The sequence below is a fragment of the Pocillopora damicornis genome, chromosome 1 (genome assembly GCF_964200805.1).
Source record: "Pocillopora damicornis chromosome 1, jaPocDami1.2, whole genome shotgun sequence".
In the NCBI taxonomy this organism is placed as follows: domain Eukaryota; kingdom Metazoa; phylum Cnidaria; class Anthozoa; order Scleractinia; family Pocilloporidae; genus Pocillopora; species Pocillopora damicornis.
The window spans coordinates 5,567,001-5,705,000 of NC_142670.1; the positions used below are offsets into that span (position 1 = coordinate 5,567,001).

Here is a 138,000-nt window from a genome sequence, read left to right on the forward strand (position 1 = left end):
TTTCAATTTTCTGTGTAGGCGGGATAGAAGCAGGACTTGTCTTGTCTGCTGTTCTCTTTTGATGTTGCTCCACTTCATGAAATGCCATCTGTGTATATGCCGTATGGTTATTGTGATCGTTGTGGGCGTACTGCGTAAAAGGCGGGAAAACACAAGTGATCAAATCACGATTGGTTCAGGTTTTGAATATGATTGGTTGAGAAGGTGACGCGAGCTTTCTGGACCAATCACACGGCGAAGTTAAGCAAAATCACAGCAATCATCGATTACTTTCGACACTCAATTGAAAAATACTCTTCTACATGTAGGATGCAACTCTAAAGATTGTTTAAGCATCAAAACAAGATACAGTAAAATATTTGCAGGATCAGGATTTCGTGGCTAAGCTGGTTTTATAATTATAATCATAATTTCATAATTATTGTGAGACTTGAAGGCTTTTCGAAAGACGCAATCTAGTACTCATGAAATGTTTTTTTTACAGACCCATTTTGGCCTCAGCTATTTTTCTGATGTTGTTCCGGTTATTTCTAACACATTTCGTCTTTCGTGACTCGACTTATCCAAACATCACTGTCACAATTGATAACAGGTATTGTTGTACATCAGTCTGATGTCTAGTTTCTTTCTCAAATTTTGTTACGACTACAGACCGAACTGGACTCCGCTCGGTCCTATTTGGCTGCTGATGACCAATGGCGCAGCAAATTTTATTATTGTGTTAATTGTACACGTTATATGCTATTGTATGTTTAGTGGTCAACTCACGCCTCGCCGAGAGAACGTTCAATACAAAGCTGCGATAGATTAATTGAACGTCGACGCAAAAACTCGCCGACAGAGACGTCTCTAATAGGAAGATTTTTGGCATGTATCTAAATTCTTATGGTTGTTTGGGTGTTTATTGTTGTTATTAATTTTGTTGTGGTGGTGATGGGTGTTGTCGGTTTTGTTGCTGTGATGGTTATTGTTGTTGCTGTAGTTGTGGTTGTTGGTTTGTTGTGTTGTACTGGTTGCATCCAGGTTAATTGGTAATTCTCCTAGATTCACATCTTGCTTATGGGTCACTTAGCTTAAAATATTCAGCCCGTATCGTGAACACTTTGGTCTCTTTCTCTCTCTTTCAGGCGGCTATTCTCCATCATGTCGTACTTTTTCTTCTTCTACGACATAATTCCTGGACCTCTCTCTGCTTCTATGCGAATTCTAAAGGGCATGCTTTTAGGAGTGATTTTCATCTCTCGTATCGATCGAACATCACTGGTGCAGGGTTTCCAGGCTTGGGACAAAGGTACGTAGCACGCACCCAGTACAAGCAATTTATAAGTGGCAGAGGCTATGTGAAGTGAGATATACAACATACAGACCTATTCTGCTGCCAAGTTGCTAACTATTTCCTAAGACAGCTTTTAACCAATTAATTAATGTCTTTAAGACTTCAGTGACGAAAGGAAGGTCGAGCAGAAATTCTTTAGTGACAAGATCCAACAAATTGCCCAGAACGCAGCAAACGGTGTTGGCTTCGTAGCGATTCGTAATAGCTTCACGTCTAATTGTTCGAGAGCGTTGCACGAGTTTTATAGAGTTCTCATTATGCTAACTGGAGCATAACCTATGGGATCCTTGACAACCTTTCTTAATTTTCTTTCTAGCTTTTGTCGCATACCTTGGTTTTGTGACTGTGCTGGTTGCCCACAGACAACCCGTGATGCTGGTGTTCTGTCAGTTGCTTATTGACAGACAAAAAGATCATCAGCTCCTGGAAGAGTGTAAGTAAACTGTCTCCAGAATCACGACTCGGCTGGGATGATGCATTCCTAGGATTTTGATTTGCTTGATTGATAATCCGACAGATGAGCGTGCGCACGAATGGGCGGACAGACGAATGGGCAACTGTAGCTTAGAGACAATTGGCACGTTTGTTTCCCTGATAAGATCAAAACACAGCGCTGTATATGCACTTGCAACCGGCACTCAGCAACCAATCATAATACTAGAAATGATCTTTTCACGGAGGACAAGAAATACATAATTTTCTTTTGTTAAGCGTCGTTATTAGTGTGAAATCCCGGAAAATTAGGCAGAAAACGTACCCCATTCCCCAAGTCAGATTTGATAAAAAATGGGTAACGTTGAGAAGAAACTTACGATGCGAGCTATGTTCGGTTGGTTACTATTCATTTCGTATCCATTCTGTGGTCACGCGGGAATATTGAAAGTTAGCCTTTCTTTTTTGCCAGTTTGCACAGTTTTTTAAGCAACTAAGACGTATCTCACCGACAGTTACTTTTCAAGCCGACCTTTAAAAAAGTGATTGCATTCTGGGTGATATAGAACAGTTTCAAAGCTTTTCATTAGGAGAAAAAGAAACATCCCTACGTGTGTAACCTTTTTTTCACCTTGAGTCTAAAATGCTTAAGTATTCCGTTCTAAACGTTAAAATTAGTTTTCAAGTACCGTGTTTCAAGGCATCTATTTTGTCGCCGGATCTCCGACAGAGCCTGCATATTGTAGGTTTGGCATCAAGGCAGGACGCTCTGAAACTTTGTAATATTTGTTTTAAATGACTTTTCGTTGCCATTCCAGAACAATAGTGAAGGAAAAAAAGACATTTTGTCTCCCTTCTTACTCAAAGTAAGAAAGAAATTTCTCTCTTTTGGCCTATTTTCTCTATTGCTATGATTCCTTGGTTGTCATGAACTAATTTTTTGAAGGTTAATTAACTTGAAATACTCGACAAAGTCCCTCCAGATCTCGTCCAAACCTTTCAAACGCAGCTTATATTGCCGTTCCTCTCTTTTTGTCTTTCAGGCCCCGTCAGCCGCGCATGTCTCAAAAGGCTGTCAAGCGCTGGTTCCTGGCCGTGACTCTCCTACGCAACCCATCTTTTATCAAGTACCGCCGCTAAGACCGCCATTTAACGGCATCTGTTGTGACTTTTGAAAGCGTCAACTTTGACGTTCCAGTGTAAAACTTTGAGACTAACTAAGAAGGAAGCACACTGTTCTTTCTTTGTGGTTCCATTTTCCGGAGATCTGCTATAGCTTGGGGTAAAGGTCTCCCTCGTTTGTTACCACAGTATAATACAGTCTGTATCTGGGTGTTGTTGTTGTTGTAGTTGTTGTTGTTGTAGTTGTGGTTTTTGTTTTTTTGTATTTTAAATTTTTTTGAGTCAAAATGTAACTCCCCTAATGAAAGCTACTCTAAATTCTGGGCTAAACTTTATTAAACACGTAGATTGTGGTAGAGAAATGAGCAAGGAAGCACACAAAGTACTATTGAAAAACAATTTAAAATTGTGGATTTTTATTGCTGGCTTCGGAAATGGGAATTATATTATCTGGCAAACATGGAGAGGCAAATGGTAACAACCCGAACAGGCCGATGGGACTAAGTCAAGGATGACCAAGGATGAAAAGCGGTGAAAGTGATAGAGCTTAACAGGAAAAAAAAAATTCGCGAATTTAACAGCCAACCGCTTAATACAGGTTCGACTATTCATTCCGAATAAGACAATCAGCCGACGTGAAGAGCTCTATTCACCAATGTGGTATATGCTAAAAAACCACTATAAGTGTAAATGTTTCTTTTCAAGCTAGAGTTGGAAAGTCGATTCCCGAGTTGATACACGCGCAGGCGATAATCACCAAACCAACAGCCCACGCAAAAAGCACAATTCACCTGTGTGGTATATACTCAAAACCGCTGTGAGATGGGTAGATGGAGAAGGGCTATTGTGGATTTTTATTGCTGGCTTCGGAAATGGGAATTATTTTATCTGGCAAACATGGAGAGGCAAATGGTAACATTTGCAATTTAAGATGAGTTTTTTTGTGAGTCTATTTCTCTGTAAACGATAATGGGTTCTAAATATTGATTAATCCTCTTTGGTACATTTGAATTTGATGGGGTTTTTTTTTTAAAGATAATATATCAGGTATTGGAAAGTAATACATACAAAAAGAGCAAGCGGTTTATGTTAGGCTTAAAGCCAAGTATATAGGAAGGAAAAAAAGAGAAAAATAATAGATAAATATTGCGGTTTGCTTAGGCGTTTTAAGCGGAAGTTTTTTGGTTTTTATTTTTCGTTTGTTTGTTTGTTTGGTTTTTGTTGTTGTCGTTGTTTTTTTCCTTTAACTATTATGAAAGTAAGAAAAGTAAAAATTGGCGCACGATACCAAATAATGTTGTGAATTATTGAGGTCCGTGATTAGGGGAAAGACTTGGGAAGGATGGTGTGGGTTTGGAACTGAGGAGCAAAGAACTAGCGGCAAGAAAGAATACGTAGTTGACAGACAGCTGTGAGCATTAGCCACACGAGTGTTTTGGCGAAGGCCGATTTCTTTCACACTTGGGAATGTATTCATATACAATTAGCGAACTCCAACGTCGTGGAGACCTCTGATCTTTCTCGAAAAAAACTTAGCGGAAGTGGAAAGTGAGGAGGAAGTGAAATATTGGATTGGTGGGACCACTGACGAAACCGGATTTCATTCAATTTTGTTTGCTCGTTTTTATCCGCGCGGGGATCCCGGTTGAATTCCCGCTGGCTCCCTGGTACAAATCTCCTCACCGGCATCCCGAGAGAGATCCCGACAGGTGTCCCGTGGGAATCTCGGCGTGAACTTGCGAAAATACCAGCGTACACTCCAGAGACATTAAGGAACTCGTCTTTTTTGTCTCATAACTAACCATTTAATTCTTTCACAAATTCACGAGGACGGCACAAATGAGCAACCGTTTTTAACCCGTAACTGAGTGTTATAACAGAGTGTTATCATCGTTTAATACAGGTCACCAAGAAAAGACAAGAAAACAACATTTTGTACCATAATTTATCATTTCTCTTTCAAGTGAAGCTTATTTTAAAAAATGGCTCCAAAATGTATCGAATAACATCAACAAAACGATGATGCAGCGTAAAAACAGAACGATTAATAAGAATTCTAACGGCCAGACCTCTTGGTAATTACTAAGGAAATGATTTGCGTAATTTTCTTATGTATTATTTGTTAGATACAAACAGTCCTGAGAAGAAAGATAATCTGCAATGCGTTGAGGATATTTGAACTCTAAATACTAACATTGATTTTAGGAGACAAACATGGAATAAATTTTACTTCAGAGACAATTCGTAGTTTTATTCGAGTGATTCCGCCCTAAGTGACCGTTCCATACAACCCGAACAGGCCGATGGGACTCAGTCAAGGATGACCACAACCGCTTAATAGAGACCACCGCTAAAAAGTGGTGAAAGTCACAATGCATAAGAGGAAAAAATTCGGGAATTTTACAACCGACCTCTTAATACAGGTTCGACTATTAATTCTGAATTAGCCAATCAGCCCACGCGAAGAGCTCTGTTGTGGTATATACTAAAAACCGCTGTAGGGTGGATAGACGGAGTTGAGTTATGTAGCACGAGGAGAAAATTTAAGAAGAAGAAAGAAGCCTAAGTCTATCAATTTCTCAGGGAGATTCTTATCTTTACCTTCTGAAATCGTAGCTCTAAGATTCTTGAGAATCCGTCCGGAGATGCTACTCATGAAACCACGTAGCTGTTTACACTCCCAACCCGGGGGGATAAACGGACCATCGACTCATCCTTCCCCCTTCCCATGGATCTTTTTTTTTTTTAAATGATTGTAATATATGCTATCGTCAGTAGAGATGTTCTGCTGAAACATTTACGTTGTCGCAGTTTTTTAAGATCTCCCAGTTTAATCCTCGCCTCCAGGATTTTTCCACGGCTTGTTTTTCCCTAAAAGGTCTAATTCCGAATTCGAATTGAAAATGCCACCCTCTTAAACCGTTTTCATTTCACATCTTGCATATTTCTCAAATGGTGAAACAGAGAATTAACTCTGAAGTGTAAATTAAAGTGCTATTTAAACCCATGAATAACCCATTGGGTGTTAGCCCTAATAAAGGGAAACAGGGAACCACACGAGGCAAAGAAAAAATCTTTTGACCTCGGTGGGAATCGAACCCACGACCTCCGGATTAGATCTACCGTTACTCTGCCGACTGAGCTACGAGGTCGCACAGAGAAAGTCGGGGACGATTTAGGATGGTGAATCGCGGCGAAGAGAAAGTAAGGGTACATATGAATGTTGTGCCGCGTAGCACTGGGAACACAAATGGTGAAACAGAGAATTAACTCTGAAGTGTAAATTAAAGTGCTATTTAAACCCATGAATAACCCATTGGGCGTTAGCCCTAATAAAGGGAAACAGGGAACCACACGAGGCAAAGAAAAAATCTTTTGACCTCGGTGGGAATCGAACCCACGACCTCCGGATTAGATAGGGTTAACCGTTAGCCGTAAATCGGTCAAAAAACTAGCTGTTAGGCGTAAAAATTGACAGATTTTAACCCTTAGTTACAGCAAAAATTAACCTTAGAAATCTTTCCTTCCTACAAAGTGTTAATTTGTGTTATTTTGAGTTAACCGCAGCAGAAAAATGGCCAAAATTTAAACCGTTAGCCGCAAGAAGTTCTCCTCGGTCGACCCTCTTCAGTTCTAAGTAAGTTAAGCTGTTTTAGTTAAGTTTACAACCGTGGAAAAAAAATTCATCAATATTTTCTACACTCGAGGAACCACACCGACCTAGGGTACCCATGATGAGGACTCTTTCTATAAATGGAGTAAAGCATCATCTCCCAAAGCGAAAGGTAATTTCTTTTTCCTTGCCTCTTCAAAGATATATGACAAAACATCATGTCGCTTTACATGCTTACAGAAGCGCGTCGCGTGACATCCGAAGGAACGGCTGCCAATGAAACTAGTAGTTATAAAATCTGAAAAAAAATCGAGGTCTTTATCTTATTTAATAACTCTATCCAAAGAGATGGGCAATAGTTAAGCGAACTAGACACAGGTGCGCTCACTACTTCAAACGACAAGATGTAACAAAACATCATATCTGTCGCATAACGTGCTAAAGAAATGCGTCGAGATGGATATTAGCAGTTATAGAGTCAGAAAACATCGAAGTTTATCTCTCATTCTGTAAACCTATTCAAAGAAATGAGCAAAAGTTATTAAGCGAATAAGACTTAGGCGCGCTCACTACTTCAAACGACAAGAAGTGGCTTATGCAGGTTGATGCAGAAATTTTCTTCCCCTTGTCATTGATTTCCTCTTCCATTCTAACAAAAAACCAAGCGACTTGTTTCATTGTTTGACATTTAAAAGTTAGTTTATTGTACTTAGATAATAAGTAAACAATCTAATCGGAGAAACTAAATGAAATCATTTGGCTCCAACTTTCTAGCTCGTTCTGAGCTTCTTTTAATGCTGTGTACGCCGGTAACTAAAATTAAGATAAAACTTCTCGTTTTGCCTTCGGACGATTAGTTTAAAAAATATACTTAAAATGCATCGATCGTCTTGTAAAAAAGAACACAATTTATCGCATTCAAAATTAAAGGAGAAATCTCAGAAAATTAACTAATACCAAGACTAAATCCTTGCCATTACGGCCAAAATCTGTCATTTTAGGTCCAGATAAACCAAATTCTGATCAGCAGAAACTAACTTTAAGCACCAATTACTGGGTACAAATCATCGAAAAGTTACTCACAATTCCCATCCGACATAAACTAAGATAATCGAGCAATCGGACAACTGATTATTTTCCAATTTCCATGGAAATTCTCCACACACGCACATGGCTGTAACAGCTTTACATCACTCATGAGAAAAAAACCGATTGAGTAAAAGTCTAAAAAACTCTGGAAACGTTTTCAAGACTTTTCAACTTCGACGCCAATGCAACGCCCAAATCCGCTTAGTAGGTGATACATAGATTAAAAATTAACTTTTGTATAGATACTCATGATAATTTCAAGACATTATGTGAAAAAAACCAGTAGTTTCAGCTGAACATAAAAGATCAAGCTCTTAAGAGCAGTTCAGACAAGGAAAAAGTCAACTTTTGAATCAATGAAAATCCGTTCTCTTGTTAAACTTGACTTTAGTCGCCTTTTGGTTCTTCCTGCTTTGAAAAGAAGACTCTTGACAAATATTTAATCGGTAGCTTACTGGTTTATGGTCCAAATATCAGCGTTTGCGGGTATTCTAAAACTCCTTGGGGCTCCAATGCTCACTGCCTTAACTGAAAAATAAAAGAATCTAAGTTTAGGAAGGATAGTTGAGTTGCCATAAAATATTTCATAGCACATGAAACGATACATTGCACAAAAGGATTGTTTTAAAAGAAATTTGCTTTTTTACTCCTATCAGGTTTCCTAAAAAGAATGTCATCATCGTAAACGTGTCCTCTTGATTTTACTGCATCTCAACTTGCCGGAGCAAAAACTAAATATCGTAACCCAACTGAAAGGAAAATAACACGCAAGTATCATTGCTCATAGATAAGCTATAATTACGATTTAAGGTAACTTTGTATTAAATAGAATGTATAAACAGAATATTTACTTGTTTCGGCTTCTAATATCCTTGACATCCAGGTTGACATCATCACCAATGAGTACAAATGGTGCCCAGTAAATCACCTCCTTGAACTCTTCAATTTCTCTCATACACTTCATGGCCTGATTGAGAGCTTCACTTGCTTTCTTGCCTTTGGCAAGTGCATCGTAGAAGAAACTCATGAACTCTAGGGTTCCCTCGTCGCCAATCGCCCACAAGGTTACCACAACAGATCTAGCACCGGCACCCAAAAGTGCACGCGCCATGCCCACCACACCCTCTGCCATGACTTCCCCACGAGCAGTGTGACAGCAGCTAAGTACAACCAGACGAGCTCGCAACCCAGCTTCTATGACATCTTTCATCGTCAGTAGATAGTCTTCCTCATGCGGCTGAGGGTTTTCTCTTGTGGTGTTTGGCGCTAGGATAACTTCTCCAGTTTCCATTTTACCGTGTGCTGCTATGTGAACTAAGGCCACTGATGATATTCGTTTTAAAACTTCATGTTTTGTTGCCATTTCTCCAGTGAGGGGGGGAACATTGAGGATACGTCCGATCATTTCCACTTCTTCCCTTGCTCCTGGAAGTTGTTCCAGACGTCTTCCCTGATAGATGATATCTTTGAAACATGGGTCGCCGACAAGCAATGCACCAGTCTTGATGTGAAAGTCAGCTGGACAATCATGAATTAGTTGCAACGTTGTCAGAGAGGGAAGCACACGAATTGTGCAAGAATCACTCAGATATGATGACTTGGAGTCCAGCAACGCTGCATAAGGTACAAGGCAAAATGGCCCCTCAGGAACGAATGTTATCTCGTTGCCTTCGATCAGGTCAGCAATAGGAGCAACGATAATGTCATGCAGCTTCTTTAAAGCACTTGATTGGGAGTGCCTCACATCAACTCGGATCACATCATTGGCCTTTTCCTCTTCTGTCGGCGAATCAGGAGGAAGATTTTCGATTTTAACAGTATCTCTTTCACGGATCTCCTTCAGAGTAGTTTCGTTCAGCAGCTGGATGAAACGTTCCAATTCATCCTCAAACTTATAATCGTTGACGTGTACCTTTTTCATCTGGATGTTATCTTCACTGAGGCAAACCCAGAAGTAAACGCATGGTCCATTAATAGCTATGAAAACTGTGCTCAATGTAACGCACCTCAGAGAAATGTGGGATGCGCCTTCCGTTAAAGAATCTCCAGGCTGATATTTTGTGGTCAGGAGATCTCTCAGAGCTTGAGCACGTCCTTTCTCTGTGGCAAGAAGAGCTTTTAGAGCTTGACCTCGTTTGAGATTTATACGACACAAACCTTTGTATGCTCTTTGGTAAAGATTACGATAAGTAATCTTCCACTGATCGTTGAGTTCAAGACTGGCCCTGATATCATCATACAATTCTACACTTGAGTAATAATAGTCAAAGGCCATCATGAGATTTCCTTGGCACTCAAAATGGTTTCCAAGGGAACAGAGTGAGCACGCCACTCCAGGCTTGTCTCCCACTTCTTTAGCAATTTCTAGATGACGTTGATGGTACTTGATGGCTGTTTTGAACTCTCCTAGACTGCGATAAGCGTTGCCGAGATTGCCATAACTTTTTCCCTCTCCGGCCTTGTCTCCCACTTCTTGAGCGATTTCTAGAGTGCGTTGATAGTAATCCATTGCTGTTTTGAACTGTCGTAGAACTTGATAATCGTTGCCGAGATTGCAATAACTTTTTCCCTCTCCGGCCTTGTCTCCCACTTCTTTAGCAATTTCTAGACATTGTTGATGGTACTCGATGGCTGTTTTGAACTTTCTTAGCCCGCAATAAGCGTTGCCGAGATTGCAATAACTTTTTCCCTCTCCGGCCTTGTCTCCCACTTCTTTAGAAATTTCTAGATCACGTTGATGGTACTTGATGGCTGTTTTGAACTCTCCTAGACTGTCATAAGCGTTGCCGAGACTGCCATAACTTGCTCCCTCTCCGGCCTTGTCTCCCACTTCTTTAGCAATTTCTAGATGACGTTGATGGTACTTGATGGCTGTTTTGAACTCTCCTAGACTGCAATAAGCGTTGCCGAGATTGCAATAACTTTTTCCCTCTCCGGCCTTGTCTCCCACGTCTTTAGCAATTTCTAGATGACGTTGATGGTACTTGATGGCTGTTTTGAACTCTCCTAGACTGTCATAAGCGTTGCCGAGATTGCCATAACTTGCTCCCTCTCCGGCCTTGTCTCCCACTTCTTTAGCAATTTCTAGATCACGTTGATGGTACTTGATGGCTGTTTTGAACTCTCCTAGACTGCGATAAGCGTTGCCGAGATTGCAATAACTTTTTCCCTCTCCGGCCTTGTCTCCCACTTCTTTAGCAATTTCTAGACATTGTTGATAGTACTTGATGGCTGTTTTGAACTCTCCTAGACTGTCATAAGCGTTGCCGAGATTGCCATAACTTGCTCCCTCTCCGGCTTTGTCTCCCACTTCTTTAGCAATTTCGAGTTGACGTTGATGGTACTTGATGGCTGTTTTGAACTCTCCTAGACCTTGATAATCGTTGCCGAGATTGCAATAACTTTTTCCCTCTCCGGCCTTGTCTCCCACTTCTTTAGCAATTTCTAGATGACGTTGATGGTACTTGATGGCTGTTTTGAACTCTCCTAGACTGCGATAAGCGTTGCCGAGATTGCAATAACTTGCTCCTTCTCCGGCCTTGTCTCCCACTTCTTTAGCAATTTCTAGATGACGTTGATGGTACTTGATGGCTGTTTTGAACTCTCCTAGACTGCGATAAGCGTTGCCGAGATTGCAATAACTTTTTCCCTCTCCGGCCTTGTCTCCCACTTCTTTAGCAATTTCTAGATGACGTTGATGGTACTTGATGGCTGTTTTGAACTCTCCTAGACTGTCATAAGCGTTGCCGAGATTGCCATAACTTGCTCCCTCTCCGGCCTTGTCTCCCACTTCTTTAGCAATTTCGAGATGACGTTGATGGTACTTGATGGCTGTTTTGAACTCTCCTAGACCTTGATAAGCGTTGCCGAGATTGCAATAACTTTTTCCCTCTCCGGCCTTGTCTCCCACTTCTTTAGCAATTTCTAGACATTGTTGATGGTACTTAATGGCTGTTTTGAACTCTCCTAGACTGTCATAAGCGTTGCCGAGATTGCCATAACTTTTTCCCTCTCCGGCCTTGTCTCCCACTTCTTTAGCAATTTCTAGATGACGTTGATGGTACTTGATGGCTTTTTTGAACTCTCCTAGACCTTGATAAGCGTTGCCGAGATTGCAATAACTTTTTTCCTCTCCGGCCTTGTCTCCCACTTCTTTAGCAATTTCTAGATGACGTTGATGGTACTTGATGGCTGTTTTGAACTCTCCTAGACTGTCATAAGCGATGCCGAGATTGCCATAACTTGCTCCCTCTCCGGCCTTGTCTCCCACTTCTTTAGCAATTTCTAGATGACGTTGATGGTACTTGATGGCTGTTTTGAACTCTCCTAGACCTTGATTAGCGTTGCCGAGATTGCAATAACTTGCTCCCTCTCCGGCCTTGTCTCCCACTTCTTTAGCAATTTCTAGATGACGTTGATGGTACTTGATGGCTGTTTTGAACTCTCCTAGACTGTCATAAGCGTTGCCGAGATTGCCATAACTTTTTCCCTCTCCGGCCTTGTCTCCCACTTCTTTAGCAATTTCTAGATGACGTTGATGGTACTTGATGGCTGTTTTGAACTCTCCTAGACTGTCATAAGCGTTGCCCAGATTGCAATAACTTGCTCCCTCTCCGGCCTTGTCTCCCACTTCTTTAGCAATTTCTAGATGACGTTGATGGTACTTGATGGCTGTTTTGAACTCTCCTAGACTGCAATAAGCGTTGCCGAGATTGCAATAACTTTTTCCCTCTCCGGCCTTGTCTCCCACTTCTTTAGCAATTTCTAGATGACGTTGATGGTACTTGATGGCTGTTTTGAACTCTCCTAGACTGCAATAAGCGTTGCCGAGATTGCAATAACTTTTTCCCTCTCCGACCTTGTCTCCCACTTCTTTAGCAATTTCTAGATGACGTTGATGGTACTTGATGGCTGTTTTGAACTCTCCTAGACTGCAATAAGCGTTGCCGAGATTGCAATAACTTTTTCCCTCTCCGGCCTTGTCTCCCACTTCTTTAGCAATTTCTAGATGACGTTGATGGTACTTGATGGCTGTTTTGAACTCTCCTAGACTGTGATAAGCGATGCCGAGATTGCCATAACTTCTGCCTTCTCCGGCCTTGTCTCCCACTTCTTTAGCAATTTCTAGATGACGTTGATGGTACTTGATGGCTGTTTTGAACTCTCCTAGACTTTGATAAGCGTTGCCGAGATTGCAATAACTTTTTCCCTCTCCGGTCTTGTCTCCCACTTCTTTAGCAATTTCTAGATGACGTTGATGGTACTTGATGGCTGTTTTGAACTCTCCTAGACTGCGATAAGCGTTGCCGAGATTGCAATAACTTTTTCCCTCTCCGGCCTTGTCTCCCACTTCTTTAGCAATTTCTAGATGACGTTGATGGTACTTGATGGCTGTTTTGAACTCTCCTAGACTGCGATAAGCGTTGCCGAGATTGCAATAACTTTTTCCCTCTCCGGCCTTGTCTCCCACTTCTTTAGCAATTTCTAGACATTGTTGATGGTACTTGATGGCTGTTTTGAACTCTCCTAGACTGTCATAAGCGTTGCCGAGATTGCCATAACTTGCTCCCTCTCCGGCCTTGTCTCCCACTTCTTTAGCAATTTCTAGATGACGTTGATGGTACTTGATGGCTGTTTTGAACTCTCCTAGACCTTGATAAGCGTTGCCGAGATTGCCATAACTTGCTCCCTCTCTGGCCTTGTCTTCCACTTCTTTAGCAATTTCTAGATGAAGTTGATGGTACTCGATTGCTGTATCGAACTGTGCAGCATTATGGTAAGTACATCCGAGACTAGCATAAGTGTTTGCTTTGACCTTTAGTTCAGTATTCGATTTCCTTTTTAATTGAAGCAGACGTTCGTTATTGTTGTCAATCTTAAAACGTGTCAAGGGTAACTATATCATGAGCGGATTTGCGAACATACAATGGAAATATGTTTTAAAAATAATGAGAGTGTTGGATAAAACCTTAAAATTGGAATGATAATTCGAGTGTGGTTTTCTTGAAGAGATTTGATTTCAAGTTATTCGAGAGTGTTAGCTAGTTCTGAAGCGCATTTATTAATTTAGATTCGGTCGAAATGGTGATGCTCGTCTCAAGACAAAAACGAGGGGCATTTAGCAGAAACTCTGGGAATTAGTTAATATGGCCTCTTCTTTTAAGTAAAGTTTCGTCGAACAATCGAAAGAACTCCTTAATAATATTTTAGCTTCTTTAAACTGCTCAGTGCAGTATAAGAGAACATGGCTTGCATTATGTGTAGAAGAATCTGCCTGGAACGTATTTTTTTATTCTTGAAATATTATTGGCATTGCATCTCGTATCACGCTGGAAACATTCGTTAAAGGATACGGTCAATCCCATATGCAACCAGCTCCTTGCTTCTTTATACCAGCAAAGTTCGACACAAGCTCTGGCTCCTGAAAAGGAGAGAATAACTGGTGGTGCGAGGTAATTTATCACTGTTAAGGTATAAACGTATTGATAAAATGGACTTAATTTTTCATTTAGCTGGGAACAAAAATTGTGATAATGAAGGAAATTTGAACTTGTGGAAGAACTCAAAATGAACAATAAAGAACTAATACAAAGCGGCTACCAATTAAGCTTCAATTTATGATGATAACGACGAATTTATCTCGCGCATTCTTTCTTTTAATGTGCTGTTATGCACTTTTCAGCATTTTTCGGGGAAGTTTTCGTGAAGACTGCATTGAGCAGTTTAACTCTTGATAGGGAATCTTTCAGGTGCTTCTTTTTCGGGTTTTGTAACGTCCCCTGCTAATAGTTACAGAGAAGATTTAGGAAACGGGGCTCACAGTTTTCCGTCCATATCCGTGACAAGAATATCAAACCATTTGCAGATGTCACAGCTTAGGCGGCAGCACATTGCCCTTAGATATTTTAAGACTCAGGGTGATGGTCCGGTCCAAGGCTTGAACCCTCGACCTCCGGCGCTCTACAAAGTGAACTAACCAGGCAGCGGTATTTGAGAGCTTATTGACATTTTCTTATGCTTTATATCCACATAACAGACATTGACACACCAGATACAATTGACACTTGGAGTGCAGTTACCTGCCACAAACCACACAATCCTCTTTTGACGAAATCAGAGAATAAAATGTTGATGGCTTATGTCTGAAAAACCCACCTTTCTTAATAGCTTTGATGAAAGTGGGTTCCAATTGAACAGCAACTGTTGCATCATCCAGACATTCCATGTAGTTTGCTATGAGATTCAGGAAATGAGGTTTAAAAAGTTTCATCCAATGAAATTGCAGCAAAGAAGCCTGAAAAATTACAATTGCTTAAATTGCAGTCTAATAACGAGAATCATTTCTTTTCTTAATTTTCATCCACTAAAGCGGGATTCATGTATTTGTGCTTTTCCTCTGCTGTTGCTCAACTTCTTTCTTTTCTTGATGCAGATTGTGTATTCCGTTATCTTGTAACGCTGCATGAGAGATTTATATATTTAGAAATGAAATTGTTACCCAAACGGAAATGAGCTGTTGCCCTGTTACTGTAAAGCTTGGCGTTGAGTCGTTTATCTTTGCAGTTCACATGAAGTCCTTCCGTGTAAGAGTTTATCGCGTTATTAGCTTCTCCTTGTCTGTATTCTTTGTTACCTTCCTCGAGACATACTTTCGCTATCCCTGAAAACATACCGTTTTAATGATTTAGTAATGAGTAATACGACCCTTGACCGATGATGCAGACTTTATACTTCCAAACAAACTTTTAGGTTAAAGGAACTTAGAGCTATGAAAAACGAAAAATTAGAAAAGTTTAATATCTGTACACTTTGAAATTAGAAGATCCTCGCAGCTAAGAACACTACTGAAACTAGTAGTTGTAAGTAGGACCTGAAAAAAATTTCAGGCCCGTACGGGATTTGAACCCATGACCTCTGCGATACCGGTGCAGCGCTCTACCAATTGAGCTAACAAGCCAACTGGGAGATGGTCAATGAATTGGGTGCAAATAAACATCCGAGTGAAAGAAGATTTAGATATATGAAAATTCACATATTTGCACTGCGGTGGAAAGATGAAATTAGAAGATCCTCGCAGCTAAGAACACTACTGAAACTAGTAGTTGTAAGTAGGACCTGAAAAAAATTTCAGGCCCGTACGGGATTTGAACCCATGACCCCTGCGATACCGGTGCAGCGCTCTACCAATTGAGCTAACAAGCCAACTGGGAGCTGGTCAATGAATTGGGTACAAATAAACATCCGAGTGAATGAAGATTTAGATATATGAAAATTCACATATTTGCACTGCGGTGGAAAGATGAAATTAGAAGATCCTCGCAGCTAAGAACACTACTGAAACTAGTAGTTGTAAGTAGGACCTGAAAAAAATTTCAGGCCCGTACGGGATTTGAACCCATGACCCCTGCGATGCCGGTGCAGCGCTCTACCAATTGAGCTAACAAGCCAACTGGGAGCTGGTCAATGAATTGGGTACAAGTCAATTGGTAGAGCGCTGCACCTAATTTCATCTTTCCACCGCAGTGCAAATATGTGAATTTTCATATATCTAAATCTTCATTCACTCGGATGTTTATTTGTACCCAATTCATTGGGTATTCATTCAAAAATTTTACCGGGAGCTCCTATTTCAACTCAACTTTGTTTACAATCGCACTTCAGAAGAGTTTATCTTTGCTCTTTGTTTGTTTAAAAATATACACATGCTCTATTAGAGGTTTTAGCTGTAGCTTGGCTGTAAGCAAATCAAGTCTGTTCGGTTTACATTTAGATAGAGAGATTTTCCAAAAACCCTTTTACACCTCGGTTACGTTTTCCCAAATATCAAGTTAGAATATAAAACCCCATAATTAGTGCATAAAGCAGAGCAAAGCCAGGAACGAAAAAGTTAAAACTTGTGAATGTTCTGTTAAAAAAAAAAAAAAAGCATCGCGCTGAGAGTGACCAGGGTTCGTGGTTTTCCCATCGTTCAGAAAAGTGCGCTAAAAAAAAAATGTTTTTTTGTCGCTGTTGTTTTTTGATCACTTGGTTTTTCTCATACATGTAACTGTCTATTGAGAACATACTCTTAGAGGCCAACTGGAGAAATCTGATTGGGAAAGTACTGCTTTCCCGCGAAGTGCCATTTTGCCTGATGTGAAAGTCAGGGGTCCTATATTTTGTTGACTGGTGGTTTATAGCGTGGGCCTGGTGTTGACATAACTGTCTAACGAGGCGTGAAATATTTAGAAGACCAAAACAGGCGATACGGCCGAGACAAAATGCCTCCTTTTCGCTGTAGAATTCTCAAATTGAGTAAAATTTCTGCCAAACATGCATTGAACAATAACGGACAAACAGGTGTTAGCATAACTTTTAGTCAAATACTTTCTTCGTGGCGGCCTCAAAAAGTTATCCGTTTGCCATTTTTTTCAGCCAACAGCTCTCTCTCGCCGAAAACGACTTTCACATTGAAAAAAAAAAGGAAATTTAGAGTATCTTCAAATTCAAAAGGAAACTACTTCTACTTAGCAAATATTATTCATTTTAGGTGAAAATTGTAGCTACATCTTTAACCTTTAAAACGCCGTGCGTTCATTTGGGAGGAAGCACTTCTAAAAACTCAGAATACTGAGTTATACAAAGCTTAGTGGGCCAAGTTTGACCCATTCTTCTCTAATTTAGGGCTCTTCAAAGCGAAGTCGCGTTCAAATTTGCCGCTTTGTGGCTTGTAAATAATTAATGATGTCATCGTATTCTGCTCCATTGGATCGAGCAATAAATTATTTTTTTGTTTCGTTTTTATTTTACTGGTAACAAAGTTTGAAATTTTAAGATATTTTGCTGCTTCAAAAACTCATTCACAAAACATACGCAAATTTTGATGTAAATAGGACAAAAAAAACTTCACTGGGACGTCTTTCAAACAATCTTACTTCACCTGGTTTTCTTACCTCTTAAAGGGTCATTGTATACATCCAGTTCAGCGTCACTTGACGTCACTTCACTTTCCTCTGTTGCTGAAATTACCGAGAAGATATTTCAACTTTGTTAGTGATCACAGCTATGTGCAATTACAACTAGCGTTCTAATACTGACGTATTTAGTGGATTCCTTAAAAACCTTCAAGTCGAAGTAATCCAAAAAATTGTGCACCGGAATTAAGATATACTTAATTAACAAACTGTACAAAATCACCACAACGAAGTCTCTCCCTGTTGATTTTTCTCACCTGTGGCTGGAAACTCATTCTTCACCTCCAGTTCTTCTCCCGTTGTTGGGAGGTTGCTTTCTGCCATTGCTAGAAATAAAATTGAATCGATTGTACTGCGTTACATTGTTTAAAATCAAAAGAGGAGACTCAGATGAAAGTAACCCAGAGAAAACATTTTATACTTAATCATAGAGGAAGATTGAAAATCTTAAAGTTTCCTCCGTCACGCTATTGTAATTGCGTGACAGCTCCAGTTAAGTTCTGCGGGTTGTGTCACGTTTGTTTGTTTGTTTTCGTTGTCTCATCTGTTGAAACGTCGTTCAAGGCTGTCCCTATCAAAATGCGTGAATTGCAATAAACAACCTTGTTGTACCCGGTAGGTATGGATCAAAAATAATGCAATAAAAGACCAATTCCTCTGCTATTTATACGTTAAGGTAGGACCCGCGAGCGAGCAGGAAAGCTGTGCTCTGATCGGCTACCCAAGAGTGCAAAATGTGTATTTTTTAGATTCCCACTTTGATTCCCCACAGAAGGAAAAAAAGAAATGCTTGTAGCCTGTTGAATACCTCGTATAATTTTATAACTAAACTATAAATTTTTGTCCTATGAATAAAAGCTTTTCCAGCATTTTTGGCTAAAACACAGGTCACAGATTCGTCCTAAATGAAAACAAAACAAAACAAAAATCACAACGAAACTCGCAGATTTATTTGGTACTTCCATAATGCATGAATATATTTTGTTATCGTGTGATACATCCTTTGATCCGTTGCTGACGAAGCCTTCGTCTCCGTCCTGGCTTAAAATATAGTGAGGGAAATTGGCCGATGTACAGCCTTCTTAAGCTCACACTTGTTCAGTAATACACACGCATACATAAGATATTAGATAACCGCGCTTAGATACGAATTTTACCATCGAGTGTTCATGACATCTTTTACTCCTTCAAATAGATAATTCAATTCAAGCGGATAAATTCGTATCGATAGGCCAACATGTATCATCCATTTTATTCAAAAGATATTGATTGAAAATTTGAATCAAATATGATTTTTTAAATAGGAGCATCGATTAAAGAGATCCGTTACACCGAAACTCGGCTCGCCGAAAAATCAATTCAATTTCGGACATTGTAATACAACAGTTTCTCATTAGAAGAACTATTTTCTTTAAAAAAGAATTGAATTCAGCTTCAGGTAAAAAAATACAATTGAAAAAAAAACTGCCCACATGGAAGGTAAAACTGTCATGTTGATAAATCCGGTTGTAATGACGATATTGATACCTTTATATGTGAAGATATAAATGGTACATTTACAGCGTGCGGTGGAGGTGTCACGTTTTGGAAACTGAACCATATTACCGTTATTATTACTATATATCGCGAATGTTACCATATCAAAAGAAACGTAGGGATTGTGTAATTTTTTTTCAACCTCGAGCTTTGTTACAAACTTACAAAGAGATATTTGCTGATTTTGATATTGACAAGAGCTCTTATTATATACGTCACGTTATCTAGCTTTGTCACATGCTCATCACGCGCTTCTGCCGCATAATCATCACGCAAGTTAAACCTTTAACTCCCGTGATCTAATTGTTAATTCTCCCCTCTAGCTGCTACACGTTTCATTTCAAAGTAGATACAGAAATTTGGTGTTAGTTCAAAAATAACGAATTCTACCTGATAAAACTTTGAGTATTCTCATTGCCTGTTTGCTGGATAATGTATTGATATTACAAGGATAAGTTACAAGTTATATCACTTCTTGGAGTTTAAGGCTTTAGGAAATTGCATCGCGTGCAGACTATTAAACCAGTCAAATGAGAGAAACCATTGAAATATCTTCACATCTGATAACAATAAACCGGGAAATTCGACTGAAATTAACCTTGATTGTTGTCAGCCGCAAGAAAAATAAGATTGTGATCTTTCATTATAAATAACATGAGCTCTACAGCACTAATCAGTTGAAGAATGAAAATTGATTTGTACCTGTTAAACTGTTATCCTCTGAATCCTTCCATTCTCCAGACGATGTCATTTGTTTATTCTACATGCCTGAAAATATCAAAAATAATATTTTGCTTTACAACAATTCGATGAAAAAATGAAGGTAACATATTCACGAGTTTGAAAGATGTAACCTCATCTAATGCCCAGTATTGTGCTTGTATTTTTGTCTTTTTGTTTTTTTAATTCTTTTTATGATTATTACTTGTTTACATGTTTCTCCATGGCGATTAATTATTTCTGTGATTTAAATTCAGCTCTTTCTCTTTCAGTGCAAAACACTCGCATCCGCAAAACCCTTTTCTTCTCTGAGCAGGACATGTTACACCCTGCCATAACTGAATCGATAAGGATGAATTTACATCGTGAGTTATATTGTACCAATACAATTTCTCTTCAAGTGATCAACTCAATATATCCCTCGTTCAATATGATACACATTTGTTTTTGGTCATCTTCCAATTAGCGTTACAGTTCTCTCAAATTTTCATCTTCCGCTCTCACCGTGACAACTTCAAAAAGTTTCTAAAAATAATAACGGTAAGCTTTTTTCTTGTAAATAACTCCCGCCAATTGCGCCCTAAATATTTTTGCAGTCAAAAGCGTAGGTGTCCGGTGTAATCACTAGAGGGAGATACAAAGCTAAAGAAACCACATCAATAATATGTATTCTTTATGTAAATTTTTTTCCAATTTTCTTGTCTTTCGATTATAATATGCTACATATTTCTTCATTATCTTTCCTCACCTGAAGATTACTTGCAATAAATTTAACTCCAATAAAGTTCTTTTGCAAGAAAAATACTTGACTTCTCGTTGTATCTAGAGAAAAGCATAGTTACATCGTTTCGCGTCTTGGAAAGAATTAAAGCGAATACCAGAAGTACTCTTCTTAAAAAAAATATCCGAGGAAGATATTCAAAATTTTTTTTAAATCTGTGTACTTCATGCATCTTTGTGTGCAGAAACCCTCGGTGTATCTTACAGGAATTTTATGAATAAATTGTTACTGAACCAGTTGTCTTTAAGTTGGAAGAGAAATCTGAGGCCGTAGCTCTCTGTCTCTTTGAGCTCTAGAATTGTCAGCCGAGTTTGGATGCAGTAAGCAAGGCCATAAATAAATGTCTAACAGTTCGTACAGACAAGTGACGCACATGATACTGGAATCAGAAATACCGCAGCTTCGTAAATCCCTCATGGGAAGATAAATAAGCTACCTCAAGGTCTGGTATGTTTATCTACATGTCAGCATTGATATTTAATCCGTCGTTTGACCTGATCTGAAGGATAGGGTTTTTCTTTTCGGTCGTCGGTTAAAAATGATTTTTTCCTTTGTCAAGCAAGAGCTTGAAATTTCCTTTCTATCATTATGTATTTGAAGACATGAAACTTTCGACATTGATGATCTAAGCAGTATGCAGGATGATCCTTTATGTATCCATTGTATGTCATGGATCATGAACGAGAAATCTGTAGCTACGTGTGAGAACTTCAGATCGTAAAATCCGATGGTCTGAGATTCGATCTTGCGTTCGTGACGAGTAAATAACATCGATATTTTTTTATTCTTTTGTCTCATGTTTCAAATTATTTCTATTTGTATCTTTAGTCAATATCCGTTTATCTCATTTACTGCATTCGGTCGCTATTAACTTATTCTGTCCTCACCTTAACTCCTGTGAAAATGTGATTTGCCCCACAAGTGTGTAACAAAACGGCGCACTTGGTAACACGAGCAATTTTGAAGAGGCTGAATATGAGCTCATCGAACTCGAAACAGAAAATCGTGTCATTGCTTATTTCGTGATCCATGATTCTATTTTGTAGCGATGCTGTTTCACTATTTATACGCCAAGTTTGGACAGGGCCTCACATTACATTTTTGAACTATTCTTTTTCATTAATCCGGGGTATAGCACAATGATATAAACATGCTATTTTTTTTTTAGTATACTTATTTTTTGCTGATGTGATGGTCGTTAAACCATCGCCTGCTTAGGGTGATCGAAGGGCGCTGAACTGCCATACGAGAGTATGGGCGGCCGTCACCACCAAAAATACAAGGATGTCAAATAGATCAGCGGATACAAAGATGGCTTTAGGATCAGTTGCAGGATAGGATAGTTAGTAAAGGAATGGCATGGCTAAATTATAGACAGTCTAGTTTTCCTTAATGAAACAGAACACCATAAACATGAATAGTTTAGCCAAATGAGAAACGGTCTAGTAGCCCATGTTGAGTTGGAGCATGAGATTGTGAAATGGACTAGCTCAATTACGAATGGCTTAGCACTCATTTGCAATACAGTACTCAAATGGTGTAGCGTTGCGTTAAACGGCTCAGGGAAACGTCGAGTAGCACAGCCTACGCACAAATGATGTAGCGTTGCGTCAAATGGCTCAGCATAATGTAGAATGGTACAGCGTACACACATATGGTGTAGCGCTGCGAGAAATGGCTCAGCATAATGTCGAATGGTACAGCGTACATAAAAACAGTGTAACGTTGTGTGAAATGGCTCAGAGTAATGTCGAATGGTACAGCGTACATACAAACAGTGTAGCGTTGCGTGAAGTGGCTTAGCGTAATGTCGAATGGTGCAGCGTACATACAAACCGTGTGGCGTTGCGTGAAGTGGCTTAGCATAATGTCGAACGGTACAGCGTACACACAAATGGTGTAGCGTTGCGTGAAATGGCTCAGCGTAATGTAGAATGGTACAGCGTAGACACAAATAGTGTAGCGTTAGGTCGAATAGCTTTGCAAAACATCAGACGCTCTATCTGAACATTAAATTGCTTAGTATTACTTGAAATATTTCGATGTTGTGGCGAATCGTCGTGGCGTGACGTGAAGGCCATGCCATTCCTTTATTAGCTATGCTATCCTGCAGCTGATCCTTAAGCCATCTTTGTATTTGCTGATCTATACGACATCCTTGTATTTTTGGTGGTGACGGCCGCCAAGGCATCTCGCCGAAACCACCAAAAATACAAACCGCAAATGGAACAGCGATCTGCTGGGGGCATGACGTCATCGAATGTGAAGACTGACACGAAACCATTACATGGCGTAGTCGCTGTATGGTATGAATAGTCTTCACTTCGTTTTGCCGTAAAGCAGAGCCAACTCGGTAAGTTTCTCCTCTTTTTTTCACTGCTGATATTGCATTTATTCGTTGTCGTTCATGAAAGCGTCAATTAAAATAGCAACGAGACTGAATTCTACCACGGTTTACCGGCCCTCCGGTTTACCATAGTTTGCACGCGTTGGTGGGCTGAATATGTTTATAGTATTAAGTAGTGTTATGACGTGCATTAAATGTCAATTGTCGAACTCCCTTTTCTTTCTGTGACTCACGCTTACTTTTCATGAGAGTCCAACTTCAACGGCTCTTTGAACACTGGAGGAGTACATGAGAAGTTGAATATTGTGTGTGCCCTGGACGCCATGGTAAGAAAACTGATATCCTTGATCTGTTTTGACATTTTTCGATCAAAGTGATATCGGAATGTTTTAATTGGTGTGCCGGACGATAAGAGTAAGCTAAGAGAAGACTGTTTATATTTATTATTTTAAAGAGGTGTACATTATATTGCTTTGTTTATTAATTTTTTTGCTGGGTGCAGTGATAGTAAAAGTAAGTTCCATTTTTATTTTGTCGATCAAACGTAGATTACGTGTCTGGACCGGAAACAGTTAAAGGGTTTTTTTTCGCGTTCCAAAAATAGTGTTTGCCAGAGTAATATTTTTTCTGAGTTGGTTTTGCGCGCATACATACTTACCTTCCCTGTGCTCTTTCCCATTCCGTAGTCATCACGTATTAAGGAAGGCTAGTGCGGACACCGTAATGCATCTAGTTGTACGTAATTGTACAACTCTAGGTCGAGTTTTACCGTTCGATCTGTTACATTCGCAACTTGCTGAATAAAAACTATTGCATAATTCAGACAATTGACAGGGCATCTTGCTGTTTCGTCGTTTGTTTCGGTAGACATATTTAGTTATATTTTCATTTATTTTTACATTTCTGTACCTCAACTATTAATTTTTTTGATTATTATTATTACTATTTTTATTATTATTGTTGCTACAGACTGAGTTCAATACACACTAGATATATTGACTAGAGTTGCGTGACTTGTAACGTTTCTCTTCTTGCCTTTAGGGCTAAGCAAAGAAAACTTCCAGATGATGAAAAAGCAAAGAAGAAAAAAAAATTAGTGCTTGCTTTATAAGTGGCCCGTCTCCATCTTAAGAATTTTTTTCTTCACAGGTATCGTTGTTTGTTGTCCTTCAGTACTGTTAAGAGTCATGGACTTTCGTCAGCATTTATCAGATTCCCTAAATGAAATAACTGAATATATACAAGAAGGCGGAAATCGTGGAGGTGATTTAGAGAATACTGTTTTAAGACTGGAGGTTCTTTACGAGGCAGCGTTGATCAATGGGGACATTCCTTTAGATGTGGTTAACTTAATCAATCAAGCTCGTACACACCTGAACGTAAACTTGCATCAACAAGAGCCTTTTCGTGGATATGAAGCACCAGCAGTGAGTGAGGCAGGTCGCCGAGGAAGACCTAAGTTTGCGATTTCCGAAAAGCAGCTGCTACTTTTCAGAGGTAAGGAGGAAAAAGTGCTTTTCCCATTTTCAGGTGGAAAATTTGAAATGAAAATAAGTTAGACACATTTGAAACTATCCATATATGCCCCATATGAAGTGAATGCTTTTTTTTTCGAGTTGATAGGTTTCGCCAAACCACGTTTTTTGGTTATTCATAACATCTTTAGTGAGTTCATCTTTTGAAGATTTCATTCAATTTTCAGTGTAAACTATCTACTCTCAAAGGAGTGTGTTTTCTTTTATGAACACTAGTTATCTTTTTGTTAGAGAACAACTTCACGTATAAAGACATGGCTCTAATGCTTGGGGTTAGCAAGCGAACTATTGAAAACCGTATGGCCGAGTACGAGTTGACGAACAAGTCCCGCTACAGTGACATAGAGGAGGATTTCCTGGATTCTTTAATCCAGCGTATCATGACAAATTTCCCTAGATCGGGTAAGTAAGTCTTCATAGAAATTTTGAGGCTGTGGCCGGTCATGTTCAGTCAAAAAATAAAGATTTTTTTGCCCTTAGCTTGGTAAAGAACAGTTTGAGAACCAGTACATAATGACGCAACAATTTATTCCTCTGGAACTAGACATGATAAACATCTGAATTGGGAAATTTTCTCGTTTGCCTTTATTTCTTTCAGATTGCATAAGTTAATTAAACCTTTTCGGCCGATACGCGTTATTGCTTGAACACCTCAAGAAACGTAGACATTATCACACTTAGCAAACGCAAACATGCTTCTTTTAGTATAGACGTACACTCGAGACCGTTTCTGAAAATCCCGTAAGCTGTTCTCTTCCAGTATATTGATTCAAAACGTAATCAACTTACAGGCAAGAGCTTTTAAGCCTACCGTAGTGTTAACACAAACTTTTGCATATTGGAAACACACTTTATATCCTCTAAACAGAGAATTCAAGAAAGCACGACAAGTGGCATTAGCTTCACTACTGTGTCACAGGGTGCTTGAAATTAAAACCCTTATTTTTGTTGACAGGTCGCAAAACAATCGAGGGTTACCTTGTTTCGCAAGGTGTACATGTGCAGAGGTGGAGACTAAGGAGTGCCATAAAGAGAGTCGATCCCATGGGCAGGAGGCTAAGGTCTATGAATGCCATCCGTAGACGAGTGTATAACGTACGTTCCCCTCTGGCCCTCTGGCATATGGACGGGAATCACAAACTGATACGGTAGCTGTCACTTATCTCACTATTTTGATGACATAATTGTTGTTATAATTCAGGTCTCAATAACTTTGCACCATTTGTTTTAGGAGTAACCTCCCCCCCCCTCCCCCCTTCATATACTTTCGGTTTACCACTCTATTCCTTCTCTTTTTAGATGGCGATTCGTGGTTCACGGCTGTATTGACGGTTACAGTCGCTCCGTCGTTTATCTTAAGTGCGATACGAATAACACGTCTGTGACAGTCTTGCGTCTCTTTGAGGGTGCGGTGTCTGAATGGGGATTGCCATCACGAGTCAGGGGCGACATGGGAGTTGAAAACAGAGACGTGGCACACTACATGTTAAACCATACAGCAAGAGGGCCCGGAAGAGGGAGTTACATCACCGGACGAAGCGTGCACAACTCGCGTATAGAAAGACTCTGGCGCGATGTGTACCAGTTAGTCCTATCCTCATTTTACGACCTTTTCCTTTCTCTCGAAGCAGGCGGTCAGCTCGATCCGGACAACGAAGGGCATCTATTTTGCCTTCACTTCACTTATCTCCCAATAATCAACGAGGCCCTTTCAAAATTTGTGCTATCCTGGAATAATCACAAAATACGTACTGCAGGAAACAAAAGTCCTTTACAACTGTTCATACTAGGGATGCAAGAAATTGCGGAAGAAAGTAGTATTGTGGCATCAGAATACTTTCAAAACCTTAGTCAGGTAAACGTAATAATGCATATGACAGACACAGTTCCCCAAGCATTAAAGCCACACGGGTGAACAATCTCAAGTGGCCTCTACTAAATATTGAGTTTTAACCACCCCTTCAATTTAAATATAGATCACGATCGAAACGATGCCAAGAGTCCTTGCTTGCAAAGTTAATTTAAGGCAGTCATAACCAATGCTTTGCGTTATTTGAATCTCCTTTCAACTATATTTCAGAGGGACTTGGAGGGATACGGTGTGGATCCTACGGCTTACTTTCATGACGGCACAGATGATGCACTACAGAATGAGGTTGTCGTCCCACCGACACGGTGTCCGTTAGATGCTGATTCGTTTACGATTTTTAAGGCAAGCATGTCAGAAGTCCAAGGCGAAGATTCATGGGACATTACACCATATCTGCATGCACTGGAAACGATGAATCGTCTGAAAACCTAGGTTTTAACATTTTGTATAATGCACCAATGTACGCCACTTACGTTAAAGTATCTCTCTCCCAGCACACAGATAACATAAAAGATAACATTTTAATACCAAAATGTATCGATTGGGACTTTTAAACAGTGTAGTAAGTGAAAACGTAACGGCTTTAAAAATTGCGCAATAAACGTCCTTCGCTTTACTTTTGTTTGGATGAGTATTTGGTAACATTAACACATAAACTTTGTTCTTTTCAATGTATTTTCATTTCGTTCATCTCAGGCCCATTTCAACGCTATTAAAATCTTCATCATAATCAGAATTCATTAAAGGGCAAACACAAACATATACACAATATTGCTTGTATGAGTTGCACCAACTGACCCTTTGGTGTACAGCCTAAACTAACGCTCTTTTTTTAACTAGACTTTTAAAGTTTGTGTAATGAACACGAATTTTCGCCTCAACAATACTGCTGTAAACTAAATTCAACTTATAAATTAAAAAACACCTTGTCAAAGAGAATCAATCAGAAATCAGTAGTTTCACTTAGAGACGGCCAAAGTAATCATTTGCGAAAGCGTAGTCAAAGAAAGAGAACACTTCTTCCTTGGTCATTGATACATTCTCACCTTTCGGCAAAGTCAGCCTGCTAATACAAGTGTTGCCCATAGGAAGGCAAGATGGCATATTTGTATCAAAAAAAATAGTGGGCTTCATTTGGAAACCCAGAACAGGCTCGTTCTCGCATCCAGTGACGAACTTTAAAATGCTATGGAGAGATATATTGCCATCTACCCTTCTTCCAGCTGAAAAGAGAAAAAAACAAAAATTAGTAGTGCACTCATAAAGCTCTGAATCCCAGTTCTTTTTTGCGCGCTCTGTGGAAAATTTCGATTGGCATAAAGCAAAGTTACAACTGTCTAGCCAGCGGTGATGTTTCTTAGACTAGAGAAAAGAGAACGACAGTTAGCTGACACCTCTTTCAAGTAATTCAGGAAGAGTCTGTATGTTCGCTCTTCCCGCTGCCTTTGGTTGGTCGCTTCGTCGGAAAAAATAGGGTCCAGCAGTTTCACCAGTTTGGGGTATGTCATAGGGAGCACTGCTGTCTTTCGGAAGAGGAATGAAAGACTCGGTTTCCCATGAAGGAGCTAACAGATTAAGAGAAAAGCAAGATTCATTTTCTCGGAAAGTATGGAATATATGTAAAATTGTTAGAGATCAAGGGAATACAAATCTCTTGTGTGAGTAAGAGAGAATCAAAGGGAAGAGAGGGCATCCTACATACAGTCCCTATTCTTCTCCAGCCATTTTTAGACCTGCTCCCAGACTGCAGAGATCCAAAGGGGATTAAACAACTGCCTATTACATGTAAAAGAAATGTGTGGGGTTTTTCGTCGGAAGCGCTTGAAGAGAAACTGTCCGTATTTAGCGAGAGTCGGTATTGTAAGGTTCCACTGTTTTGGTTTTCTTGCCTATGTAAAGGGTGAAGACTAGACCATCAGTTACAACCGGTCACTGTGAAATCTTACCTCAACGAGTCCGAATCTCTCGAGTCCTACCCGAAATTGGGTTTCTGCTTCCCCCAGATTAGTCAAATCATCTTTTTTGAAGATTCGCTGAAGCTGGTCTTCAGCAAGGAAAGTAGGACCACCTTGCAACAAACTGAAACCTGCAATAAAAAGGTAAATTGAAATTCTTGTGTGCTCAAGTGGAAATGACATAGGTGTCTCAGTAGGCTTTGCATATTTACCAAAAAAGAGGCCAGCTCCATAATAATGTTTCTTGTCTAGTGCTTCTTTTTTCTCAAAAATGATGTAGCCTTCTCTTTCTTCCTTGAAGAGCTTGTCACGTATTTCGCGCATCACCATGCCCAAAAATTCCCGCCTTGGACCACCATAATCTTGAGTGCCCTCGCCGGTGAGGATCACCTCTAAAGGTACACTGAAATCAATCGCTGGCGGATCATCCCTCAATATCTCTTCCATAGCATCATCGAAGAGGCGGTAACGAGAGACAAATAACTCCGTGGTCTTTCCCTCACACAGTTCAGAGTCGTTTTGAAGGTCAAGCATTCGCCCTCGCTGTAACCTTCGCCTGAACTCCGCTAAGACTGTAACAGGCTCGTCACAAGTAGCCCTGAAATAAATTTGAAATGATCAAAGAGGCGTAACGCCCGTGAACTTTGAATAATTCCCAAAAGTATGCCGGTAACACCTGCATTAAACCGGTCTACTAACGAGCAGTCGGCCCGATTGTATTTAGCTTCTTACACTAATAGTTGAGTGCCAAAGTCAAAGTAGTAAAATCAACCAACGGATCTCTGCACATAAAAGGTTGTGCTTAGCACATTGTATCATTGGACGGACGCCTAATTTCCCCCTTCCTTCCCTTAAAACGATATCATAGCAAAAGTTCATACACACTAACACCAACTACACTGTAGGGTACGGAAAAGACAATCAAGCAGAATGTACCAAGCATAACTCTATCAATTTGTACTTACATAGCTTTAAATGTTTCCTCTAAAGCATTTCTCATATGCTCCTCGTACGGGACAGGTTCCCTAGGTAGATAGCGAGGAACAACTATTTGAGGGGGCTTTTAGCGGAATGGTAGAAGTTTTCATGTAATGTTCATGATGTTACAATCAACTGTCAATTAGTGTATGACGGCAACAGCAGAGTAGAATGGATGTACACACGGTTAGTGCAAAGAAAGCGACACAGGATTGGCGTTTCATTCCCTTAGACGCACTTGAGAAACTTTTCAGCGCCACCTAAATAATCTGTAATTTTAACATGGCTAAGGGACCGGTCATTATTTATCGCCTGGGGGGGGGGGTCGGAGTATTTAGGGGGGGATCACATGGTTTTTTGAAGACCTTTAGGGGGGATCAGCCGTAATTGACAAGCATAATGGGGGGGATCAGACCAAAAAAAAAGGAATTTTAGGTCGCGCCGGGACCCCGGGTGATTGCATTTGTAAATACTTTGGTAGGATTTGCCGCTGGGACTCTAAACCCCCAACCATATATTCAAGACCACGTTCAGTTATATTTTGTATTATATAAACTCTATTCTAGCCCAGACACAAAACCCAAACCCTTTTACAGACCCTCCATTTTGTAAAAAAGAATCACTATCGTAGTCTAACATACACGTTTTTATTCAGGCACGATCTAAATTAGAAAGGTAATCAAGATTTTGAGAATGGAATACTTACAATTGCTCAAAATTGTTTCATAACGTTTCAGTTTGTTTTATAGAGAATCGTAATCTAAAATCATAAACTTTCATTATTTTAATACGCGGCCGAATGAAAACAACAAATAAAAAAGTGTTTATTTTGGTGAGGCTGTATCTTGTTCCGCTTCCGTGTCAGAATCTTCGGCAGCCCTCTCCACTGGCTCTTGCACAGTCTCCTCGTCAGATTCATCTGAATCCTCGCCCGAACTTGACCCTTTTTCAGCACCATTACTGCTATTCTCTTCGTTCATTCTGGCCACTACCACTTTCAAATTGCGTGCCAGCTCTGTTTCAAACACGCGGTGGCTGGGAGAAAAGGGGGGGGGGGGGATCATGAAACTTTCCACTACCGATAAGGGGGGATCTCTAAAAAACTAGATACTCTACGGGGGGATCAGGTAAATGCTCCGATGTGACAACAAAAATACTCCGACCCCCCCCAGGCGATAAATAATGACCGGTCCCTTAAGAAACTCACTCTTCATTGGCGGCTGCTTCGTCATGACTTATTGAAGCCTGATCAGTACCACGAGAAGGCTGTTCAACAACTTTTAAGTTACAGCGTAAGTAAACAATCATATCAACTGGAAGAAAGCTCCTCCGGTAAGCTACCGCAAAGTTTGTGTTTGTGTCTTTTACAATTCAAGCTAGTACTCGCTTTTTCAATCGTTCTAAGAATGTACATTTCAAATGGTTTTGTGAGTGCGGTAAAGGGCATTTTCGTGACTCGTGATCAGCCCTTGTTTTCTCAGTGAAATATGAAACTTTTTGTCGAAAAGCGTGATTTTGTAAAATTATTTTCTGTGAAACGGCAAATGAATGTTTGATTTGCTGTAAATCGTGAGTTTAAGGTTACTTCCTACCTTCAGAGACCTAGAAAATCGATTTTTATTTTGTTTGACAAAACTGAATACAAACATTCCATCAAATGTTTTCATGGAAAAAATATCTGATATATTTAAAAGCACCCGAGCTATGTAGAAAAACGTATTTTCAAATAAAAGTTAATAAATCAGGAAAGTGTCATTATCTCGGACCTGGGTGAGTTCCCTGGGGGAATTTTCGCGGCAACCGCTCATGTTGAGGCTCGATTTTCATGTTATTTCCCTATTTTGTTTACATCGCGCACTTTCCAAAATTCACACGTGGAAGCTCTTTGTTTATGGAAAAATCTTTGCTCATGGAAAAATCAACAGCGGAAGAAAGTCCTTGGGAGAAAAAAAGGAAAAAAAGGCAGGCCCAAAGAAGAAAGAAAGAGTACCACTCTTTCAAGTAAAGAACAAAATTCTTTTGTGAAAGCGATAAGTACTAACGGAGCTTCGCGCTGGCGCCCAGATTCGAACAAAGAGAACGCCACCTAACCAACATTTGCCATACATGATGTTAAAAACGAAGTTTCCTTTTTTTTATGCAAGTACTAGTCTTGATACAAAAACATTAAAAATCGCCTCGAATCGTAATTTTGAAAGCTGTATGTCGATTCGTTGTCTTGCTCCTCAGCTTTGCAGTTTTTTAATTTTTGCAGCGGGTTTTTCCTTTGCCTTTGACAACTTTGCTCATTATTGTGTCGTCCTCCACAACGCTCCACTGAGCAATCGAGATAAAAAAAAGAAAAAAAAAGTCTGCAATGGGTTACTTTTACGGCGAAATCTTGATCCATAGTAATTGACGCCAGGAGGTTCCGTTGTCCTATTGGTTTGCGGTTTCCTGGGGCCAGATAATCTCCTGGCGTGGCGCTAGTTGTTTGCGAACCTTTATGAGCTAAAATCTGGCATTTGATTTTAGGAGGAATACCACTATTTTGAGCGAATTTATAGGGTACACAGATTTGACCGATTTTCGTCACATTTCGCTAAAACATCCCAGGAATAATGACAAACGAAGGTGTGTCGGGAAATTTTGATATTTGAAACATTTGTCCTGTGGCGTCCATTTACGCAACACGATTCGCATATTTCTACCTACTCCAACTAAAGATGCCGATATCGACACAACCAATCAGAATATCGAAAAAGCCTGACACACTTTTGTTAATTGATGCCTTGTGAATGAGACTGTGCAGCCATTTTGCTCATGATACAGCATCCGATACCCGATCACGCCTTACCGGCTCTTGACACTGTCTCAAAGGAAAGTCGATTAAATTATATTTTTATCGTAATCTGCAGTTATTAAGCTTTCTTCTGATAGATATAGTTTGCTAGGATTTTAGTGAAACCAGCGCGTGAACGAATTTTTCCCGAAGGACACCCGCGAAGGTGGGAAGTAATTTTAAGTATGTCTTAGATATATTTTCTATACATTTTCCCTTTACCACCCTCTTTTATGTCTGAAAGTTTTCTTACTAATTTTATGGCAGACCTGCCTCATCAAGGAGGGTATGTATGTGCTCAAAACCAACTCGGAAAAAAGGTTCCTTCGGCAAACACTACATGTTTGATTGAAGAATGTCAAAACAGATGAAGGATATCAGTTTCCTTACCATTGCGTCCAGGGCACACACAAAATCCAACTTCTCACTTACTCCTGCAATGTTCAAAGAGCCGTTGAAGTTAAACTCCCTTTGAAAAGTAAGCGCGAGTCAGAAAAGAAAAGAAATGAAAGCTCGGCAATCGACATTTAATGCACATCATAACACTACTTAATACTATTAAAATTCAGGCTCACCAACGCGTGCAAACTGTGGTAAACCGGGAGGCCGGTAAACCGTGGTAGAATCCAGTCTTGCTATTTTAATTAACACTATCATGAACGAAAACGAATAAATGCAATATCGGCAGGGAAAAAAAGAGGAGAAACTTACCGAATTGGCTCTGCTTTACGGCAAGGCGAAGTGAAGACTCTTCCACACAGCGACTACACTATGTAATGGTTTCGCGCCAGTCTTCACATTCGATGACGTCATGCCCCCAGCAGATCGCTGTTCCATTTGCGGTTTGTATTTTTGGTGGTTTCGGCGAGATGCCTTGGCGGCCGTCACCACCAAAAATACAAGGATGTCGTATAGATCAGCAAAGATGGCTTAAGGATCAGTTGCAGGATAGCATAGCTAATAAAGGAATGGCATGGCCTTCACGTCACGCCACGACGATTCGCCACAACATCGAAATATTTCAAGTAATACTAAGCAATTTAATGTTCAGATAGAGCGTCTGATGTTTTGCAAAGCTATTCGACCTAACGCTTCACTATTTGTGTCTACGCTGTACCATTCTACATTACGCTGAGCCATTTCACGCAACGCTACACCATTTGTGTGTAAGCTGTACCATTCGACATTATGCTAAGCCACTTCACGCAACGCTACACTGTTTGTATGTACGCTGCACTGTTCGAAATTACGCTAAGCCATTTCACGCAACGCTACACTGTTTGTATGTACGCTGTACCATTCGACATTACTCTGAGCCATTTCACACAACGTTACACTGTTTTTATGTACGCTGTACCATTCGACATTACGCTGAGCCATTTCCCGCAGCGCTACACCATATGTGTGTACGCTGTACCATTCAACATTACGCTAAGCCATTTGACGCAACGCTACACCGTTTGTACGTAGGCTGTGCTACTCGACGTTACCCTGAGCCGTTTAACGCAACGCTACACCATTTGAGTACTGTATTGCAAATGAGTGCTAAGCTATTCGTAATTGAGCTAGTCCATTTCACAATCTCATGTTCCAACTCAACATGGGCTACTAGACCGTTTCTCATTTGGCTAAACTATTCATGTTTATGGTGTTCTGTTTCACTAAGGAAAACTAGACTGTCTATAATTTAGCTATGCCATTCCTTTACTAACTATACTATCCTGCAACTGATCCTAAAGCCATCTTTGTATTTGCTGATCTATTTGACATCCTTGTATTTTTGGTGGTGACGGCAGCCCATACGAGAGGTCTTGACAGGACAGGGAAAAATGAGACACACACATACTGAACGCATAGTGAAGGAAATTTTCTTATTAAAGATGCAGGCGATTTGTCGGCCTGGAAACTTGACAAATTTTTTAGGAAAAGTTGACCAATAGAGCTTTAATTCGACGGGTGAGTGAAAAGAAATGACCTGAGGCGAAATTTAGCAAAAAGTTATTGTATAGCGAATACGACCAAAAATACAAGGAAAAATGAAATCTGAAATGTAATAAATTAACTACAGAGGAAAATCAGTTAAGTAAGACAGGATAATTCCTGAAGTATCTTTAATAATATCAAAGTCATTCCAAATCTTACAGAGATTTGACAACCTGTCAGAAAGCCATCCATGGTTTTATTGTTCAGTGACTGAGAAATGTGTTCTTCCAAGGTCTTTTTGCTTCGTGTGTCACTGGCATTCATTTCAATGTACGTAAAACCCAGCTCTTCACAAATCAGGGTACATGTAGCTGTTGTTGTTTTTCCAACTCCTGGGGAACCGGACAGAAGAGCTGCCATAAAGGACGACCCATCTTGGTCTTTGTTGTAAAAGAAAGCTGTGCAAAATAAAAAGGTTTAAAACTGTGATTCCACTACTAACATACTAACTACATGTATAAATGACTGGCGAGTAAAATAAATTCATAAAAGTTCATAAGTTACAGCTGTTTAAAAAATTGTATCTCTGAATGTGGGAATTAAGAAACAATCTGGATTCAATGTGAAAGGTATTTAGCCAACAGCTAGACGACATTTGCATTACAACTCAATTTAAGGTCTTATGTAAAATATCTTTTGATTAAGGTTAGGTTCATCCACTGAACTTACTCCAAACAGCTCACTAGTACTTCTTACTGTCTGCCATAAAATTCTTATGATTTGGATAATTTGGTATTGGATCAACTAATTATTCCCAGATTGATATTTTTCTATATTCTCACAACTTGTCTGATTGATATTGTATTGATATTGTAAGGAGAAATCCTGTCTTGGTCACTCATGTGAGATAAAGGGTTAGAGGTAAAGTCAGCACAAGAGCCACAGGTCTAACCTTGCCTTTGCTTATGTTAATTTCAGTAGCATCAGGTGACTAGGAGAATTGGTTCTTCCCCCCTCCCCCCTAGAAAGGTCCTCCTATCTGGTTACAACCCAAACTTTTTCATCTGCTTTCTATGACAGTTTGCCTGAACCGTTTGCATGCTTGCCTGAAGAGAAGTTACATGTACATGTATTTGAGGGAAAAGCATCTTGACAATCAATGTGTACTCACATTTAGAGGCTGGTTTCTTTCTGTTCTTTTCCCAGTCTCTCAACCCAGTTCATCAGCTTTCTCATGTTGCTCTCATCACCCTGCTGACCAATAATCTGCTTCACTACCCAAGGCTGATATTTGTCTACCCATAACAGACTTGGTTCTCCTGCACAAAAAAAGGATTACCTTTACTGTCAAAATCTTATGTAGATTAAAAAAATAAAGCAATAAAAAACAAGAAAACTGTACTTTCTTGTAACTCAATTTAAGTAACACAAACAAGTCTACAGGTAGAAGTACAGTAAAATGATCCAACAGATGAACCTAAAGGTGGAATTTAGAGTTGTGGTAAAACTGACGTGTGGGTGACTGGACGGAGGAGAACAAGGAGAATAAGAGACAGATAGAAAGACAGTAATTGGAAGAATGAACATACACAAAAGAGCAGACAGACAGACGGACAGACAGACAGACAGACTGAGTGACACTGTAAATTAAGTAGATGGAAGAAGGGAAATGAGGATTAACAAATTATGGGATCAGTTGCACAAAAAAAACAACTACAAAAACAACAACAACAAAGAAACCACAGGTTTCTTGCCAAGTAATGTTTAGCTATTCAAGGAAGGAAATAAAACCTTAAACCAGTTAAAGGGTCTCTTAACAAAGAAACATTTAACAAACTCCACAGTCTAAGTTTATGCTCATAGGAAAAAAAAAAAAAAGAAAGAAACTCTTTTAGAGGCCAACAACAAATAGAAAATGATAAATTTCCATCATGGTAAATTTCTCAGTTCTTGTTAGTTTTCTATACAGACTTAAAAAAAGTCAATAAATTGTGTTAATTTATGCAAATTTGTGGCAAGTTTCCCAAGTGTTTTTGCTAGAAGCTGCACCCGGATTTGTTATAAAAATTTAGGGAAAAGGTGCAGCTAATATGTTTATGTTCACAGTTCTTTTTTTCTTCCTCTTTTGAACTGTGCATTACAATGTACCTTGGAAAGTTTACTCTTCCCAGGATCCTGTCCCACGATGACTTGACTCTTTTTCTTGTTCACTGATTGGGTAACTTTTCCACCATATCTTTGAATAAAATCTGCTGCCTCCTCTCTCTCGGCGCTTTCCAAGATTCCCGTAATAAGAAACGTCAGTCCATCCAAACAGTTTTCTGCTTCCTAAAAATTATATTATTAAGTGCATGCATAATTCAAGATGAGCAGACAAATAATTAATTCTTCCCTTGAGGGCCTCTTAATACTGTCCACACTGAAAAGTTATAAATGGTGAAAAATGAAAAAAAACTCTGTAGATACACTATGAACATTTGGAATCAATGTCAGCATCTGCACGCCCACCCCTCCCCCTAACCCAACAACTATCAACTTCTTACAAGTAAGGGTTAATGTTGTATTAGGGGAGGGGTAGGTAGACAGTTTCTCAGATACTGACATTGAACCAACATTTGAACAACAACTGAGAGTAAAAGGACAAAATACATCTTTTTGTTTAACCCTTTAACTCCCATGAGTGACCAAGACAGAACTTCTCCTTACAATATCAATACAATATCATGCAGACAAGTGATGAGAATAAATACAAATATTGGCCAGGGGATTATTAGTTGATCCAACACCAAATTCTCCAAACTAACATTACAAGAATTGTATGACAGACAGTAAGGAGAATTACTATTGACATCTTGGAGGTAAAAGGGTCAATCAAAGCATGCATTTTGCAATTTTTTCGTGTAAACTGTATCTGCAGATTTTCCAAATAAGCCTTAATTCTAATAATCTTCATTTTCCTTTGTCTTGCATCTCTCATTAAAATTTGAAAGGATGGAAAACAAACCATAAAGAGCTTTGAGAGATAATAATAATTTAACTACTGTAAGAAATTAACATGTAACTTCTCCTGAGAATATCCATAGATTATCCAGCAAACATATAATGAGGATACTAAAACAACAAACTCTCATTATTTATTTACAGAAAGCAGCTAGAGGGGAGAATTAACAATCAGATCTTGGTCTTTGAAACCTACCTGAGGGATTTCCTTTGAACCAAGTGCCCTAGGACCATCTCTCGCCATAAAACCATGGTAGCCAGATTTTTTCTTTTCCGATGAGGGTGGAACTTCAATCACTTCCTCTGATTTTGACACCTTGGTGTTCCTTGGGTTGGAGTTTCCTTACTAACATCTTTTTTTTCCTTTTTCAGAGTAACAGTTTTCTTTGGACTTGGTTTTGAGTCTTTAAATGGAGTTTCTGGAAGTGTGGCAGCTTTGGCAGCCAGATTGCTGGCAGGAGTTGGGTACTTCCTGAAATGTCCATGGATAAAATTTGAAGTGAATAAAAGTTACATGTATATCAAATATTCTAACAGCAAAGAGTTGTCCTCACAAGGCAAGAGTTGTCCCAAATAGGAATGTTGATAATTAAAGACACTGCTGCTTTGAAAAATGGAGACAAAGTGGTAACATCTCCTGGATTGTCAAAGTTAAAATCACCAAGAATGTACCTAAAAGTTTTGTCACTATTGTTACTGCTTTTGTATAAATTCTAGGTAAAGTAATGGTAGTATTTTGAGTAGTGTTAGTATTGTAAGTAATGTTTTGTTGCAAGTATTGTTAGTAATGTGTCATAGTAGGACAGGTTTACATACAGTACCTTACACATGCAATCATATCAGATCCAATCCATTCTAGTATCAGGGTAGCTGATTCAATTAAGTATTAATAGTAATGATTAATTTTGCAACAATAAAGTATGGTAATCAAAAGGCTTACAAACCTTTTTCTTCTCAGGGGAAGGCTTTTAACCTCATACTTTGATTCTGAGAAGTCTTCCTTTCTTTTCTTTGATGGTTGCTGTTGTATGATGGTTGACATTCCCATTTTCTCTTCCTTCTTTTTCTCTCCCATTTTTATACTCTTCTTTTCTATTCACTTTGGGTCAGATCTCTGTGGGAAATGAAAACAAAGAAAATGATTGATGGTTCAACAGGGAATTAAGGGATGATCATTTTGTAGGCTTAAAGCTCTGGATCAAGCTGAAAATTTGCACTCTTAAGAGTGATCAATTTTCTAATTTCTCGCAATAATACCAATTCACAGTCAACTGAGCAGCAATGTGATGAGAACTCTTTTTAACCTAAAACTGTAAATCTTATAAAAATTAAAAATATACTTGTAAAAAAAGATGAATCACAATTCCCATAAAGATAAGGTCTCCACATCACCTTTCATGTAAAAAGTATGGCGTAGCCTCAATAAGTCGACATAATTTCCTTACCTGAGTCCAAACTGATTGGTCTTCTATTTTTCTTAGCTTTTGAACTCTCCTCCTTCTTTACTGATGTGGCTTTTCTGAAAGTGCATGAAAGAGAACCAGGTTCTGAATACAACCTGACATCAGTATGCATATTCTCCATACTGTTCTCTATGCATTTTCTAAGGTGCTGACAAGGAGAATTTGTTTAATAATCAAGAGCTTGTATAGTTGGTGACCATTTCCCTGATTCTTGATTCAGGGGTGATACTAGGGTCCAACGGTTTAACCCTCCTAAGATCTGATTGCTATTTCTCCCCTCTAGCTGCTACACATTTCCTTCTAAATTAGTTATGAGAGCTTGGTGCTAGATCAAGATAGTGGCTTCTACCTGATAAGTTTAAATATTTTCATTACCTGTTTACTGAATAATGTGTAGATATTATAGGGAGAGGTTTCATGTTAATCACTTCTGAGAGTTAAAGGATTAACTACAACTGTATGGAAGGGAACAAAATTCAAGAAACAAATCACATACCTGATTTTTGGAGGAAGAGGATCTTCATCAGAAACTAAAATAGATGTAAAATTAATTTAGAAATAGGGTCAGGACATCATTGTGATGTTGTACAGATAATTATGTGAATCTTTTTACACCCTGTTTCCGTAATAATGCAAATTGCAGTGGGAATTGACAAGAAAACTGTATAGCACAACTACCTAGCTTACATGTACATTGAAACCATTAAAACCAATACAGAGGTATAACAGTTTGTGTAGAGTCTCAACATCTGTTCCTTTCAAAACTGTTGGTGTTCACCCTAAAACATAACCTGAGTAAATAATGTTTTTTCCTTTCTTCTTCTTCTTCTGATTTACTTTTGGTTTTTGTTTTCAGGCAATGTCATCATCTTCACTGCTTGATAAACTCTGACCAGCAAATTAACAATTACATATTTTTATTCACACAGATGTGAGATAAATTCACTTCTTTGGACCTAACAATAAAACTGGATAAGATCAAGGGGGGGTGTTGTTCCTTGGAGCACAGCTTCCTTACAAGACTTTATCTTCCAGCTCAGAAAATCAAGAGAAGACACCAGGTGTAGAAACCAATCTCCCTCCTTAAGCCCCAGTCCACGCAACTCTCCATATAAGTTTGACTTTTACGCGGATCATGCAAATAAAAAAGGTGTGAGCTTGAGTTAAAAGGTAATTGCAAGTACACTGTTATGCCAGCCATATTCCAAAATCATCAGGTAAATTGCTCTTTCGTCTAGTGACCCATGTTTCATATATTATTAGTGTTGTCTTTGTTATACATATTTCATGTTACAGTACTGCTGAACTTGTATTTCCTGTGTTATTTCCAATCTTGTAATTAGTCATTCTGTTCTTGATGTATTATGTTTGTAATACTTTACTTAGAAATCACTAGCAATGGCATGTAAATAGAAGAGTTCAGTCCAGTCATCAGGAAATTAAACTTATCTAAAATTTATTGCTGGCACATTGGTTACACCAGGCTTGTGGAAAAAAAAGTTTGAGTAAGGTGAAGTTTCAATGTTTCTTTATCAATCACTTTTTAAGTTAATCAAAAGTTTCATTTTCCCTTCAGTCTTATTAAATTAAAGATTAACTAGTACTTGTCAAAATTTGCAGAAGTGAAAGCTGCAGTTTGAACAAATTTGTAGGGAATGCTTAAGTCCTGGATGTTTCGAACTTAAGGGAAATTTAGGTAGCAGTGTATCACATCATGCTGTTTAACCCTTAAACTCCCAGATGTAATTAACATGATGTAACTTCTTCCTAAAATATCTAAACAATATTCAACAAAAGGGTAATGAAAAAAGTTATCTTGACCTAACAAAAAATTCCTATAACAAATGCACAAGGAAACGTCTTTAAACTTGTGGGGAGAATTAGCAAACAGATCTTGGGTCAGTTAAGAAATGAGACAAAATTGCTTCACTTAATGACCTTGTTTAAGATAAAAGAGGCAAAACACTATAACTTATCAGCCTCACTCAGCTACCCTGACATACTCAGACAAACTATTGAAAATTACACCTACAAAGTTAGTTAACACACAGTACCACACCATTTCCCACACTCCAGCCCAGAAAGATACCTTGGGTTAGATATATGTAGTGGAATGAAACTCTTGGTTAAATCATGTCGTAAAATTACATACCATGTGCTAAATAAAAGATTCATGACAAAGGAAATTTTACCATGTATGGCAATACATACCAATTTTGGCGAAATTCTGCCGCTGAGAACTAAAACGACTAACAAACCATTTTAGTTTAGTGATGTGTTCACATCACTCTCCGACATTTCGCGCCATCTTTGAAAAGTTCCTGTAATTCAGTCAGCGGTCACCAACCTAGCTAGCTTCCAGACTCCTGTAATTTCTCTTCCGCTAATTTTCCGAGAAAAACAATAGGTCATAAGATAACCATAATCTAATTCAAATTCACGGAACCAAATGAAAGGAGCTGTCAGACGAGAGAGGTTGAACCACGTGCAGTTGCCCCAATAGATTGCTTTGAAAATGGCAAATAGATCCGCGGAGAACACTTCTCAGGGGTACGTACTCTGTTGTGGATGTCGATATTTCCATGAATGACTGCGCCCTAGATTCGCGCCGGCTCGTTCTGCGATTTGGTTCTTTCGTTGCGCTGTCGTCTCCTCGAGGTATATCGTTTGTTTATTGAAAAATATTCAAATTCGCAGCATGAAATTTGCAAAACGTTATTTGAAGTTTTATACACTGATATTCAAAAACAATTTCATGTAATATACAATGACCCTATAGAAAAAAAAAACTGCGATAAAAGTTCTACAGATTGGACTTGAATGGAATAAGTGAGGTCGTGCACGTTTTCCCAAACTTAAAATTACACTGATTTCTAAATTGTGTTTGCTTGAGTGGTAGCAGATGATGGAGTTTATGCGCAGAATTGGATACAACTGAGTCAAAGAGTTAACGTTTGTAACACTCTTCTTTGCGTCTGTCTTTCAAATATCTGATTTCATAAAATGTATTTAGTCTCTATTGAAAAACCAGAATCGACCATATCTCCGGAAGTTTTAGGGCTTACTGTGATTTGATAAACGAAACGAAACGAACTGAAAATATGAACATCTCCGTGGGGTTCTTAGCTAATCAAATCCTCTTCTGTATTTAAAGGAAGGACTGCGCCATTTAGCCATAAAATGTAGATCTATAATTACAACCAAAAAAAAAAAAAAAAAATCCGTGAGGCTGCAGCATCGATGTTCGTAGTCGACGAATGATTCGATTGCGTGACATGACACCTTCCCTGAAAAATATCGCGTGACTAGAGTTGTTTTGCAGCATGTTTCTGATTGGAAAGTAATAACGATAAAAAGAGTTTTCGTTGAGGTTTCAGTAATAATAATGGTTGTTGTGTTATCATTTGTATGAGTTCTGGACTGAACTGACCGATTCATCCATAAGGGGGGCATTGGGATTTTCGATATTTTTTTAGGATCGGTTTTTGTGCCATGGAATTTTGGTTTTTCAGATTGTGTGTTCATTACGGCTTGCGGATTTTCCGTTCTTTAGCATATGTTTTTCGGTTTCGTCATAAATACTTGTCTTATGGGTTTCGGATTTGGTTTCCAAAGTGGTTTTCGGATTTTCCCATTTGGATTCCGGTTTCTCTTCGATCCAAGCGGCCACTGATCTCGAATAGCCGCGAAACCTCTGTGTGTTCCACTTGTCAACACTGTATCGGATCCATCAGGGTTTTGAGAACTGGGATGTGAACACTTATAGATTTTGACCGTTTTGCATGAGGTTTTCGATTTTGATAGAAATTTTTTTGCGGTTTTGTGGTTGTGGATAATTTTTTCGACGGCTTAGAGGTTTCTAATGGACCCTCTCATCCTTCTGTACAGTGGATTTCCACACGGATTCTTGTTTTGCAAATTGAAAATCTCTCTCTCTAAAATTACAAATCTTCATTTTCGTTCTGTTCCGTGTCTTAAATTACAGTAGGCCTCGTTTAGTTATTTCCTCTGAAATTGTATGTGGATCTTTTTATACAGATTTTCATTCTCAAAATTATCAATTTAGGTGCCTCACAATTATCAAAGAGAGTCTGTTTGATCTTGGCTGTCTTCTTCCAGCTCTAAATGAAATACTGAAGTAACCTTTATCAGACAATGATGACAAAATTGTTTACATATCATAATAATTTGATTTAGCACCCTTCTTCCAAAAAGCAACCCCTTTGGAATAAGTACCCCCTTCCCCCCTGTTTTATGTTGGAAAGTTAGACAGGTGATGATGTTTTGCTAAAAATTCACTTGTAATTTCATGCTTGCACAATTGATCATTATTATTACATGTATTATTATTATTTTTAAGCTTGTCATTATTTTTATACTGGCCTTTGTCAAGCAAAGGGTCAAATCTGGACTTCAAAACTGCATTGGATTTCCTGGTTCGCTGATGTGAGAACAGAATTGATTAATAGAGCAAAAAGATCAAGGCTTATATTGAAGGTCAGCAACATATAGTCTGATCATTGTGTACTTTTAAGTAGTTGTACCTAAGTCTAAGTGACACCCAGCTACATGTACTTTTTTTCAAAAAAGTTGCTACTTGTAATAAAGGCAAGGGGATGTGCTGCTGGTTTGGGTGGCATTTTCATGACTCACTTAGCTATAATGGGGTTACATTTTCAATAGAGTTACAAGAGTGGGGACTAACTGGAAAATTTTCGTACATCAAAATAAGGATTTACAAACAGGAAGATTCAAACTAGATTTAAATGTACCAGAATATTAATGCACTGAAAATGAAAAGTAAAGTGTTCTAAATTCACATAAACAAATGTGTCGCTTCATTTTAGGATCATGACCTACTTAAAAGACTTAGTTTTAGCTAGATAGATGCATCTATAAACAGAAATTGACTAAGTTGGGATCACAAGTATTACATTTCTGGTAAAGTGACTCACTTAGCAGATGGGGTGTACAGTTGGCCACAGAATAGACTATAATAGGGCAGGTATTCCAAGAGGCCAGCAGCACATGGGTAGATGGGATCACAAAAGTAACACTTTCCACTTCATTGACCAAAAAACTCCCCTACCCCTAATCTACCAGGAAATTGTGCCATTTCAGTCAAAATATAAACACAGTGCAATAATATGAGGCATTCCCTTATTGAATGGGTCTAATGGGAGTGTATTTTTAAGTGAGTTTAATTTGGGTGCCCATGTTTTACTAATGTTTGTGTGGTTTCCTTTTAGACAATTTGATTCTTTTAAGTGGTTTTGGCAACAGATTCACCATGGCTGTTATGTTTGGAGCCACTTCCAGCACATGCCTGAATACGTTTTTACAACTAAAAAATGGAATTTCTCAGATGCCTGATCCAGCTGGATGGGTGCAGGGTAAGTGGTCATACCATAGCAGCCTAATTTTGAATAAATTGAGTGTTTGTTTGTTTTGTTTGTTTTGTTTTGTTTTTTCTCTCACTGTTAAAATCATTTTAAAGAGTATAGTAGCTATAGGTTAACTCAGTTTCCATGGGTCAGTATTATTTTATGAACAAATTTTAATATAGTTATTAAATGGAATTCAACATACAGTTTAAATGACTAAGAGCAAATACATGCATGGTCAGTAGCGTTTTCAGACATTTGGTTTATGTCTTAGCCAGCTGTTAGCATCCGTGCAGTATTTGTTGCATTCTGCATAGTTTGCATCAGCACTGCTGTGGATGTTAGGGCCCTGGGGCTGTCCTCATCCAGCAGTATACCTTATCAGTGTATGTGTTGGTTTATCGTGTGCCCGTGTTGTGTTTGCTGTTCTGTAGTGTGGGATTCTTGTCCTTGAGGATAGCAGTTCTCGGTGTTTCCTCCCCTCAACCCCAACTGCAGGGTTTGTTTTGCAGGGTTTATTTCAGCAAGCTGCCACTTTAGCATTGGGTAGGCCAGTTGGGTGTTCTAGCATCTTGGGGTGTGACTGTAGTTGCAGCTCCTGGGCCCCTTGGGCACCTAGCCTCCATTTGTGATGAGGGTGTGAACTTGATATAAAGTTATTTATTTGGAATATTTAGACGGGCTGGCTCAGTTCGGCTTTTAAAAGCAGGTGTAAATGTGGGCCCTATAAATGATAAGAAGGCCACACTGGGGGCAACATTTGTTACTCTTTGTTGAAGTCTGTGAGTTGTTTTACTCTTTAACTCTCAAGATCTGATTATTGATTAATTCTCCCCTCTAGCTGCTGCACAATTGCATATTCATCAGTTATGAGAACTTTTCTGTTGGATCAAGAAAACATCTTCTACCTGAGAAGTTTGAGTATTCTCATCACCTGTTCGCTGGATAATGTAAGGATATTATAGAGAGAAGTTACCTGTTAATCATTTCTGGGAGTTAGGGGGTTAATTTACCCTGCTTATAACCAGTACTGAGAAGATGTAGGAGAGTATGGGGCCTATGGTTTATCATCCTTAGCTGAGAAGACTAGAACATCTAACCATTTGCAGATGTATCAAAGGCAGCATGTTCTTGTCAGTTATTTTAAGACCTGAGTGTTGTTGTGGTAAGGGGCTTGAACCCTCAGCTACCAACATAGCCATAACACCTTCGCAATGTAAAAAGAAATCACAAGGACTCATCCAAAGCAGTCGCTAGATACTTTAATCTGCACAATCATTCTTGGCAGCATATGCCACTTTGTGGCCTTTCCCTACATCTAGGCAGTTCGGGCTGCATAACTCCAGAACAAAAATTATCTTTCAAATAGGCACTCTTAAGCCACATGGTATCAACGAATGCTTTTCATTCAGCTAATATATATTCTTGTTTTCCTCTCACCATATTCCCACCAATAACATAGCTCCATTTTCTGCATATAAATACACACACAACCCACAATTCCTCCAATTGCTCCGATGAAGGGCTATTGCGCTCAAAACGTCAGCTTTTAAACCCTTTACTCTGGCCAATTTACATTATCAACTCAGTCAAAAATACTAAATTACACTGTTATACTCTCCCACTGATGCAGCACCACAGTTTCTTTAGAAATTTACCCCCTTTACCTGCACAGCAGTCCAGCACTCAACACGAGCAAGCAGAAAAAAAATTCCTCCGTTTTAATTAGTTTTTCAGATTATTGTCACTGTTCTTGTATACGGGATCCTGTTCTACCCATTTTTTCCTGTCTTACAACTGACAACAGACTGGCTGGGTCCTTGCTGGGTTTTCTTTATGTTACAATCAGGTGAGGTAGCTATACTTTGTTTATGAATACCAATTTGATCAGACTGTGAGTTTGTTTTTGAACTAGCAAATACAGTACCAATGAAAATTTATAGTTAAGAGTCTAGAGAATATGGATATTGGTGTTAACCCTTTAATTCCCATGAGTGACTAAGAGAGAATTCCTCGTAATAGTGTAGTCTGATCGTCCGGGTGAGTGTAGTCCTGAGGAGGACTGATGTCGGTAACTGACGTTTCGACAACCTGAGCAGAAGTCATCTTTAGAGCCAAGGAATAGTTGTTGTCAGTCGAATATTCCTAGTCCGGTTTGTGTAAACTGATCGGTCGGTTTTGCCGCGATGCTATTAACTGTAAGACTCAAGTGGCGTAGGTCGGTCGTGATTGGTCAGTCTCGACCGTTAGTAAAGTTCGGTTCGTTTGTAATGTTTATGTCGTGGATGAGTCGTTTAAATGGTGCTGGTAGTGGTTGACGCCTGTTGAGGGGAGTCTGTTCCAAGTTAGTAAACCAGATTTCCAGAGTCAGGCGTTGATAGTAGTTGATGCTGTAGGTTAGGCATTGCGCAGAGTCCCAGTCAATAGTGTGGTTCGGAAGTCGGTGATGTTCAGCAACGTGAAATTTCCATTCTTACAAAAAATCTTGAAAGTTTTTCACATATTTTAGCCTTCTTGATCAATCATCTTGTATCAAGAGCTGAAAAATGTAGGTTTATTTGGTCAAGTGACCGCCTAGAACAAGAATTGCGTGACAGGTGTAGTTGAGAGAAACTTGTCACAGTCGCAGATTTTAAAAGGCATCCAAGACAAAAATACGGTAGTGCCCAAAGTTTTTTGATGATTTTCAGAGATAAAATTATGAATTATGAAGGGGTATCAAGATTAGTGTTGTAGCTTTCTGGCAAGGGGAGATATTTGACCTCAAAGTTGTCAAATATTTGGATGAATTGAAAAGTCTAAAACCACAGTCGTTTATTTGCCTCTGTTGATTGACAAGCCGTCTATCAAATTGACTGACAATTGTGGCGGAAATTAACTAAGGATGTAAAAGTATGTGTGCAAACTCTCAGAGTAATTGGTTGAATACCATCGCAGTGAGAGCTTCATACATTTTACCTATTTTGAAGCGATTTCCTCGATGAAAACTAAGAAAAACCGTGGGGGTGGTCTATCTCCCTCAGGAAAAATCCAAAACAGAAACCAGTTCGTCTTTTTGAGTTTTGGGGTAGACCCTTTAAACTGGCAAAGTTTCATTGAAATCGGTGAGATGGCATGTAGCACGACTGCCTGGTGCTCTCGTGGACACGCTCTTAAAGGGATTGAACAAAACGGATCCCAAATGTGAATATTTATCTAACTGTTCCCTCAGGCTTTAGGCGGGCGCTTGACTGTTTGTTTTTCCCTCGGTGTTTTTATAATCCCCTAATTCTTAAACGACTGTGAATATATGAAAGTCATTTACACCCCTTAACTCTTCTTCTCTTTTTGGAAAACAAGGAAGACTAACTTCTATGTAGTTATTAAGTCATCAAAAAAAAAAAAAAGAAAAGAAATCAGCGGAGTACACCAATGCATGTGTGAAGTAAAACGAGTGACTCAGGCATCGCACCGCTCGGAATGATCCTAAATGATTGAGCCATTTTTTTCGCGTTGTTTGTTCTCTTTACGTGGCCCCACGCAAGAGTAAGTTCGCCCTCAGAGTAAATTAGCGCAAAAAAGGATTCATCTGATCTCAGGCAACTTGCTGATTAAGCACCGCTATTTATAACCCCCTACCGCCGCAGTTCGCACTCGGAAAAAAAAAACAAGAAATTAAAAATGGCTACCTTCTCGCAGGTCCTAACCGCTTGTTCGACATGATTCTATTTCGATAATTCAGATAACATTTTTACCAACGGGAGTTTGTGAGTCTGTTGTAAACCGAGTTAGGCACATCTACATAATCGACTCCTTATTTCACTTGTTGAAATTCCTCTTCAATGCTTGACTCTCCGTTGTAGTGATACTTGAAAACAAGGCCCATGGAAATAATCCGCATTTCTATTACTAAGCTTTTTTCCTATAAATTGTCTACTCTGAGTAATTGTTCCTTAATCGCTGTTGAATGAAGTTTGCGCAAGAGGTTATAATCTATTGGTTTATGCCATTTCCGGCTAATATAGCCCTTATTATATTGAATTTCTAATCATTCGATGTATTTTCCTTTCAAAAACGGTATTCCTTATCTTAGGGATGCGGAAAATAGAAGAATATTATAATAAAGTTCGGGTATAACGCGCGCCGTAATTGCGAAAAAAAATTAAAAAATTACAAACGGGCAGACGCAACTGCTTCAAAAAAGATACAATCATAAGGGTTTTTTCTGTTCTTTTAAAATTAGTTGTTTATTTATTCAAACATTTGCGTATTCATCTATTTATTCGTTAAGCAACAACTTTGAATGTCCGCTTTAGCTGCTACTACTATTAGTATTATTTATTACGGTACAATTTAACCGACAGAAAGAACAATATTAAACAACTTGTAATATTCTTATCGAGGAGCGTCTCTTAAAGGAAGTACAGTATTTATCCTAAATAAACTGATTTAAGCCCATTAAAAACCATATCTTAGCTCAACCCACAGACGAAATCTCACAGTTGTCTCCAAAGTTCCTCGAAATTATATCAACAATCTTCACAGTAGTTTTCCCTGTAGTCTTACTTGAAGGGCAGCCATCAACTGACTGAGCCATAAAAAATTTTAATTTTTAGATTGGTTTATTTCGATGAGTTTTGCCTGCAAATATACGATCGTCCAGAAAATAAACTTATAACTTACAATCACGAAGAAGACTGGTGACATTTACAACTGCATGAGTGCTTAAACAATAATAAACAGAATGACCTTTACCTGCAGATCGTAACTCAGACCGATCACAACCGACTAATAGCTGTTAACTAAGTGATTGTACTAAGTAATTGACTATTATTTCCAGTTTGTTGGATCCAGTTACCTAAGTTGTGCGATATTTCGATTCAAATTCAGCACAAGACTGCAATTCAACTGTCCATACAATGTCTATCTCACTTGGTTTGACCTGTGAGCTCTTCCTTATGGAGGTGTCGTTTATCGAAGAGAGAAAAACGATGTTCATCTTTCTTTTGAATCGTTCATTGATCTGCAGATAGATCAGCGACATGAAATATGGTTCTTAGTACTCAGGTATTTATTGAAACACTACAACTTGATGATATGCAGTTAGTGTATAAACAGTTTTCTTTTCTTACCTGAGTGTTTCGCAGGGAGTGTAGAGCGAAAATCAGGAAACCCTACAGAATAAACATTCCTTTTTACAATATTTAAATAAACTAGGCAAATATATTTTAAGATTTACATATGCATGAAGAGAAATCTACGAAGAAAAGAAAACTGCGTAACCCATAAATGAGGAAGAAATCTGTTTTCTCTGGCATATTTAACAGCTTTTTGTTTTCATAATTCCAATAAATATCATGTTACAATTATAATGTTGTATCGCCTGGTTAAAAAATTTAATCGAGATTGAGTGATTTTTGAGAGAAGCCATTCAATACTCACCTGAGTAGAGTTGAGTATGGTGAAGATGTAGGCGAAAGCTTTATGCACAGGCAAAAGGAGACCAAATAGCCACGTGACACCCAGCAGGGGAATTATCACTAAGCATGCTTTGATGCCAAGTCTAGGAGTTAAAAACAACCAAAAAAACACCAATCTTTTTTTTTTCTTTTGACAAAAAATTGTAATTGTTAGAGATCGGAATGCCTTCCTGATTAAGGAATGAGGAGGTTAGGCGAATATCGCCTCACAGGAGCACATGAAAATCTTTTCCACTGTTTAGTTTTAGTTTTATGATGTAAATCTTACCGTATTTGCTGAAAATGGTTGGCTTCTGCTATTGGCTGCACCAAATTGGTGATCTCTTTTATAACGCGTACGAGTATCAAGATGTTGAGCTGAAGAATACAGTAGAAATAAATTGATTATTTAGAAATGGTTGTCAAAAAGCTAAGACAGGAGAGGATCCTTGCCAAAGACGTCATTTGTTTGGTAAGGAGAGTGGAATGAAGAGTCATTTACAGGGAAAAGAACTCCCAGCCAGGGTACCTAGATTATGAGCTTCGATGCTCTGACAATGAGCTAAAGAAATCGCCAACAAAAGTGTTTAAACTAAATGAACTATGCAAAGTGAAGACTCGTGTTAAATTAGATAAATTCAATATCTTCTACTCTTCCTGCTCGTTTTATCTTTTTCAATTTTTTTATCATTATTAATTTTTTTAATGAGTAACTTTAGCGCGAAAAACTCATCTTGGTATATCAATGCGAAACAGTGTTAGAAAATTAATATGGAGGATGGAGAAGCTATTTTTTTTTTACACTATGTAGTAAAAGCTGGAGAATATTTGAAGCTATAATCTGGTGTTAGATCAAGGCAACAACTTCTTCCTGATAAGTTTAAATATTTTCATCAGCTGTTTGCTGTTTACTTTAGGGATATCACAAGGAGAGGTTTCATGTTGATCACTTCTGGGAGTTAAAGGTTTAATCCGCTTTTTAAAGAGCAGAGAAAAAAGTCTTTTGGCAGAAAGTAGTCCAGGTGTACCAATCACAATCACCAACACGAATCATTAACTTACAACTTCAATGAAAGCCACAAAGGCGGCGAATATCCAGGTCAGGTTGTTAGTCGAGGAAAGCCAGCAACTAAACTCGAAGAAGTGAAAGACAAGAAAGAAAGCCAAATTTTCAGCGAATAAAATGATACCGATTTCCAACGATACACAAAAAGACAAAAGAAAGAATGCAATAAAATGAAACAAAAGAAGAAGAGCAATAAGAAACCGTTGAATTTCCTCACTATTTATCACTCGTATAGCTTTGTAACCCTTCTTTCCCGGCAGCGATGCTAAGTGAAATGGCCACCATGATCACTGGAAGACCTACCCATAAAGAAAGGAAGTAAATCGAAACACTTCAATGGATGACAACACCAGATTTGGTGATCCGAAAGCATGCATGGTTATAGCTACAAGTGCATGCTGTAAAATAATAAACTCACCCCATGAGATGACGTGATACATGTGCATCTTGGTGTTGATGTTGTAAACTTTCACAACGAAGAAGTAGAGATAAATTGCCTCGATCAGCATCCAACAGAAAGCGGCCGTGAAGAAATACTGCATCAGAGCTGCTATTGTAACACAGGCAGCCTGTGAAAAGAAAAAGTTTTCGTATTCTTATCGTGCTCCTTTCGACGATATTTACGGTGCAAAGAGTAAATTCATTCTATGGATAGAAAGAGAGGCCACTAACTTTATTTTCTGTGGCGTTTATTCCGGCGATGAAGATGATCTGTCCAGCTCCAAGGGACATAGAAACACTCAGTCGAATTTGAGGGAGAGGTTGACGAACATCTCTGATGAAAAAAAAGTAAAAAAGCAATGAATTAGACAAAGGCAACAACAACAATAACATCAACACACACTGAGTACATCAGAACAACAAAATTGAATCAAAAGATACAGCAAAATATGGCTAAAGATATCAACTAAATCTTGACATCAAAGGAAAGAAGAAAAACAGTAAATAGCTCTAGAAAGGACAAAAAAAAGGAAAGCATTACGAGGAAAATAGCTTAACCGAAAACAATTCATAAAACGTGAAACCATGAGCTTTTCAAGCGCTCTTGATGGGGCATGAAATCGTGCATGTTCTTATTGGCATGGAGATTTGCATTGAGATCTCTTTTCTCTCTAGCCTACTTGAGGGGAGTTAAGAACTTACGTCACTAATATTCAGGTACATTACTTACGTGAGGCAAGAATAAAGTGTTAATGTTAAAAGTATCCCGACGATGGAGAGGCTCAGTCCCACGTAGGTGATAACTTTCAGAACTGTTTCGTCCTCCTCGGTGAGCTGTGTCAAAAAAGAAAAAGAAATTTAAAACAAAACATTGAGGTATTTAATTGAGCCCATAAAATTATAGAGTAAGGCAAAAATTATTTGATTACCTTTGTGCTACCATCGTAGTCCATTAAGACGGCGAAATGCGTCAAATGATTGCAGCTGCAAACTGTTTCTTCTGAGTTGCTTTTTGATGTAACTACATGGCATCCTTCCTCTGAAAAGCCTTCTGACCTGAAAAAAAGTAGGTCGACAAAGCGCACAAAATTGTTCATCGTTTTGGATGAGGCGATGTTTGACAATTTTGCGCCAAGTTTTTCCTTCATTGTAGTCTTAGCTGCGAGAACATTTCAGTCAGACTTCCTCTCTCTAAAAACACCAACATGTTGGCCTCCAGGGAAAATCTTACTAAGAACGTTCATTCATTCTCTTTCATACTTAAATCAATTTAAGAAGGAATAAATACTGAACAATAATATATTGCAGTTTTATTTTTACCTATTGCTGCTGCCACTCCAAAACATACAACGCTTCTCTGCTGTCAAGACCTGAAAATGGATTTTATCTTGTCAGAATGAATCATAATAACGCGTAACTACTAATTTTAATGTTACCTTAAGGTTTTTGAACTTAAGGATGACATTTTCTCCCAATTTATTTGGCTTGGGGTCCATAGTTATGGCCATTATCCTGGAGTTGATGTACCTATGAAGAAATTATATTTGAAAATGAACCAAAACCAAGGAATCAACAAGCATATACTCTCGCTAGATTCAAGCGAATTTTTATTGAAGGTGGAATAGTCTGAGACAGGCAGGGAGACTTCCAACCTTAGATGGAACTTTTGACAGTTTCTAAGGTCAGTTTAGTTGAACTTGGGTCTTACGTGTTTCTGTGTTGTGTGTTTTTGGGGAAAGGGACATACTATAAGATGAAAATAACATCACCTTTTGTTGACTGTTTCATTCCTGATAGGTTGATCTGTCAGTAGTAGGTCATGTAGATCCTTGTACACAAAAGCAACCACCAATGATCCTTAAAACCCCCAAGAATCAACAAAAAATAAGTTATCCAAAAAAAAAAATAATAATAAATCACAAAATTAAAATTTTTTTATCATGACATTAGAAGGAAGGCAAATGATTCAAGAAAATAGACTACGTAAACTAATAAACCAATGATCCTTAAAACCCCCAAGAATCAACAAAAAATAAGTTATCAAAAAAAAAAAATAATAATAAACCACAAAATTAAAATTTTTATCATGACATTAGAAGGAAGGCAAATGATTAAAAAAAATAGCCTATGTAAACTAATAAACCGCATTTTCTTGAGGATTTATTTCAATACAGAAATTTCGATTGGAGAAACCAAGGTAACTAAAAGTTGTAAAGTTAACACGCCGGTTAATACGAACCATTTTCCACAAAATTTGAAGAAGCGATATCGATTCTCGCTTGCCATCGTTGTTCCTCAAAGTGGAAGTAACTCGCATTCTGGCGATAGGCTTTTTGAATGGCCAAAACTGTCAAACCGAGCGAGAAGAAAGGTTTCAAAATTTTGAAGGTTTTCTATTCTGTCTTATTGATTGTTTAAAGATACTTTTAATTTCCCTCTCCGCAAAATTTTAAAGTATCAAACAAATTGAAAAAAAAAAAAACAGACATCGATAACATTCAACAATAACGTTTAAGGCGTATAACTGAGTTCTTACATTATCTAGGAAATTATGCTGCTCAGTCGGTCTGTCAGCAAGTCATTAAGTAACAGAGAAATAAACTTTAAACCTAAACAGTATTGAAGGCCGCAACCTCACCCATTTTTGGGTACACGATCCTTTTTGAAAGCCTCATTCCACTCAGGTGCTGTTTTCCATAATTAAGAGCAAATTTCTCGACGGCCTCTGCCACCTCAAAGATGGATTTTCTTAGTGTTTTAACCTCTTCCATGTTGGCCATGTCTTTTGCGACGTTCGCGATATTTATGGTGAAATTTTCAAACACATCTACAGCCTCCTGCAATGACGTAAAATATCTCCAGGTCATTAACTAGCCAGTCTCATATATACAATTGATATTAAGAAGGCGGTAAAAGTCTAGCAGGAGGCCCTCGATGGTGTCCAGGGTATTCATTGTCAAAATAACTCTTTTAGGAGCCTGGATTATTTTTTCCCATTTTTCACCCTTTTCACCTCATATGGCTTGAATGGTGGTTTATCCTGAAAGATCAGATGTTTGCTTTTATGGTTTAAATAGATATATCAAAGTTAAAAGCCTTCAAGTTATGAAGATTGGATACCTTTATGGAAATATTTCTGGTCATGTTTATTCCGGATAATTTTGACACAGAAGCATTTGCCTAGAATAAAAAAAAAAAAAAATGTCACATTTATAAACAGAGAAGGTCCCGAAAAGTGACATGCATAGAAACGTAAATGACTATTTAGAACACAAACCAGCTCCTCCACTGCCCTTAAAAACGATGACAATGGTGTTGTTGACGATGGCGATGGCGATGGCGATGGCGATGGCGATGGCGATGGCGATGGCGATGGCGATGGCGATGGCGATGGCGATGGCGATGGCGATGGCGATGGCGATGGCGATGGCGATGGCGATGGCGATGGCGATGGCGGTGGCGGTGGCGATGGCGATGGCGATGGCGATGGCGGTGGCGATGCTGGAGATGGATGAGAGAGGAAAATCTTGGATTAGAACGAGATGTCAATTGAGCTGTTTCAATGTTTTACGGCTTTCCTCTTAGCACGATTGTATATTTTTCCAACTATTGGGAGGCGAATGACAGGAGACGGTTTAAAGGTTCAAAAATTCAAACTTGTCATATCGCTCAATTTACAAAACTTGGACGAAACAGATGTTTTATAATAAGTGAACGCTAGCGAGGATCACTTTGGTTTCCTTCCAATACAGGTTTTGCTAAATGTGTCATAACACCATATGTCGCCAATGTTACGAAGTACTCAACTTGAAGTGTGCTATGCCAACGGAAACTATTGGAATACATTACCTCGAACATCCCCGTTGTTATAATGAGGGAGGAAAAGACAAACGAGCTATGGCTTTTGTTAATTGATTAGGTAGCTGAGGAAATGGTTTACTACTCAGCTATTAGCTTGATCGCGATACTCGCCGGTTTTAATTTCTGTGCATGTTTGTTGCACCTTACACCATGGCATCTTCGATTGCGTTAAGCACCGGTGAAGTTTCGATTACATTGAGCACCAGCAAGTCTATCGGGTCCCCCCTCCCTTATCATTTTGTACCTTTTATTTCTGAGAATGGGTTGTTTATTGTGCTTGGGACATATTCCACGTCATTATAGTGACCCACTCCTCTTACCATATCGTTGTGTACAAGGTGGTCCAACGTAGTCTTGGTAAGAGCCCCGCCAAGAGTTTTGTCCAGGAGCTGAATCTGCTGAAGAAATGTCACAAATGCAATACAGAGGAATTAATTATTCCAAAAAGAAAAGAAAAGATCAGATTTACACACGCGATTGCACCTAACAAATGGGCAAACTCCCAGAATCTCGAAACATAGAATTAATTTTACTGACAATTATTTTCCATTTACTGATTGAATAGAAGTGTGCTCTGATTGTACAGAGGTATACGTCGTTCATCAATACTCGTTACAGATATTAAACTTAAGTTTGTTTGCCAAACCAGTACCGTTGATAATGATTTTTTTTGGTTTTTTTTTTAAACGTGCATGCGCTTTTGTTTCTTACACTTTCTCTTCTTAACAGGTGTCAGATTGTGACAGATACATTTAAAGAAATGCTTCAAAGTTTGTTGGCAAGCCATTTGAATCACCTTTTTCATTATACAAATAAAAATATTTCGGTGAAGCCTCTATTTAACTTGCATTACCTCAGTCTGTTTCAACTACCATTTACTCGTTCAAAAATTGTCCAGCTCATGGAGGATCTTGCCGTAATTACAGCCCTAAATCAGTAGGGTACACACAGGCACCCATACTTCGATATGTTTTGTTCAAAAGAACATGCATTCATTCACTGACATCAATGAAAACGCCTTGTCACTTATGGCAAGGGAAAATTCCGTTTGCTAGATTATCCCAATCTCAACGCCCTCGACAAAAGTTGTTAAATATACAATTTCCATTGCTGTTTTTCCAGCTGCAGGCGATGTAAAAAAAAGGAAAATTTTAGAGTCATCGTTCTTTTTCGAAACATATGTCCCGGATTTTTTCATGGGCATTATATTCAACCACAAATACGCGCTTAGAAGGTCGTTCATCGCTCACACGTACAAGTTAGGTGAGCTGAGCATATTCTGTGAACAATATTTTCACTTTTAAGAAGCAAGAGCAATTTTCCTGACACAAGTGGTAGACTGTAATGTTTCAGCACATAGTAGACTTTATGGTTGGCGTGTGATCTTACCTCCGGGAATCTCGCAAATATAGGTATTATTATCATTCCGAGAGATACCATTAAAGAGGCCTCTATTCCTGGATATTTCCGCATAATCGTCGTTACCATCTGGCTCAGAATCTCGCCATTTCGAAATGTTTAATTGTTCTCCACTCAGCCAAGTCCAAACCCCTCCTATCTTCCATAAACCAATGTGCCACGCACTAGCATTCCAAGTACCACGCTTCTGAATCTCGTTACTGATAAACTGCCATTCTTCTTCAGTTTCGATGGAGACTAAGTCAAATCCCTGGACGTTACAGACACGCCTACTGTTATTCCAATCTCTTTCGCTTTTCGAAAATATGTAAGAGGAGTTTTTGAAACAGGTTGCTTGGCACTCTACGAGAAAAACCAGTACTTCAAAACTGGTACTCAAGACCTTGGGCATACATTCTTCGATGTGTTATGTTTAAAAGAACGTGCATTTACTAACTGACCTCAGTGAACACGCCTTGTAACTTGTGGCAAGGGAAAATTCCGTTGGCTAGATTATCTCAACGCACTCGACAAAAGTTGTTAAATATACAATTTCGATCGCGGTTTTTCAGCTGCAGGCGATGCAAAAAAAGGATAATTTTAGAGTAATCATTTTTTTTTGGAAACATTTGTCCCGGATTTTTTTATGGGCATTATGTTCAACTACTAATACGCGCATAAAAGTTCATTCGTCGTTGACACGTACATGTTCAATTGAGGTGAGCTGAGCATATTCTGTGAACAATATCTTCATCTTAAGAAGCAAGAGCAATTTTTCTGACACAAGTGCAAGACTGTAATATTTCAGCATGTAATACACTTTATGGTTGGAATGTGATCTTACCTCCGGGAATCTCGCAAATGTAGGCATTTTCATCATTTTGAGAGATACCATTAAAGAGACCTCCACTCTTGGATATTTCGGCATAATCGTCGTTACCATCTGGCTTAGAATCTCGCCATTTCGAAATATTTAGCTTTTCTCCACTCAGCCAAGTCCAAGTCCCGGCTATATTCCATAAACCAATGTGCCACGCACTAGTATTCCAAGTACCACGCTTTTGAATTTCATGTTTGATAAACTTCCATTCTTCTTCAGTTTCGATGGAGACTAAGTTACCTCCCTGGCTGTAACAGACTTCCCTGTTCTGATACCAACCTCTTCCGCTTTTCGAAAATATGTAAGAGGAGTTTTTGAAACAGGTTGCTTGGCACTCTATGGGAAAAAAAAATAAAGGACAAAAAATAGACAAAAAAATGTATACTGTTGTAACAATAGTGATAATTCTGATGGTGGAGACAAAGGAATAAATAAATAAATAATTGTTTACTGATCATAACAATAGTAATAACGAAATAGATGAAGAAGAGAAAGTAGATTTTTATACCATTAACATTGATAAAAAACAATGGGCATCAAAACTTTCTACCTCACCAAAGGAAAAATTAGAATTAGGCAAGGTTTTAAAAGTGGAAATTGGGGAAATCAGGGTAATAGCACCGTTAGTCTGACTTTTTTTTATTTTTGCTTTCCAACTAACGTTTTTTAATCGCAAGCTGATGTAATTCCAGGAGGAAGTCTATCACTAATCATTTTGATAATTTAGTCAAATCCTTTCTTTTTTTCCGGTTAATTTTTATGGTACATAAATATTATATTGGAATTACACTGTCTCACCTGTTCCTGGCAATTCCATCATCAAATGAAGGATGACTGTAGAAGAGGAAATGAGATTGTTATATCGAAAATAACGTTTGAAACAACTAAAAAGTTTATGAGATTTCGAGGTAGACTAGTACTAATGCATTTTATTCGCTGCATGCACTTTAAAACCTACCTATGACTTTTCTTACCTTCCCTTAGGAGCTTAGGGATGCGTTTCATCAGATGTTTAAATGATTATAATTCAAGGACCACCTTCAATTTGTTATTTATCTCTTGCCTTTAATTTTGTTGAATTGAAACTTAAATCTAAAATGGAAATGAAAGGAAATTGCGGTAAAAAATGCCAAAACTTTAGACAGTTTTTAACTTTTCCTCGAAGTAACCGGGATGGGCGCTTATTCTTTTGGGCAACGACTTCACATGCTTAGAGCAAGGCAAATACTTGTGCCTTATAGCTTTGTTTTTCCCAGAATCATCACCGAGAGGTCAAACGTATGGATTAGACATTTATTTGTAAGTTCAAAAAGTTCAAAATTGTCGCTTCTCGGAACAGATAACTACAATATAAATATTTACAACTTATTCGATGTAGACATTTTGCGCGATATTATTCCAAGTCAAGAGAGTGCCGTTGGGAAACCATTCAAGTGCTCTATATAACCGTCAGAAAAGTTTAATGAGCTAAGAAATTTGTTGCTTAAAAAAGGGAAAAAACAACTACAACAACAATAATATCCGTTTGGTAGGTGCAGCCTTCTGTTGTTCCGCTCTCCGTCCGTATTTTTGCACTGTTATACAGTGGAATACCGTGAGCATGTTCCATTGCCCAAATAAATGGCTTAAATGGCGTAGTAGCGGAGAGATAAAAAAGTATATCTTTCGACAAATGACCCTATTATTATTTCAAAAAAAAAAGAAAAAAAAGTGATTTGAGTGGAGATGAAAATTGTAAATGAAGACAGTAAACGTAAAAATTTTGCTTTTTTTTTCTCTTTTTCTAACTGGGTTGGAATTCATTAATTTACCGTCTACTGGGTTTTGGCGTCCATTTAGAAAATAAAATTCAACAACTGAAACCGATAAAAAAATTCGAGGATGCAGGGAATTTATTAAAGGGAATTAAAAGATGAACCCGTCACAAACTGAACTGTTGCTGACGGCATTTATTATGATAAACACTTGTCCAAACTGGCCCTCTGTTTATCACAATTATTTTTTCGACTTAGCGTTTTTATAAAATGAGCACGAATGCAACTCCCATTTCTTTTCGTGCAAGATTGTTTAAGTGAAACGTCTGAATTAGTTTTAGTCGACGAACTCAATTCGTTTTTTTCGCGAAAAAGATCATATGTAGCGTTTGTTTATTTCTCGGTTGACTTATGGTTACAGCAGCTTCATGAGGTAGGCGACTATGTTATCGTGTTCCTGAAACCTTATATAATATTTCTAAAAGGCTTTGCACTAAACGTCCATTAAGACACAACAATCGTGAATTATAACTACCATTTCAATTTTAAAACCGCAAAACTGTTTCGAAAATAAAAAATATCTAGATCTAACCAGACACTACTTACTTAACATTTCCATAACATAATCAGAAGATGTAATAGAGCTTCGGTTGTACTTACTCAGAGCAGAGTGTAAAAACAGGGCTGTGAACATTTTACCGGATTGAAGCCCAATTCTTCAAGCTTACGATATAGAGAAGTTGCCCCCAGCAGATGCCAGCACGCTTATGCTATATAGTTCTTAACATGAAAACAACACCGACGCGACAGATTGTGTAACGTATTAAAACTCTTTTGAGGGCGGTAATATGACATATGATAATACTCGATCGCTTCTCACTGACATAAGCCACCACTATTTTTTCCCTTGATAAAAGGAACAATGAAGCTAAAGGCTTTTTCCACCAGGTGCAAAGGAATTGTTTGCTTCAGCAAAACAGGAAACTCGCTATAATTAGCTATATAGAAATAGCTATACTAGTTTACATTTTCTTATAGAGCAGATAATAATAAGTTGATAAAATACGTTTTTAATAAAACTTGTTCATGAATCATGTTTAAAGTTAGTGTTCTTTTGTAAATCAGTATTTTCCTACCGGAAGCCTTATCGAGTATTCGATCTGTTCAACTGCACGGATGGAAGAAATTACCATCTATCCATCAAATAAATGAAGCTGCTCGTTGAAACTGATAACGTTTACATCGTATTTTAATAACTTCACCAGCGGGACTGATTCTATAATACATGTATGGGGAATAAACCAGGGGAAGTAGAAGTCCTCTGGTGAATTCATATTAACGCTGCATGTATTGGAACGACATGCAGGGGAATCCAGCATTTCTCTGAGTCTGCGAGAAACACAATAACATCGATATTTGTTTAAATCGTAATTGGGAGAGTGGAATAGCAAATAATAAGGAGGGAGGCTCGAGCGCTCGAAGGAAGGCGCGCAAAGGACACTAATAAGTGAAAACTTTCCCTTTAAAGAGACGAAAAGTGTCCTTTATGGCTCCTCAATGTTATAGACCAGTCTAGAAGGGGGGGGGGGGGATGGGGAAGGGTAGGATAAAATTTACTTTATCTTTCCATAGGGTTCTGTGTGATATTCTTATCCTTCCTCATTGGCAACTAACAATCACTTTGATATGATTCGAACTAGCTCCAGGCAAGCAAATTGATATTCCGCTCGTTGATAAACTGGGCGATACAAGACCGCCGAACGTCTAAGGCAATTGCGGAAGATTTGTTCAGAAAAAGTAGAATCCCCCACTGGATTTTTAGGTTGGTATGTTGCAGAGTCCGAAAATGGAAGTTCAAGGTAATCCGTATGGTTTACATACTCCATGATCGCGTAATAAAAAAAGACGCCTTTAAGTGACCACATGCCAAATTACGTCAACACTCAAAATTTTTCGCAATGCCGACCGCCAATAGAAACACAGAAGTGTCCTGCGGTGTCTCAAGAGGCTATCAGCAAAAACAAATTTTGCGGATAACAATCGAACAGTTGTCCGTACCAGAACGTAGTTAAATAGTCTAAGAACTCTTTTCTCTCTTTATCTTTCGTTATTCACAGTCAGTGATCTAAAGCACAAATAGCTGTTTTCTAGATTATTTAGAGCAGACTTTTGGAGCCAGGGTACCTGGCAAGGGTCACTTGCCGACGACGCGACGGTAATTGCAACATTCAGTATCAAACAGCATGTCATTTTTCCCGTTCTGTGTGGTTAAAGACAGAGTAACATTAAGCAGAATCACAAAACGCTGTTTCAATTCATTTGAGTAAAGCCTCTTAGTTTCTTATATATGTTTTTTTTTTTCCATTCGCATTTTCTCATCCGCCATCCACACCTGCCATCTGCAGTCATCCGGTCCACGTTTTACAGACACCCGGACGTTTTGCCTCACAAAACACCGCGGTAGTTCTTTCTGGTGACAAATTCAAATTGACTACTCACAAGTTGGCAGGCTATTCGGTTGGATAAGACGTCTTTGATAATTACTCACGTGCGTTTGATATTAATGAAGCCTTTTATTTGAAATTATTGTTAAAACAGAAATGTTTAGTTTGACATTACCTACCACGTTACCACAGTTATTTAATAACGATATAGCTGCTTCTCAAAGCACGCCCTTGTCCTACAGGAACAAGAAAATTTAAAAGGTTCTATCGCTATCTGCTTCCGTATTTTCTTCCGAAGGCCTTTGTGGAAACAACAAGCTCGAGTCACGTGCGAGAACTCTGAAGAAGTCTTTTTTTTTTCCGGACTATGCTTGCGATACTAATAAACTCAACAAAAATTCATGTTCTAAAGAGAAATTTGGTACTCACTCAACAAAGTTATTGAATATAGGACGATTCCCCAAATCTGACAAGCCTTTGTCAACATCTCACTTTTCTGTTTGAGTTACGTTTCTCTCAGCCTTACACTCAACCAATTCTAATCTTTTTTTCCCCAAATTTCCTTCTGGCCGAATCAGCTTGGTAGCAATTCTTCTTTGGGAAAACTTTTTTCCAGATCAGTCTCATGATAAAAGAATAAGCTTTCAGAGTGTGTTGTTTTGAGTCAAAATGAGCGTTGTGTTGCTAATCGTTATGCAGGAAATTGGATGTCATTTACATTTTTGACGTCTTGTCTCCCGTTAAATTCAATTCTAAGAACTCAGACTTTTCACCTGTTTAAAAGAAAGCATAGCAAAAATATCAATTAATAGTGTAAGAAATCGTTTCTCTACGCTACTCATTATTCTTTTGAAATAATGGAGTGGACTAAAATGTTAAGTAGTCATAAATAGTTAAGCTCAATAGAGTAAATTTTTGGTATCGATTGTAAATGTCCACTCTTGCGGTCGACTATTCACCATTGCGTGTCTTTGTTTATTTCGCTATTTAAGAAACCATCTCGGTGATTTTAGAGCAGTAGCATAACACGAACTAACTCGGAACAAATATGGTTTTACTTAAAGTAAGTTTCTAATTTCAATTGATTCTCAAAGCTCAAATGACTGTTCTGCCTTACTTTACCTTTTTACAATGCTCTTCTCCATAAGTCGTTAGATACTGTTTGTATTTTACTTTTCATTTGGATACATCAGTCTGGAATTTCGAGGTATGCCGAGCAGACCAATTAAGAAATACCACTACGACATACAAAATGGGTGAGTAATCAACACTATCTCAAGGACATTTCGATTTGAAACCCCCCCATTTGTTATCGCGCGGCTTTCTTGGTTTTGCAAAATAACAGGTCAGTTACCAAAAATAACCACGTCAGCTTCGATAATTGTCCTAAGATTATTAAGGAAATAAGCCAGCTATCGACTCGCGTTATGAAAAATTATGGGGTGTTGATATTGTTCACATCTCCCTTCGAAGCTTTGTCTTTGGGCAAAATGTTCGCTTTCGGACAGTCTATAAGCGGCGAAAATTATTAGCCTGAGGCGATTTATTCACAAATTAATGAGATATCAAAGATGCGTATCCCGCCAAAGAAGGAAGAATCACGCAAGTTCCTCGATATATTGTTGTACCTATATCTCTCTAGATGGAGATGTCCTTAAGATGATCGCGAGATAGCTCTGAAATCTCATCTATCCTTTTTCTAACATTACGAAAGGAGAAATGAGGTACAGACACATGGGGGCTCCGGCCCACCTCCTTCTAATTTATGTGAAAAACAAAGCGCTTTATTCGAAAGCCTTCATTTATAGTACTTTTGCATAGTGCTGTAAATTGGATCGATCTGCACCACGTATCACACTAAAATGATACATTATTTTTGCAGTGTTTAAATACCCACATCTAAATATGAAGGGTGGGGCAAAGGGGGGGGGGGAGTTGAAATAGATCTAAAAACCTCTTCCCTTTCTAATGGCATCAATTTTCCCTTAGAAACTGCTCTCTGGGTTTTTTTTTCCCGGAAAACAAGTCTGATGAAAAATCTTTTTGTTTTTTCACGTTTACAGCGTTCCTTTACCTAAGATAAACTCAGGGCATTTCTTGCCCAGGTGCATCTTTCCCGAACATCGAAGTTAGTTCCATTTCTTCCTAGTAACTCGCAATTTTTAATCCGTTGAATCCGCTACGTTTAATCAGATGTAACTGATCCTGAAGAAATCTAAAATATTATTTCGTTTTTGTCACAAATTCAATTATTTGTTTTTTCACTCACTTATTTATCATAAAATTTAAAAGTCAGCTTTAACCGCTACTATTACCAAAGCAAATAGTATTTGCTATTTTATACGTATTTTAACTGCTTAAATATTATAAAAAGGCGACGCTATCGTAAAATGTTAGTCTAAAAATTGCCCACTAAAATTCAGAGAAATGCCTATCATAGTAAAGCTTAAGACTGTTTGAAGACACGTCAGTCTTGACTGCTTGACTGCAATGCCGCGACATTCCAACTAAATAATAGGAAATAATAGGAGGCGAAGAAACCACCATGTGAAAGTCAGACTGTTTTGAATTCTAACAGCAATCGACAGCCAACCTATAGGTTAGTTACTTTAAAGCAATTTAGTTTGCAGCTAAAGCAAACTTTCCCTAATTACGTATGAAGTACTTTATACTCTTAATTTAAAGAAAAAAAAGCTTGAAAAGCTCTTGCATCTAGCTTAAAAAACGTTAAAGGCTACTGACTTTAGCAAATTACCCAATCATCGCAGTAACTGACACCTTACAAATGACTTATTCACCAAGCTAAAGGCTCGATTTGAACGGCCGAAATCCTCCCGACAGATCGAAAATGAGCAACTATTACTAACTAACTATTACATTAAGCAATCAAATAATGGAGTTTCAGGCTTGGTCAGTGTTGAATCTAGTTCTTCAAGCTGAGTGTTTTTCCACCTCAAACTCATTGAAAGACTGCAATTCAGCTACCCACGTATCACCAACATCACTTGGATTAACCTGTGAGCTCCTCTTTGCGGAGTTTCCATTGTTTGTAGATGGGAAAACCCTGTTCACCTTCCTTTTGAATCGCTCTCTAATCTGCAGATAGACAAGCTAGGTAAACAAATAAAGGCACCGATAGACATGGAAAGTAAGAAAATGAACCACTCTCACGGTATATTCAAGTTTAAAACCTCATTACATACACCATATGTATAATTAAACTTACCTGACTGTTTCGCACACAGTGAAGAACAAAAATCAGGAAACCCTTTAACAGAAAAAAAGAATGTTTTTCAAGCCAGTTTCGTTTTGTGATTGCGACTTGGGGTACCTATATTGAAGTTAATTTTCTTAAAGTCCCAAAGAACAACAAAGAGAATCAAATTATTTCTTGGCTTGTAAGAATCTCATAGACAGTGACATCGCTTTTTTCCTTTTCTTTTAATATTTATCCTCTTTTGTCTGTGTCACATTTACAAATATCCCATCAACACCCTACGATTTATAATTATAAAGTAATCTCGACACTCAATGTGGATAATCTCATGTATGAAACTATAAAATGGTAATATTTGATACTCACCTGAGTAGAGTTGAGGATAGTAAAAATGTAGGAAAAAGCTTTGTGTAGTGGCGACAGAAGACCAAATAACCACGTGATACCCAACAGGGGAATCATCACCATGCATGCTCTAATTCCAACTCTGAAGGACGAAAACTTGTTGATCAATTGATTGCACATCACCCTCACAAACATTTACGGTACCCAGAATTTCTTTTCCCTAATTAATAACAACAAGCTCCTGAGGAAGTAAGACGTATTCGATTGTAAGGATTCTTAAAGATTTCAGCCAATCTCTTGCAGGAACTGGAAACTTTTTTCCCTCTTTTTTTTAAAATTCAATTAAGAGCCCTTTCTCACCGTAACTGCTGACTTTGCTGGTCTCCTGTTGGCTGCATTCTAGTCATCTCCCTTATGACTCGTGTGAGTATCAAAATGTTGATCTGATAAAGGAGTAGATAAATTAAAAGCTTGTATTAAGGTATGGCTATTACACATTTCAAGTCTTATATCAGAATCACCAATTTGAATAAGCCGAATCAGAAACTTACCACTTCAATTGCAATCACAAATGTGACAAATATCCATATCAAATTGTTTGCTGAGGATATCCAACAACTTAAAAGGGGAAAGATAACAAAACAATAAAAAAAATTGGAAGCATAAGATCTGCAGTCAACGTAATTCGTAAGAAATTACAAAGCGAACAATACGCGGGCGCGCGTAGATATGGAATTTCTCTTCGAGCGTTTGACTCGATAGCTCACGACTGGGCCCAGCGAACGATTGAGATGTCGAGTTGAACACGAGGAGATAAATTTCATATCTGCATCTCATATTTTCAAATTTCATATCTGCAAGCGAAAAACAGAAAGCTGTCCCGAAAGGATAAATGTTATGAGAAGGACTTTGAGGTAAAGTTAATAAAAATGTCAAAGCAAATTAAAAGAAACATCAAAACTTCAAGAAAAAAATTAACAATTTAAGGGAAGAAATAGAGGAGAAAAAAAGAAAAAAAACATACGCCTCGTACAATTTGTCGCTGGTGTAACTCTGTATTCCTTCTTTTCCGGCAGCGATGCACAGTGAAATGGCCACCATAACTAAGGGAAAACCTATCACGAAATTATAAACCAATCAAGGCGACTCAATAACATAAAAATTAAATTAGTTAAAAACAATTAAAAGCAGCATATCGTTAGTTCAACTGTATAATCAAAATACCCCATGACATGACGTGATACATGTGCATCTTGGTGTTAATGTTATAAACCTTTACAACAAACAGATAGAGATAAATTCCCTCGACCAGCATCCAACAGAAAGCGGCCATCAGAAGATACTGCATAATAACTGCTACTATGACACACGCAGTCTGCACAGAGACGTAAAAAAAAAATATTTTGTCATTTCAATGTTTTGTTTGATCATAATATATTTAATTTAATTGAAATAATGGAAAAAACCTCCCACCTTGTTCTCTGTGGCGTTTATTCCGGAGAGAAAAAATATATGTCCAGCTCCTAAAGCCACAGAAAGACTGACGCGTATTTGAGACAGAGGCTGACGAACATCTCTGTTAAAATCAAGATATTAGAGCAGCAACAACAACACACACACACACACACGCACACACACACACACACACAAAACTAAACAAAAAAACAAAAGCAAAAAAAAAAAAATGAGTGAAAACAAGAGAGAGCAGTTAGGCAGATGAACTTGGACAGTCACTGATAACGAGTGATGTCCAAAACATTGGGTACGGATTAAGTTTCTAACTAGCACCAAGGCATTCCCTTTATTATTTTTTCTTTTTTTTTGGGGGGGGGGGGGAGAGGGGGTATGAACATTACACTGGCTTTATTTATTTACTACATCTTCCAAGGTATTTAAGGATGTTCTTCCTGATAATTTGATTACAGTACTTACGTAAGGAAAGAATATAAAGTTATTGTCGAAAGTATTCCGATGATGGAAAGGCTTAGCCCCACATACGTGATGATCTCCAGGATAGCTACGTCGTTCTCGGAAAGCTGCGTCAAAAACAAAAGCAAAAGGAGGCAATACTTAAATTAACCATACGGACCCATTATTAGTTTGGAAACAAAGTAAAAAACAATGATAATGATAATGATAATAATAATAATAATATTAATAAAGCTACCTTAGTACTACCGCTGAAGTCAACTAAGACAGCGAAATGAGTCAAGTGATTGCAACTGCAAACTGTTTCTTCTGAATTGCTCCTCGAATGATCCACATGACAACCCTCCTCTGAAAACCCATCTGGACTAAAAACAAAGGAATATTACAATATAAGAAATAACAATAACGATTTTCTTTCTCAGAGGGCACGGTAACAAATCCTACGATCTGATTGGTTGTTAGTTCGGATTTCCAATCTCTGCCCACGACCACGGTGACGATTACACGGATTACCGAGTACGTCATTACCTTCCATGCCATTATTCGTGCATATATTTCATTTTGCCGGCTGGGCAATATTTTGAACAGCAAAAAGCCATAAGGCTTTTACCGCTGACCTCGCAAATGAAGGTTTGACTGATAATCTCCGGTTTCTACACTCAACTTTGGACTAAACCCAAAAAAGATGGAGTTCCAAAGCATATTTAACAATATCTTTGTTTTTACCTATTTTTGAAACCACTCCAAAACATGCAGTGTTGTTCTTCTTTAACGACCTGAAAATATAGTTTACACGTATTTCTAGTAAATCGATCCAACATGACACAGATGGAACGCGCTCATCTTTTAGTGTTTTTGCTGTTACCTGAAGGTTTCTGAACTTCAAGATGGCATCTCGTCGTAATTTTTCAGGTTTGGGATTCATCGCTGCCGTCATTATTCTGGTGTTAACATACCTGCAGAGAAAATGTTTTCCTATGCCATCAAGTTTTGCAAAGCATCACATTGCATTTACATGCAACTGCATGATGTAGAAGCACACTTTATGTCATTTTTATCTCCAATGTAAAACGGTGATAATGAAAACTAACTTTTTTATTTGACTTTGAGAGTTTAATGTGTGATAGATAAATTTCTTCAAATAAGCTTCAAAATGGACTTTAGTCATCGCCTTCTTTTTTCATTGTTAAGGTTCTTATCATACCTCTTAATAGGCTTCTCCTTATTTGGTTGGTTAAATTTGATATGGCATGCTGTATAATTCAATACATGCACGCTAAGCACGAACCAAGTCGCAACTATTTCATCGTTTAACGTTACCTAGAAGTGTTAGTTTCTTTCCCAGTGGATTGATTTCTCAGCAGTAACTCATGAAGATCCTTGTACAAACACCCCACAATCACTGACCCTGTAAAGAAAACAACCAGAGTGTGGAAAAAAGTCCTTCTAACGCCAAACGATGGGGTTAGTCTCAGTATAAACATTTTCGAAATGGTGATCGATCAAGTTCCCCTCTCTTTCTTTCACCAAAGAACTTATTAAGTTATAATACAGTATGGGCCATAATTTGTTTGACCCATTTATTTTGGCATTTGATAACCCAACTGGCTAAACTACCTCATTGTTCCTTTATCATTCTGAATAAACTATTTGAACCCAAGACTCCACTGGAATAGATCAACTAAAATGCTTTGGTTGTTTTTTACTTTCCTATGACGTCAGTGAAAACACAGAAATGTTGAGCGTACTAATTATCATTAATTCAAGCAATTGAACCTACATTCTACTTGTTAAAGGGCGAAATCATCTACTTTGAATTTTGGGAGAACGTTCAACTAAGGTTTATATATCACGAGATGGGCGTGAGTGATTGGCAAACAGTCCAGACTAAACTTGACTATTCTCCTAGCTTCCTGATAGGGTCATCACGTCGGTTTAACGTCTTTTGCTTTTATAATATAAACGTCAATTTTCTATGAGTTTACCTGAGCAATAAACGAAAGGTTTTTTGACCATTCGGGGTGCACATATTTTCTCAGTTGTTTTGAAATGTTTAATGATTGACAAATAGTACACTGATACGCAAAACCATCTGAGTTCTAAATAATAGAGCAAATATGAAAGAGAAAAAATGCAATTCTATGATTTAGAGCTTAAAATGTGGTTAACGCAAACCTTTTTCAGCAAAATCATCCGAGGATATATTAATGCTGACTTCCCATTCTTCCCCCTTGAGAAAGAAGTCAGTTGCATTATGGCGGTAGCCAATTTGAATACCCAAAACTGTCAGAAGAACGCGAAGATGTTAGATGATGATAATGTATGCGCCCAAGATGGCTGCAACGTGTTACTTTGTTCTCATCATATTAGGTTTTTTTATTTGTTTTCCTACTCTCTTTCGATCATCATTTATCAATTTTTCGGTTTATGAGAGTCCTCTTACTTTATTGCTGAGATGTCATGGTCCTCCTCGCGCAGTTAGATTGGTGGATGGAAGAAACAAACTTAGGCGCTCGATTTGTACTTGGTGCAAACGTGGTCACTTGACGCTTGGTCTGCCTACAAAATTTGACCTTACTATCTTCGTGGACGTTGAATCTAATCCTGGTCCAACATCCCCTCGGATGGTGGGGATACATAAAGAACAAAACGCCTATCTGGGATATGAGTTCTCTGCGTTTTCGACTGCAACGAAATCGATGAATTGGCTTAATCACAATTCACAACACACTTCTCCATTAGTGCCTTTTGTTCGTCGTACTCAGAGCTTCTGCTACAACTGGAATCTCCCATGTATTTTACTTCCTCTGGGCAAAAATTGTCAAAGAAAGTTTAGAGGTTGCAGAGCGGGAAAAATAGTTCAAGAAAAGCGGCGGCGCTTGAATTATATTCGAGCTTTGGTCTCACCCCAAGGCTGTCGATTAAATTCTTCACGATTTACATGCACGATGAAGACTCCTGTTGGATCGAATCTTAGAAATTTAATTGAACTTACTCCTAACCCGATTAAAAGCTACACATTAAGGGCTCGCTTCGTGAATTTTTGCTTGCTAAATGCTCGTTCAATTAACAACAAGACTACTATCATCAAGGACTTTGTCGTCGAAAATAATATTGATCTTCTTGGCTTGACAGAAACATGGCTTCAATCAGATGCTGACAATGAATTGATTATTCGTGATTTATGTCCTTCAGGTTATTCATTTCATCATGTTCCTAGACCTGGTTCTACTCGTGGAGGAGGAGTTGGCTTGTTATTTCGATCATCTTTCAACTTAAAGTTGCAGCCGCTCAAGAAGTTTTTGTCCTTTGAATATATGGATTTGTTATTGTCAAGTACAGTCGGTTTAAAACTCAGAGTTATTATTGTTTATCGCCCACCTCCCTCGACCTTGAATGGTTTAACACCCTCATTGTTCCTTGATGAGTTTTCTACGTTCCTGGAGCACTATATCGCTGATCCTGGTGGAATATTATTAGTTGGTGATTTTAATATACATGTTGACACCTGTTCTTCCCAACACTCAACTGAATTTCTTCAATTGTTGGATTCTTTCAATCTTACTCAACATACACATGGCTCAACGCATAAAGATCGACACACCTTAGACCTTGTGATTACAAGATCTGATGATAGTATTGTTTCGAATTTAACAATTGGTTCTCCTTTTGTCATCTCTGATCATGCTGCTGTTCACTTCCAGCTCTCGCTTAATAAGCCGCCGCTCGACAAGAAGATTATTTCATTCAGAAAGCTTCGATCTATTGATTTTGATAATTTATGTGCTGATGTTATGAATTCGAGCCTTCCTGATCTTTTTGCCTCGTCATCGTCATCATTGGATTATTTGATTGATCAATATAACAGAGTCCTTACTACCATACTTGAGACTCATGCTCCACTGCAAAAAAAGTTAGTTACTTTGCGTCCCGCTGCACCTTGGTATTCTGAGGAGATAAATAATTTAAAGAGATCCCGTAGAAAACTTGAACGACGCTGGCGAATGACCAAACTTCCTTCTGATCGTAAGTTGTTTATTGAGGGATGTGATGCTGTCAACAACTTAATTCGTGATTCCAAGAAGAATTATTTCGCATCATTAATCAATGAGAATCAGTCAAATTATAAACAGCTTTTTAAGATAATTGATAAACTACTACAAAGGAAAACAGATATTCAATATCCCCCCTGCAAATCGCCCACTGATCTTGCTAACAAGTTTATTAAGTACTTCACTACAAAGATAGATAGAATACGGGGTCATATAACGACTGCTGCTTTCCCTCATCGAGATACAGTTGCTGTTGTTGACAACGCCTGTCCATATTCTTTTGATATTTTCAAAATGGTAACAGCGGATGAAGTTCATACATGTATCATGAATCTGGCTGCTAAGTCATGTGCTCTTGATCCTCTTCCTGGTTATGTTACAAGAAATGCACTTAGTGTTCTGTTGCATTTCATTTCCAAAATCATAAATATCTCATTGGAATCTGGTCAGATGCCTTCGCAACTCAAGGTTGCAATGTTACGCCCGCTCCTTAAGAAATCTTCTTTGGATCATACTCAATTCTGCAATTATCGTCCTGTATCGAATCTTTCATTTATTAGCAAAGCAATTGAAAAATTGGTAGCTAATCAACTTATCTCCTACATTAACGATTATGAGTTAAATGAGACATTCCAGTCGGCGTACAAGAAATATCACAGTGCTGAAACTGCACTTATTCGTGTTCACAATGATATTCTTTCTGCCATTGATAATCGTCGAATCGTAATTTTACTGTTGTTAGACCTTTCCGCTGCCTTCGATACAGTCGATCATACCATCCTCCTCTCTCGTTTACGTGTACGGTTTGGGATAGCTGGGAAGCCTCTATTATGGTTGCAATCTTATTTATCGAATCGCACGCAATATGTCTCCGTTGATGGTGGTACTTCGACGAAACATGACCTTAAATGTGGAGTGCCACAAGGATCTGTCTTGGGACCCATTTTGTATTTGCTTTATACTTCACCGCTTTCAGATATCGTAAAGAAATTTAACCTGAGCTATCATTTTTATGCTGACGACTCACAGCTTTACTTGTGTTTCCAACCAACCGTACTGGGTGATAGGGATCTAGCGGTTTCTAGCATCGAGAGCTGTGTGGATGAAATCAGTCATTGGATGATGGTTAATCGTCTTAAATTAAATAAAGACAAAACTGAATTATTGGTAATTTCCGCTAAACATCTTCCAAGACCACTCCTTCACGAAATTTCAGTTGCTGGTGAGACTATCCCTTCCGTGCAAAAGGCGAGGAATATCGGCACTATGTTCGACAGCCATTTTTGCTTTAAGGATCATATTACTGACATTTGTAAATCTTCATTTTATCATTTGCGAAATATTAGCTATATCAGGAAATATCTTTCAGCGACCACTACTGAATTGCTGGTTCATATGTTTGTATCTTCGAAGCTGGATTACTGTAATTCCCTTTTGTATGGCCTACCAGCCTACGCTATAAAAAGGCTACAACACGTCCAGAATGCCGCGGCGCGCCTCGTCACACTTACAAAAAAGCATGATCACATTACGCCTGTTCTTTTCAATCTTCATTGGCTTCCCGTTAACCAACGTATTATTTTTAAGATTTTACTTATAACCTACAAGGCACTTAACAACCTGGCACCGTCGTACATTTGTGATCTGCTTACATCTTACACCCCATCGCGTCAACTACGCTCATCATTCAAGCACCTTCTGGTTTCTCCATCCTATAACTTGAAAACATATGGCGCAAGATCCTTCTCTGTAGCAGCACCATCATTATGGAATGCTTTGCCAAGTGAAATTAGAAATGCTCAGTCTGTGTCTGTTTTTAAACGCAGATTAAAAACTTTACTCTTTAGAAAAGCCTTTTATAATTAATATTAGCTGTCTTAAGTGTTAATGTTTAAGTTTTTTTGTATGCGCCGTTGAACAGTAGGATACTGGCGTGGTATAAATCTTTTATTATTATTATTATTATTATTATTATTTATAATTAATATTAGCTGTCTTAAGTGTTAATTTTCAAGTTTTTTTCTTGTAGGCGCCTTTGAACAGTAGGATACTGGCGCGGTATAAATCTTTTATTATTATTATTATTATTATTATTATGATTGGAATTCAAGGAGATGATTGTGGCATATGCAGATCCTCTTCTTGAAGGTCTACACACAGTTCTACGCTATCATTTTTCAAACGCCATTCGGGTTTATTTGAAATATATTATTGTACTGAGATCGTACTCACAAACTCAAAAGAGGAAATTGAACCAAAATTTTATCAAAACGAAAATCACTTCTCGTCAACTGCGCCTCACCTTCTTCGTGCACCTGCTTGCATCAAGCCAGACGAATTTTATGCGCCTTCGACTACTTCGATGAGCCTTTCAAGAATTCACTTGTATCACTTAATATCTAAGGCCAGGCGGCAGAAAGACCATTCGGGTAGACAATTGGACAGTAGGTCAGTTACCAATAAAAAAATATTAACTCACCCATTGTTTGGCTTGTGATCGCTGTAGAAGGATTCGTTCCATTTGGATGGTATTTACCATAGTTAAGAGCAAATTCCTCGAAGGCGACTGCCACCTTAAAGATGGATTCTCTTCTTGTTTCTTCTCCTCCATCATTAAGTTGGCCTTTAATGCGTGTTGTGATGTTCATAAAATTATCGATAAAGTCTTCAAATACACGCATAGCCTCCTTAAAGGACCAAAAAATTAACTTTAATCGTGTCGAACGTTATCACAATGAGAAAACAAAAGCGCACATCATAAGACTTGAACTGATTGGATATTGTATGATTTTAAAAGGAGCGTTTTAACAGAACATCATTTAAGCAAATGAGCCACTCATCTTTTGAGGAGGTATACTTTCCTATATTAAATTCTCTTGATGCCAGTAAAAATACTGTATTGTCATGCTTTTGTCCCTGTTTAAAACGCTTGTGCAGCTTACGAACTGCAGCGTTGCACAAGTAACTCCTTTTAATTACCGCACATTTCATATCTACAAGTAATCTTAATCTTGTTATAAGGAGATATAAGTGCATTCATACCTTCAAAGAAGTATTTCTCCTGCTATCTATTTCACCAAGTTTAGAAACAGAACCATTTGCCTGTGGTAAAGAAAGACAAAAGCGTTGAAGAATGGCAGAAATTATGAAAATTATTTTTACAAAGGAAATAAAAGGAGAACCTAGGAAACATACCAAATTCTTAAGTACTTCTAACGTAGATGTCCAAATTGACGATGGCGGAGACAACGATGCTGCTGCCTGTAATGATGAAGATGCTGATGATTTTGTTGATATTGATTCTGATTCTGCTGTTGCTGTTGCTTCTGCTCCTGATGACGATGACGATATTGAAGAGGATGGCAATGGTGATGGTGAGAGTAATGATAATGGTGATGACGACGATGACTGCAAGTGATCTGTATGTTGAAGTAAAAGCTAGATATCAAAACAACAATGAACTAAAATTAAAAAGCAATGATAGAGCGCAAGGAATTTGGAATATGAACAATGAAGAAAGAGCTATTCTATTTTAAGACTCATTGACATTCAATCGTGAAAAAACAAATTTTTACGTTAAGTTTACTCACCCCAAGTATGAGATTTATCTTTTCGTTGCACTGTTGAAATTTGAGTTGAGAAACCTTGACTCGCCGTTGACGGAGCAGATGAAATGAAATTTGACCGGTTTGAATCGGAAGAGCTGCAGAAGCCCCTTAAACATTTTGAGCATGTGCAGCGTTTATCTCCGCCGTCGTCGGTAGAAAAGATTCCCTGCGTGAGAGGATATGAGTCCAAAGACGACATGAGACTTCCACAATATTTACCATTCCCAGAGCATGTAACCCTACCTTGAGGGCTGGTTAACCAGGTTCTAGTGATATGACATGTGACAGCGTCGCAGGTCTGTGTACAATCAATTGCGTTACAATGCATATTGCACATTTCTACTTCATTTTTACATTGCTGTTTTCTGCATTGTTCCCCTCGGCAGTTCAGTTTGCATGTTTTTGCGTTGCAAGTTTGTTCACAATCCCCTCCGCTACATTCCAAGTACATTTCACAAAAATCTCTTTTACCATGGCACTCCTGTTTCTTACATTGACCCCTGCTGCAGTTCAGCTTGCATGTTTTAGCGTTGCAAGTTTGTTCACAATCCCCTCCGCTACACTCTAGGTTCATTTCACAAAAATCTTTTTCATCACAGCACTCCTGTTTCTTACACTGACCCTTCCTGCAGTTTAATTTGCATGTTTTAGCGTTGCAAGTTTGTTCACAATCCCCTCTGCTACATTCTAGACCCATTTCACAGAAGTCTCCTTTGTGCTTGCACCTCTGAATTTTACATTGTCCCCCGTTGCAGTTTAGTTTGCATGTTTTAGCGTTGCAAGTTTGTTCACAATCCCTTCCGCTGCAATTCAGAACCATTTCACAGTCTTGGACGAGACTTTTGCACGTTTGTTTGCATCCTTTTCCCAGGCAAGTACAAGAAGAAGCGTTGCTATCAAGCAGATGGCAATAATAATCGTTATTAGTACACTTCAAGTCAAACACATCGTTGTTGCAAACGTCACCGTGCACCCTAAAGCCTGAAAAAGAGAAAATAATCTTAAGAATAAATAGAGAATAATACATGGGCGCGCGTAGATATGGAATTTCTCTTCGAGTGTTTAACTCGATAGCTCACGAGTAAGCGCAGCGAACGCGTGAGATGTCGAATTGAACACGTGTAAGCAGCTGATTGATTATATCAACACACGTGCAAAAATATGATATTTCTTCACGTGTGTTCTTACAGCTTTTCTCAGGGCCGGAAATCCTTTATAACACCGTAGTTTATGTGATAAATTTAGACAATTATAATGATCATATAATATATAATAGACAATAGTTCACTGAGCCCTCCCCCTCCCCCGCCAAACGAAAATAGAAAAAAAATAAGCAGATTTATGAAATTATTGAATAAATATAACGTAGAACTTTAATAATATCTACTATTTTAGTATGATGTGAATAAATATATATCATTCATAGCAATTAACCTTCGATTTGCAGCAAGTATTCTGCCATCCTGAAGCTGTTAGGCCTCACTGACTGATTTGCAAATTAAAAGATGTATATATTTATCTACTTGTTATTGTTTTTTTTTTGTAATAATTTTTGCAAGGGTCGAGCGTCACTTCAGGCCATTTTGCAGGTTGCCCTGGTATGATTACAGATTGACGCCGTGTTTCCATAACTACGCGTAAAGCCTTAGAATCGAGAGAATGATATGTTATTTCTGAGTAGTAAGAATATTTCCGCTCAATGACGCTGAGTTGCAATTGTTAACTTTTGTTTATTCAACTTAATGCAAGATGAAAATGAATGAATAACTGAAATAAAAAAAGATTTATAAACATTGAAAAGGAAGTATAGAAAACTGCCTTTCCCTTGGACAAGAGGACTTGAAATGGTGTTATTAAGCTAGTAGGCTCAGTAATTTGTTACAGATGAAGAGACAGCTGAATGTCAAATATATCTTTTGTCATTCCTGAATTCGCATATCCCCATTTGCATTTTTGCGCAAAAATTATTTATTTTTATGATGGACCCCTAAGTCAATTCAGACTTAAAGCTTGTGGCACAGGAATACATTGTAAAATTAGTTCCTTTAAATATTTTCTTGAAAATAATTTGTCTTGGCTTCCTTATGGATGTTGGTTTGATTAGCTGGGATGAAGAGCAAACTTTTCTAAAACCATTCTAGCATTCTTTGGTGGTCTCACCCAACGCTTTTCGGAGAGCCATAAGAGCGACTCCTCTAGGTATACTTGTGATAAATATTAAACAAAAAATCTCTTTTGACAAAAACTTTGATACTCACTCAGGAGAGCACTTGATAACAGGAGTGTTCCCCATATCTGACAACTTCTATTCATCATCATTTTTTTTTCGTTGTGTAAGTTGAGCATCTGTCAGCTGAACTAAACACAGCCTTTTGGCAAATTTTCTGTGGCTCAGGATCGGTTGATATTTTCTTTCTCAGTGAGGAAGGCTTGTGAGAATTCTCTCTTCGGAGATATTTGAAAGATCAGTCTTATGATGTTGTTTTGACCAGAACCAGCTGCCTAATGTAAGCATAAGCGGGAAATTGAATGTCATGCAAATCATTGACGTCAGATCTTTCTGCTTAAATTCAGTGATATTTCCCCTTTTTGCATCCGTTTGAAATTTAGGTAAAACAAATACGATTAATATAAAATTATCATTTTAACAAACTTTCTCATTAGAATATTTAGAACTCTCTCCATAAATGTTAAATTCATGTGAGTATTCATGTTAATCGCAAATAATTAATGGCCATTGCCACCCTTTGCTTATTTCGTCACTTAACAACGATAACAGAAGGGCTTTTTAGAGCTCTTACATCACAGAAGTCGCTTCGAGATAATTACTGCTCGGCAAGTGTACCATAGGAGATTGCTTTACCTTTTATTGATGTTAGTGCCCGTATGCTGCAGAGATGAAGATCCCGCCTGTTTACGCAATGCACCACAAATCTTTTTTATCAATTATACATAAAACTTTTTTGGTCTATCAAAATTTAGGCATAGTAGTTCAAATTGCTTTATTAGGTACGTGGGTTTTTTTTATCTTCACTGCATTAAAGTTTCATCATCCAACTCACAATGACGAAGCATTCACGCTATACTTCGTGGAGTCACGCATAAAATTGTAGACAGTAATAATTTATTATGTTTAAAAACGCAAGCAATAGTTCAAGAGTTTTCTGATTGTCTGCTTTCTCCAATCGCTTTGACGAAGGGCTAACGCTCGAAACGTCAGCTTTTTTTACTCTTTACGGTGACCAATATACGTTTTCAACCCAGTTGTTAACAATAAATTACCTGCTCCTCAAAAAGTGACCGGTTCATAACTAACAGCTAATTATGTATGTTTTTTAATGAACCACCTATTTCAGACTACCCCTGGGATTTCCAAAAGAAAACAAAAGAGAAAAAATCTGAGAAGAACAGAAAAGAAAATATGAGGCGATAAAATTAACATAAGGCAGGTGCAGTTTGAACAATTTTTGGAAACTATGATCTTTATCGTGAATTCGAACAGCTCTTTCGACGTTCCCAACGTTTTCTTTTTTTTGTATGTAAGTGCAATTTTGCCTTTGTAATGAATGCGATCACTTTTATCAAAACCTTCGAAACACCGATGATAGTTTTTTCACCTCTCAATCATAATTAAACACATTTTTTTTGTGTAAACACGTATCTTTAAAAAAATTATCTGCATGTAATGGCCATAGCTATTGCAGACACGTAACTCGTTTTATTTGCGTTATTCTAAGGCATGCGCATTAAGTTTCGAATTTGGGGAAAAAAAATGGAGTTTTTAAAGTCTGACCAAAAATTAAAACTGGTGCTCCGACTTGACCACGTTGCATCTGTTTTATGATCAAGAAAGCTGTTTTAACTGGTCGGAGCGTCCGTTATTTGTTATTTCAAATATTTGCCATCGTTTAGCAAGCTATTTCTTTTTCTGTGTTTCAGTAGCCTGATAAAAGTGCAAAGACGAATGAGAAACCTGTGACGCAGCTCAAATGGATTTTGAAGAGTCTCCCAGGCAACCCTCTCCCTCGATTTAGCTATTTCTGAGAATTACGAGCGAATCTTAAACTTTTCATTCTTGTTTACATATTCCCGCCTAAACAAAGCTGTCAGCTATTTATGAAAAATAAAAATGTTCCAGGCGACCATCAACGGCCATGGTAAATGGGTGGATCATTGCGGCGTGTAACCTTAATCTGTGGGTATGACCTATATACCTAGATCTTATTCCCTAAACACTCTTTTGTTTTGGTTTACGTTTATGTGTGTGTTTTTTCCAGTTCAAATTCATTGTAAGACTGCAGTTCAACTGCCTTCACATAGCAAAATCACTCATGTTAACATGTGAGTTCTTCTTTGTGGAGTTTCCATTGGTTGCAGATGGGAAAACAGTGCTAACTTTTCTCTTGAATCGTTCTCTTATCTGCAGATAGACATGGAAAGTAAAAAAAAAAAGGCACTCAAATTCATGCAAGATTTTGAAACTCCTGCTCTACACAATCTTTTTTCCATATAAAACTTACCTGGCTGTTTCGTACACAATGCAGGGCAAAAATCAGAAAACCCTTAAAAAAGAAAGACAGGTTTTCAAGATCAGTCTTTTTTTTTATAATCGATTTTTCCAATATCTCAGAGGTAAATGAAGTAAATAAGGATAACATAAAGGCGGAAACAATTTTTTTATCCATTTTTTCTTTATTATTAGTTTTATCCTATTAATAATTATTGTAGCAAAGGTCATCTGACCATACTGAAATAGTCTGATTGTATATCATCTCTGGACACTTTGTATGGATATTTTTATTAATGAAATCACGTACCTGAGTAGAATTAAGGATGGTAAAAACGTAGTTGAAAGCTTTGTGTAATGGTGTCAGAAGACCAAATAACCATGTGACACCCAGCAAGGGAATAATAACCACGCATGATCTAATGCCAAGTCTAAGGACGACAACAGCCTAAGATATGGGATTCTTAAAAGATCAATTGCAAATATCGTTAAAAGGATGATTTAAAAATTTGATATGATTTCGTTAAAATCTCCGGCAGAAGCTGTCTTCTTCTTTTTTTTTTTTACGTAATTTGGAAGATCCATTATACCGTATTTGCAGAATCTGCTTGTCTCCTGTTGGCTGCATTTTGGCCATCTCCCTTATGACTCGAGCGAGTATCAAAATGTTGATCTTAAAAGAGGAATATATGAATAGAATTTTGTAATGACGTATGGCTGTTGCACACAGTCATTCACAATAATGTCAAAAGAAAACATTTATTCAAATGCAAAACTTACAACTTTAATAATAATGACAAATGCGACAAATGTCCAGATCAAATTGTCATTTGAGGACATCCAGCAGCTACAGGGGAAAAAATGGGGGAAGAAAGATGAAAAGAGAAAAATTAGGTCCCACAATATTCCCGATCAGCTTTGTATGTTACTTTCTAAAGTAACATTCGTTCAATGAAAGAAACTGTAGGTCGTAGGCTGGCCTATGAAGATTAAGCTCGTAAGAAGGAGATTAATGAAAATAATAAGGAAAGGTAGGATATATAATCACATTAAAGCGAAACAAACTTTAAAAATTGAACAAATCTAAAGCACAAATAGCTGTTTTCTATATTATTTAGAGCGGACTATTGGAGCCAGGGTGCCTGGCAAGGGTCACTTGCCGACGACGCGACGGTAATTGCAACATTCAGGATTAAACAGCATGTCATTTTTTCCGTTCTGTGTGGTTAAAGACAGAGTAACATTAAGCAGAATCACAAAACGCTGTTTCAATTCATTCGAGTGACGCCTCTTAGTTTTTTATATATAAATATTTTTCCATTCGCATTTTCCCATCCGCCATCCACACCCTTCGTCTGCAGTCATCCGGTCCACGTTTTACATACACCCGGACGTTTTGCCTCACAAAACGCCTCGGCAGTTCTTTCTGGTGTCATGTTCAAATTGACTACTCACAAGTTGGCAGGCTAAAGAATTCGGTTGGATAAGACGTCTTTGATAATTACTCACGTGCGTTTTGATATTAAGGAAACCTTTTATTTGAAATTATTGTTAAAACAGAAATGCTTAGTTTGACATTACCTACCACGTTACCACAGTTATTTAATAACGATATAGCTGCTTCTCAAAGCACGCCCTTGTACTACAGGAACAAGAAAATCTAAAAGGTTCTATCGCTATCTGCTGCCGTATTTTCTTCCGAAGGCCTTTGGGGAAACAACAAGCTCGAGTCACGTGCGAGAACTCTGAAGAAGTCTTTTTTTTTTTTTTTCCGGACTATGCTTGCGATACTAATAAACTCAACAAAAATTCAAATTCTAAAGAGAAATTTGGTACTCACTCAACAAAGTTATTGAATATAGGACGATTCCCCAAATCTGACAAGCCTTTGTCAACATCTCACTTTTCTGTTTGAGTTACGTTTCTCTCAGCCTTACGCTCAACCAATTCTAATCTTTTTTCCCCCAAATTTCCTTCCGGCCGAATCAGGTTGGTAGCAATTCTTCTTTGGGAAAACTTTTTTCCAGATCAGTCTCATGGTAAAAGAATAAGCTTTCAGAGTGTGTTGTTTTGAGTCAAAATCACCATTGTGTTGCTAATTCATTACGCAGGAAATTGGATGTTATTTACATTTTTGACGTCTTGTCTCCCGTTAAATTCAATTTTAAGAACTCAGACTTTTCACCTGTTTAAAAGAAAGCATAGCAAAAATATCAATTAATAGTGTAAGAAATCGTTTCTCTACGTTACTCATTATTCTTTTGAAATAATGGAGTGGACTAAAATGTTAAGTAGTCATAAATAGTTAAGCTCAATAGAGTAAATTTTTGGTATCGATTGTAAATGTCCACTCTTGCGGTCGACTATTCACTATTGCGAGTCTTTGTTTATTTAGCTATTTAAGAAACCATCTCGGTGATTTTAGAGCAGTAGCATAACACGAACTAACTCGGAACAAATATGGTTTTACTTAAAGTAAGTTTCTAATTTCAATTGATTCTCAAAGCTCAAATGACTGTTCTGCCTTACTTTACCTTTTTACAATGCTCTTCTCCATAAGTAGTTAGATACTGTTTGTATTTTACTTTTCATTTGGACACATCAGTCTGGAATTTCGAGGTATGCCGAGCAGACCAATTAAGAAATACCACTACGACATACAAAATGGGTGAGTAATCAACACTATCTCAAGGACATTTCGATTTGAAACCCCCCCATTTGTTATCGCGCGGCTTTCTTGGTTTTGCAAAATAACAGGTCAGTTACCAAAAATAACCACGTCAGCTTCGATAATTGTCCTAAGATTATTAAGGAAATGAGCCAGCTATCGACTCGCGTTATGAAATATTATGGGGTGTTCATATTGTTCACATCTCCCTTCGAAGCTTTGTCTTTGGGGAAAATATTCCCTTTTCGGACAGTCTATAAGCGGCGAAAATCATTAGCCTGAGGCGATTTATTTACAAATTAATGAGATATCAAAGATGCGTATCCCGCCAAAGAAGGACGAATCACGCAAGTTCCTCGATATATTGTTGTACCTATATCTCTCTAGATGGAGATGTCCTTAAGATGATCGCGAGATAGCTCTGAAATCTCATCTATCCTTTTTCTAACATTACGAAAGGAGAAATGAGGTACAGACACATGGGGGCTCTGGCCCGCCTCCTTCTAATTTATGTGAAAAACAAAGCGCTTTATTCGAAAGCCTTCATTTATAGTACTTCTGCATAGTGCTGTAAATTGGATCGATCTGCACCACGTATCACACTAAAATGATACATTATTTTTGCAGTGTTTAAATACCCACATCTAAATATGAAGGGTGGGGCAAAGGGGGGGGGAGTTGAAATAGATCTAAAAACCTCTTCCCTTTCTAATGGCTTCAATTTTCCCTTAGCAACTGCTCTCTGGGCTTTTTTTCCCGGAAAACAAATCTTTCACGTTTACAGAGTTCCTTCACTTAAGATAAACTCAGGGCGTTTCTTGCCCAGGTGCATCTTTCCCGAACATCGAAGTTAGTTCCATTTCTTCCTAGTAACTCGCAATTTTTAATCCGTTGAATCCGCTACGTTTAATCAGATGTAACTGATCCTGAAAAAAATCTAAAATATTATTTCGTTTTTGTCACAAATTCAATTATTTGTTTTTTCACTCACTTATTTATCATAAAATTTAAAAGTCAGTTTTAACCGCTACTATTACCAAAGCAAATAGCATTTGCTATTTTATACGCATTTTAACTGCTTAAGAGCCATTTTCCGAGAAAATCGAAAATCGCATGACACTCGTGAAAAAAACCAATTCTTTTTCCTTTCGCCAAAACATCCCTTTCAGTAACCTTATTGAAGAAAAAATAATTTTGGGTTCAAGCGATTCATTGTACGGGAGAAATTATAAAAAGTTTGAAAAATCGATTTTTTGCTGGTTTTTCGTACTCAAAACAACAGAATCCGATCGCAACTTCGAGAAAACGGTGAACGCATAAGAAACAATCCCTAACATCGAAACTTCAGCCGAGTATTATTTCGTACTTACTCTTTAATTTCCTGAAAGAAATTTGAAGAAAGAAGTTTTTAACATTTACAATCGACAAGTTTAAAAAGGTCAAATTTGTATTTCTGGAAATGTTAATAAATGAAGGCGAACTTTAACTGTTGTAAAAGGCCATTGGTATATGCCGCTTCCTAGTAAAACCCATAAAGAATAAAGCCTTGGCTATTGAACTAAATTACTGGAAATTTTCTTTGCTGATAACATCAGTAGCTTACTGTAAGGATAAAGTTTAGATCATAAAAAGGGAGTATCGTTTCTTTTCAATATATTCTTAAAATACCAAAACTACTTCGCTAGCAAAGTACTCAATTTGCTTAGTATTAGGGTGGCTTTTCCTTTTTCATAAAAATCTTGTCAATTGGTTTTTGTGATGTGTTATGACCATAGAAACCAAAAGGCTGTTTTTATTTTCTGGCTTGAAAGCTCCGTTTCCTTCCTGGTCTTGTCCCAATCTCACCCCCTCAAGTTTTAACACAGTGAGAGAGGTCTTAGTAAAATCTAACCCTTGGTAACTGACATCTAGGTTTCCTCACTCAAGATTGGTTTTGTATAGGTAATAACATGATTTCGAATGCAATTTAGTGTTAATAAGCACGAGTAATTTTTTCGAAAGACAACAAAATTGCACGAGCGCGTAGGGCAAATGCAGTTTGTTATCTTTGAAACATTCCAAAGCGCTTAGTACACCAAACTGCAAGAGAAATCATATCATTACTTGTTAGTAATGTGTGCGACAAAACATCGCAGAAAATCGAGATAGACGAAATGTTTGCAATTTATACTCCTGTTACAGCTTTGCACTCGAGTTTCAACTTTGCACTCACGTTACATGAGAATGCATTCGTTTTTAGCCAATAAGAAGCACGTAATTTTTTTCATGTACATTATTGGATCAGTTATTCTGCTTATTTCAGGGTTCAACGCCGTATTTACAAATCTGGACAGAACAGGACGCACTGGTCCCAAATCACTTGACAATCATTACGCAGGTCAGGATCGCGATGGACAAGTTTCTTTGTCGAGAGGTATTCAACTCTGGACTGTGCCTTATTCTGGTCACTACAGAATAGAAGCAATTGGAGCCGCAGGTGGTTACAATGAGCAGCGCGACGGCATATACGCCGAGTATCGAGGAAGAGGTGCAAGAATAAGTGGAACTTTTGTATTGATTAATGGAGAAATCATTCAAATTCTCGTTGGCCAGGAGGGGGGCAAGAGTGAACGCACAAGTAGTGGAGGGGGTGGATCTTTTGTTGTCAAAGAAACAAATGACTGCTTGGTAATTGCTGGAGGAGGTGGTGGTGTAATCGACCCGCAATCAAGAGATGCAGGATGTGATGCCAGTGCAAACACAACGGGGAATCCTGGCTATAGATCATGGTCGGGGGGGAGTAATGGACATGGTTCCCAGACGGTTGATGATTATACAGCAGGTCAGGGTCTATATTATAAATAAAACGTGACGATAAGTAATGGTAATGGAACTGAGTGGAGTCCAATTCGGTCTGTAATCATACGAGTGATCACAAAGTCGGACGACTGGCAGCGGGAGTCTGTTTTGTTTATCAGGATTTATTACTCAAAAATTACAATTACCGAGAAAAGAAGAATGGCCAAGTTATGAAAGACAAAGAACATTTGTCTGTACACTGATTCTATGGTTGTTGAGTTCAAGGTTGTGATTGGTTGATTTTAATTACAACTTTGAATATGATTGGCCTATTGAACTGTCCAATACTAACAACTTGGCAAGTGAATTAGTGGAAAGTAGGAAATTATCAAACCAATCACAATCGAGGAAATTGTTATCTTAATGATAACAAGGGGAAGACTTCGATTAAAAAATATGTAGTTATAATTATCGTTAGAATTTTATTCGAGGATGCTTCCAACTGAACAGTTCACTTTAGCTGTTGTTAGTCTGAAATCGTGATTATTTACACCAAATTGAATCCGAATTTGTTTGACTACCTATACCTATATTACTGATATTTGTCATTTGATGTTCAGGTGGCGGTGGCGGAGGTTTTTACTCAGATGGAAGGAGTGGACTGGAATATGGAGGAGTATTAGGAAATGGCAGCGAAGGTGGTAAGGCTTTTCTCAACGGAGGGAAAGGGGATAGGGCCCCAATACCTATTATGTTCGGCGGCTTTGGTGGCGGTGGTGGAGGTACACAATATAAAGGGGGTGCAGGCGGTGGAGGGGGATACTCTGGAGGAAGCATTGGGGCTGGTGTAAGCGATTCCTGTGGGGGTGGAGGTGGATCGTTTAACTCGGGAAGAGATCAGCAGAATGAATGTTGTTACAACTCAGATGGGCATGGTCAGGTGACCGTAACATTGCTGAAAGGAAACTAGCAGTTTACCGTATTAGGGCAACGGAACGTACAAGATATGCTACGATATTACGTTAAAGAACAGGCAAAAAATACGGACAGTTTCTGTTTTCCCTCGCCCTACACGGGGATTGGAAAATATTCACGCGTATTATTCGTGAAACCATCGAATAAGTTGTAATTATTGACCACTAACGTAAAGAACGTAGAGATGAATCATTAATGGCGATTAATTTCAATGAGATGCGGCTACGGCCTTAGGAAGACCGCACATACCACTGATTTGAATAGAAAAGAGAGATTATTCAAAGTTGTAATGGTGTGTGTAGAGATTTCATATGTTTGATCACATGTTTGAATAAAAATTTCCTTTACTCGAGCCCTTCGGCTGCTGCCCTTTTTAATAACATGCGAAGGTAAACTTTAACCTCAGAACGTGTAATCCTGATGCCTTATTAAAAAAAAGAATAACAGGGAGGCAACGCCAAGGAAGACATGACAGGACGGATAATGCGTGCACTGTAAGTACCTCCCGTTGTCCCATACAAAGCCTTAGAAAAGTTTTCTAAGGCTTTGTATGGGACGACGGGAGGTACTTACAGTGCACGCGTTTTCCGTCCTGTCATGATCGATTGGAATTTTCATCTTCCTTTATAAGTTTGCAAATGGCTGGACGTGTTTACCGTCTCTTGAGGCGCCCACCTCAATTCGGTCAAACGTGTGGGAGCAGCCATGAGTTAAACATGGTAAACATGAATCATTTAACGTCGGGGTTAAAGTTCTCAGACCATGCAAATTTTTGATGATTTCAACATGTTGTTTTGCACAGGACGGCTAAGAGACATGTAAAGTTTTAAAACACACGCGCTGAGGCATTTTTCTGCCCATTAGATATTTTGTTTTGTCACTTCCTCGTTATCGTCTCAATCGTGGTTTGACTTAGTTCCTTTTATTATGACTAATTAAGAGCCAATTATTTTTCTTCCGGCCCGACCGACCTCAGTTAGTAATTACATGCATTATAACTTGACGACCAGTTTTGTCGATGATGTTTTCGCTGTTGTTCCTTAATTTATGGTTGATAAACATAACCTATAAGACATTTTGTGTGTAACATTGCAAAGTATTTTTACAAATTGTGCCGTATATTTACAACCCCGCAGGGCGAGTCAAAATAAAAATAACAAGTATATATACACAGTGATATCACACACCAATCCGTCTACTAAGTTACTTTTATCCAGCTGATTAATTTTATGACCATTTCCTATAAGGCGGGACAACGAAAAAAATAAAAAAAGAAACGAAAAGCGGTTTTTTGTCAGCTCTTGCGTTAAGCTCACTTCGGACATGCACATGAGACGTCAACCCGTCAAACAAGGTTTACAACGATTCAATGTTGAGATACAAAAGTGACATATTATCAATTAAAACTATTTGAATAATTAATTTATTGCCAGTGAAAAAAAACAGTACGCTTAAAGACAAACTCTCAAAGACATGAATGAGCTTTAGGTATTTGACAAAGGTGCTTAATCAGAACTTTAAAACTACAGTTCTTTTTTCATCATCCACCCCAATCACATGTCGACAATGCTCCGTAGTAGTCTGCTGCTGATACTTGGTGAACAGATGGCTGTTAACCAAGAGCGATTTTCAATCCATTTTCATTTCTTCTTTGATACAATTTCAAACAGTTTTTTTTTCGCAGCGCAAAGTAACCAAATGTTCAAAGATCGCTTGATATTTTGACTGGATTCACCCATTATTTGTACTCAACGAAGCGAAGTTGCTCGTATCATGTCACGACTCATTTTTCATTTCCTGTGTTTACTTAAAGAAAAAACATCTGTTCATTATGCATACACATAAGGGACACAGAACACAAAACACACGATAGCTCTAGGCAGTGTTGAACCGTATAATTAAACTTTTACAGCTACAGATCAAGTACACAGAAGAGGTACCCGCGTTTTATAGCATCACTTACGTACTATTAAAAAAAATGGTTGTGTGTTCTTCAAAAAAGCCCGAGTAACAGAAAGTTTGCTCGAAAGATATAAATATTTGATAAGTTGCGTGTGGCCGTTTTTTTTGCAAGGATCCAACTGCTAATCAGTTGGTGATAAGTATATTTATGCTTATATCGACCATTTTTTCACCTCGGGAGATTACGCCCAAAAGTAGTCATGAACGCGTATTTTACAGCTTTGCCTTTGTCGTTTGGATTTGTCCTTTTATTTGGAACTTGGATGTGTACACCCGTAGAAGCCAAAAATCGCGGTAAGTAAAAAAAAAAAACAACAACCGAAAAAACCCAAAAAACACGCATTTTTTTCAGATTCACAAAAGATGCTCCAACGAAGAACGCACCTATTTTAAGAATATCATAAAACACTCTATCAGATACTAATAAAACTGCGCCCGTGCTTGATTAGCTCAAGTTGTAGAGCGCCGGACTGCCGTGCGTGAGTTCGAGTGTACATCTTCAAGCCCTAGAACAGACAAACACTCAGAATATTAAAATAACTGGGGAGAATGTGTTGCCTCTGCCATAACATTCGCAAATGGTTAGACATTCTATTCTGTACCTTCTCCACCATTCTCTCTGCACTGGTTAGTAGACGACGTTAAAGAACCCACGCACTTCTCGCAGAGAGTGGGGAACATAACTAACTATGTTGTGGTCTGGCATTGTCAGTGTTTTAAACCAGCTATGAGTAGAACTGGGCCACTCCGTCGAAATATTGCAACTACATACAATACGTATTCACTCAATACATTTTCTTGGTCAACTGATATCAGTGGATTTCAGAGAGAATTCTTCAAAGGAATACATTATTCAGTGAATATTGACTCCTCCATGATGTTTACATCGGTTGAGTCAATTTGGTCCAAAGAAGGCAACCTTTGTAAAAACCTTTTACGGATCTGCGTACTTAAGAAATCTGGTCAAACAGAGTTTATTTGAAAAAAAAAAGGGGGGGGGGGTTATTTTCGAAAGGAACTGTGGTGCTGAGTTAGTGGGAGGTTTTATATGATGATTTGGTTTACAACGATAACAGTGAATTTGTCTATCACTTTTATGATAAAATATTCGACAGCACTTTACCGTTTAAAACAAAGTGAAAGTTAGGATATCAAACTTCAAAATGTAAAATAGGACCTACAGAATATGATGGGACCGAATGTCATAGGTTTTTTTTTTTTGAATAAGCATGTCTTAAACTGTTTCTGAAAAGTAACCAAGTTCGGAGCCGTTCTAATCAACATTGGAAGCCAAGCGAATATCAACTGATCGATATTCTCTTGTGAAAGCTTTTTCCTCTGAGGTGGACCAACAAAGGCAAAAGCTTGATCAGCAAAAGTCTTGCAACTCGTACGAGGCACCTCTCAAAAAGCAAGATTGTTGGATCGCAGAGAGATAGGTTTCTTTTTTCCTGATGCGATAAGGGATATCACTCACTTTGTCACGGCGAAAGATGAGGGACTAACGCTCGTAACGTTAGCTTTAAAGCTCTTTACGGAGGTCAATTTACATATCAGCTAAGTTAATAACACAAAATTAACGTTTACTTGAACTTACTACAGCTCATTGCGTATCTCTCTTCGGTGAAAGATCTCTCTGAGCCTCAAGTTAGAATAAGTAATACAATCTTTATTTATGTTAGCCTCTTTTTTTAATAATTATCTTCTTGCTGAGATTAACTTATAATAAATTTTACCAAAAAAAATGCTGTAATCTGGTGGTCAGTTAAAAGTATTTTGTTTTTCTCATTTTTTTAAATTTATAATTGTAAGTGTTGATTCCTTTACTATTTCATTACCTAACTTCTACATCATTTAAAGAGTTACTTATTTACTTTTTTTTGTTGTTGTTGTTTTACTTTTCCTGCTTTTTTTTCCCCATGTACCCCTATCTGCAGGACTCGGGTGTCGAAGTCTGCGGTTTGGACAACTAGACAATGGATTCGCTCTCCAAGGTCACGTACTTCGTAATATAACGCTCAAAATGGGAAATGAACTCAGTGGCGATTGTAGATACGAGTGCCTGATGGAAAGTAATTGTGTGTCTGTGAATGTCGGGCCACCCGACAAGAATGGACTCAGGGTCTGTCAATTGAGTGATTCTGACCATATTCAACATCCCGAACATCTTACGGCACAGGAAGGATTCCTTTACTGGGCTACCCAGGTGAAATAATAGTTACCATGCAAATAGATGAAAAGAGATCGAAGACAAAAATAGCGAGAGAATCGAACGCAAATGGTCGGCTATTTTAACAAAGTTTAGAAGTCGTTGTTTTAGCGAAACCGCGTTCTAAGCCATCTTCAGATTAGTCGAATCTTTTATCTGAACATTTATTTTTGTGAAAAACGCCAAGAGGGCCGAAAGCTAATAGTGGAAGAACATTTATTTATTTAATTCAATCAACCCTCTGATAGAGAATCCTTAAGGTCCTCTGCTTGCGTATAACTGCGGTTTGGTTTAGACCTGGTGTAAACAAGCGGCCTTTAGTGTTAAAATTGGAGACTGAGAATGCTCCTTTTGGTTTTCTCACTAGAATCCGTGTTCCAGCAACCCTTGTGCCCACGGTGCAACATGTCTCAATGGGTTCACAGACAAGAAATACATTTGCCTGTGTCCACCTAAAGCCATAGGTGAAAACTGCGAGAATTGTAAGCAACATTGTAACAATTATCGGCAGTTACGGTTTGGAAGCGTAATCACTTTAACATGAAATCCTTCAAGCTAGTGATTGTGTCATCTAGTTGTCTAAGTGACAGATGAATGACATGTCGACAACCTGAACGGAGCATCAAATGTTTTCTTAACGGACTACGAATTAACAAGCACATCAAGTACGGCATCAATGATGTAATGGTTTTTACTATTATTTTCATTATTATCATTATTACGATTATTATTCTTCTTATTATTTAATTTTCAGCATTCTCTGCGATCTTCTCAAATCTCGGTGGCACCGGAAGATATGGCCCAACAACGCTGGGCAGTCACTACGCAGGTCAGGATCATGACGGACAAGTTACATTGTCCAATGGTATTCAACAGTGGACTGTGTCTCACACTGGTGACTACAGAATAGAAGCAATAGGAGCAGCAGGAGGGTACGATTCACACCCTAATAGCGCTCAGTATCGAGGAAGAGGAGCGAGAATGATCGGAACGTTCAGTATGATTAAAGATGAGATCATTCGTATCCTTGTGGGACAGGAAGGGGGCTCTGAAGATCATGACTGGAGTTCTGGCGGTGGTGGAGGTACATTCGTTGTCAGACAAAACAACACGCCTTTGATAATAGCTGGAGGTGGAGGAGGTCTACATTACTTGACAAAACGGCATCCAGGGTGTGACGCTAGTGCAAACACAACGGGGAATCCTGGGTACAGATCAACAGGGTCAGGCGGAATCGGTGGCCTTGGCGGGCAGAGTGGTAATTCCAGCTACGCAGGTGAGGGAATTTCCGGGGGCCTCGCGAGCTGGAGAGCGAAACAGGCGAGAAAGAGGTCCGCTAGAGAAAACCTGCAGACTTCTCGACACCTCGCCCCACCCACACCTCGACTTTCGGAAAACTTTCTGGAAAGTCAGAGGTGTGCTTGTCTCAGCAGCAGCATTTATGAAAGCTTGCTCGTAGGCTATGGGAACACCACATCCAGAATGAATAAAAAAATTCGATTCTTGCTTATGGAAATTGACATCCGTATTGTAAAATTCAGGGAGGAATTTTCTTCCACTAAACGATTCGTTTAAATAAGGAAATATCAGTTATTATTGTTAAAAAGAACCTTTTTGGTATAAATGGTTTCATTTCATTTATTTAGCGATTTGTTAATATCTTTTTTTCTATCATTTTTTCTTTTTGTCTGTTTAAGTTGAGTCCCCTTTTCATTCTTTTAGGCGGCAGCGGTGGAGGCTTTTTTTCCAACGGAACGGATGAGAACGCAGATGGTGGCAGAGGATTTCTTCAGGGAGGAGTGGGGGGCAAAGGCAATGCGTTAAAAGCCGACGGTGGATTTGGGGGAGGAGGAGGAGCTTACGGAGGAGGGGGTGGTGGTGGGTATTCTGGCGGAGGTGGCGGAGAGATGAACAAAGATTCATGTGGAGGAGGGGGGGGGCTCTTTCAACTCAGGAAAGGAACAGAAAAATGAGTGTTGTTACCAATCTGATGGACCTGGTCAGGTTACGATAACATTACTGTGAAATCACTGTATAGAATCATTAATGGAAATTATTTAATCAACCATTAAAATTTCTTCAAATGTGATTGGTGCGCTAACTGCTTTAATTTTCACTGATTTTTTTGGAGAGATGTAATCAGACAGTATGAAGTAGTCAATCATACCAAATCTACTCAGCTAGATCCATCAATCACAGAATTGATCACAATAACCAAATATCACTCATTTGAAGGAAAACTGGGAGTTTCCAGGATGGACGGATTGTTAACTTTAGAGATCTTTGGAGATATTTGTTCTAGATGTGTTTGTTTTTTCGGAAATTGTAAAGGCTACGATTAATTGATAACAGGACTTCGTGTCGTCCATGTCTGTCTGTTATCATACTTGTGATTAACAAATCGCAGCTCTGAATTTCCAGTCATTTAAGGTAGTTGAAGCGAGAACAAAAAGAGGTTTTAGATCCCTTTTAGAGGTTTTGCTTGTGATGTTTGATGGAGAATGAAGCATGGCAGCTGCATTATAGAGAGGTATCCTAAGTTTTCTTGAAAATGTAATGATGAAATTCCTAACAATATGTAATGTAACTTTATTTACAATGTATGGAGGTATACTTTAATGAGCCTGTATGGTGTAATTCATATTACGCATTAAAAATTAATATCGCTTCTAAGACCCGAGAGGTGCATCCTCACTGTTAACTATCTAACATCGTTTGGAACGAGTTCCCCAAGATTCACCGAAGCAAGAAGGTAAGCCACTGGCTAACTGTGAATTTCACCTTTTCATTTTTTGGGGGGGATTTATGTAACTATCAAAATAGAAATACAAAAACAAATGAAGTATTAAGAAATGAATCAATACGAGCAAGACCAAAATACAAAAATTGTCTTAGAAAAGTTTTAAATCCTTGTAACCTGTCTCTCTATAAAACTTTGCAAAATTAACTTTTAAATAATGTAAGAATAAAAGTAAAGAGAGCCTTGTAGTAGACGCAAAAAAATCATTAGAATTACGCAGAAAACCTTTCCAAATTGTCAGCGCTTCGCCCGGTAAAACCCCGAAGTTTCGGATAATACCAATCAAATGTATAAGAAATCTTTAATTTTAACAACATCGCCGCTTGAAAGGCTTTCCTGAACGTTAAGTAGTCGCTGTTTATTCCCTTTTCGTCTGATTAATTTTTCATAACTCATAAATTGAGCAGAGGAAGGAACGAATAAGTCATATTTAAAATGAAAGCAGACCTAGTTTCATCTATTTTGATTTGACTTTTATAAGTGTCTTGTATTCATACGGAACGTGATCCACCGGAGTCGCTGATACGAAACCCATCAAAAATAAACGCGCAGACTCTCCTGATGACAATTTCCGTTCAAGGACGTTGCTTCATTCATCGATAGACTAATAAGCAACAATAAATTCTTACGGTGTACGTACTTTTAATTATGAGTAACCAAAACCAGGCTACTTAAGTGTCTCAACATGGCACCCTACCAATTTGCACTGGCAATCGGGATATACATTTTTTTACTTATTTCTCAGCGAGATACCTCAGAAATTAAGTTTTACTCTAATTTTCGTTACTAAATATAACGCAAACGCTATATTTGGTGGTGGCTGACGGTAGATTTTGATTGGATCCACATTCCAACGGAATCAGATTTTGCTATATCGAAATTAGGAATATGAGATATTTCTTCATGCATGGTTTATTTGCTGCGGACACGGATCAGTTTGGCTAATTTTTTATGAAGCAGTGTCTCTTGCTTTCATTGAAAGAAACTCATGTCCAGTGAAGTTTGATTTCGAACGTCACGAGGCAGTAAATGTTTCTGGTCCAATTCTCAGGCGGTGTGCAATGTTCAGACCGCCTGCTTACCAATACATCCACCTCTTTTTATTAATTTCGGGCTGAGCTCCACATCAGCTGAGTTTTTTGTTGGAAAAATGTACCTTGTGCGATGGGATCATATTATTGCATTCCTCTTCATATACCAGCTGCCCCTTATGAATTCTTCTGTGTCTTGTTGATCCGAACGTTCCATTCATAGGATGATGCTCCACGGACACACATTCAAGAAAACCAGGGCAGAAAGCTTGACAGAGTGTGTGATGGCGTGCAATAATGGTGCCATATGCCAAAGTGTAAATTACATCATTAATGAAGACGTTTGTGAATCGAATAATCGCACGAAGAAGGCCACACCAGATGACCTCGTTCCATACAAAAATCGCATATATGTGACACGATTTAGTGAAAGAGGTATTGGTCGAGGCTCGAGGGTAGTCATGTAAAGGACACTTGTAATTGAGGCTGACAGTTGCTCACGTCTGGATGATCTGAGTAGAAGTCATCGTTATTGAATCTGATGATGACTCCCTTTTTTTTGCTGTCAAAACGTCTTTCGCTGTTATCGGGGTCGGTCCTCTATACATTTCTCACTTAGCCGGTTAGACTACACGACACGAAAACATTTTACTCCTGGGTTCAAAATATTTACTGCAACAGTGATGTTATTAACAGAATAGAAATATATATATAGCCAAGGCTATATCGTCATATCCCCTGCATTTCTAAAGACTTCAATTAGACTGCGGGACGAGCGTTTCTTCGCCTGCAGGAGAGTTTTCGAAGGCGCAACGATGGCTATCAAAAAGGCATCATTGCTTTTTACTTACCTTAATCATGGCTATTACAGTTTCCTCAAATCTGATCGGTGCCTTAGCTGTAATCGGCTGTATTTGGACAGTTGGCAGTGATCGGACAGTTGAAGCAGCCAATCATACTAAGTCCACTCAGCCAAATCCACCAATCACAGAATAAATCGCTATAACAATAGAAACAATCACTTATCCTAAAAGAACTGAGGAATTTCCAAAATTAAGAATTTTTTCTTAGTTTAGGCATTGTCTCCACCGGAGATCTGTGACCCAAATGTATTTGTTGTTTTCGGAAATTGTAACGGTAATGATTAATTGGTATCAGAACTTCTTGTCGTATCACCAGCCCGATTTGAGTACTAATAGGAAAGTGTACGCTTGTAACTGGACAGTGTAATAGGACAGTTAAAGGGACAGTTAACTCGTCATGCCTGAGTAAGTGGACAGAACGCGTCATGTGCGCGCGCTGTTGTTTCGCATTTCGTAGAGTTAATTGTTATTTTTTACGAAAACGTATAACCGATGTGCAGTTTCTTTCTCAGAAAAAAACAAAGGAAAATAATATGGTTTGAAATTTCGTTGGACTCTTGTGTAGGAACCTTCTTTTCAAAAACATTATGAGATTGGGTGAGTTTAAAGCGCTTTCCAATAGTTTGTCATGACATCGATATGAAATTAACCATAGCACCTCCCCCTCCTACTACTTTTCTTTATTCAATCACCAACCTGCTTGATAATGCATCATCCAGGATTGCGAAAAGATAAAAGCCAAGAGCTAAGAGGAATCTACCAGTTCGAAAAGAGAGATCTACGTAGTTTTCTTCAAATACAAGTGCACATCACAACTTTGACAGCTTGGATGCATGCTCTCCATATATGTGTAGCTCCTGAAAATGAAGCAAATCGCATAGCTGATAAAAATTCCTTACAGGGGTAGAGAAGGGCGAAATCTCATCGGTTTTTCTGCTCCCTTCCCTTATGCGAATGGTCCCTAACCAAGAGACAATTAACTGATATTCTCTTGTATCTATCGATATCAAACTGACTGATTCCCCTTTACAGGACCAGTTATTTCTGTTATTTCTTTAAGAGACTGATAACAGAAATATGATAAAATTATCTTACAGGTCTTAAGCTTTTAAAAGTGAGTAGTTTTATTACTTCTTTGTAGCAAGTAAGCAAAGAAATCACCCTCGCAAGTGGACTGCAATTTAAGGAATTGCAGATAAAGAGCCCGAAAAGAATTCAGCTCTCCACGGGATTCTAACTTATGCCTCCCATTGGTAGCTGTTGGCTTAGTAGCTCAGTTGGTAGTACAGTGAGTATTGGGGAGGCATGGAATCGAAACTGCCGAGGCCTGGATTTTTTCAAGCTTTATTTCTGTACTTCCTAGCTTCAAATGCAGTCAACTTGGGTGAATTATTCATTTTCTTGTTTTTCATTCGCAGTTCAAATGAACTTTATTTCGTCAAAAAATTGTGTAAAAGGCGTGATACAATTGATTGCATGGCATAGAGAGGCAAATGGTAGCATTTGCGAGCGAAGATGACTTTTTTGTAAGTCGATTTCTCTGTAAACGATGATGAATTCTATATATTACTTCATTTTCTTTGGTACATTTGAGAGATGGGTTGCGTAGGAGAGTCACGGCTAGAAACCGTTTTTTATTTCATATCTTGCCGGTCACCTGGTCGAGGGTCTCAATAGGGTTCGCTGTTAGCATTGAATCAGCGAATAATGTGGCCGTTAAGCGTAACAATTGACAAATTATAACCGTTAAAATCTTTCCTTTCAATATGTTGTTTTGGGTTAACCGTAGTTGAAAAAATGGCCACAATTTAACAGTTACCCGTAAAAAGTTCTTCTAATGCGGCCTCTCCTCAGTTTTAAGAAAATGTCGGCCCTTTTTTTTTTTGTCACACGCTGTTTTAATTAAGTTTGGATGGTGGGCAATCGTGGAAAAAAATTACATCAATATTTCCTACACTCGAGAAACCACACCGACCTAAGGTACCTCCCATGATGAGGACGCTTTCTATAAACAGAATAAAGCACCATCTCCCAGAGTGAAAGGTAATTTCTTTTTTCCAGCCTCTTCAACGATATATGACAAGACATCATGTCGCTTTACATGCTAAAGAAGCGCGTCGCGTGACATCCTGAGGAACGGCTACCTATGAAACTAGCAGTTATAAAATCTGAAAATATCGACGTTTATATCTCATTTGATAACTCTATCCAAGGAAATGGGAAGAGGTTGAGCGAGTGAGACATAGGTGCGCTCACTACTTCAAACGACAAGATGTGACAAAACATCCTATCTGTCACATAACGTTCTAAAGTGTGGCATCGCGTGACACCCTAAGCGATGGCTGCCAATGATCAATATTCGCAGTTATAGAGTCAGAAAATATCGAAGTTTATCCCTCATTCAATAAACTTATTGAAAGAAATGGGCAAATGTTATCAAGCGAACAAGACATAGCCGCACTCACTACTTCAAACGACAAGAAATGACTTACGCAGGTTGATGCAGAAATTTTCTTCCCTTTTTTATTGATTTCCTCTTCCATTCGAACAAAATACCAAGCGACTTGTTTCATTGTTTGACATTCAAATGTGAGTTTATTGTACTTAGATAATAGTTAAACAGTCTAATCGAAGAAACTAAATAAAATCATTTGGCTCCAATTTTCTAGCTCGTTCTGAGTTTCTCTCAATACTTTGTAGGCCAGTAACTAAAATTAGAATAAAACTTCTCGTTTTGCCTTCGGACGACTAATTCAAACAATATACGTGAAATGCATCATTCTTCTTGTAAAAAAGTAACACAATTCATCGCATTCAAAATTAAAGGAGAAATCTCAGAATATTAACAAATACCAAGACTAAATCCTAGCCATTACGGCCAAAATCTGTAATTTTAAGTCCAGATAAACCAAATTCTGATCGGCAGAAACTAACTTTAAGTACCAATGACTGGGTAAAAATCGTTGAAAATTTAATCACAATTTCCATCTTACATAAACTAAGACTAGTTATAGTTCTCACTAGAGCTGCCCCCGCCCTACAGTACCTAGTAGTAGTAAGTCCTCGCGCGCGTGTCTTTTTACTGGCAGCCCATGACCATTTGCGGGAAAAACGTTGATACCTTGCGGCCGTGCAAGCGATCAAATCGAGATTTTTTCTGGTTATGATCTACCGAAAATACCCACATTCTCTCTTCTCCAGTCTTCCTCTTTATTACACGGGGAGTCCTAAGGTGCCTCCTCGGGTTTTTGGCCCTCTGGGGTCAAAAACCCTGCGGGGGCAATAATCGAGCAATCGGACAACTGATTATTTTCCAATTTCCACGGAAATTCTCCACAACGCACATGGCTGTAACAACTTTACATTACTGACGAGAAAAAAAAAACAATTGAGGAAAAGTCTGAAAAAAACCCTGGGAAACATTTTCAAGACGTTTCAACTTCGACGTCAATGCAACGCCCAAATTCGCTTAGTAGATAATACATAGATTAAAAATAATTTTTTACATAGCTAGTCATGATGATTTCATGACGTATGAGAAAAACAACAGTTTCAGCAGGATATCAAAGGTGAAGGTCGTAAAAGCAGTTCAGACAAGCAAAAAAGTCAACTTTTGAATCAAAGGAAATCCGTTCTCTTGTTAAACTTGACTTTAGCCGTCTTTTGATTCATCCTGCCTTAAAAAGAAGACTCTTGAAAAAGATTTCATCGGTAGTAACTGGTTTCTGCGTATCAGCGTTTTTATGTATCCGAAAACTCCCTGGGAATCCAATGCTCACTGCCTTAACTGAAAAATAAAAGAATCTAAGTTTAGGGAGGATAGTTGAGTTGCCATGAAATATTTCCTACCACATGAAACGATACATTGCACAACAGGGTTGTTTTAAAAGAAATTTGCTATTCTACTCCTATCATGTTTCCAAACGAGAATGTTATCATCGTAAACGTGTCCACATGATTGTACTGCATCATCCAATTCGTAACCCAAACGAAAGGAAAATAACACGCAAGTATCAGTGCTTATACAAAAGCTATAATTATGACTTAAGGTAACTTTGTATTGAATAGAAGGTATAAACAGAATATTTACTTACTTCAGCCTCTTAATATCCTCGAAATCCAGGTTGACGTCGTCACCAATGAGTACATTTCTCCATTGAGGGGGGGAAACATTAAGGATACGTCTGATCGTCTCCACTTCTTTCCTTGCTCCTGGAAGTTGCACCAAACGTCTTCCCTGATAGATGATACCTATGAAACATGGGTCGCCAACAAGCAATGCACCAGTCTTCATGAGAAAGTCAGCTGGACAATCATGAATTACTTGCAACGTCGTCAGAGAGGGAAGCACACGAATTCTGAAAGAATCACTTAGATACGATGAGTCCGAGTCCTGCAACGCTGCAAAAGATAAAAGGCAAAATGACCTCTCAGGAAGGAATGTTAGCTAGTTGCCTTCGATCAGATCAGCAATAGGAGTAACTATGATGTCATGCAGCTTCTTTAAAGCGCTTTATTGGGAGTGCCTCACATCAACTCGGACCACATCGTTGGCCACTTCCTCTTCTGTCGGCGAATCAAGCGGAGGATTTTCGATTGTAACATCATCTCTTGCACCGATCTCCTGAAGAGCAGTTTTGTTCAGTAGCTGGATGAAAAATTCTAATTCATCCTCATAATTGTAATTGTTGACGTGTACCTCTCTCATCTGGATATCATCTTCACTAAGGCAAACCCAGAAGTAAACGCATGGTTCACTAATAACTAAGAAAACTGTGCTCAATGAAACACAACTCAGAGAAACGCACGCTGTGCGTTGAAGAATCTCCAGGCTGATATTTTGTGGCCATGAGATCTCTCAGAGCTTGAGCACGTCCTTCCTCTCTTTTCTCTTTGTTCGACCGAATGACGTGGAATTCTCGAAAATCGGGAAATTTCAGTCTGTTGGAATACAAATAGTAGTGAATTTTTGGGTCTGCTCAATCGAAAAAATATCCAAAACATTTACTCTCACAACTTATCTGATTGATATTGTATTGATATTGTAAGGAGAAATCCTGTCTTGGTCACTCACGTGAGATAAAGGGTTAGAGGTAAAGTCAGCACAAGAGCCACAGGTCTAACCTTGCCTTTGCTTATGTTAATTTCAGTAGCATCAGGTGACTAGGAGAATTGCTTACTCCCCTCTAGACAAGGTTCCCCTCTCCCATATCCGATTACAACCTTAATCTAAACTATAACAAAATTCTCGAACGTGATTGGTTATCACCAGCCCAATTTGAGCACTAATAGGACATTGTACGCGTCATGCTTGTAATTGGACAGTGTAATAGGACACTTAAAGGGACAGTTAACACGTCATGCCTTTGTTAGTGGACAGAATGCGTCATGTGCGCGCGCTGTTGTCTCTCGTTTAATTGTTGTTTTTACAATTGGTAAAAGGACTTCGTGTTATCCAATTCTGTGTGATTAATAAAGATAATAGGACAGAGTGGAGTCCAGTTCGGTCTATAATCATACGAATGATTAACAAAATCGGACGAGCGCGAAGCGTGAGTCCGATTTGATAATCCCCAGAATGATTACAGACAGAATTTGACGACACGAAGTCCTGTTACCAATTAATCAAAACTATGACAAAATTTAAGAAAGAAACTAGACATCGGTTTTACGTTTTCATAAAAATATAAAAAAATAAAAAATCAGCGAAATGCGAGACAACAGCGCGCGCTCATGACGCGTTCTGTCCACTTACAAAGGTATGACGTGTTAACTGTCCCTTTAACTGTCCTATGACACTGTCCAATTACAAACATGTCGCGTACACTGTCCCATTAGTGCTCAAATCGGGCTGGTGATAACCAATCACGTTCGAGAATTTTGTTATGGTTTTGATTAAGAGTAGATTAACTCGTGATTAACAAATCGGACTCCCGCTTCGCGGTCGTCCGTTTTTTAAAATCACTCGTGAGGGAAAAGCATTTTGACAATCAATTACACTTGTACTCAAATTTAGAGGCTGAGTTCTTTCAATCTTTTTCCCCAGTCTCTCTGCCACTTCATCAGCTTTCTCGTGTTGCTCTTATCACCATGCTGACCAATAATCTGCTTCACTGCGCAAAGCCGATATTTGTCTACCAATAACACACTTGGTTCTCCTGCACAAAAACAAAATGACCTTTACTGTCAAAATCTTATGTAGATGAACCCTTTAATCCCTGAGACTGACTAAAATCTAATTTCTCCTTTCAATATCAGACCTGAATCAAACATTAAGGTCATGAGAATACAGCAAATGATCATCAACTGATAAACCTCTTGATTGTTCAACAAATTTTCCTTGTCAGCACATTAGGAAATGAATAAAGAACAGTATGGAGAATATGCATACTGATGTTAGGGTGTAAAGGATTAAACAAAAACTACTGTCTTGTAACTCAGTTTAAGTGACACAAACAAGTCTACAGGTGGAAGAACAGATACATGAACCAACAGATGAACTCAAAGGTGGAATTTAGGGTAGTGGTAAAACTTAGGTGTGAATGGTGAATGGACAGAAGGAAAGAGCAGAGTGAGTGACGGATAGAAAGACAGTAATTGGATAAATGTACACACAAAAAAGAGCAGACAGACAGACAAACTGAGTGATACTGTAAATTTGCCACCAAAAAGAGTTTCTAATGCTGATGTTTCAAGCTTAAGCCCTTCCTCAGAGTGGATGGCTTATGCTTGAAACTTTAGCTTTGGAAAGTATTTAGGAAGGCCAATCTAAATTATTAACTCAGATGATAAAAACACATTATCTTGTTAAACTCCCCACCAATGCAGCACCACAGTTTCTTAAAAACCTTACCCCCTTTAGATGGACAGACAGACAGACTGCTAGACAGATGACAGGATGGAAAAATGGACAAACCCATAGATAGATACAAGTAGATGGAAGAAGTTAAATGAGGATTAACAAATTATGGTATCAGCAGCACACTAGCCTATGGCTCCTACGAAATTTCATTGTTATTTACATGTATTTATGTCATCAGTAACTTATACAAAGTCATGCACCTGGATGCACAAAGTATGATCACTGCACAATACGTGTAGGATACTTGCTGGTGAGGAAATTTAAGGCATACAGCTGAAGTGTGAATTACATTTTCTGTGAGTTCATGCTCTTTTGCTAATTGTTGGAAAGGTTTGAAACACCCACCTCTCAGTGCAGGTGATGATGATGGTGTTTGTGTTGTTGGAGATGACACAGATCTTTCACTCAGTTGTAACAAATCACCTTCAAACTGATCTTTTCCCTGGCTGAGGGACTCCACTGGTTCAGCTTTCTCCCTCTTTGTCTTCTTCTCCACACTTGGTGGTTCATAGCTGGTCTCATTGCCTGGTTTTGTTCTGACAAGCTCAAACAGACCGTTTTCATCTATTTGTGATGTTCCACATTGCTTAATAACCTAACAGATAACAGGGTCGTAACAAGGTTTATGAGATCAGGGATCAAAGCCCCGGGATCTGGGATCACAACACTTGGGATCGGGATCAGCAGTGTTTTAGTGGAATCAGGGATCAAAATTGTGAACGTTTTTGGGATAAGGGATCAAAATTCCCAATGTTTTTGTGATCAGGGATCAAAATTTGGGGCAAAAATACAGGATCAGTTATGAAAAAATATACCTTGTTACGACCCTGAGATAAGCACCCAAGTCAAAAAAACAACAACAAAAACAACAAAGAAACCATAGGTTTCTTGTCAAGTGATGTTTAGCTGCTCAAGGAAGCAAATATGACCTTAAACCAGTTAAAAGGTCTCTCAACAAAGAAACATTTGATGCCCTCCACTGAAAGAAATGTGACCCTCCATGGGAAAACGGACACTAACGCTTTTCCGTTAAACGGTCTCGAAAAACGGTTGTAAACGGATAGTAAACGGCTAACTCGAGCGTTTAAACGGATGCCATAACCGCTTAAACGGATGGCAAAAAATTTAAATGGTTGACCAAAGTCCAAAAACGGATAGCTTAGGCCTTCAAACGGTTGACCAAAAATAAAAACGGATAGCACGAAACGTTAAACGGTTGACCAAAGTTCAAAAACGGATGGCTCACACTGTTAAACGGTTGACCAAAAATAAAAACGGTCAGCCCGAAACGTTAGACAGTTGACCAAAGTCCAAAAACAGATAGCTTAAACCGAGAAACGGTTGACCAAAATCGACAAACGATGAGCTAAAAATTAATGTTTAACGGCTGTGGTTGAGCCGACGAGATCTTCTGCGGAAAAACTTTCAGAGTGACAACGGATAATTATCCTTTAAAGCGAAAATATTGAGCATGATAATTTGAAAAGTCATAACTAGAATATACTTGCGCATTTTATTTCTGGGTTAATTACTGTCGCTTTCATGTGACATTCATGAAATAAGCGCAATTTACTGAGAATAGTCTCGCTACCGAATATCCAGAACGGCTACCGCGAGGAACTCATAATCTTCTCCTTTGTTTATTCTTATTATTATTGAAAATGAACTTCATTTTTTCCTGTTCGTAAGTTTCGCGAAAAAATTCGCATATGCAATGCCGCCACCTTGTCTGAAGCCGAGACGTTTCAAGGTCAAATAACGCAATGAAGTTCCCTTGCAAATAAAAAGTCGAATCGGTGTCACGCACCAAGCGGGGCCGTAAAAATGATTGTCAATAAAACCAAGAAAGATGAATCAAGATGATATAAACAGAAAGAGATTAGCCGATTTAGCAGTCCATCGACTGGGGGTCTGCGAAATATACCAACCCAGCTCACTGCGGCTGAAACACACCCCGATATATGCTAGACAACATAACGTCAGTTCAACTTTATTTACATTACGAGGAACGAGCAAGCTTATGTACATGTTTGCTAAGGCGACACTTCGAGTTAATTTTACTTTTGATGGATTTCCACACTTTTTCTTTCTCCGTGGCAGCTTCAATTGGAAACGTCTAAACACTAGCACCCTCAACGCCTGAAGTTTTGTAACATCTAGTTGCTGTTTATTGTGGGTGCCGTCAGTGTTGCTGTTAATCAGCTCTTTCGAGGTATAGAAGAAAGGCAAAAGTTTCAGAGCGCACCGGTGCCTCTCTTTTTCCTTTTCCAAGACGTCTCGCACCCCTTTCGATTTGCTGGGCGTCACCAACGATCGTATGACGTCTTCACCGACTATGTCGTCCTCGAGGGTTGATGGCTGGAGTGCCGGTGTTTGCGGAGTAGTTGGTGCTGGTGGAGTTGAAGGCACTGGTTCGAACACTTCCATCGGATCATCGCTGAGGAATGCCAAAAAGCCTCGTGGTCGATGGTTTGCAAGTTACCGGTCTGAGGAACTGGACCACAATTTACTCCTGGATCACTGAACTAGAAAGAAGGGATATTCACTCGTTAGTTTCGGACCAACGACACCAAACAGGATCTATTTCCGGTTCCGGTTCAAAGATGCTCAGTATCCTAGTGCGGTTTTCCTAACAAGTCCATTTTACGAAAAGCTTACGCAAATTATATAAAAAAAAGCAACTACTTACCACTTTCTCTAACGAATCCAGACGTTGCTCAATCTTGTTTAGTCGAAGGGACATGTTATCCTCCGTTGCAGACAGTGTGTCCTGTAATGTCTCCATCATCTGTAGAAATGTAATTTGCGTTAGTTCCATAGGTACTTATAAGATACCAACACTTAAGCCTGCTTACTCGCCACCAGTTAAAAATAATTCTAAAATTTTGGTGTGATAAGGGAAATTGGAAGAACCTATCAAAATAACACTTACATGCAATTCGTAATCATAACCTCAGTTAGATTGACATCTTTCAAGTAGAAAATGAGACAATGGTATTCTTGCAAGGTTTCTTCATCCATTTTTGAAAATTCAGATTAACATTGATCAATGTGCTTACCTTGCAGACGCCTTCCTGTACTTTGTTATGCACAGCTTCCACAACAGAGACATTGGCAAGCTGAATGTTGTCGAGTTGTCCCTTCAGGGTTTTACATTCAGCCTCCTTAGCGGCTAACTGCTGGTTTACGGCCTCCAAATCTTTTTCTGTGGTCGCCGTGCATTTCGCTTTCTTTTTGACTCGATTAGTAGCCCATTCAACCTCTCTCTTTTTCTGCTCAGCCAGAAACGCACTATATGGATCCCCACAAGTCACTGAACTTTCCTGGGAATAAAAGCATCTTCATAAACACAACGAAATACCAAATGTAAGACCCCCGAAAAAGAAAACATCGTAGGCATTTTATGACGACTCAGATTCATACAATTGACTCGGACTACAATCAACCTCGGAAGGAGTAATTTCAACTGTCATGAATGCCTCACAAACATAACCGGTATAATGTTAAATTTCAATTCAGTACAAATTTCTGCATGCACTTGTTACGTTCTGAATCTTCTGTTGAGAATGTAACCGTCTCGCACTCAAGTTTTATTACGTACCACATTAAGCTTACGTAACAGTTCAAAGTACGTGTAAAGTAGTCTGCGAACTGAACGTTGATGAAACGACTATAACTCCTTACACAGCTCAAATCAATTCTATGCGTGAAATATAATTCGATTTGATTCAGCCCAAGTTCTCTATTACTTAATAGATAATTACATGGTGTCGTTAACAAGTGGAATTTTTTTTTCCGAAATCAACACGACCAACCTTATGAATACTTGAATTGACTTGAGTTTTCCGTGGCTGCTGGCTTTCTTCCTGTTTTTCGACTGGTAGTTTGGACTGATTGGAAATTGGATCGGGTTCAGTTGCAGAAATGAACTTGGATGACCACTCAATGTCTTTTTGATTGAGAATCTCTTCGTTATCTGTAACCAAGGACACAATGAGGGTAAGTTCGCGCAGTAATAAATGCAGATGTGTGAAGAGCCCATGAAAAAAATGACTGAACAGAATCTTTATTTGTCTAGCGAAGAATTATCAGAAGGAAAGGTTGTAAGACTTACCACCCACAGCTATAATCTCTGCTTGTATCTTCTTGCCCTCCTAGTTGACTGTCACCATGCTCCCTTCTTTGTATCCGAAGCTTTTACCCAAAATCAACCTTGAAGGGGCGATACCAGTAGTCCTTTCTTGTGGAAAATACAGTAACACTTTTGACGGCCGTTTACTAGTTTCTTTGCACAGTTGCCTGAGAGACATGTTTACCGAGTTTGCGACACGTGCGTAGACTAAGATAAAACCGTTTCGCTTGTTGTAAGCCTTAATATAGTGAACACCCTTTTATACACAGCAAGTTGAATAGACGGATTTTTAATGTTTTGATCATTTGCGTATGAATGCGTCAATTCACAATTCTCTTGCTTTAATTACGGTAGGGTACACCCACAGCGATTTGACTTGCGATTTTTTTTCCGTCACTGATCTTTTGTCACACTAGCTGTAGAATTTTCGTTGTTTCTTTTGTGGAGATTTGATATGCCGCGGACTCGCATTTACCCTCTGCTTTACGTAGCGCGCTTAAAAAAAAGCTAATCGCTTTATACTACGGACTATTCTGTAAACATTGATATAAATTTTATTCAGATACGTCCGGAGGAACCCGTGTTAAGCAGTTTTCCACTAATTACTTAATTACAGTAAAGTACACCAACTGCGACCCGAGTTGTGATTTTTTTCGTCATCGGCCTTTTGTCACACAAGCTGTAGTATTTCTTTAATTGTTTCTTTTGAGGAGATTTGATATACCGCGGACTCGCGTTTTGCCTCTGCTATCTGTCGCGCGGTTAAAATGAAGCTAATCGCCTCATTCTACGAACTATTCCGTAAACACTGATATAACTTTTATTCAGATACGTCCAGGGGAACAAATCGACGCAAAATTATCTCCCTCCTCGGTTTCCTTCACATGTTTCAAATAAAGCTCGCTCATTCTGTGGGTCACTCATAAATTGCTTTTTCACAATAGGTCCTCCTTCATAAAGCAAAGCACGCGTCACAACAACAAATGCTTTTGCACGCGCGTATTTCACGAAAGTGACAAACAAGCCATGGCAGACTTTGATATGATAGAATGAGAGGAAACTCCGAACGAAATAATCGAAAAAGTGAAAAAATTTCTGCGCAATGGCTGTGGTTGTTCGCGTGGTTCCAAAGGAGGGCCGTGTTCTACAGAAATTAAAGAGGTAGCGGTGATGTTTAATCTGAATAACTGTCTCGAGTTGACGAGCGGAGAGCTCGACTTGATAATTTTGGCAAACATTCAAGCCTTCAGCTTCTTCTAAAAGAGTTTTTTTTTCATAAGCATAAGTCTATATTTAATATAGGCTTATGCTTATGAAAAAAAAAACTCTTTTAGAAGCCAACAACCTGGCAAAAAAAGAATTGATTTCTAGCCTGGTAACTTCTTTAGTTCTTGTTAGTTTGTTATACAGACTTGCAAACTGTCAATGAATTGTGTTAATTTATTCAAATTTGTGGCAAGTTTCCCAGGTTTTTTTGCAGTGAGCCACACCCTGGATTTGTTACAGAAATTTAGGGAAAAAGGTTCAGCTTATATGTTGGTTTTCACAGTGCTTCTTCTTTTTCTTGCTGTTTTGAGCTGTGCATTACAATGTACCTTAGAAAGTTTACTCTCCCCAGTATTTCATCCCACAACGACATAACTTGTTTTCTTGTTCACTGATTGGGTAACTTTTCCACCACATCTTTGAATCAAACCAGCAGCCTCCTCTCTCTCAATACTTTCAAGTATTCCCATAATAAGAAATGTCAGTCCACCCAAACAGTTTTCTGCTTCCTAAAATTAAATCAAGTGCATGCATGATTCAAGATGTGCAGAAAAATAATTAATTCCTCCCTTAAAAGGCCTCTTAATTATTATTATTATTATTAATACTGTCCAAACTGAAAAGTTATGTGGCAAAAAGTAAAAAAACTCAGTAGATATTTGTCTTGCATCTCTTATTAAAATTTGAAAGGATGGGAAACAAACCGTTAAGAGCTTTGAGAGATAACAATAATTAAACCACCAGAAGAAATTAACATGTAACTTCTCCCAAGAATATCCATACATTATCCAGCAAACAGTTCATGACAACACAAAAACTTGTCAGTTGTTATTATGATCTAACAACAAATCCTTGTTATTAATTTACAGGAAAATGTACAGCAGCAGATGGGGAGAATTAACAATCAGATCTTGGACTTTGAAACCTACCTGAGGAATTTCCTTTGAACCAAGTGCCCTAGGACCATCTCTCGCCACAAAACTACAGCAGCTAGACTTTTTCTTTTCCAGTGAGGGTGGAATTTCAACCACTTTCTCTGATTTTGACACCTTTGGTGTTCCTTTGATTGGAGTTTCCTAATACCAACATCTTTATTATCCTTTTTTGGAGTAACAATTTTCTTTGGACTTGGTTTTGAGCCTTGAGCTGGAGTTTCTGGAACTATGGCAGCTTTGGCAGCCAGTTTGCTCACAGGAGTTGTCTTTGGTACTTCCTGAAAAGTCCACGGATAAAATTTGAAGGGAACAAAAATTGCATGTATATCAAACATTCTAACAGCTGAGAGTTGTCCTAATGAGGCAAGAGTTGTCCCAAATAGGAATGTTGATAGTGAAAGACACTGCTGCTTTGAAAAATGGAGACAAAGTGGTGACATCTTCCCAGATTATCAAAGTTAAAATCCCCAAAAATTTAACTGAAAGTTTTGTCACTATTGTTACTGTTTTAGTATAAATTCTAGGTACAGTAATGGTAGTATTTTGAGTAGTGTTAGTATTGTAAGTAATGTTTTGTTGCAAATATTGTTAGCAATGTGCATCTGAGTAAAAACCATTTACTGTCATTGTAGGACAGATTTACATATACAACATGTACCACCAGTTAACAAATTGAGTAAAATTTTGGATCTTACACAAAGCCAAATTTAGTCATAAAATGTTACTGTTTCATCTACAAGTACCTTATTTACATGAAATCATATCAGATCCAATGCATTCTAGTACAGGGTATCAGGGTAGCAGGTTTTAAGCATTGATAGTAATGATTAATTTTGCAACAATAAAGGATGGTAATCAAAAGGCTTACAAACCTTTTTCTTCTCAGGGAAGGGCTTTTTAACCTCAGACTTTGATTCTGAGAAGTCTTCCTTTCTTTTCTTTGATGGCTGCTCTGTTGTGTGACGGTTGAAATTCCCATTTCCTCTTCCTTCTTTTTCTCTCCCATTCTCATCCTCTCCTTTTCTATTCACTGTGGAGTCTTCATTTTCTTCAGACTTGTCAGATCTCTGTGGGAAATGAAAAAGGATAAAAATTTATTTATGGTTCTACAAGGAATTAAGGGATGATCATTAAGTAGGTTGAGCTCTGGATCAAGCTTAAAATTTGCACTCTTAAGAGTGATCAATTTTCTAATTTCTCGCAATAATACCAATTCACAGTCAACTGAGCAGCAATGTGATGAGAAGAAAGAAATCATCAAACAAGAGGATATCACTTGATTGAACACCATATTCTCAAAGATATTTTTATAACACTTGTGTGACAGACAGTGAAGAGAATTGATTTTAATATCTTGGAGGTGAAAGGACTTGTTCCTTTAAGGCAGCCCATAGTGTTGTTTCTGCCAAAACTATTCCTCAATTGGTCACTACTGGTACCCATTGATTTTGTGACATGGTATGTGTTCACTGTAGACCATCCTGATATAACTATAACAGATGGGCAGAGCATGTTTACAAGGGATGTGTGATTAAGCCCAAAAATTAACATGTGATGCATGACTTTTATAGAAAGGCAAGGTATAGAGAGGTTTGAAGTTTTCCCTGTTTAATGCATAATGCATGAAGAACTGTTTGAAAATTACACAGGATGCCTGATTTTTGCTTTAAAAAATGTGGGTGAAACAAATCAAGTTAGATATTCACCTGTTTTCTCTTATTAGCAAATGTTTTCCTGGATTCCCTTTCAACTGGAGTAGAACCAAAGAAATCAAAAGCAGAAGTTGCTTTTTTTCTCTTTAGGTTTGACTGGACTGAAGCAAGAATAACAATCCATGTGTTAATTATTTCAGTAACACAACAAAAAATTCACTCTTGATGACTATGTAACATTATTATGTTGCTGTTGTTTGTTTGTTTTTTTGTTTTCAACCCTTAACACTTCAAACTCAACATGCATATTCTCCATACTGTTCTTTATACATTTCCTAAGGTGCTGACAAGGAGAATTTGTTCAACAAAAAAGAGCTTAGTTGGTGATCATTTCCTTTACTCTCATGACCTTAATGTTTGATTCAGGGATGATATTGTAAGGAGAAATTAGATGCTGGTCACTGTTAGGAGTCAACAGGTTACATGTGAATGTATCAGCATAAGAGCAGTGTCCTATGACAGATCTAACATTTTCAATGCCTGATGGGAGAGAGGAAAAAACAAATAAACAAACAAAATTTAGCTGGATAATTTTAGAAGAAGTTACAGATGTTACAAGTTGTAGATGATTCTCCAGAGCAATATCTTATGTTCTAGATGAACACCATGGTTTGGTACTAAAATATCAAACACAATGAAAGAGAGTGATGGATGTTACCTCTCCTTAACCTGCTGGACCTCTTTAGAAGCTGTATTTTCTGTCTGTTTAGCAGACTATTTTAATTTCCTGGGCACAACTTCTTCCTCATCTGTAGAAACAACATCAAAATATAACTCAAGTGCTATAATATTAAAATCCTATTCATGGCAGAGTGGTCTAATGGTAAATGTGCCCAAGCCTAGATGAAGTGGATGGCTTTGTTTTCTTTGGTAACCTAATATATGAGCAAGGTTAAAGGTCACATGATGTAAAAAAAACCCAACCTCATCTCACCTCAAGCTCACCTCACAGTAAATATCTCTGTATGCAGCCCTCCCAGTCCCACTCCATCAATAAGGAGAGTCCCCTAAACCCTTTTGTAGAACTCAGTCACATAAAAATATTTAGCCTTTTCATGCACTGTGAAAAATATCCAAAATTCTCTCACATTCACATGAAATTCAAGACCATTTTGAAGATAAATAAAACCAAAAAATTAAAACATTAAACCAAATTCATATTTTCACTCTTTCTAACCTGTTAATAACGCTGTTAACCCTATAAAAAATCAAAAAATAAGAAAAATAAATAAAAGATAAAATCATGACTCCCGTAAAGATAAAAACACCCAATCACCTTTCACCTAAAAGTATAGGGTACCCTCAATAAGTAGACATATAATTTCCTTACCTGAGTCCAAGCTGATTGCTCTTCTACTTTTCTTAGCTTTTGAACTCTCCTCCTTCTTTACTGATGAGGCTTTTCTGAAACAGAGATGAGTGAAAGAGAACCAGGTACTGAATACAACCTGACATCAGTATCCATATTCTCCATACTGTTCTCTATGCATTTTCTAAGCTGCTGACAAGGAGAATTTGTTTAATAATCAAGAGTTTCTATAGTTGGTGATCATTTCCTTGACTCTTGATTCAGGGGTGATATTAGGGTCAAAGAGGTCAATTACAACTGTATAAAATGGAACAAGATTGAAAAAACAAATCACATACCTGATTTTTAGAGGAAGAGGATCTTCATTGGAATCTAACAGAGATGTAAGATTAATTTGGAAATAGGGTCAGGACATCATTGTGATGCTGTACATATCATTATGTGAATCTTTTTACACCATGTTTTTGTAATAATGCAAATTGCACTCGGAATTGACAAGGACGCTGTAAAGCACAACTACCTCTCTTACATGCACATTGAACCATTTAAACAAAAACAGAGGTATAACAGTTTGTGTAGAGTCTCAACATCTGTTCCTTTTGGAACTATTCATGTTCATCCTAAAACATTACCTGAGTCAAAAATTTTTTTTCCTTTCTTCTTCCTCTTCTGATTTTCTTTTGGTTTTTGTTTCTGGGCAATGTCATTATCTTCACTACTTGATAAACCCTGCCCAGCAAATAAACAATAACATATTCACAAAAATGTGAGATTATTATGGTTCTTTGGACCTGATAATAACAACAAAGACCAAACAGAATTGGATAACATCAAGGGGGGTGTTGTCCCTTGCAGCACAACTTTCTTACAAAACATTTCCTTCAACCTCAGAAAATCAAAAAAAGACACCAGGCTTGTGGAAAAAACAGTCTTGGGTAGGTGAAGTCACCAGGTTTCTTTTTCAATCACTTTCAAGTTAATCAACAATTTCATTTTCCCTTTAGTCTAAATAAATGAAAATTAAGCAGTACTTGTCAAAATCGTAAAATAAGCATCAGTATTACATACTGCAGCTGCTCTGCAAACTTAGTAAGCTGCAGTTTGAAAAAATTTTTAGGGAATGCTAATGTCCAAAATATTTTGAACCTGAGTGAAATTTAGGTGGCAGTGTATCACATCATGCTGTTTAACCCTTAAACTCCCAGATGTGATCAACATGTAACTTCTCCCTAGACTATACATACAAAGTCAAACAAAGGGTGATGAAAAAAGTTATCTTGATCTAAGAACAAATTCGTATAACAAATGTACATGGAAATGTGTAGCAATTAGAGGAGAGAATTAGCAAACAGATCTTAGAAGTTAAAGGATGAATACAAAATTGCTCCATTTCACAATCCTGTTACGGTAAAAAAGAAAAAAGGCAAAACATTGTAACTTATCAGCCTCACTTAGCTACCCTGACATACTCCAACATACTAACGAAAATTATACCTACAAAGTTAGTTAACACACAGTACCATACCATTTCTCACATTCCAGTCCAGAAATATACCTTGGGTTAGATATATGTTGTGGAATGAAACTCTTGGTTAAAACATTTTGTAAAATTACCCACCATGTGCAAAATTAAAGATTCATGACAAAGAAAATTTTGCCACGTATGGCAATAAATACCAATTTTGGAGAAATAAGGTGTCCCCTTCCCCGGGAGAAGATAGATGGGAATGTGAATTGCATCCGAGTATGTAGACACTCATGATTATCGATTCAGTCAGACAAGGGCTGTGATATGGGCAGATCTTTTCTCCGTCATCTCTGAAGTCAAATTCCCCGATACCACAAATAACTTTCTCTCTCAAGTACTACATTATCCATTACTTACCTTAGTTTTCGTTCGGCTCTTTCCTACATCTTGTTTCGATGATGACTTCGCTGTAGAATCTTTGCCGGGTTTATTTTCTACTTTCGAAGCGCCTTGCTTCGCTGTCTTTCCAGCAGGGCTGAAGAACGATCGAATATCCTGTGGAAAAATATGTATTTATAATTATTACACCGGTTTAAAGACTACCGCTGAAAACTAAATCGACTAACAAACCATTTTAGTACAGTGATGTATTCACATCACTCTCCGACATTTCGCGCCATCTTTGAAACTCTCCTGTACTTCAGTCAGCGGTCACCAACTTAGCTAGTTTCCAGACTCCTGCTATTTCTCTTCCGCTAATTTTCCGAGAAATGATAACCACAATTTAATTCAAATTCACGGAACCAAATGAAAGGAGCTGTCAGACGAAGGAGGTTGAACCGCTTGCAGTTTCCCCACTAGATTGCTTTGAAAACGGCAAATAGATCCGCGGAGAACACTTCTCAGGGGTACGTACTCTGTTGTGAATGTCGATATTTTCATGAATGAATGCGCTCTAGATTCGCGCCCGCTCGTTTTGTGATTTGGTTGTTTCGTTGCGCAGTCTTCTCCTTGAGGTATATCGTTTGTTTATTGAAAGATATTCAAACTCGCAACATGAAATTTGCAGAAAGTTATTCGAGATTTTATAAGCTGTCATTCAAAAACAATTTCATATAATATAAAATGACTCTATAGAAAAAAATATGAACATCTCTGTAGTATTCTTTGCTGAATCTTCACTACGTTCGCAAAGATATCAATCCTCTTCTGTGTTTATAGGAAGGACTGTGCCATTTTGCCATAATATACAAATCTATAATTCAACATAAAATTCCGTGAGGCTGCAGCTGTGCAATTTACAAGGTGTCAAGCATCGATGTTCGTCGTTGATGAATAATTCGATTGCGTGACATGACACCCTTCCCTGAAAAAATATCGCGTGATTAAAGTTGTTTTGCAGCATGTTTCTGATTCAAAACTAGTAATAATAAAAAGTTTTCGTGGAGGTTTCAGCGATAATAATGGTTGTTGTGTCATCATTTGTGTGATTTGTGGACTGAACTGACTGTTTCATCCTTAAGGGGGGCATTACAATTTTCGATATTTTTTCAAGATCGGTTTTGCTACCAAAGAATTTCGGTTCAGTTCGGATTGCGTGTTCATTGCGGTTGACGGATTTTCTGTTCTTTGGCATTTGGTTTTCGGTTTTCCTCAAAAATACTTGTCTGATGGGTTTCGGATTTGATCTCTGATGTGGTTTTCGGATTTTCCTAATTGCATTCCGGTTTCTCTTCGATCCAAGCAGTCATTATGCGCCTCCACTGATCTCGAATAGCCGCGAAACCTCTGTGTGCTCCATCTGTCAACACTGTATCGGATCGATTAAGGTTTTGAGAACTGGGATGTCAACATTTATATGTTTTGACGGTTTTGCATGCGGTTTTCGGTTTTTAACGAATTTTTGTTGTTGTTGTTGTTTTCGCGGTTTTGCGGTTGTGGATGATTTTTTTTTTGAGGTTTCTAATAGACCCTCTCACGGATTCTTGTTTTGCAAATTGAAAATCTCTCTTTCTAAAATTACAGATCTTCCTTTTCGTTCTATTCTGTGTCTTAAATTAGAGTAGGCCTTGTTTAGTTATTTCTTCCGAAATTGTTCGAGGAATTCTTTTAATTTTTAATTTTTTTTTACTTTCTGGAAATAAAGTGCAGTTTTCTTTTTCACTTCACACTTGAATTTATGACTGAAAGTGAGGGGAATGTGGGTTGAAAGCTTTTAGTTGTAGAAAAAAAATTGACCTTAAAAATATTTCCAATGTGTTATTTTGTGTTAGTCTGGGTTAACAGTAGCAGAAAAATGGCCACAACTTTAGCCGTTAGCCGTGAAAAGTTCTCCTCGGTCGGCCCTTCTCAGTTTGAAGAAAGTTTCGGTTTTTTGTAACCAGCTGTTTTAGTTAAGTTTGCAATCGTGGAAAAAGAAATCATCAATATTTTCTACACTCGAGGAACCACACCGAGGGTACCTCCCATGATGAGGACGCTTTCTATAAACAGAATAGAGCACCTTTCCCAAAGTGAAAGGTAATTTCTTTTTTCTTGCCTCTTCAACGATATATGAGTAAACATCATGTCGCTTTACATGCTTAAAAAACGCGTCGCGTGACATCCTGAGGAACGGTTGCCAATGAAACTGGCAGATGAAATCTGAAAATATCGAAGTTTATATCTCATTTAATAATCCTATCCAAGGAAATGGGAAGAGGTTGAGCGAATAAGACATGGTTGTGCTCTCTACTCCAAACGAAAAGATGTGACAAAACATCATATCTGTCACATAACGTGCTAAAATGCGTCGCGTGACATCCTAAGAAAAGGTTGCCAATAATCGATATTAGCAGTTATAGAGTCAGAAAATATCGAAGTTTATCTCTCATTCAGTAAACTTATTCAAAGAAATGGGCACAAGTTATTAAGCGAATACTACTTCAAACGACAAGGAATGGCTTATGCAGGTTGATGCAGAAATTTTCCTCCCTTTGTTATTGATTTCCACTTCCATTCTAACAAAATATCAAGCGACTTGTTTCATTGTTTGACATTTAAATGTTAGTTTATTGTACTTAGATAATAAGTAAACAATCTAATCGGAGAAACTAAATAAAATCATTTGGTTCCAACTTTCCAACTCATTCTGAGCTTCCTTCAATGCTTTGTAAACCATAACTAAAATTATAAAATAAAAGTTCTCTTTTTGCCTTTGGGCGATTAGATTAAACAATATACTTAAAATGCATCGTTCTGCTTAAAAAAAAATAACACAATTTATCTCATTCAAAATTAAAGTAGAAATCTCAGAAAATTAACTAATACCAAGACTAAATCCTTGCCATTACGGCCAAAATCTTTCATTTTAAGCCCAGATAAACCAAATTCTGATCGGCAGAAACTTAACAATGACTGAGTATAAATCCTCGAAAAGTTCATCACAATTTCCATCTGACATAGACAAAGATAATGGAGCAATCGAACAACTGATTATTCTCCAATTCCTATGGAAATTCTCTACACACGCACATAGCTGTAATAGCTTCACATCACTCATGAGACTAAACCGATTGAGAAAAAGTCTGTAAAAAACTCTGGAAAACGTTTTCAAGACGTTTCAACATCTACGTAAATGTAACGCCCAAATCCTCTCAGTAGAAAATACTTACATTAAAAATAACTTCTCACATAGCTGGTCATGATAATTTTGAGACATCATATGAAAAAAAAACAAACAGTAGTTTGAGAAGGATATCAAAGATTAAGCTCGTAAAAGCAGTTCAGACAAGCAAAAAGGCAACTTTTGAATCAATGGAAATCTGTTCTCTTGTTAAACTTGACTTTGGCCGTCTTTTTGTTCCTCCTGCTTTGATGAAAAGAAGACTCCTGACAAAGGTCTCATCGGTAGCTTACAGGTTTCTGGTCCAAATATCAGCATTTGTAGGTATCCGAAAACTCCCTGGGATTCCAATGCTCACAGCCTTAACTGAAACATAAAAGAATCTCAGTTTAGGGAGGATAGTTGAGTTGCCATGAAATATTTCTCAGCACATGAAACGATACATTGCACAACAGGATTTCTTTAAAAGAAATTTTCGATTTTACTCCTATCATGTTTCCAAAAAAGAATGTTATCATCGTAAACGTGTCCACTTGATTGTACTGCATCTCAGTTTGCAGAGAGAAAAATAAATACGTAACCCAACTGAAAGGAAATTAACACGCAAGTATCACTGCTCGTATATGAGCAAAGATTATGATTTAATGCAACTTTGTATTGAATAGAATGTATCAACAGAATTATTACTTGTTCCACCTTTTAAATCTCCTTGAAATCCAGGTTGACGTCGTCACCAATAAGTACAAATGGTACCCAGTGGCAAACCTCCTTAAACTTTCCAATCTCTCTCATACACTTCATGGCCTGATTGAGAGCTTCACTGGCCTTCTTGCCTTTGGCAAGTGCATCGTAGAAGAAAGTCATGAACTCCAGGGTTCCCTCGTCACCAATCGCGCACAAGGTTACCACAACAGATCTGGCACCGGCACCCAAAAGTGCGCGCGCCATGCCGACCACACCCTCGGCCATGACCTCCCCACGAGCAGTGTGACAGCAGCTAAGTACAACCAGACGTGCTCGCAACCCAGCTTCTATCACATCTTTCATCGTCAGTAGAAAGTCTTTCTCTTGCGGCTGAGGGTTATCTCTTGTGGTGTTTGGTGCCAGGATAACTTCTCCAGTTTCCATTTTACAGTGCGCTGCTATGTGAACTAAGGCCACTGATGATATTCGTTTTACCACTTCATCTTTTGTTGCCATTTCTCCAGTGAGAGGGGAGACATTGAGGATACGTCCGATCATCTCCACTTCTTTCCTTGCTCCTGGAAGTTGCACGAAAAGTTCTCCCTGATAGATGATATGTTTGAAACATGGGTCACCGACAAGCAATGCACCAGTCTTCACGTGAAAGTCAGCTGGACAATCATGAATTAGTTGCAACGTCGTCAGAGAGGGAAGCACACGAATTCTAAAAGAATCACTTAGATATGATGAGTTGGAGTCCTGCAACGCTGCATAAGGTACAAGGCAAAATGGCCCCTCAGGAACGAATGTGATCTGGTCGTTGCCTTCGATCAGATCAGCAATGGGAGTAACGATGATGTCATGCAGCTTCTTTAAAGCACTTGATTGGGAGTGCCTCACATCAACTCGGATCACACCATTGGCCACTTTCTCTACTATTGGCGAACCAGGAGGAAGATTTTCTCTTTCATGGATCTCCCTAAGAGCAGTTTTGTTCAGTAGTCGGATGAAACATTCCAATTCCCGGTAAAACTTATAATCGTTGACGTGTACTTCTCTTGTCTGGATATTATTTTCACCGAGGCAAACCCAGAAGTAAACGCATGGTCCACTCATAGCTATGAAAATTGTGTTTAACGGAACACGACTCAGAGAAACGCACGAAGCTCTGTGAGTTGAAGAGCATCCAGAATAATATTTTGTGTCCATGAGATCTCTCATAGCTTGAGCACGTCCTTCTTCTGCGGCAAGAAGAGCCTTTACCTTTTTACCTTGCTTGAAGTTTACACACCATAAGCCTCTGTACACATTTTGGTGCTGATTACGAAAACTAATTTTCCATTGATCGTTAAGTTGAAGACTTGCCCTGATATTATTATACAATAATACACTCGAGTGATAGCAGGAAAAGGCCTTCTTTAATTTTCCTTGGCACTCAAAAATGCCACCAAGGGAACCTAATGCATACGCCTCTCCAGTCTTGTCTCCTGCTTCGTTGGCAATTTCTAGATGACGTTGACGGTACTTGATGCCTGTTTTGAACTGTTCTAGAGAGAGATAAACGTTGCACATATTGCCATAACCTCTTTGCACTCCATCCTTGTCTTTAAAAGTTTTAAAACGAATGTGATGGTAGTCTAATCCGGAGTTTCGTACACCTAGATAAGCGTTGCTGAGATTGGCATAACTTTTTCCCTCTCCGGCCTTGTCTCCCACTTCTTGAGCAATTTCTAGATGACGTTGATGATACTCAATGGCTGTTTGAAACTGTCCGAGTTCTTGATAATCGTTGCCGAGATTGGCATAGCTTGTTCCCTCTCCGGCCTTGTCTCCCACTTCTTTAGCAATTTTTAGATGACGTTGATGGTACTCGATTGCTGTTTTGAACTCTCCTAGATCTAGAAAAGCGTTGCCGAGATTACCATAACTTTTTCCCTCTCCGGCCTTGTCTCCCACTTCTTTAGCAATTTCTAGATGACGATGATGGTACTGGATGGCTGTTTTGAACTCTCCTAGACTGCGATAAGCGTTGCCGAGATTGCCATAACTTGTTCCCTCTCCGGCCTTATCCCCCACTTCTTTAACAATTTCTAGATGACGTTGATGGTACTTGATGGCTGTTTTGAACTCTCCTAGACTGCGATAAGCGTTGCCGAGATTACCATAACTTTTTCCCTCTCCGGCCTTGTCTCCCACTTCTTTAGCAATTTCTAGATGACGTTGATGGTACTTGATGGCTGTTTTGAACTCTCCTAGACTGTGATACGCGTTGCCGAGATTGCCATAACTTGTTCCTTCTTCAGCCTTGTCTCCCACTTCTTTAGCAATTTCTAGCTGACGTTGATGGTACTTGATGGCTGTTTTGAACTCTCCTAGACTGTGATAAGCGTTGCCGAGATTACCATAACTTGTTCCCTCTCCGGCCTTGTCTCCCACTTCCCTAACAATTTCTAGATGACGTTGATGGTACTTCATGGCTGTTTTGAACTCTCCTAGACCTTGATAAGCGTTGCCGAGATAACCATAACTTTTTCCCTCTCCGGCCTTGTCTCCTACTTCTTTAGCAATTTCTAGATGATGTTGATGGTACTTGATGGCTGTTTTGAACTCTCCTAGACTGCGATAAGCGTTGCCGAGATTGCCATAACTTGTTCCCTCTCCGGCCTTGTCTCCTACTTCTTTAGCAATTTCTAAATGACGTTGATGACACTTGATGGCTGTTTTGAACTCTCCTAGACTGCGATAAGCGTTGCCGAGATTGCCATAACTTGTTCCCTCTCCGGCCTTGTCTCCTACTTCTTTAGCAATTTCTAAATGACGTTGATGACACTTGATGGCTGTTTTGAACTCTCCTAGACTGTGATAAGCGTTGCCGAGATTGCCATAACTTGTTCCCTCTCCGGCCTTGTCTCCTACTTCTTTAGCAATTTCTAAATGACGTTGATGACACTTGATGGCTGTTTTGAACTCTCCTAGACTGCGATAAGCGTTGCCGAGATTGCCATAACTTGTTCCCTCTCCGGCCTTGTCTCCTACTTCTTTAGCAATTTCTAAATGACGTTGATGACACTTGATGGCTGTTTTGAACTCTCCTAGACTGTGATAAGCGTTGCCGAGATTGCCATAACTTTTTCCCTCTCCGGCCTTGTCTCCCACTTCCCTAACAATTTCTAGATGACGTTGATGGTACTTCATGGCTGTTTTGAACTCTCCTAGACCTTGATAAGCGTTGCCGAGATAACCATAACTTTTTCCCTCTCCGGCCTTGTCTCCTACTTCTTTAGCAATTTCTAGATGATGTTGATGGTACTTGATGGCTGTTTTGAACTCTCCTAGACTGCGATAAGCGTTGCCGAGATTGCCATAACTTGTTCCCTCTCCGGCCTTCTCTCTCATTACTTTAGCAATTTCTAGATGGCGTTCATGGTACTTGATGGCTGTTTTAAACTCTCCTAGACCTTGATAAGCGTTGCCGAGATTGCCATAACTTGTTCCCTCTCCAGCCTTGTCTCCTACTTCTTTAGCAATTTCTAAATGACGTTGATGACACTTGATGGCTGTTTTGAACTCTCCTAGACTGTGATAAGCGTTGCCGAGATTGCCATAACTTTTTCCCTGTACGGCCTTGTCTTCCACTTCTTTAGCAATTTTTAGATGACGTTGATGATACTGGAAGGCTGTTTTGAACTGTCCTAGTCTGTGATAAGCGTTGCCGAGACTGCCATGACTTTTTCCCCCTCCGGCCTTGTCTCCCACTTCTTTAGCAATTTCTAAATGATGTTGATGGTACTGGATGGCTGTTTTGAACTGTCCTAGACTGTCATAAGCGTTGCCGAGATTGCAATAACTTTTTCCCTCCCCAACCTTGTCTCCCACCTCTTTAGCAATTTCTAGATGTCGTTGATGGTACTGGATGGCTGTTTGAAACTGTCCTAGACTGTTATAAGCGTTGCCGAGATTGCCATAACTGATTCCCTCTCCGGCCTTGTCTCCTACTTCTTTAGCAATTTCTAGATGACCTTGATGGTACTGGATGGCAGTTTTGAACTGTCCTAGACTGCAATAAGCGTTGCCGAGATTGCCATAACTTTTTCCCTCTCCGGCCTTGTCTTCCAGTTCTTTAGCAATTTGTAGATGACGCTGATGGTACTGGATGGCTGTTTTGAACTGTCCTAGACTGTCATAAGCGTTGCCGAGATAACCAAAACTGATTCCCTCTCCGGCCTTGTCTCCCACTTCTTTAGAAATTTTTAGATGATGTTGATGGTACTGGATGGCTGTTTTGAACTCTCCTAGACTGCGATAAGCGTTGCCGAGATTTTCATAACTTTTTCCCTCTCCGGCCTTGTCTCCCACTATTTGAGCAACTTCTAAATGACGTTGATGGTACTCGATGGCTGTTTTGAACTCTCTTAGACTGTGATAAGCGTTGCCGAGATTGCCATAACTTTTTCCCTCTTCGGTCTTATCTCCCACTTCTCTAGCAATTTGTAGATAACGTTGATGGTACTGGATGGCTCTTTCGAAATATGCTAGACCTTGACAAGCGCTGCGGAAATTACAATAGCTTTTTCCCTCACCGGCCTTATCTCCCACTTCTTTAGCGATTTCTAGATGACGTTGATGGTACTGGATGGCCGTTTTGAACTGTCCTAGACCTTTATAAGCATTGCCGAGACCGCCATAGCTTTTTCCCTCTCCGGCCTTGTCTCCAAATTCTTTAGCAATTTCTAGATGACATTGATGGTACGGGATGGCTATTTTGAACTGTCCTAGACCTTGATAAGCGTTGCCGAGGTTGCCATAACTTTTTCCCTCTCCAGCCTTGTCTCCCACCTCCTTAGCAATTTCTAGATGACGTTGATGGTACCGGATGGCTGTTTTGAAATGTCCTAGACCTTGATAAGCGTTGCCGAGATTGCAATAACTTTTTCCCTCTCCGGCCCTGTCTCCCATTTCTTTAGCAATTTCTAGATGATGTTGATGAAACTGGATGGATGTTTTGAACTGTCCTAGACCTTGATAAGCGTTGCCAAGATTGCCATAACTTTTTCCCTCTCCGGCCTTGTCTCCCACTTCTTTACCAATTTCTAGATGACGTTGATGGTATTGGATGGCTGTTTTGAACTGTCCTAGACCTTGATAAGCGTTGCCGAGATTGCAATAACATTTTCCCTCGCCGGCCTTGTCTCCCACTTCTTTAGCAATTTCTAGATGACCTTGATGGTACTGGATGGCTGTTTTGAACTGTCTTAGACTGCAATAAGCGTTGCCGAGATTGCCATAACTTTTTCCCTCTCCGGCCTTGTCTTCCAGTTCTTTAGCAATTTGTAGATGACGCTGATGGTACTGGATGGCTGTTTTGAACTGTCCTAGACTGTCATAAGCGTTGCCGAGATTGCCATAACTTTTTCCCTCACCGGCCTTGTCTTCCAGTTCTTCAGCAATTTGTAGATGACGCTGATGGTACTGGATGGATGTTTTGAACTGTCCTAGACCTTGATTAGCATTGCCGATATTGCCATAACTTTTTCCCTCCCCGGCCCTGTCTCCCACCTCTTTAGCAATTTGTAGATGACGCTGATGGTACTGGATGGATGTTTTGAACTGTCCTAGACCTTGATAGGCGTTGCCAAGATTGCCATAACTTTTTCCCTCTCCGGCCTTGTCTCCCACCTCTTTACCAATTTCTAGATGACGTTGATGGTATTGGATGGCTGTTTCGAACTGTCCTAGACCTTGATAAGCGTTGCCGAGATTGCCATAACCTTTTCCCTCTCCGGCCTTGTCTCCCACTTCTTTAGTAATTTCTAGATGACGTTTATGGTATTGGATGGCTGTTTTAAACTGTCCTAGACTATGAGAAGCGTTGCCGAGATTGCAATAACTTTTTCCCTCTCCGGCCTTGTCTCCTACTTCTTTAGCAATTTCTAGATGACGTTGATGGTACTGGATGGCTGTTTTGAACTGTCCTAATCCTTGATAAGCGTTGCCGAGATTGCAATAACTTTTTCCCTCTCCGGCCTTGTCTTCCACTTTTTTAGCAATCTCAAGATGGCGTTGATGGTACTGGATGGCTGTTTTAAACTGTGCTAGACTGTCATAAGCGTTGCCGAGATTGCCATAACTTTTTCCCTCTCCAGCCTTGTCTCCCACTTTCTTAGCAATTTATAGTTGACGGTAATGGTATTGGATGGCCGTTTTGAACTGTCCTAGACTGTGGTAAGCGTTGCCGAGATTGCCATAACTTTTTCCCTCTCCGGCCTTGTCTCTCACTTCTTTAGCAGTTTGTAGATGAAGTTGATGGTACTGTATGGCTGTTTTGAACTGTCCTAGATTGTGATAAGCGTTGCCGAGATTGCAATAACTTTTTCCCTCACCGGCCTTGTCTCCCACTTCTTTACCAATTTCTAGATGACGTCGATGGTACTTGATGGCTGTTTTGAACTCTCCTAGACTGCGATAAGCGTTGCCGAGATTACCATAACTTGTTCCCTCTCTGGCCTTGTCTCCCACTTCTTTAGTAATTTCTAGATGACGTTGATGGTACTTGATGGCCATTTTGAACTCTCCTAGACTGTGAGAAGCGTTGCCGAGATTGGCATAACTTCCTCCCTCTCCGGTCTTGTCTCCCACTTCTTTAGCAATTTCTAGATGACGTTGATGGTACTTGATGGCTGTTTTGAACTCTCCTAGACTGTGATAAGCGTTGCCGAGATTGCCATAACTTCTTCCCTCTCCGGCCTTGTCTCCCACTTCTTTAGCAATTTCTAAACATTGTTGATGGCATTCGATTGCTGTGTTGAACTGCCCAACATTATGGTAAGTACATCCGAGACTGGCATAAGTGTTTGCTTTGACTTTTAGTTCAGCATTCGATTTCCTTATTAATTGAAGCAGACGTTCGTTATTGTTTTCAATCTTAAAACGTGTCAAGGGTAGTTAAATCATAGGTGGATTTGCGAAAATGCAATGGAAATGTGTGTTGTAATAATAATGAGGGTACTGGATAAACTGTAAAATTGGAATGAAAATTCGAGCGTGGATTTCTTGAAGAGATTTGATTTCAAGTTATTCAAAATTAAGATTTTAGATATATGATAATTCACATATTTGCACTGCGGTAAAGAGATGAAATTAAGAGATCCTCGTAGCTAAGAACACTACCGAAACGAGTAGTTGTAAATAGGACCTGAAAGAAATTTCAGGCCCGTACAGGATTTGAACCCATGACCTCTGCGATACCGGTGCAGCGCTCTACCAGTTGAGCTAACAAGCCAACTGGGAGCTGGTCAATGAATTGGGTCCACATAAACATCCAAGTGAGTGAAAATTTTAGATACATGATAATTCACATATTTGCACGGCGGTGTAGAGATGAAATTAAGAGATCCTCGCAGCTATGAACACTACTGAAACGAGTAGTTGTAAATTGGACCTGAAAAAAATCTCAGGCCGTACGGGATTTGAACCCATGACCTCTGCGATACCGGTGCAGCGCTCTACCAGTTGAGCTAACAAGCCAACTGGGAGCTGGTCAATGAATTGGGTCCACATAAACATTCAAGTAAGTGAAGATTTTAGATATATGATAATTCACATATTTGCTCTGCGGTGGAGAGATGAAATTAAGAGATCCTCGCAGCTAAGAACACTACTGAAACGAGTAGTTGTAAATAGGACCTGAAAAAAATTTCAGGCCCGTACAGGATTTGAACCCATGACCTCTGCGATACCGGTGCAGCGCTCTACCAGTTGAGCTAACAAGCCAACTGGGAGCTGGTCAATGAATTGGGTCCACATAAACATCCAAGTGAGTGAAAATTTTAGATATATGATAATTCACATATTTGCACTGCGGTGTGGAGATGAAATTAAGAGATCCTCGCAGCTATGAACACTACTGAAACGAGTAGTTGTAAATAGGACCTGAAAAAAAGTTTCAGGCCCGTACGGGATTTGAACCCATGACCTCTGCGATACCGGTGCAGCGCTCTACCAATTGAGCTAACAAGCCAACTGGCCGCTGGTCAATGAATTGGGTCCAAATAAACATCCAAGTGAGTGAAGATTTTACATATATGATAATTCACATATTTGCACGGCGGTGTAGAGATGAAATTAAGAGATCCTCGCAGCTATGAACACTACTGAAACGAGTAGTTGTAAATTGGACCTGAAAAAAATCTTAGGCCGTACGGGATTTGAACCCATGACCTCTGCGATACCGGTGCAGCGCTCTACCAGTTGAGCTAACAAGCCAACTGGGAGCTGGTCAATGAATTGGGTCCACATAAACATTCAAGTAAGTGAAGATTTTAGATATATGATAATTCACATATTTGCTCTGCGGTGGAGAGATGAAATTAAGAGATCCTCGCAGCTAAGAACACTACTGAAACGAGTAGTTGTAAATAGGAACTCAAAAAAATTTCAGGCCCGTACGGGATTTGAACCCATGACCTCTGCGATACCGGTGCAGCGCTCTACCAATTGAGCTAACAAGCCAACTGGGAGCTGGTCAATGAATTGGGTCCAAATAAACATCCAAGTGAGGATGGCTGTTTATTTGGACCCAATTCATTGACCAGCTCCCAGTTGGCTTGTTAGCTCAATTGGTAGAGCGCTGCACCGGTATCGCAGAGGTTATGGGTTCAAATCCCGTACGGGCCTGAAATTTTTTTCAGGTCCTATTTACAACTACTCGTTTCAGTAGTGTTCTTAGCTGTGAGGATCTCTTAATTTCATTATTCGAGATTTTTAACTAGCTCTGAAGCGCACTTATTAGTTTAAGCTCGGTCGTCATGGTGATGCTCGGCTCAAGACAAAAATGAGGGGCATTTAGCAGAAACTCTGGATTAGTTAATATGGCCTCTTCTTTTAAGTAAAGTTTCGTGGAATAATCGAAAGAACTCGTTAATAATATTTCAGCTTCTTTAAACTGCTCAGTGCAGTATAAAAGAACATCGCTTGCATTATGTGTAGAAGAATCTGCCTGGAACGTATTGATTTTTCTTGAAATATTATTCGCATTGCATCTCGTATCACGTTTGAAACATTCGTTAAAGGATACTGTCAATCCCATATGCGACCAGCTCCTTGCTTCTTTATACCAGCAAAGTTCGACACAAGCTCTGGCTCCTGAAAAGGAGAGAATAATTGGTGGTGCGAGGTAATTTATCACTGTTAAGGTATAGACGTATTGATAAAATGGACTTAATTTCCCAGTTAGCTGGGAACAAAAATTGTGATAATGAAGGAAATTTGAACTTGTAGAAGAACTGAAAATGAACAATAAGGAGCTAATGCAAAGCGGCTACCAATTAAGCTTTAATTGATGATGATAACGATGAATTTATCTCGCGCATTCTTCACTTTAATATGCACTTTAGCGCTTTTCAGCACTTTTCGGGAAGTTTTCGGGCAGACTGCATTGAGCAGTTAACTTTTGAAAAGGAATTTTTCAGGTGCCTCCTGTTCGGGTTTAGTAACGTCCTCTGCTAAGAGTGACTGAGAAGATGCAGGAAACGGGGCTTACGGGTTTCCACCCATATCCGGGACAAGAATATCAAACCATTTGCAGATGTCACAGCTTAGGCGGCAGCACATTGTCCTCAGATATTTTAAGACTCAGGGTGATGGTCCAGTCTAGGGCTTGAACCCTCGACCCTTGGCGCTCTACAACGTGAACTTACCAGGCAGCGGTATTTGAGAGTTTATTGACATTTTCTTATGCTTTTACCCACATAACAGACATTGACACACCAGATACAATTGACACTTGGAGTGCAGTAACCTGCCAGAAACCACACAATCCTCTTTTGACGAAATCAATATATGACTTTCATGTATTCTTATCACAAAGAATAGAATGTTGATGGCTTATGTCTGAAAACCCACCTTTCTTAATAGCCTTGATTAAAGTGGGTTCCAATTGAACGGCAACTGTTGCATCATTGAGACATTCCACGTAGTTGGCTATGAGATTCCGGAAAGAAGGTTTAAAAAAGAGGTAATCACACGCAATTGCAACAAAGAAGCCTTAAAAATTACAATTGCTTAAAAGGTACGAGGATCATTTCTTTGTTTAATTTTCATCCGCTACAGGGCTATTTATGCCGTTTTTACGCTACTTTTCTGCAGTTGCTCAATTCTTTTCTTTTCTTGATGCAGATTGTGTATTCCGTTATCTTGCAACGCTGTACGACAGATTTATATGTTTACATGTGAAATTCTTACCTAAACGGAAATGAGCTGTTGCCCTGTTGCTATAAAGCTTGGCGTTAAGCCGTATATCTTTGCAGTTCACTTGAAGTCCTTCCGTGTAGGAGTTTATCGCGTTATTAGCTTCTCCTTGTCTGTATTCTTTGTTACCTTCCTCGAGACATACTTTCGCTATCCCTGAAAGCACACAGTTTTGGTGTTAATGATATAGTAATGAGTGATACGACTTCATACTACAACTTTATACTTCCAAACGAACTTTTAGGTTAAAGGAGCGTAGAGCTACGAAAAACAAAAGATCAGAATAGTTTAATATCGGTACATTTTGTTTGTGTGCAAGCTGTCGAGAGTCTGGGCTGTAGCTTGGCTATTACCATTTCAAGTTTATCGGTTTACATGTAGGTCGAAAGGCTTTCACAAACCCCTTTTAAACCTGGCTTACGTTTTCCAAGATATCACAAGTTTCACCAGGAGATCCTCTTTCAACTCAATTTCTTTTACAATCGCCCTTCAGGAGAGTTTGTCTGTGCAATTTGTTTGCTTTAAAATATGCAAGCTATTTGGAGTTTTAGCTGTAGCTTCGGTTATAACCAGATCAAGTCTGTTCGGTTTACACTTAAGTCGAGAGGGTTTCCAAAGTTCCTTTTACACCTGCGTTACACGTTCCAAAATATCAAGTTAAAATATAAAATCCCATGAGTTACTGAGAAAAAATGCAATGTTCTGATAACAAAAGAAACATCGTGCTGAGAGTGACAAGAGTTCGTGGTTTGCCCATCCTTCAGAAAAGAGCGCCGGAAAACATGTCTTTTGTTTTTGCTGTTTTTTGATTGGGAAAGTACCACTTTCCCACGAAGTGCCATTTTGCCTGTTATAAAAGTCAGGGGTTCTACATTTTCTTGGCTGGTGGTTTACAGCGTGGGCTTGGTATTGACATAACTGTTTAAAGAGGCGTGAAATATTTAGAAGACCAAAACAGGCCATACGGCCGAGACAAAATGCCTCCTCTTCTCTGTAGAATTCTCAAATTGCGTAAAATTTCTGCCAAACATGTATTGAACAGTAAAGGACAGGAAGGTGTTAGCGCAAATACTTTCCTTTTGGCGGCCTCAAAAAGTTTCCCGTGTGCAAATTTTTCAAAACTCGACTTTGACAGGTCTACGGGTACCAACAGCTCCCTCTTACCGAAAATGACTCTTATACAAATCAAAGTGCTCTGTGAGCAAACTCGTGAATTGACACATGATTTTTTAGATTATGTTTAATGTTATCTGGTTTAGGGAATTTTGTGGTTGATTGTCATATCTAGAGTACGAGCAGTAGTTCAGTGTTCGCTAATGTAGCAAAGAAACAAAGTAACGTTGGGATAAGAAGGCATTACAATTGAAATGATCATGCTATTACATTTGACAAGGTGGATGATGTCATGTGTTTTAAACGTCTATCATTTTTGTTTCTGGTTCAAAAGAAAAGGTTGGAAGTAAATGTGGGTGAAAAGTGAAATTTACTGTCTTTCGTTGTAAATATTAGAAAATCAAGGCAATACTGTCTTAATGAAAACATTAACGATTCCCTCTTTATCAAATGAGACAAACGGGAACGAGTTTTGAGTGATATAACTAAGCCAAGCCTGCCACCGTCATTTTGGATCTCCGCCTGGGTAGATTTAGGTCACGTGCTAGGCAACGTATGATCAATAACAAGATAGAATTTCATTTCAGGCCTATTTATCAATTTTGTGGTGTGTAACTTTCGCATTTTAGTACGTTGTTTGTATGTTGAATCTTCAAATTGTCTTGAAACTTAAAAGAAAATTGTTCTTTAAAAATTCACTGAAAATCGGTAGCTAAAATTGTTTGTTTAGGTGTTATCTGATTTTCGTGTTAACTTGTTATTTCGTCAGTCGCCGGCATCTTTTGTTGCTTCTCACAGGAAAAACACACGCGACGAAACGTAATGATCAATTTTGTCCTCAATCTCACGCTATAACAGAAAAAGCTTTTGAACATCTGTAAACTCCGAGCGCTTCGCAGTAAGTGATATTTTCAATGAATCTTCGGATTATTTTCAAGTTCAAGGATTGTAAATTACAATTTTATGAAAAACGAAGGTTGTTCTGTTATTTCAGTGTGAATCCTTGCATGCCTGCCAGTCGCTGGCGCCGCTTGTTGAAACTAAAACGAAAAAAAAAACTCTTTTAAGATTATCATTGGCTTCTTTTTCACCCCACCACTATTCTTAGCAACAAAGGTCGCCATTTCGTCTGTTTATTGCTCGCCAAAAACTATAAAATGCACTCAAAAGCCTAAAATCTAAAAAAAGTTTACAGGAATCGACCAATCGAGCGAGCGAGCGAGCGAGCGAGCGAGCGAATGCCATTCCCCACATCGTATCTATAACTCGCTCTTGCGCATGCGCGCAATTCACGAGTTAAAAATGACAATATTTAGAATAAAGGATAATACTTTTTCCGCGCAAATATCGTTCCATTTAGGTGTAAATTTTAGATAAATAGTTAATCTCCAAAACATTGTGCGTTGATTTACAAATAAGCACTTCTAAAACTCAGAATTCTGAGTTTTACGAAGCCCAGTAGGCCAATTTTGGCCCATTCTTTAACTTAAGGCTCTTCAAAGCTAAGTCGCCTTCAAATTTGTCGTTTTATTGCTTAGAATAATTAATGATGTCTATGCATTTTACCTGATCGGATCGAGCAGTAAATTGTTTTTTTCCTTTGGTTCTTCATTTTACTGGTAAAAGAGTAAGAATTTGAAGAAACAATCCTTTGCTGTTTCAAAAACTTATTCACAGAACATAGGCAAATTTTGATGTAAATGTGACAAAAAATTTACTGGGGCGTCTTTTAAACAATCTTATTTCACATGGTTTTCTCACCTCTTAAAGGGTCATTATATACATCCAGTTCAGCGTCGCTTGACGTAACTTTACTTTTTTCTGTCGCTGAAATTACCGAGAAGATATTTCAACTTTGCTAGTGATCACAACTATGTGCAATTACAACTAGCGTTCTAATACTGGCGTATTTAGTGGATTCCTTAAAACCTTCGAGTCGAATTGATCCAAAAAATTGTGCACCAGAATTAAGATATACTTAATTAACAAACAGTACAAAATCATCACAACGAAGTCTTTCCCTGTTGCTTTTTCTCACCTGTGGCTGGAAACTCATTTTTCACCTCCAGTTCTTCTCCCGTTGTTGGGAGGTTGCTTTCTGCCATAGCTAGAAATAAAATTGAATCGATTGTACTGCGCTACATTGTTTAAAATCAAAAGAGGAGACTCAGATGAAAGTAACCTAGAGAAAATATTTTATACTTAATCATAGAGGATGAATGAGAATCTCAAAGTTTCCTCCGTCACGCTATTGTGATTGCGTGACAGTCAAGTTCTGCGTGTTGTGTCATGTTTGTTTTTTCAATTGTCTGTTTGTTAGTTTGTTTTCGTAGTCTCATTTGTTGAAACGTCGTTCAAGGCTGTCCCTTATCAAAAAACGTGAGTTGCAATAAACAATCTAGTTGTACCCGGTAGGCATGGATAAGCATGGATCAAAAATTATGCAACAAACGAAACCGAAACAACTATGAGGGTTTGCGTTACCGTCACTAATTCTACCAACAGCCCGCGAGCCCATTGCGCGAAGAAACACGTTTATCGACCCTGTTCTTCTACAAAGTGCATGTGTTAAATGTCCTTAAAGGCTATCGAAAAATTTGCTAGACAAAGTATTTTTTTTTTTATTAACAGAATTATAAGTTCTGGTCAATAACCTCCTTCATTAATAATTTTTTGAAGGAACCAGGAAATTTAGAATAACTGGAAGAGCTGGTCCCTCTCCAAATTATGTTGGGGAAGTACTCGATTTTTTCATTTCGAATTCAGAAAAGGCGCTGAATACGAGGTTATTTTGAGGGACTGGAGAAGATGGCACTGGAAAGTGTCCTTTTCAACAAAACTCTTGTTATCAAGAAACTTCATCCACAACAAATTGAAAGCCAAGCTCAACACAAAGACTCCTGCATAGTTTAATCTTGTAGGCCATCGAGTGAATTCACTGCCAGGCCATGAGCATTTGGCGGAGGAAGTAGACTGAAAACGAAATGAGACTGAAAAATTATTTGTGAACGAATTGTTGATCAAAAGAGAATCTTTTGCGATATTATAGCGGATGTGAAATCTGGAACATTTCCCTAAAGCTGCTGAGGTGGTCTTGCCATACAGAACAAGCTTCTGCTCCACTATCAGCATTTACTGAGCTCACAGTTTTATCTTCCAGCGCACTATGTAAACAAGCAAACAATGTGTCCATTTAGTCCGTCATCGCGCGTAAAGGTATATCTACTAAAACCGAACTCTGACAGATAACCACTTAGAAATGATACTACTAACTCCCTTGTAGATACGTAGTTCGAACATTTGAAGACAAAAATTTATTCATCGTCGACGACTACCGTGTCAAGTTTTGCGAGGAGGTGGATTGATGTTCCAAAGCGTTTAAAAGACCAGAATAATTAATCGTGTCGTTGACGGGGTTTAGTTTTCATGCGTGATCAAGAAATCTTAATCATCGTGGTTCTGGGGTTAAAATTTTCACTTTTGTTGACACGTCTTCCCAATTTCTCTCCTATTTATACGTTAAGGTGGGACCCGTGAGCGAGCAGGAAAGCTGTGCTCTGATCGGCTACTCAAGAATGTGAAATGTGTTTTCTTTCGATTCCCACTTTGATTCCCCACCGAAGGAAATAAAGAAATGCTTGTAGTCTGTTGAATACCTCGTATAATTTCGTAACTACACAGTATATTTTTGTCCTATGAATAAAAGCTTTTGCAGCATTTTTGTCTAAAACAGAGGTCACAGACTCGACCTTAACAAAATAAAAATCACAACGAAACTCCCAGATTCATTTGGCAATTCCATGGTGCATGAATATATTTAGTTATCGTGTGAGACATCCTTTGATACGTTGCTGACGAAGCCTTGATCTCGGTCCCGGCTAAAAATGTAGTGATGGAAATTGGCCGATGTACAGCCTTTTTTAAGCTCACACTTATCTAGTAATACAATGAAGAAATGTAAAATGGTTTCTGTGTTTACATAGCCTGATGTAAACACGCGGGAGGTTGGGACAACACGAGATAAGCGTAGGAAACCACGACGCGAAGCGGCAGGCTATGTAAACACGGAAACCATTTTACATTTCTTTTATAAAATAACTAATGAAAGAGGAACGAAAACCGTGTTTACATACGCTCATGTAAAATGGTTTTATTGCCAATCAAAGCCCGCGTATTGTTTGAATTATTTTATAAACGCATGTATGAGGTATTAGATAACCGCGCGTGGATACGAATTTTACCATCGAGTGTTCATGAAATCTATTAACTCCTTCAAACAGATAATTCAATTTAAGCAGATAAATTCGTATCGATAGGCCGACATGTATCATCCATTTTATTCAAAAGATATTGGTTGAAAATTTGAATCACATACAATTTTTTAAATAGGAGCATCGACTACAGAGATCCGCTGCACCGAAACTCAGCTCGCCGAAAAATCAATTCAATTCCGGATATTGTAATACAACAATTTCTCCTTACAAGAACTATTTCCTTTAAGAAAGAATTGAATTCAGCTTCAGGTAAAAAATACAATTGAAAAAAAAAACAGCCCACATGGAAGGTAAAACTTTCATGTTGATAAATCCGATTGTAATGACGACATTGGTACCTAGATATGTGAAGATATAAATGGTACATTTACAGCGTGCGGTGGAGATGTCACGTTTTGGAAACTGAAAAAATTCTGGTATTTCACCGACAACCATATTACCGTTATCATTACTATATATCGCGAATGTTACCATATTACGTAGGGATTGTGTAATTTTTTTTTCAACCTCGAGCTTTGTTACAAACTTACAAAGAGATATTTGCTGAATTTGATATTGACGAGAGCTCTAATTATATACGTCACGTTATCTAGCTTTGTCACATGCTCGTCACGCGCTTCTGCCGCATAATCATCACGCACAGTTAAACCTTTAACTCCCGTGATCTAATTGTTAATTCTCCCCTCTAGCTGCTACATGTTTCATTTCAAAGTAGATACAGAAATTTGGTGTTAGTTCAAAGATAACGAATTCTACCTGATAAAACTTTGAGTATTCTCATTGCCTGTTTGCTGGATAATGTATTGATATTACAAGAATAAGTTACAAGTTATATCACTTCTAGGAGTTTAAGGCTTCAGGAAATTGCATCGCGTGCAGACTATTAAACCAGTCAAATGAGAGAAACCTTGAAATATCTTCACATCTGATAACAATAAACCGGGAAATTCGACTGAAATTAAACTTGATTTAAGATTGCGATCTTCCATTATAAATAACATGAGCTCTACAGCTCTAATCAGCTGCAGAATGAAAATTGATTTGTACCTGTTAAACTGTTATCCTCTGAATCCTTCTATTCTCCAGACGATGTCATTTGTTAATTCTACATGCCTGAAAATATCAAAATAATATTTTGCTTTACAACAATTCGATGAAAAAATGAAGGTAACATATTCACGAGTTTGAAAGATGTAACCTCATCTAATGCCCAGTATTGTGCTTGTATTTTTGTCTGTTTGTTTTCTTTATTCTTTTTATGATTATTATTTGTCTACATGTTTCTCCATGGCGATTAATTATTTCTGTGATTTAAATTCAGCTCTTTCTCTTTCAGTGCAAAACACTCGCAATCCGCAAAACCCCTTTTTTTCTCTGAGCAGGACATGTTACACCCTGCCATAACTGAATCGATAGGGATGAATTTACACCGTGAGTTATCTTGTACCAATGCAATTTCTCTTCAAGTGATCAACTCAATATATCCCTCGTTCAATATGATACACGTTTGTTTTTGGTCATCTTCCCACTAGCGTTACAGTTCTCTCAAATTTTCATTTTCCGCTCTCACCGTGACAACTTCAAAAAGTTTCTAAAAATAATAACGGTAAGCTTTTTTCTTGTAAATAACTCCCGCCAATTCTGCACTAAATATTTTTGCAGCCAAAAGCGTAGGTGTCCGGTGAAATCACTGGAGGGAGATACAAAGCTAAAGAAATCACTTCAATAATATGTATTCTTTACGTAAATTTTTTTTTCCAATTTTCTCTTCTTTCGATTATATTATGCTACATATTTCTTCATTATCTTTCCTCACCTCAAGATTTCTTGCAATAAATTTAACTCCAATCACGTTCTTTTCCAAAAAAACACTTGACTTCTCGTTGTATCTAGAGAAAATGATATTTAAATCGTATCGTGTCTTGGAAAGAATTAAAGCGAATACCATAAGTACTGTTCTTAAAGAAATATCCGAGGAAGATATTCAAGATTTGTTCAATCTGTGTACTCCATGCATCTTTGTGTACAGAAACCCTAAGTGTATCTTACAGGAGTTTTATGAATAAATTGTTACTGAAGCAGTTGTCTTTAAGTTGGAAGAGAAATCGCAGGCCGTAGCTTTCTGTCTCTTTGAGCTCCAGCATTGTCTGCTGAGTTTGGATGCAGTAAGCGAGGTCAGAAATAAATGTATAAAAGTTCATACAGACAAGTGACACACACGATACTGGAATCAGAAATGCTGCAGCTTCATAGACCCCTCATGGGAAGATAAATAAGCTTCCTCAAGCTCTGGTATGTTTATCTACATGTCAGCATTGATATTTAATCTTTCGTTTAACCTGATCTGACGAGTAGGGTTTTTTTTCGGTCTTCGGTTACAAATGATTTTTTCCTTCGTCACGAAAGAGCTTAAAATTTCCTTTCTATCATTATGTATTTGAAGACATGAAACTTTCGACATTGATGATCTAAGCAGTATGCAGGATGATCCTTCATGTATTCACTGTATGTCGTGGCTCAGTAACGAGAAATATATAGCTATGTGGGTGAACTTCAGATCGTAAAATCCGATGGTCTAAGATTCGATCCTGCGTTCGTGACGAGTAAACAAGATCGATATTTCTTTCATTCTTTTGTCTCATGTTTCAAATTATTTCTATTTGTATCTTTAGTCAATACACGTTTATCTCATTCACTGCATTAAGTCGCTATCAACTTATTCTGTCCTCACCTTAACTCCTGTGAAAATGTGATTTGCCCCACAAGTGTGTAACAAAACGGTGCACTTGGTAACACCAGCAGTATTGAAGAAGCTGAATATGAGCTCATCGAACTCGAAACAGAAAATCGTGTATCATTGTTTATTTCGTGATCCATGATTCTATTTTGTAGCTATGCTGTTTCACTATTTATACACCAAGTGAAGACTGGGCCTCATATTACATTTTTGAACTTTTTATTTCCATCAATCCGGAGTGTAGCACAATGACATAAACATCCTACTTTTTTATTTTGTCTTTTTTTGCTGATGTGATAGTCGTTAATCCATCGCCTGCTTAGGTTGATCAAAGGGCGCTGAAAGGACTGGGGAGAATGAGCATACTTCCGTTGTCTATAAGTACATATTAAAAACCATGACCAAACTGAAGGATTTGCGTATGCGCCGCAAATCAAAGCGGAAAAAAAAAACCGCTCCTGAACTTACAGTACACACGTGGAACTCGGGTGAGTAAGAGATGTGGGTTATTCACTTATTATATAACCAAAACTAACGAGACCTCATGTGTTACTTAGGTGTTCTACACCGCAAGAGAAACACTCACATACCGAAAGCATAGTGAAGGAAATTTTCTTATTGATGATGAGGGCGACTTGTCGGCTTGGAAACTTCACAAGTTTTGTTGGAAAAGTTGACCAATAGAGCTGTTATTTACGTTACTAACTCAGTTGATAATAATAAATTAACTTGAAAGTCAGTTTAGTAAGACAGGAGAATGAATGAAGCATCTTTAATAATATCAAAGTCATTCCAAATGTTACAGAAATTTCACAACCTGTCAGAAGGCCATCCATGGTTTTATTGCTCAGTGACTGAGAAATGTGTTCTTCCAAGGTCTTTTTGCTCCGTGTGTCACTGGCATTCATTTCAATGCACGTAAAACCAAGCTCTTCACAAACCAGTGTTGCTGTTATTGTTTTACCAACTCTTGGGTCTTTGTTGAAAAAGAAAGCTGTGCAAAATAAAAAATGTTTAAAATTGTGATTCCATTACTAACATACTAATTACATGTATAAGCGACTGTCGAGTGAAATAAATTCATCAAAGTTCACAAGTTACAGCTGTTTAAATAATTGTATCTCTGAATGTGGGAATTAGGAAACATGTATTTATGTCATCAGTAAGTTGTACAAATGCACTTGGATGCACACAAGTAGGATACATGTAGGATGCTCACTGTTGAGGAAATTTAAGGCATTCAGCTGAAGTGTGAATTAAATTTACTGTGAAGTCATGCTCTTGTGCTAATTGTTGGAAAGGTTTGAAACACCCTCCTTTCAGTGTAGGTGATGATGATAGTGTTTGTGTTGTTGGATACGACAGATCTTTCACTCAGTTGTGACATATCACCTTCAAACTGATCTCTTCTCTGGCTGAGGGACTCCATTGGTTCAGCTTTCTCCTTCTTCCCTTGGTGGTTCATAGCTGGTGTTATTGCCTGGTTTTGTTCTGACAAGCTCAAACAGACCATCTTCATCTATTTGTGATGTTCCACATTGCCTTAGCCTAACAGAAAAGAATCAAAGTCGGAAAAAGAAAACAAAAGAGCAACAACAACAAAGAAAGCATAGTTTCCTTTTCCAGTAATATTTAGCTGTTCAAGGTCCAGTAATATTTAGCTGTTCAAGGTCCAGTAATATTTAGCTGTTCAAGGTCCAGTAATGTTTAGCTGTTCAAGGTCCAGTAATATTTAGCTGTTCAAGGAAGTAGAGACAACCTTAAATCAGTTAAAGGGTCTCTAAACAAAGCAATGTTTAATGACCTCTTCAGCAAGAAATATAAGCCTATGCCTATGAAAAAGAACATCTCGTTTAGAAGCCAACAAACTTGCAGAAGAAGTAATTAATTTCTTCCCTTGTAAATTTTTTAGTTCTTGTCAGTTTGCTATACAGACTTATGAATTGTCAATTAATTGAGTTAATTTATGCAAATTTGTGGCAAGTTTCCCTTGTATTTTTGCAGTAAGCTGCACCCCACATTTGTTGCAAAAATTTAGGGAAAAAGGTGCAACCTATATGTTAGTGTTCATGTTTTTGTTTTTGTTTTTTTCCTTTTTTGATCTGTGTATTACAATGTACCTTAAAAAATTTATGCTCTCCAGGATCCCGTCCCACAATGACATAACTTGTTTTCTTGCTCATTGATTGGGTAACTTTTCCACCATATCTTTTAATCAAATCAGCAGCCTCTTCTCTCTCAATACTTTCCAAACCTCCTCTACTAACAAATATCAGTCCATCCAAACAGTTTTCCGCTCCCTAAAAATTAAATTATCGAGTGCGTGCATGATTTCAAGATATGCAGACAAATAATTAATTCTTCCCTTGAAGGCCTCTTAACACTGTCCAAACTGAAAAGTTATAAATGGTGAAAAATGAAAAAAACTCAGTAGATACACTATAAACATTTGGGATCAATGTCAACATCTGTGCACCCACCCCTCCCCTAACCCAAAAAACCATCAGCTGATAACAAGGGTTAATGTTGGCTTAGGGGAGGGGTAGGTAGGCAGTTTCTCAGATACTGACATTGAACCAACATTTGAACATCAACTGAGAGTAAAAGGATAAAATACATTTTTTTGTTTAACCCTTTAACTCCCATGAGTGACCAAGACAGAACTTCTCCTTACAATATCAATACAATATCATGCAGACAAGTGATGAGAATAAATAATCAAGCAGGGGATTATTAGTTGATCCAAGACCAAATTCTCCAAACTACTGGTAACATTACAAGAATTGTATGACAGACAGTAAGGAGAATTACTATTGACATCTCAGAAGTAAAAGGGTTAATCAAAGCATGCATTTCACAATTTTTTCGTGTAAACTGTATCTACAGATTTTTTCCAAATAAGCCTTAATTCTAATAATCTTCATCTTCCTTTGTCTTGCATCTCTCATTAAAATGTGAAAGGATGGAAAACAAACCATAAAGAGCTTGAGAGATAATACTAATTTAACAACCTGAGAATATCCATAGATTATCCAGCAAACACGTAATAAGGATACTAAAACTTATCAAGTACATGTAGTTATAATGATCTAACAACAAACTCTCATTATTAATTTACACAAAAATGTGTAGCAGCTAGAGGGGAGAATTAACAATCAGATCTTGGTCTTTGAAACCTACCTAAGGGATTTCCTTTGAACCAAGTGCCCTAGGACCATCTCTCGCCATAAAACCACAGTAATCAGATTTTTTTCCTTTCCAATGAGGGTGGAACTTCAATCACTTCCTCTGATTTTGAAACTTTTGGTGTTCCTTGGGTTGGAGTTTCCTTACTAACATCTTTTTTTCCTTTTTTGAAGTAACAGTTTTCTTTGGACTTGGTTTTGAGTCTCTAACTGGAGTTTCTGGAACTGTGGCAGCTTTGGCAGCCAATTTGCTAGCAGGAGTTGTCTTTGGTACTTCCTGAAAAGTCCATGGATAGAATTCAAAGTGAATAAAAGTTACATGTGTATCAAACATTCTAACAGCAAAGAGTTGTCCTCACAAGGCAAGACTTGTCCCAAATAGGAATGTTG

At 38.4% G+C, this 138,000-nt stretch overlaps 10 protein-coding genes, 2 long non-coding RNA genes, 1 other non-coding gene and 1 pseudogene across 17 annotated transcripts; 4 read left to right on the forward strand and 10 right to left on the reverse strand.

The window, feature by feature from the left end:
• Positions 1 to 216: 216 nt before the first annotated feature.
• LOC149051543 (stimulated by retinoic acid gene 6 protein-like) lies at positions 217 to 3,289 on the forward strand. The gene is made up of 4 exons (XM_089185644.1): positions 217 to 592; positions 1,128 to 1,291; positions 1,653 to 1,767; positions 2,752 to 3,289. Exons 1-4 carry the CDS (start codon positions 465 to 467, stop codon positions 2,906 to 2,908), a joined length of 564 nt encoding a protein of 187 aa, XP_089041770.1. The 5' UTR covers positions 217 to 464; the 3' UTR covers positions 2,909 to 3,289.
• A 3,892-nt stretch (positions 3,290 to 7,181) lies between these two features.
• Positions 7,182 to 17,869, reverse strand: LOC149051544 (uncharacterized). The gene is made up of 7 exons (XM_089186527.1): positions 17,803 to 17,869; positions 17,525 to 17,590; positions 15,091 to 15,252; positions 14,748 to 14,825; positions 13,946 to 14,013; positions 8,444 to 13,467; positions 7,182 to 8,120 (listed from the first exon to the last, which is right to left on the reverse strand). Exons 1-7 carry the CDS (start codon positions 17,867 to 17,869, stop codon positions 8,117 to 8,119), a joined length of 5,469 nt encoding a protein of 1,822 aa, XP_089042653.1. The 3' UTR covers positions 7,182 to 8,116.
• Trnaa-ggc (transfer RNA alanine (anticodon GGC)) lies at positions 15,967 to 16,039 on the reverse strand. The gene has a single exon. It is a non-coding gene; the product is annotated as a tRNA-Ala (tRNA).
• Positions 17,870 to 22,442: 4,573 nt separating the features above from the next.
• Positions 22,443 to 26,950, forward strand: LOC149051546 (uncharacterized). Of its 2 annotated transcripts, XM_089184269.1 has the most exons (7): positions 22,443 to 22,935; positions 23,179 to 23,255; positions 24,079 to 24,426; positions 24,696 to 24,866; positions 25,420 to 25,612; positions 25,764 to 26,319; positions 26,545 to 26,950. In XM_089184269.1, exons 3-7 carry the CDS (start codon positions 24,117 to 24,119, stop codon positions 26,764 to 26,766), a joined length of 1,452 nt encoding a protein of 483 aa, XP_089040395.1. In that variant the 5' UTR covers positions 22,443 to 22,935; positions 23,179 to 23,255; positions 24,079 to 24,116; the 3' UTR covers positions 26,767 to 26,950. The 2 variants fall into 2 exon arrangements, with proteins under 2 accessions (XP_089040395.1, XP_089040401.1); XM_089184275.1 differs by lacking the exon at positions 23,179 to 23,255.
• LOC149051547 (uncharacterized) lies at positions 26,837 to 33,304 on the reverse strand. The gene is made up of 7 exons (XM_089184711.1): positions 32,800 to 33,304; positions 32,479 to 32,557; positions 29,255 to 29,314; positions 28,502 to 28,887; positions 28,281 to 28,420; positions 27,720 to 27,899; positions 26,837 to 27,555 (listed from the first exon to the last, which is right to left on the reverse strand). The coding sequence occupies exons 3-7, from the start codon at positions 29,287 to 29,289 to the stop codon at positions 27,298 to 27,300; spliced, it is 999 nt and encodes a 332-aa protein (XP_089040837.1). The 5' UTR covers positions 29,290 to 29,314; positions 32,479 to 32,557; positions 32,800 to 33,304; the 3' UTR covers positions 26,837 to 27,297.
• Positions 33,305 to 34,185: 881 nt separating this feature from the next.
• Positions 34,186 to 40,804, reverse strand: LOC149051548 (replication factor C subunit 1-like). Of its 3 annotated transcripts, none has more exons than XM_089186290.1 (8): positions 40,686 to 40,804; positions 38,971 to 39,004; positions 38,457 to 38,530; positions 37,956 to 38,125; positions 37,208 to 37,483; positions 36,160 to 36,339; positions 35,183 to 35,330; positions 34,186 to 34,469 (listed from the first exon to the last, which is right to left on the reverse strand). In XM_089186290.1, the coding sequence occupies exons 4-5, from the start codon at positions 38,084 to 38,086 to the stop codon at positions 37,306 to 37,308; spliced, it is 309 nt and encodes a 102-aa protein (XP_089042416.1). In that variant the 5' UTR covers positions 38,087 to 38,125; positions 38,457 to 38,530; positions 38,971 to 39,004; positions 40,686 to 40,804; the 3' UTR covers positions 34,186 to 34,469; positions 35,183 to 35,330; positions 36,160 to 36,339; positions 37,208 to 37,305. The 3 variants fall into 3 exon arrangements, with proteins under 3 accessions (XP_089042416.1, XP_089042422.1, XP_089042427.1); XM_089186296.1 differs by having other exon boundaries at positions 40,686 to 40,786; XM_089186301.1 differs by lacking the exon at positions 40,686 to 40,804 and having other exon boundaries at positions 34,186 to 34,451; positions 38,971 to 40,008.
• Positions 40,805 to 48,056: 7,252 nt separating this feature from the next.
• LOC149051549 (uncharacterized) lies at positions 48,057 to 59,794 on the reverse strand. Its single transcript, XM_089214441.1, has 23 exons — positions 59,357 to 59,794; positions 57,741 to 57,776; positions 56,907 to 57,278; positions 56,054 to 56,425; positions 54,985 to 55,059; positions 54,375 to 54,409; positions 54,081 to 54,329; positions 53,924 to 53,983; positions 53,442 to 53,640; positions 53,043 to 53,150; positions 52,573 to 52,660; positions 52,240 to 52,330; positions 52,124 to 52,173; positions 51,733 to 51,859; positions 51,534 to 51,637; positions 51,035 to 51,137; positions 50,781 to 50,931; positions 50,580 to 50,661; positions 50,359 to 50,425; positions 49,586 to 49,674; positions 49,280 to 49,400; positions 48,970 to 49,011; positions 48,057 to 48,860 (listed from the first exon to the last, which is right to left on the reverse strand). Exons 1-23 carry the CDS (start codon positions 59,388 to 59,390, stop codon positions 48,696 to 48,698), a joined length of 2,820 nt encoding a protein of 939 aa, XP_089070567.1. The 5' UTR covers positions 59,391 to 59,794; the 3' UTR covers positions 48,057 to 48,695.
• A 2,877-nt stretch (positions 59,795 to 62,671) lies between these two features.
• On the reverse strand, positions 62,672 to 64,410 carry LOC149051550 (uncharacterized). The gene is made up of 2 exons (XR_016181031.1): positions 64,367 to 64,410; positions 62,672 to 64,236 (listed from the first exon to the last, which is right to left on the reverse strand). It is a non-coding gene; the product is annotated as an uncharacterized LOC149051550 (long non-coding RNA).
• Positions 64,411 to 64,581: 171 nt separating this feature from the next.
• LOC149051551 (uncharacterized) lies at positions 64,582 to 79,471 on the reverse strand. Its single transcript, XM_089214451.1, has 19 exons — positions 78,812 to 79,471; positions 76,550 to 78,711; positions 74,274 to 75,272; positions 73,879 to 74,102; positions 73,726 to 73,785; positions 73,163 to 73,370; positions 68,807 to 68,914; positions 67,952 to 68,135; positions 67,497 to 67,587; positions 67,358 to 67,407; positions 66,870 to 66,996; positions 66,635 to 66,738; positions 66,176 to 66,278; positions 65,927 to 66,077; positions 65,736 to 65,817; positions 65,254 to 65,320; positions 65,063 to 65,145; positions 64,724 to 64,844; positions 64,582 to 64,635 (listed from the first exon to the last, which is right to left on the reverse strand). The coding sequence occupies exons 2-19, from the start codon at positions 76,635 to 76,637 to the stop codon at positions 64,582 to 64,584; spliced, it is 2,904 nt and encodes a 967-aa protein (XP_089070577.1). The 5' UTR covers positions 76,638 to 78,711; positions 78,812 to 79,471.
• Positions 79,472 to 81,462: 1,991 nt separating this feature from the next.
• Positions 81,463 to 85,433, forward strand: LOC149051552 (uncharacterized). The gene is made up of 3 exons (XM_089214460.1): positions 81,463 to 81,466; positions 83,769 to 84,287; positions 84,865 to 85,433. The coding sequence occupies exons 1-3, from the start codon at positions 81,463 to 81,465 to the stop codon at positions 85,212 to 85,214; spliced, it is 873 nt and encodes a 290-aa protein (XP_089070586.1). The 3' UTR covers positions 85,215 to 85,433.
• A 3,756-nt stretch (positions 85,434 to 89,189) lies between these two features.
• Positions 89,190 to 92,013, forward strand: LOC149051553 (uncharacterized). Its single transcript, XM_089184652.1, has 4 exons — positions 89,190 to 89,387; positions 89,758 to 89,872; positions 90,145 to 90,666; positions 91,113 to 92,013. Exons 1-4 carry the CDS (start codon positions 89,205 to 89,207, stop codon positions 91,361 to 91,363), a joined length of 1,071 nt encoding a protein of 356 aa, XP_089040778.1. The 5' UTR covers positions 89,190 to 89,204; the 3' UTR covers positions 91,364 to 92,013.
• A 5,024-nt stretch (positions 92,014 to 97,037) lies between these two features.
• Positions 97,038 to 99,212, reverse strand: LOC149051554 (uncharacterized). Its single transcript, XR_016180805.1, has 2 exons — positions 98,179 to 99,212; positions 97,038 to 97,871 (listed from the first exon to the last, which is right to left on the reverse strand). It is a non-coding gene; the product is annotated as an uncharacterized LOC149051554 (long non-coding RNA).
• Positions 99,213 to 102,920: 3,708 nt separating this feature from the next.
• On the reverse strand, positions 102,921 to 112,438 carry LOC149051555 (uncharacterized; annotated as a pseudogene). The gene is made up of 12 exons (XR_016189141.1): positions 112,424 to 112,438; positions 112,186 to 112,323; positions 110,933 to 111,029; positions 110,639 to 110,672; positions 108,152 to 108,344; positions 107,274 to 107,557; positions 106,674 to 106,853; positions 105,159 to 105,334; positions 104,762 to 105,020; positions 104,006 to 104,269; positions 103,636 to 103,734; positions 102,921 to 103,471 (listed from the first exon to the last, which is right to left on the reverse strand). The product of XR_016189141.1 is annotated as an uncharacterized LOC149051555 (transcript).
• A 2,310-nt stretch (positions 112,439 to 114,748) lies between these two features.
• LOC149051556 (uncharacterized) lies at positions 114,749 to 130,607 on the reverse strand. Its single transcript, XM_089214483.1, is given in 3 exon segments — positions 114,749 to 115,738; positions 116,069 to 122,977; positions 130,518 to 130,607. Coding segments are annotated over 2 exon segments (6,996 nt in total). The 3' UTR covers positions 114,749 to 115,738; positions 116,069 to 116,071.
• Positions 130,608 to 138,000: the final 7,393 nt, after the last annotated feature.

Coding starts and splice junctions, on each gene's coding strand:
- LOC149051543 (XM_089185644.1), top strand. CDS start 465: ATGAAATGTTTTTTTTACAGACCCATTTTGGCCTCAGCTATTTTTCTG. Junction 593..1,127: donor ACTGTCACAATTGATAACAG/GTATTGTTGTAC, acceptor TCTCTCTTTCAG/GCGGCTATTCTCCATCATGT. Junction 1,292..1,652: donor TTTCCAGGCTTGGGACAAAG/GTACGTAGCACG, acceptor TTTTCTTTCTAG/CTTTTGTCGCATACCTTGGT.
- LOC149051544 (XM_089186527.1), bottom strand. CDS start 17,869: ATGGCAGAAAGCAACCTCCCAACAACGGGAGAAGAACTGGAGGTGAAG. Junction 14,014..14,747: donor CATCAAAGCTATTAAGAAAG/GTGGGTTTTTCA, acceptor TCTCCTTTTCAG/GAGCCAGAGCTTGTGTCGAA. Junction 13,468..13,945: donor GGTTGCATATGGGATTGACC/GTATCCTTTAAC, acceptor ACACGTTTTAAG/ATTGACAACAATAACGAACG.
- LOC149051546 (XM_089184269.1), top strand. CDS start 24,117: ATGGACTTTCGTCAGCATTTATCAGATTCCCTAAATGAAATAACTGAA. Junction 24,427..24,695: donor GCAGCTGCTACTTTTCAGAG/GTAAGGAGGAAA, acceptor TCTTTTTGTTAG/AGAACAACTTCACGTATAAA. Junction 26,320..26,544: donor ACTTTCAAAACCTTAGTCAG/GTAAACGTAATA, acceptor ACTATATTTCAG/AGGGACTTGGAGGGATACGG.
- LOC149051547 (XM_089184711.1), bottom strand. CDS start 29,289: ATGAGAAATGCTTTAGAGGAAACATTTAAAGCTAT. Junction 28,421..28,501: donor TGGAGCTGGCCTCTTTTTTG/GTAAATATGCAA, acceptor TTTTTATTGCAG/GTTTCAGTTTGTTGCAAGGT. Junction 27,900..28,280: donor AGAGATTCGGACTCGTTGAG/GTAAGATTTCAC, acceptor TTAATCTGTTAG/CTCCTTCATGGGAAACCGAG.
- LOC149051548 (XM_089186290.1), bottom strand. CDS start 38,086: ATGGGAGAGAAAAAGAAGGAAGAGAAAATGGGAATGTCAACCATCATA. Junction 37,484..37,955: donor CTTCCCCTGAGAAGAAAAAG/GTTTGTAAGCCT, acceptor TGGACATTTCAG/GAAGTACCCAACTCCTGCCA.
- LOC149051549 (XM_089214441.1), bottom strand. CDS start 59,390: ATGTTCACAGCCCTGTTTTTACACTCTGCTCTGA. Junction 55,060..56,053: donor TATTTGCGAGATTCCCGGAG/GTAAGATCACAC, acceptor TTTCTTCAGCAG/ATTCAGCTCCTGGACAAAAC. Junction 54,410..54,984: donor ACCTTGTACACAACGATATG/GTAAGAGGAGTG, acceptor GCCTCCCAATAG/TTGGAAAAATATACAATCGT.
- LOC149051551 (XM_089214451.1), bottom strand. CDS start 76,637: ATGCTCAACTTACACAACGAAAAAAAAATGATGATGAATAGAAGTTGT. Junction 66,279..66,634: donor ACTTTATATTCTTTCCTTAC/GTAAGTACTGTA, acceptor TGATTTTAACAG/AGATGTTCGTCAGCCTCTGT. Junction 66,078..66,175: donor TAAACGCCACAGAGAACAAG/GTGGGAGGTTTT, acceptor GTCTCTGTGCAG/ACTGCGTGTGTCATAGTAGC.
- LOC149051552 (XM_089214460.1), top strand. Junction 84,288..84,864: donor GGTTGATGATTATACAGCAG/GTCAGGGTCTAT, acceptor TTTGATGTTCAG/GTGGCGGTGGCGGAGGTTTT.
- LOC149051553 (XM_089184652.1), top strand. CDS start 89,205: ATGGGAAATGAACTCAGTGGCGATTGTAGATACGAGTGCCTGATGGAA. Junction 89,388..89,757: donor TCCTTTACTGGGCTACCCAG/GTGAAATAATAG, acceptor TTTTCTCACTAG/AATCCGTGTTCCAGCAACCC. Junction 90,667..91,112: donor TGGTAATTCCAGCTACGCAG/GTGAGGGAATTT, acceptor TCATTCTTTTAG/GCGGCAGCGGTGGAGGCTTT.